The sequence below is a fragment of the Melanerpes formicivorus genome, unplaced genomic scaffold, assembly GCF_026170545.1.
Source record: "Melanerpes formicivorus ecotype bairdi unplaced genomic scaffold, bMelFor1.0.p_v2 SCAF_23, whole genome shotgun sequence".
Lineage (NCBI taxonomy): Eukaryota > Metazoa > Chordata > Aves > Piciformes > Picidae > Melanerpes > Melanerpes formicivorus.
In genome coordinates, this window is record NW_027142375.1 from 10537261 (window position 1) to 10659156 (window position 121896).

The 121896-nt window shown below is 39.3% G+C and overlaps 1 protein-coding gene and 1 long non-coding RNA gene across 2 annotated transcripts; one reads left to right on the forward strand and one right to left on the reverse strand.

Moving 5' to 3' along the window:
- Positions 1 to 22939: 22939 nt before the first annotated feature.
- On the reverse strand, positions 22940 to 54693 carry LOC137448215 (uncharacterized). The gene is made up of 3 exons (XR_010989003.1): positions 54605 to 54693; positions 26498 to 26611; positions 22940 to 23452 (listed from the first exon to the last, which is right to left on the reverse strand). It is a non-coding gene; the product is annotated as an uncharacterized lncRNA (long non-coding RNA).
- Positions 54694 to 57701: 3008 nt separating this feature from the next.
- On the forward strand, positions 57702 to 111574 carry MEOX2 (mesenchyme homeobox 2). Its single transcript, XM_068152497.1, has 3 exons — positions 57702 to 58651; positions 98190 to 98362; positions 110859 to 111574. The coding sequence occupies exons 1-3, from the start codon at positions 58141 to 58143 to the stop codon at positions 111081 to 111083; spliced, it is 909 nt and encodes a 302-aa protein (XP_068008598.1). The 5' UTR covers positions 57702 to 58140; the 3' UTR covers positions 111084 to 111574.
- Positions 111575 to 121896: the final 10322 nt, after the last annotated feature.

Here is a 121896-nt window from a genome sequence, read left to right on the forward strand (position 1 = left end):
CTGGCTATGATGATGGCTAAATGGTTGTGGTGCTTACCCTCAGTTTGGGGAAAAAGCCTCAGACTGTGTTGCATTGATTCAGAATGGTGATTTGAGTCTGGCTCTTTTGCATCATTTAGGGATACTGGTTATTCTGGTGACATTCTTTTGCTGTTTAGCCTCAAAATACTCTAAAAGTTGTCTGTTTCATCTAAATATTGCACAGGAAAACCTTCAGATTCCTCCCCCCCCTCCATGCAAATATCCCATCTCACCCAGATTCTAATGTGGCTCCTTCAATAGTCTGTTAGTAACATATTTAAGGTTCAAAGGCAGAAGCGATCTAAATCATCATTATACAGCCTATATAAAATATCTGAGCCACCAAGCCCAGGTGTTTACAGCACAAAAATTGTTACAGTAAATACAACACATTTCCATTAGTTTTTGACAGTTTTACTAAAACAGCTGAAGTCTGAATGGATTTTGAGCCAGATATCCTAATTTATTGTAGAAATTATCTTCTCTGTTCAGTCCAGAGGCAACAGAAGGCAGAGGCTAAGCCCCATTGTGATGTGGAGAGGGGAAGGAGGAGTGCAGCTCTGCAAACCATATGACTATATGTGACCCAGAGTTTCTGGTGTGCTAAGTGATGCTAACTGGAGGGGGAAAGGAAAGAGAGAGAGCACTATAGCCCTCCTGAATTTTCACTGCAGTCTGCCCCTAGCAAGAAGCCTTCTTTGTGTGTTTAATGAGGACTCCTAGCCTCCAGTATTATTAATTATGTTTATTTTTTAAAACAATTAAACTGTTTTTAAAAAGAAACTAATTGGAGACTGCATCCATGAATCCAACTTTGTAGTTAACATATTGGGATGCTTGGTCTGGAGCCAACTCTATTTTACTTTCTGATTTTTGGAGCATTATGTCATGATGAAACCAGAGAAAGTGTGTAATAGATCCATCCCCTTGTTATCTGTGATCTTACCAGTTCCACAGCTTGCAAATCCTCCAAATTAGGTTCACATATCAGCACTTCAGTAGTCTTCAGCAACATCAGCTTGACACAACATAACAAGCTTTCTGATACTGAAATGAATGGTTGCCCTCTTAGCAGCAGTGATATAAACTGGATTTCACTTTCTTTAATGGGTGAGGAACTTTTGTTCACTTTCTTTAATGGGTGAGGAACTTTTGTTCAAGTTTTACAGGAATTTATTTCAAACCCTCCACCTACTTTCTTTTGTGTGTATCTGTGAATTAAATTTTGTCAGTGAATGGTCTCTTTCTCTGCAAAAAGCTTGAGCCAGCTGAAGTCTGATATCAAGTGGAGATGTCCTACTGGTCTGTATATAGAAGAACACTGCAAATTTACCTCTTCAAAAGTTAGAAAACCATCATTATGTTTTTATAGATAACATCAACTTGGTCTCTTCATGCATGAGAACTGCAATTAGTATGGTTGATGGCATAATTGTAGATGGCACTTTCAGGAGGCACACTGAGCACAGGATGAACAATCCTCTTCCTGCAGCCCTTTGCCTCATTTACTGGACACCTTCTAAGCTGTGCAGTGAGCAAGGCAAGGGACTGAAGGACAATGGGCTCATTCACTGCAGAACAGTGATTCATTTCTGCATCACCTTTCACTCTGCACAGGGAATTAAATGGAGGGGGTGTCTGTGGAAAAAATAGTATGTGGTTTGTGTAATTAAAGATTCTATCATAATGTACAAGCACAAGAGAACTGTAGTAGAGTGGGAAAGACTTACTTGATTTGCAGATTTCTTAACTGTTGCACATGTAACACTGAAACTGCTGGAATGGGGTTTTGTGCTGTACACATTTAGAAGTTGTTCTTTATGTTCATGTAGAACTGACAGAAATTTTAATGTGTAAGGTGATTAAATTTGAACAGAATTTTCCTTGTCAGTAAATGTGGCTTTATCAAGACAGAAATTTTGTAGGAAAGCATTTCCACCCCCACTACCCCCCTTTTTTCCCCCCTTCTTTCTTTCTTTTCTGAAGGTTTCACAAAAGATGGAAATATTTCAGGACTGCCAGTGTTTCATTTCTGCCTTAGCATAAGCTTAGCAATGACATATAGAAATTGTTGGATCTTTCATGCTTTCTTCCCAATAGAAAAGATGCTGTGCATCTGGACTATGTTTTCCATACTGCAAGGCAGTCAGTCCCTGGGGATCCATGCTAGCAGAGAGAATAGATGCTTTTATTTCAATTTAGATTTGACAGATCAGATAAAATATATTGATACAGCAATAATAAAATAATTCAGCTAAAAAGCTAAAAAGAATGAAGAGAAATTTTAAACTTTTGTCTCAATTAGTTATAAGTATCAGAATATCAGACTGTCCCCTGGGGTGGAAGCTCGGTTTTGATCAGCTATGCCACTTACAGATTAGGCAAAGCAGATGGTTTTGCTGCAAATTCTGATTAAAACACACCATTATATTTTTATCTTTTTTTTTTTTTTTCCTCTTTTAAATATGATTTATATTCTACTTCAGGCTCTGTGTGTGGTCTGGACAAGGCCTCAGTAGAGCAGAGACTTCAAGACTTGTGCCAAGCTGTGCAATGTTGCGGTGTTCTGCTGATATGGGTTACTGCTATTTTCTATTTTAATAATTGTTTTCTTTTAACATTATGAAGCTGGTAGTTAGTGTTTTTAATTTAACTGCCCATGAAGTGTGAATGATAGGTGGAGCTGGTGCAAAGCATGGTCCAAAATTAATTAATAGTATTAATAGCAGGACTGGAGTTTATTTCCCTACAGAAAATGCCTTCCCTATGACTAAGCAATAGACTCAGCATTTGTGTGTATGTGTCTCCACCAGCATCACAAGCCTTAATACTTTGTATAGTCTGTTTCCCTTTAAATGCTCCTTCAAACTTGAGTTCACATGTCTTTCCTTAGCTCAAACTGGTTTTGTAGCAAAGCCAACAGCCTGAGAGGACATTTGAAAAAGAGTGAATGGGGCTCAAGTACCCAAGCAGTGACACACTGTTTTTATGGCTGCTTCCCTTAGGTTTGACTGCTGAGCAGTCAGCTATTGGTCATTCACAGAGAACAAGCAATTGAAATTCAGATTGTAGTTTTCTTGTGAACTACATCACAATTTTCTTACTCTAATGGTGAAATGCTTCCTTTGGAAGCATACCTCCTCATAATGTCACTGTCAGGAAGGTTACCCTAGTCTGTGTTATTCCAGTCCTACCTGCCCTAGCTGGATTTATTTACAGAGGTCACACTTGTTTTGAACCTATCTGTGTCTGGCCTGCACTGTGGTGTGCCTACTGGCACAGCAGCTGTAGCTCCCTGGGTCAACATGTGTGAGAAGAGACATGGGAACCTCATCCAGGACAGGCCAGTGGGCTCTCATTATCCAGCCATCTGGACCCCAGATTATTGCAGATATGACATGTGCAGTAAAGGCTGCCACACAAATACGTGTTATGAATTCAGCTCATTTTATTTTGAGTTATAGAGTTTTGAATTTACTCTGTTCCTTCATCTACAATAAACAAACACATGTGTATGTGTACACACACAACTGCCTTTGTATGCTGTATTTACCTGCTCACCCACTCACTCTGATTAGCTTCACTGAACTTGCTCCTATGGAAGTCCATCATTCAGCTTCCACATGCTTCATCTATGTGTGGTTATTATTTCCACTCTTATTTCACACTGGCCCCTCTGTCTCACTGACTGATTTCAGTGACATTTACAATGTTCCAGGAAGATGATTTCTCTCTTTATCTCTTTCTTAAATGAGTGCCAGGACTGTGTGGGGGGGATGAAACCTGACAGTTCAAAAATGGGAAGTAATTATACATCATATGCCCTGTAGCTTTTATATTTATATTTTATATTAACGATTGCTGTGAAACGTGAAGGCAAGCCTTTGAACAAAGAAATACATAACAAGCTGGGACAAGTGTGGTGAGGCAAATGTCCATGTGGAACAAATATTTCTATAAACCAGTTCAAGAGCACAGGAGAATTTTTGAGGGACTCATTTGCAGGACATAAATGCTGACCTTATGTAGTCTCTGTGTAGAGGAACCTTCCTCAAAGTTGTATTGTAAAGTACAGACTAGAGTTACACAGACTAGTAGAGAGAGAGTTGACTCAAAGGTTCACAGATTGATGTGGGTTGGAAGGGACCAGACCCTCAGACTCCTGAAGCCATGTTTTACCTTTGTCTCTGAAACACTGAGATGAGGGATCATTTGGATGGGGATAACCACACTGTCTGACCTTGTACACTCAACTGAAGCAGCAGCTAGAGGACTAGCCTTTCCAAACTCCTTACATGTACTCACTGGATGCAGGCTCATCTAAAGACCACCTGTGAAAAACTGCCTGACAACTGCCTGTCGGTCTCTAGCCACTGTGGAAATACCAGGAGGAAGACAGGATCCTAAGTCAGAAGGCTCAGATATATGGTGTGAAATGTTTGTATGATTCCACACTCTTGTCATTCACAACTTCCACCCCCCACCCCACCCCCCCGTCACGTTTAAGTCACGTGAAGATGTAGCAACATGGTTTTCTCTCAGCTTGGCACACAGGCATATATGGCATTGCATGTGTTTTGGATGAGACCCCTCTAGTAAAATATTTGTTGTACAGCTGTCTGAAATGGTGAAGGAATGGATTACTGAACCTGTGTATTACTCAAGGCAGGACACAGTACAGTCTAGATCATCATTTGAAAGCAATCTATTCTGAGGAGGCTGACTTTATGTAATTATATTAGTTATTTAGAAGTCCATATGCCATGGGACTCTGCACCCTAAACTGGTAACTGGCTTGGTGACTGGGTCTCTATACTCTGTGTCCTTGCTTTTTCCTTGAAATTACCACCTTTTGGTTTCTTGCAACAATGCATTTTTACTTCTTGTAGGTTTTTACTCTTTTGTAGCCCCTGTTCTTTCTTAACCTGGCTCTCCTACTTCCTTTTGACTTCAGCATGGTGCTTTCTCAGTTAACCACATTTCCTCAGCATCTCTTTGGACCCCTTTTCCAAGTTAAGCTGAATATAAATAGGTACAGATTGCCATTCCAGTTGTTTCTCTCTATAGTCATTGCTTCTGGTTTTGTTATATTAAGGTCAGTTGCTCTTTGAACTGGTATTGTCTGTTCACTTGTTAGGTACCTGGTGTGTTTTCTCATGCTAGAAAAATAACAAGGTCAGTTTGCAGAAATTCCTTTCAAACATTACTGAGTATCCTGTCTGGTAGGAGAGATGAACCTCTTTCTCTACATTTAAATAGCCATCCAAATCCCTTTGTCTCAGACCTCTTGTGCATTGTTCTGGGAGTTTTCTTCCTGTGGACAGTTCAGCAGATTCATGTGGACCGTCTCCAGGTCAGTCCCTAGATCTTGCTGCTTTACAGCTCCTAGTTAAGAAAGATTATGAAAAAGGGTCATTGTTGTCTCTGTTCCCTCTTGTTCAATTTGGAGGATGTTCTGGCACGCAGTAAGCTTTAGTGAGTCCCGGTGATCTGGCACTGGGTCTAGGCTTTGCTTACTTCGTAACTTAGGCTCATAGGCCAGGAAAATGTTGTAATGTAGTTTCTTCTCTCCAGTTAGTCCTTGGAGATTCCTCCTCTTCAGATTCAACTGCAGACCTTCATATATTATTTTCTTTGCTGTTTTTTTAGCTCAGCAGATTTCTTGTAACTTCCTGCCTAACGGGTCCATCTCCTCCTCTTCACTCCTTATATGAGCATGAGGTCACGGTGAGGTTGTTTACTTGTAAGTCTGCTTCCATAAACCCCTGTCCTTTCAGTTTGTAACCTTTTAAACTCTTGCAGGACTTTAAACATTTTCAGTTCATTTAATTATTTTCTTCTGAGTTTTCAGTTTATGTGATTGATCTTTATTTTTCCATGTGTGTACTTGAGTGCTACACAATTCCTATGCAAACACAAAACCAGGTAACTGGGTAGGATAAGAAAGGGTAACTTCAGTTTAGCCTAGCAAAGGGAAAGAAAGGATGTGATCAGGACAGGAAAGCTCCAAAGAGCAGAAACTGGGCACCTGCTCTTTGAGTGTGTCAGGCTTGGGATTGATTGATTGATCCCAAAGGCAGTGTTATAAGATTGTCACACCAAAGTTTGACACTCATGCTCTTTATTTACATCTGTATATTTATGATCACAGTTGACAGCAGGTACAAAACTATAATTACATATTAGAATCTGAGCTGAGAAAATATCTTTTTCTCTCTTCTGTGTTCAAGAAGGTTTAGACAGTTAGTGTGAAATATGGTGACAGTAATTTAGAAAATTCTGGATAGATCAATGGGAAAATGTTCCCTGATTTGAAGAATATTATCCAAAGCTTTACCAAAGGTTGAAGTATTGAACAATAATGCAAGGAGAGACTGTCAAAATTATGTAATTTAAAAAGTAGCCATAAGTGTATGAGTGACCCCTCTGGTACTGGAAAAGAGAGGAGCCAGAACACAGCAACCTATTCTACTGAATTATGTTCCCAGATCAAAGATAGCTAGCAGCTGTTGGAGAGAGAAATAGGATAAGGAAAAATGCAGACCTTTGGAATCATATGAATCAAAGCACACACACAAAAATTTCTTGAGAGGAATCCTGAAGCAGCTGATACTGGAAAACCTGGTACGTATTCAGTTTGTATGAATTAGAAACCTAATTCCCCTCCAAGATACTGCAGATAGACATTTGGGGGCTTACCTTCAGTCTGCATTCTAGGTGAGTTCAAAAAATACTTGAAAGTTAAGAGTTAATTAAGCATCCTGTCCAGGACAGAATAAAGGTGATTTTGGTATTCACACAGCAGGATCACAGCAAGTGGGTTATGCAGATTTAAATACTAGAATGGTCTGAGTTTGAAGGGACCTTAAAGATCCTTTAATTCTACCATCCCTGCCATGGACAGGGACACCTTCCAGTAAACCAGGTTGCTCCAAGCCCCATCCAACCTGATCTTTAACACTTTCAGGGAGGGAGCACTCACATCAACCTGTCAACCTGTTCCAGTGCCTCACCACCCTCATAGTAAAATATCTCCTCCTAGTATCTAAATCTACCCACTTTCAGCACAAAACCAGTTCATATGTCATCTTTTTTCATTGATTTATGACCATCAATGGATTGAGTTACTTTACACCCAAACTCTATGAACTGCCTTTTGTTTCTTGAATTTTCTAAGTGATATGATTTAACACAGCACCACTTTGAAACTGCTTTTCTGATTGCAGGGAGGATTAACTGAGACAATTCTACTATAATCCCTGCATTTATGTTTATTGGTCCTGTAGATGTGAATTAGAAAAATCTTACTTACAACAAAACTAATACAAAAGAGGTGACTTGAAGCATACTGAGCACATGCACAACTAGTTAAAGTAGATGGGGTTCATCTCTTCCAGTGCCTTAAACATGTCTCTTTGCACAGGATTCTTTCCCTAGGAATTCTTAGATTATACAAATTCCCTAATGCTTTAATTATTATCAAACTATGGCCTAGATTACATTTAAAAATATAGAACAGAACCTTCAGTTCCCATGTTTCCAGCTCCTACTTTAATCAGCATGAGTTTGAGGATATTCAGGGCTTTCCAGCATCAGATATGTTACATGGCATTTATTCTTCTTTCCCACAGGACTCTGAATCAATATTAATTAAAATTAAGCTAAAATGTTCAACTTTTAAAATATGTATATATATATTTTTTCCCAAATATACTTTTCTTCTGGATAACCAATGTGAATGCTGACTTAATTCCCACATAAATTACTTTCCCATGCCTGGATGTTTTCTTGTTTTTTCATCCTTTTCTGTACGAAGGAAAGAGTAGTTTTGTAGAAAGCTGAACCCACAAAATCCACTGGGTATTGTTCTGTGCTAGAGATTGTGAAGCATAGTGTGCTAACAATGGGCCAAATACTATACTGATTTCTCCGAGATTCCTATTGGAATCTGGAAATTGTGCTCATTGAAGTAGTATGGAAGAGCCTTACAGCAGAACTCCCAGAATGCTTTACTGAGCTCATTTGCTGTCATGCTGCACAAGGTTTCTTTGTACCACTGGTTTCACCTGGGAAGCTAATGTAGTTAAGACCTGATGTCTTAAAACTGTTGGTACCCAAAAGCTGGCCAAAGTGTAATATAGTTATGTGAAATATGAGAAAAGATTTTTCTGCTTATTCTCCATATTGGCTTACCCCTAAATTTTAAACTGATTGCTAATGTGTCTCAAATGCACACTTCAGACTTTCTGCTCTTTGTTGTCTAACATGTATTAATTGGAATTAATTATTCCAATAAACTGAGCTGAGTGTCAAGCATGGAAATGTAAGGGAAGGATAAAGTTCAGGTCTTGTAAGAGTATTTATACAACAGTAGTGTCTACAGAGCTGATTAGCTTGGGGAATTAGGTCCTTAATGAAGGGAAAAGTTTGAACTGGATGACAGAGAGGAGAAGAATGATGTGATATTTTAGTGTTCAGTAGGGATTAGGTCTGATTTTGAGGTTGGGTTCAAACTTCTGATTAACTGATGCTGTAAACTCACTTTGGTGTAAGGCTACAGAGAGTGCTTTACATAGCTGTGGAGATGGAGGTAATGGGGACCATGAAAAGCACTTAAGTTTCTCACAGAACACTTTTGTATATCTCAGCATAACTTTTTCCTTGAAGCCCAGGCCAGAGTTCTCACTTTGCAATTTCTTGGAAAGTACTGCATGGAGTCAGATAGGGGTTATGGCATTTGTAACCTTAAATATCATTACTATTAACAATTTCCAGTTGCTGACAAAGGCAAAGCACCACACAGTTGCTCCATAAACAAATATTTATGTATAATACATGGAAAGTGTAAACAGCTTTTACTGTTTCTTAAGTAATTTCTCAATGCGATCAGGAAGTTAACCTACAAGTGTTTCTTCCTGAGCAGCCTAATGCAATCTGTTGGTGTTGCCATGTACACTCACAGAATTAAAGATGGTCTTGTAACATTGACTTATAATGTAAAGAATCAGTGCTGCATTTGGATTTCAGTGCTTTAACAAATGTATATACGGACTTTCAGACTATTTTTTTTTTTTCTTGTGTAATTTTCACTTCAGAAAAGATTTCAATCTGTGTGGCCTGGAATACAGAGGTGCAATTTGAATATTTCTTTTTTTTTTTTAAAGCTGGCAGAAAGATTTTCAGTGCTTCTCACGCCTTTTGAAAATGCTTCTCTTGTCAGCAAACAAAGGTTTGGCAGAACCATAAACCAGATGGATTCAGCCCCTTTTTCATGACTTGCTTGCATCGGCAAAGGGAAAAACAAGCATTGCCAAACCTGAGCGCTCAAACTTCATGAACTGGCTCCAAACATTCAGCAATCTGCTTTAAAATTCATGAACTTTAAAATAAAAAATAAAAAAGGTAAGCATTGAAGAGAAGGGTCTTTCCATCTGCTCTGTGATCATTGAGCGTTTGGACTCATAATTTAAAACTTTTCTCTGCAGCCAATACAAACCTAAAGCTATTTAAAAAGGAAAAAAATTACACTTGAATTCATGTGTCTTTGCAAGATTCCAGAAGTTAGCCTTTAAAGAATACCACCAAGTAATAGCAGCCCTGCAGTAAAATGACAGTAACTGCTGACACTGAAAGTATGAAATTTGCAGCAACAGCATTACAGGTTTTGGGATGGGGGTTGACAGTAACATCATTCTTTCTCTATCATGCATTTTATCCCCTAGCCAAGACCCTCGAGCCTCTAGTAACACCTGGGTGTACAACTAGAACTTGGCAGAAAGCAGCAATCCCGTTTCACAGAGTATCTTGATGTTTCTACATTTAGTTGTATTTGTGCAAAACTAATTTTAGCCTCTCTTTGAAATAGTGTGCTTGTCTTCAGACAGCTTCACTTGAAGTCCATGAGGCATGGTGTAATAATAATAATAATAAGAGTAATAATCAGGTTGGAAGAGGTCTTCAAGATCATCGTGTCCAACCCATCAACCAATCCAGCCCACCTAAACAACTAACCCATGGCACCAAGCACCCCAGCAAGTCTCCTCCTGAACACCTCCAATGATGATGACTCCACCACCTCCCCAGGCAGCCCGTTCCAATGGGCAATCACTCTCTCTGTATAGAACTTCTTCCTAACATCCAGCTTAAACCTCCCCTGGCGCAGCCTGAGACTGTGTCCTCTTGTTCTGGTACTGGCTGCCTGGGAGAAGAGACCAACCTCTGCCTGTCTACAACCTCCCTTCAGGTAGTTGTAGAGAGCAATAAGGTCCTTCACTCCAACAAGCTTTGAGTAGAATAGAGTAGTCAAGAAAGTTTCATTGCAGTGTAGTTTGCAAAGAATATGGTCTTTTGTCAAAATGGTTTCTTTTGGGGAGAAACAGGGAAAAAAATAATTGTGGATCAGGTTGGAAACAATAGATGGATCCCACTCCACTTTTGTTGTTGTTGTTGTTGTAAGGAGGAAGAACTGTTCATTATATCAGAGCAAGAATTGAACCTCTCATGTCCCAGGGTTTTGTAAAGACAGTTGAATTCCTCCAGCATAAATCTGCCACACACATACAAATTTGAGGACCTTTGTTTTCATTCCAGTATGGAAAAGACTTTAATGTTTGTCTGGGGAAAAAAAAAAAAAAGAGAAAGAGAGAGAAGAAAAAAACAACAAAAAACTAATTTGCTCTGGAGTCAGGGAAGTCTTTCCATTGGATCCTATGGGACAAGGAGTGTGGGAGTAAGGATCCTGCAGATACTCCTGGCTCCCAATTTGTCTGTGGGGTGCTTATATCTGGTTGTAAATGCAGCTGAAAATGACAACCATGGTCTCCCCCAAATTCCACCTGGTATATGGCACAATATTGACATACAGGAATTACATCTATATAAATATATTGATAAAGACCTCTCTCTCTCCCCCCACCCCCCATCATATACACTTAAAATGTACTTACACATATAAACTTTAAGAATTTAATTTGGCAAATCTCAACTGAAGAAATAGATTGTTTATGAATTTTTGTGACTTAATCTGTTGCTGACCAGTCTTCTGTCTAACTTAGCTCTGAGCTTCTGAGAGTCTAGCAAATGCTAAACAGCCTTGTCTGCTCTGGTAACTTATTTAGGAAAGACTCCAAAATATGTGTGTCTAATTAATCTGCACTTTTCTAGCTGAAGCCTTCACTTCTGCTGTCTGCATCTAGGCAGTCACATGTTCAAACAGAGCATGTTTCTTCTCTCCTTTTTTAGAAATAACAGAATGTTGACATTTGACACGTAAGTTGTACAAATAACAAAGAAGCTGGATGTGTGTGTTTTTGAAAAGCACCAGTTTTGCTTTTCCCTCTCTTTGGGAACCTCCCTGAAAATTTGACTGACTTCCAATTTCTTCAACAATTGGCAAGGATATAATTCCCAAATTTCCCTTTCCATCTCTCCTCATTGAATAATATCCTACTTCCCCTGACATATCTGCTAAGTTTTCTGGGAATCTTTACACGGTGCACAATAAACCCAATATTTTCAAGACAAAAATCCACAGCAGCTTCTCATCTGCCAGCCTCTGACCATCAGGTCTTCCTTTTCTTTTTTTTTCTTTCTGTTTAACACCATTGTTAATGTCAACCTTTCCCTTCCTTTGTCTGCATGAGTTGTTATTTACATGCATCCCACATATCCAGACCCTCATGTATTGTTTCCCTCTGCTCAGTCTTCAGTCTACATCCCTTTCCCTTTGTCCTCTATTGCCAAGATTCTGGTTCATACTGTGCTTATTTTGTGTCCTAACTGCATTTCTTTTCCAGTATACCCCTCCACATAATTACATTAAATCATTACATGAAGCTCCTGAGAAACCCTTCCCATACTTGTTCCTGACCACTCAGGAGTAGAAGTCAGATGAAGATGTGAATTCAAGCTCTGCTTCTGCGTATTCCACATTAGTCTCACCCAGGTGTCTTCTCCTTTGCCATATCTCAAAGCTTGTTCTGCACAGTTTTATGGAAGTTACCCTTCTAGTCATGTTCCCATTTTAAAATATTCTGATTCACAAAATATCTCCTGCTTATCTGACAGATTTGGCCCTATGCAAACATTGCTGATAATTTATTATAGAGATAACATTCTTTATTGTATTTGGGCACAGCCCATGACATCTATTTACTCAAGTATTTAGATCTTAATTACAAGACAGTATCCATCACCCATCCATCTCTGCATCCAGAGACGCTCTGGAGCAAAGTCTTCTGCCAATAAGAAACAGTCATTCTGCCTTCTTTCTTTACAAATGCTCCAAAAGGAGTAAGTGATTTATCTATACCAAATACACTTTTAAAAGTTGGAATTACATTGCTCTTCAGCTATTACACCATCCGGTAAAATGACAGATGAGACTATGTCACTTCATCTCCCCAAAGCAATAATGGTTTATGCCTGCTCATCTGTTATGCTTCATGGCCTTAATTCCTAGGCAGAATCCCTGGAATCTCTTTTCTGAGATTAGCAATGCCCTCTTGCCTGATTTTAAACAAAAATAATTGGAAAGGCACATGTACCAGCTTCCAGTTTATAAGAGTTCATTATTTGAAATCCCCTGAGCTCCTCCAATTAGAAAACAACTTTTTGACTTAATATCCTTCAATTGTTAAAAACTTGCGTCACTGAGAGATCACAGTGAAACGTAAAGGTCCCAGCACATTGGCACTTGATTGTGAGGGGATGTGATTGTTCCACATTTAGACTGGAAAGGGTTAGGAACTCCACTTCCCAATGTGCTTAATGAATGAAAGGAAAATTGGACCCTAGAGCCAGAGGCAATGACCTAACTGAGTGAAAAATGTTTGCAGGTTAACAAGGGCAACTGTTCCTTGCTGTAATTCCCACTGGAGGTGAATGACAAAAAAGGCCAATAAAGCTCAGACTTGGGATTATTTATTAACCTGTTTTCTTCCTAGAAGAAAAGACCTTACTGTAGATCTTGGAAGACAGAAGTGAAAAGAAAAAAAAAAAAAGTAAGAAAAACAAGTGTCCTTTTACAAAGGGTAAATTAATGACCGTGTGCACTGCTTAAAGACAGTAAGGTGCAATGATTAGTATCCTTGTATGCTCCAAGACCAGTCAGGGTTTTGAAATGGTAACTTCACTCTGACTGCAACATAAGGAGAGTAAAAACTATGATTAAATGACACTAATTTAAGCCATATTAGAACAAAATGTATCTGGAAATGACATATAAGCATTTCTTACATTGAATCAGACAAACATATTTTATGTCTTGTCTTTACAAGCAGTGCTTCCCAGCATGCTGACACAGCAAATGTGTTGCTTTCCTACAAATACACACAAACTAGGGTGTGGTGGGATAGCCAAATAATGTCCTGATGCAGACTGGAGTCTCTCTAGTTGGAAGTCATGCAATTCAGTCCTCTCCCCAGAGGGCTGACTTGGTTTCCAATCTAAACTGTTTGCCATGAAATAATGGAAAGATTCCTGTTCTCTTCACTGAGATCAGGTCTGGAGCCTAACACAGAGGTGATGGAAAGAAATTGCAGGGTAAGTGGAGAACAGTTGAGAACAAGCTTAAGACTGGTAACCAGTACAGCAGATACCAAACTACCTTTACTGAAAAATTAAAGTGATACCTTTTCAGGAAACATTGTGGACTAGTCAGAAGAGAATTGAATGGCATGATCCAAAGCTGAACTGTTTCAGTGAGCTTTCTATTGTATTAGTCCCTAACAGAGTATACAAATAACGTATTGCTTCCTGTGTCTGAAGTGCCAAAAATGAGACAGTTGCAAGCATTCTGCAAACCATATGTCTGCATTGGTCTGGGACTGAAGTAAAAGGAAGGAATACACATTGACATACTGCAACTCTCCCTGCAACATGGATCTGATACCCTTAATGTATAAATATATTTTCAGTAATGGGAGCTTTCACATTAAAACAACCCAGCATTTTTTCAGTGCTCTTTCCTCACCCTGTTGTGTACCTGCAAAGGAAAAGGTGAGCATCCTATTTCTCTCTTGCTTTTCTCTTAGAATGACAGAACAGCCTTCCTGATGAGATCTCTTCTGGAAAATGTATGATGGAATCAGTATGGTCTTTAGCTGTAGAGAGTGATAAGGTCTCCTCTCAGCCACATTTTCTCCAGACTAAGCAACCACAGTTTCCTCAGCCACTTCTCATACAACTTGTCCTCTAGACCCTTCATCAGCTTTGTTGTTCTTTACACGTTAGTAATGTAGGATCTGCCTTTCATAAACCTGAGCTGACTGGGCAGGTGCTTTAAAGAAAGCATGATTGAGAGTGTTTTCCCAGGAGCAGCTGGCAATGATGCTTAGGGAGATTCTTAGTAATTAGGTACAGTCTTCAAAGTCATCCCTAGCACCAGTAAACTAGTTGTCACAGGAGTTTCTGATATCCTGAGGCCTGGTTCAACTGTAGGGAAGTCCTCTCACTATGAAGTTGTAGATACTACAAAACTTTTCTCCTGTCCTCTCTTTGTGCAGGTCTAGTGCTCCCAAGTTGGGTACCTAACATCTTTATTTTGTGTCTGTCTAGACAAACCAGATGTATTTCTGATTTTAAAAGGAAATTGAGTGAAAACTTGCCCATTGTTGCTGAACATTGGCAGCAAAGATTCATCTCTTGGTTTTTTACTGCATATTCTAGGGAACAGTAAAAGTCTGCATAGTGGATCTTTTTATTTTAAAATAGGGGACAATAAATCAAAAGAATAAAAATAATATTACAAAGAGGGGAAAAAAAAAAAGGGAATCTGGTGAGTAATATTTAGATTGGTAGAAAAATGTTTCAATGGGAAAGTAGCCAAATTACCATCTATAAAAAAGGTAGGGAAAAAACATTTTGGTACAATGAAAAATTCATGAGTGACTAGGAGGTCAGAACTACAGTGACTTGTAATTCAGCTCAGTTTGTATTGAACCTGGATGTGAACTTCTGAACTTGATTTTCTACTACCTTCTAGTCTGGGATATTGGTAAGAATTTCCTAATCATGAAACATAGCAGTTTCCTTCTGAGTTCTATGAGATATTGCTGACTTGGATGTACTGTACAGAGGTTTGAGATGCTTGCTGCTCTCAGTTATCATTTATAGTTCTTTATGACTATATACTTCTCTTTGTAATGTAAGTTCTTCTCTATGTATCATTTAATGGTTAAAAAAAATACAGTTTTCTTCTTTAGAGTCCTTCAAAAATGAATAGACATTTTTCTCTGTTAAATTCTAAACAGGACAAAATTAAATTCCAGTAAAAAGTTAAGTTCCGTAATAAATTTTAAATCCTGGGCACAGAATTTTTGTTTAAGTTCTGTTTTATTCTTTAACTCAGTTTTCATAGGCAGGTATACTACCACTTGACTACCACTTTTAGATGTTCTGCAGGAGAAAAAAGATTGGGCACATAGGTTCAGAACATAACCCATGTGTAGTAAGTAAAGCTTTTGTAATTTTTCCAATAAAAATGAAATCTTGTTTTCTTTACTGGGTGCTTTTCCCAGGCAAATAGTGTCTAAACCAAATAGGCCATGAAAGTTCACTTATACAGAATTCCATAAAGGTGTTACCATGACCCTAAAAGCCCACTTACACAGCAGTTGTTTCACACACTATCTGTAAACCTCACAAATGTTACTATACACACTTGCATTCACATAATGATTGGCTATGATCTTCTCTCATAAATTAAGTAAAGTTGAGTCTTGCCAGTTCTTGGATGGGAGGCCTCCAAGGAAAACCCAGATGGTGCAGGCATTGATAGTGATTCAGTGGGAAGACCACCTACTGTGTTAGTACTCGTATTTCTTCTGGATTGAGAGCACTATGTTTGGAAGGATCTTGCTGCTTTTTTCTGAGGTTAAAAATTAAGAACCTGACCAAAACTAAGCAACCAAAGTATCACAATAATAATCCTATCACATCTTGCATAAAAGTAGAGAGTGGTTCAAATAGTGCCAGCTGAAATCAGAAAACAACTACAGTTCATTGCAAATGTCTTCCCCCCTTTTTTTTCCTAATGTGTCTCTTGATTCTGCACCTATCCACCTCTGTGCAATATGCACAGATAACTAACAGAGTAGGGTGTCTTTAGGAACAATACTAAATTTCTGCTCACGATCAAGAACAGTGGTCACAGGTGTGCTCAGGTGTAAGACTACTTCCACTACAACTTTGCAGAATGTCAGGTACCTCAAGAGCAGCATGACAAAGCAGCAAGGTGAACAAATGAAGCCTTAAGGGGAAAGAATGCTATCTTCCAGGGTCTTGTATGAGTCTTGAATTCCTGGGCATCACTCATTTCTTCTCTGACAGCAGATGAATCATACAAACATGGAATTGTTTTGCCGGAAGAGATCTGTAAGGTCATTAAGTCAAATCACTAAACCAGCACTGCTAGGACCCCACTAAACTGTGTTCCTAAGCACCACATCTACACAGCTTTTACATACCTCCAGAAATGATGACTCCACCACTTCCCTGGTGGAGTCCCTGTTCCAGTGCTTGACAACCCTTTCCATGAAGAAATTTGTCCTGAGCCTACCTAAATCTCCCCTGGCCCACCTCAAGGCTGTTTCCTCTTGTTCTATCGCTGGTTACTGGGGAGAAGTCTGACCCTCCACCTCACTCCAATCTGCTTTCAGGCAGTTGTAGAGAGCAAGAAAGTCTCCCCTCAGACTCCTTTTCTACAGACGAAACAATCTGAGTTCCCTCAGCTGCCCCTTTTAAGACCTGTTCTCCAAACCCTTCACCAAACCATAACACAAATCCTCTTACGGCTGTTAGCTCGTCCATTAACTCCAAGTGGCTGAAGTCTGCAAAGGATCTCAGTGTTCCAACCCTGTTGTTCATCACGCAGTTGATGATAGGATACTGTCAGATTTTTTTTCTGATTTACTGCTTTGCCTTCTTAAGAGAAAATAACATGCACACAAGCAATGCAAAATAATATTTTTGTGATTCTGAACTTCTCAAAATGTTTGGCGTACCAGAACTGAGGCTACAGATAATTCATAGTGATATCTGCTGATTTCAAAGATTTCCTTTGGTGGCAGGGAAGGAAAAGGTGCTTTGATGCTGCTGCATGGGTTTGTTTCAGAATGAAATGCTTTGATATTTCTTGGAATCTCATTTCTTATTTTGAAAAAAATAGTGGTATGAAAAACTACAAAGTTTTAAAAATTGAAACCAAAACAAGCAGATCAGCTTTAGAGAGCTCTTTTTTTTAATAGACTTGTGGGGCATGTTCAAAGTTTCTTAGCTGCAGAATTTCCTATGTAACACAAAAAGATAACCTGAATTCTTTCGACATCTCTATGCGTGAAAGGCTTTGCTTATGTCTTCATCTACTATTTTAGCAGCACAAAATGTCAGTAATGTCAGTATACAGAGTGAGACCTTCAAGGGGTGAATCAGGATTTTGTAGCAATGGGAGTCCTTCTTGCTTGTTGCAGAGGCTGGGAGATGTGCTAAGTGAATCAGAAACTGCAGAAGATAGAAAGGCTGTCTCACATGTACAGGAGCTCCATGGTGCCCTCATGGGCTGGGTTCTTTTCTGATCTTTGCTTCCTGGAAGGTGGTGCTAGGCAAACCATATTAAATCTGGCTTCTCAAAGGCAGTCAGGCACTGTGTGCTGTTTGCTTTCTGTTTGATGGCAGAGGCTGTGGAGGAGCAAGCTGCAAGCAACTGCTCAGCACTCACAACTGTAGCTAAACTGAATGGGAAAGCTGTAGAATACTTGGTTTGGGTTTTTTGCCTTTTTTCATTTATTATTATTATTATTATTATTATTATTATTATTATTATTATTATTATTATTATTATTATTATTATTATTATTCCTATGTGTGTGAAACTGTTCTGCTAGCTCTAGCCATGTCTCTATTGCTGTTATTTCTGAATAAGAATGTTGATGGTGATTTCCCTGAGCTTATTGGGGTATTACCATAATTTATATCTGACTGAAACACTATATCCATTAATGCCATTGTGAAATCTGACAGAATCAACATAGATTATTTCTTCAGAGCAAGACTGAACTGTGTACCAAAATGTGACATGAAGTCACACTTTGAATTACATAAAGAAAATGGAATATTCCCTCAATGCCTACTAGGAATATCCACAGTAGAACAAAGACTCTAAGGAAATACAGTATGAGAACACCTAGTGCAAGACAGTACTAGTTGTGTATATATGTAAGGGGACTGAATTAACATTGCTCAGGCAGCAATATCAAAAACTGTGCTTTGCTGTGGCACTTCTGTGCTTTCATTTTCAATATGTATTTAAGTGCCTGTAAGTAATACACTGTCTAAGATGTTTAATTAAAAATACTTGAGACTGGTACAAAGCTTTAGTTATATTTCTTAGAAGCTGAATCTAACTGGAGTAAACTTTGTTTCTTCTATGTTGCATGCCTTCCTCTTTTCTCTGCTAGTGAGTTTCTTTTTATATTCAGACTTATCATCAGACTATGAGGGCATTTAAGGACTGTTGACAGTGTCCAAATGAAGAGTTCTTACTCCACAATCTTAGTAAATTGGGAGTAATCCACTTGTAACTTCAGTCTGTTCAGGCAGAATGTCCAGTTCAACATGAAGCTCTTCTAGAACTTTGTTTTGATTCCAGATTTGTTAAGTCTTTCTACCTCTGGAAGATTTTTGAAAATTAGACTGTGACTGCAGAGTCAGCAGAGGGGCTGACATTCAACAAGTACATTGATGTAACAGGAATTAGAATGGATTAAAAGCTCTAATGGGAGAGTTAAAGTAGACATATATATGGTGATCCTCAGATTATCTCTTTCTCCTTACGAGTTTCTTGATGAGATGCCTCTCTACTCTTACCAGAAACAGGTCCACATGATAGCTAGAGTTTTCAAAGTTGATTAAAGGCTCAGAATTTTGATAGATTCTGCATGTTCAGCATTAAACATTGTTAAAGTTGCCTAATTCAGAAAGTGTTCAACATCTCTTTTATGAAAACACATTTTCATAGAATAGAATAGAATAGAATAGAATAGAATAGAATAGAATAGAATAGAATAGAATAGAATAGACCAGGTTGGAAAAGACCTTTGAGATCATTGAGTCCAACCTGTCATCCAACACTATCTAATCAACTAAACCATGGTACTAAGCACCTCATCCAATCTCTTCCTAAACACCTCCAGTGATGGTGACTCCACCACCTCCCTGGGCAGCACATTCCAATGGCCAATCACTCTTTCAATGAAGAACTTCTTCCTAAGATCCAGTCTAAACCTCCCCTGGTGCAGCTTGAGACTGTGTCCTCTTGTTCTGGTGCTGGTTGCCTGGGAGAAGAGACTAACCCCCACCTGGCTACAACCTCCCTTCAGGTAGTTGTAGATGGCAATAAGGTCTCCCCCAAACCTCCCCTTCTCCAGGCTAAGCAACCCCAGCTCCCTCAGCCTCTCCTCATAGGGCTTGTGTTCCAAACCCCTCCCCACCTTTGTTGCCCTTCTCTGGACACATTCCAGCAACTCAACATCTTTCCTAAACTGAGGGGCCCAGAACTGGACACAGGACTCAAGGTGTGGCCTAACCAGTGCAGTGTACAGGGGCAGAATGACCTGCCTGCTCCTGCTGGCCACACTGTTCCTGATGCAGGCCAGGATGCCATTGACCTTCTTGGCCTCCTGGGCACACAGCTGTCTCATATTCAGCCTACTCTCAACCAGTACCTCCAGGTCTCTTTCTGCTTGGCCGCTCTCCAGCCACTCTGACCCTGTAGCACTGCATGGGGTTATTGTGGCCAAAGTGTAGAACCTGGCACTTAGATGTGTTAAATCTCATGGCCTTGGACTGTGCCCATCTGTCCAGCCTGTCAAGGTCCCTCTGCAGAGCTCTCCTACCCTCTAACAGATCAACACCTGCCTCCAGCTTGGTGTCGTCTGCAAACTTACTGATTATAGTCTCAATACCCTCATCCAGATCATTGATAAAGATATTAAAGAGTAAGGCCCATACAACTGTTGGTCACCTCAGAACATATAGATCAGTCTTCTTTCCCACCAGCAGAGAAACTGCAGCTGGACAAAACTGCTATTACTTCTATAACTTACCAAGAACATCAGAGCTTGGCAGGATTTCACTGTGTTCACTTTCTTCCCCCAGTGATGCATTACAGTTCTGTCCTTCTTTGAAATATGGCCGCAGTTTAAACTGCTCAGAGGCAACTGAGTTAGATCAGACTGAGTGCTACCTCCAAGCTTAGCCCCGTTTCTCAACCCACTGTTCCCTCCTGGCATCTGTAGTTTCCTTTTCACAAAAGCACCTCTCCATCTTGCAGCAGTTAGCTGCTTCTGAATTTGTACGCAATATGATGTGAGGTAGCAGATTCCCTGGCCCACAGGTTATGTAATTTTATAGCCTTAAAAGGTAAATTATTGCTATATTTTTGGTGCTTCAAAAATAAGTAAGTGGGATATTTACAGAGTAAGATCTGGATATGATCTTTGCATGAGTTTTTTATTCTGCCTGTTGCTCCCCTGTGCTTCCATGCCTCTAGACTGACTCAGTTTAATATCCAGCCCAGATATACTGCCTTCTTCAAGCTTCTGGCAACCACTGTTATCTGTCACACTGATGTGCTACGCAGGAAAATTGTTCTGCATTTTTTGGTGGAGAAATAAAAAGTTATTGGCATAGGTAGTCTGGAAGACAGAACAGCTTTCCTACCCAGTGAGGTATTACTCTGTTTCAGAAGCATCTGAAGAGAGTCAAGCCTAGTCCACACATATGTTCAATTTCACATTGTGTGTAGAGGCCAAAATTCAGGGCCAGCTGCTCCTACGTCTTTGGCATGTGCTTTTCTTTAACCACATTGAGCACTGCCTGTGTGTATGTGCTTGCACGGTTGTGGCCTCAGCTTCAGAGCCATATAATATGTTTCTTAGCCTCTCAGTGCCTTTTTTTCTTTTTTACATAAAAGAAAATACATCATTTGGAGTTAAGTCTAGAAAAGTGGTTTGCTGTCTTTAGGCTTATTAAAAAGCAGTAGTACCAGAAAATATAATGTGACAACTACTGCCTGACTTTTGCATCTATATGGGATAGACTTTAATATTGTTTTAAAACTTAGACAATATAGGAAATGAAGCCTCGAAACTCATGTATTCTTGTTGCATGTAAACTGGTACTTTTTTGTCACACATGAGGACAGACATTAAAAACAACTTTATAAAGTATTTATGAGGTTTTGATTTACCACAATTATTTTCTCTGGCTTTTAGAGTCTCTGAATAGTATCTTAATGCTAGATCATATTTTCTGACAACAGAACACCAGATACACTGTAATGATTTGGCATTCAGCCTTTTGGAATCGAGGCCAAAACTGGCTAAATAAATCTTTTCCAATAGCAAGGAGCAATGATTGCATTGTAAACTCTGGATAAATCTGTGATACTACAGAAAGCAACTGTTTTGCAATAAATTGACTTGGGGAAAAAAAAGAATCTATGGAAAAAATTTCTCCTCCTGGAAAGAGGCCAACATGGCATCATGCTACCAGAGTCTTCCATGCTTTTGCAACTGAACATTTTAATCATGTGGCAGAAAGTTTATTTCTTGGTTATTACACTTGAGGTTCAGTGAGAATCCCAGTAGGGAGTAGTATTTAATAGAAATGTTAACTTTATTAATAACATATAAAATACAGTGGGATTCCGAGTAGTCAGTTCTATACGTGGTTAGGCAGGTGGTCTGTGACACAGTTTGGGCTCATGTTATGTGAGGTTTCTATCGTGAGAGACAGTGCTTTGAGTTGCTCTGTATTCAGCTGGAGACAGTGGAGTAAAATATTCACAGACTGCTAGTGGTGTATGACTGCAGGTCTTCAAGGCAGTACAGGAGATGAGGGTGCTAAGCACTGTGCACATGTGTAGACAGACATCATCCTCACCCAGAAGCCCGCATACTTGAAAACACAGATGCCTCAAAGCTGGTGGAAAGGGAAGCAGACATTAAAGAGAAGCAACTTATGGAAGCCACAAAACTGATAGTGGCAGCAGTGGACAGAGGAGCAGTCCCAGGAGCTGAGCTCCTGGTGTGAGCTGTGACTTTCAGTCTGTGGGAGGGTGGGTTTGTTTGTTTTCCCTTCAAACTTTTGCGCGTGCAAAGACTCTGTGGAAACATTGACACCACCGTGCAGCCGCACAGGTCCTTCCAGCCGCTCTGTGTGTGTGTTGGACAGAAGAAACAAGAGGGCCCCATGGTGCTCCCCAGGTCAGGGCCCGGGAGGGGAGGGGCGGGTGCCCTCTGTGACCCCCTGCTGTATCTCTTCTTGAGAAACTATCTCAGTTGGCCAGAACCAGCTGAACAAATGTATGGCTGTTTGGTGTAGCATTTCCATGCAGTTCAGGTTAATAGTTCAGTTACAGTGCAAAGACTAAATTCATGTTCTCCAGCTAGTATAGCTTCTACCTCAAAACAGTAATAACAACACCACCACTAACAACAGCTATACTAGTATTATTATTTTCCAACCTTAATAATTCTATTACTATTGTTATTACTATTGTTAAACTACTACATTAGTTAAAAAAGCAGACAGACAAAGATTGCCAGCCACAGTTGTGAGGGAAGGACAGCCTAGGATGCAGAAGGCCATCATGAATTGTAATGAAAGCTTTCAATGGTTCATGAATCCCTGTCAGGGCTGATTTTAACTCCTCAGGCTTTCTAATGACCGTCTGCCATAGCTACAAGCAAAATCACACTGAAAGAACACCTTGCCCAGGCTCCCTCCATTGCCATTGCCATGGGGCTGTGGCAGCACCAGGTGCGCAGCTCTGGGTCAGCAGTTGGTCAGCGGAGGGCAATGCCCGTCCCCAGCCCACTGCAAGGTGCAGGTTACCATCTCTGAGAGCAGCCAGCAGCAGGGAATGTGGCAGCGGGTGGCTCTGGAGGGCTGCAGTGTGCACAGGCATGCAGGGAGAGGAGCCTTGGAGCTCATCCAGAGTGAAAATCTTAGAGTCTTAACAGCTGAAAGATGTCAAACGCTTGCCCTTAGGCTGCAATGCATCTGGCACACCACCCGGGAGTGTGTCAGGGCAAGACTGGCACTGTGGTGTTCCAGGGAGCATGAGAAAACTGTACAACTACAGCTGTAATCTTCCCATGTTACCACCTTCGGTTTCAACCCTCACAACCCATCTGAAATGTAGCGATGTCCCAGCATGATGCACTTAGCACATCTGATTCTGTAATTATTATCCTCCCCTTCACACATGTAGAATCACAGTTTCACCTGCTCATGTGGCACCCACATGTGCCGTCCTGAACATCAGTGCTTGAGCGGCTTGGGATCACTGCCAGTCTGGTATCTTCTTCTCCTGCTTTTGTTCGTGCTCTTCATTCAAACTGTTGCTTCTGCGTGCTCCTCTAGATACCTAAATTGAAATACAGTAACAAAATAATACTTGCTTAATGCTCAGCAGAATCATTGTTAGCTGCTTAAAACGCAAAAAGTGCCTTCTAAATAAAAAAAACAGTTAGAAAGAATCCTTTGCAATAGCCAAATATTTGTCAGGGAGAGTGGATACAGTTTTGGAATTCTGTTGGATTTTTTTTTTAAGACTTAACCATAGTTTAAAGTTAGATGGATTTTAATTACAATGCTATCATGCTGGCTGTTCGACGAGTGTATGTGAAGCATTACTCAATAAACACAACAGCACAGTTGTTCTCAGAGAAAAGAAAGTACATCTTTATTCTGACAAATACCCACTTCAAATCTCTTTGCTGTCACTATGTAAAGAGTGTAGCTCACCTCCTCCTATTATAGAATTTTTTAAAAGTCATTACCAAATGCATTCAATTACATTTCCAGCATAAAAAAGTTAATATGAAAGAGACTTCATCAAAGAGGTGGAGGGAGGAAGATGGAGGATGCTGCTAAACCTCAGCACCACCTCTCTGCCTCTTCTGAACGCCTCCAGGGACGGGGATTCAACAGGTTCCCTGGGGAACCTAATCCAGTCTTTGAGAACCGTTTCAGGGAAGAAATTTCTTCTAATGTCAGCCTGAACCTCCCCTGGTGCAACTTGAGGATATTTCCTCTCCTTCTATCACCTGATACTAGGGAGAAGAAACCAACCCCCACCTCACTGCAGCCTCCTCTCAGGGAGCTGTAATGAACAAGGAGGTCTCCCCTCAGCCTTCTCTTCTCCAGGCTGAACACCCCCAGCTCCCTCAGCTGCTCCTTCCCAGCCCTGATCTCCCTCAGTGTGTCCTCAGAACAAGAGGACACAGTCTCAGGCTGCACCGAGGGAGGTTTAGGCTGGAGGTGAGGAGAAAGTTCTTCCCAGAGAGAGTTGGTAGCTGTTGGAATGTGCTGCCCAGGGAGGTGGTGGGGTCACTGTCCCTGGAGGTGTTCAAGAGGGGATTGGATGTGGCACTTGGTGCCATGGTCTAGAAGTCTTGAGGTGTTGGGTGACAGGATGGACTTGATGATCTTTGAGGTCTCTTCCAACCTTACTCATTCTGTGATTCTGTGAAAAGCTACCAATAAATTTATGTTCAGCAAGTCAAATGCAGGTAGGAAGAAAAGGAAATTTGCTAGTGGGAAACATAGAGACTTCCAGGAATCAGGTACTTGCTCTGTATATTAATTAGATTAATTTACTCCTGGTCCAGCCCAAAGTACACTGAACAGTCTAGAGAGGAGAATCAGTGGTATGTTTTTTATTCCTGTTAGGGTCCATTTGAATTGTCTGGGGACCTGATGAAGTGGTTTTGTTGCAGAGGCTGGTTTCTTCCAGTGCTGTTTGTCCTCTGGCAGGCTGGCAGCATGGTGATGCATGGAAAACAGCATTGCTAGCATTCTAACAAATGTAGGATTTGTTCTCTGTGTTTGATGCTGTGGCTCTGGGTTCATGCAATGATTCAGACATTCAAGGTAAGGGTGCCAGAGGGTTGTTAAGCTTTTTGCATAGCAGCTGCTAACAGAGTTTGCAATGTGTGCTTAAGATACCACCTGACCAGAGGCTGAGTGATTTAATAAACTGAGAGCTGGCTTGGGATTTTGCATGCCTTCCTGTCTCTGCTGTTGCTCTCCTGCTGAATGACCTTATCAGCCCAATGCCTCAGTTTCTTCAGATGTGAAATGGATGCAGTAAGCATTGCAGAAACAATCAAAAATTGGTTTTCTTTCTAGAGAGAAAATGTGAGGTATAATAACTGGGAATGATTTCTTCTTATTTGGGATGTTTTGGAAAAGAGCACAGGTTTTGTGTGGTCCCATTGTCTTCTCCCTTGTCCTTGCAATAGAGTGAGCATGATGATGTTAGCATGTTTTTTATGGTTTCTGCTTGGTTGTTTAAGTCAGTTCAGAATAAACGAGGATCCATGTGCTTTTATACCTTAACATTCTTTCAAAGAAGTTGAACATATATGTGATGTGAAGTCCCTGTCAGGGCGCAGGAAGCTGACGGTCAGAGGGCAATCGGTCACATAGCACCAAAATTAGAGGTAGGGAGTAGGTGAGAAAACTTAAGAGTCATTTTTAGATATGCAGAAGGGAGTGTTTTAAAAGTATTCCAAACCTTATGTGTGCAACCTTTCACAGTTACCTATTTTAGAAAAACAGATCCTTAAACTTAATAGATTGCTATTTTCATATCAAGAGTGTATGCAGCATTTTCAGTTGGTAGCATGTCAAGAACATTAGAAACATCTAGCCACTGTCTAATTGTGCTGACTAGTTATTTCTGATCTGATAATAAGCAGTGAATTGGTTAACAGTGTTGATACTTACATTAGCATGTTTATGCTTCAAGGCTGACACTCCAGTAAGATGAATGGGGGAAGTTAACTTCGCTTGATGCTATTGTTTTAGCTAGTAAGGATGAAGACTCAACAAGATGAAAGTATGTTGGTTTACATTGTCAAGGCTATCTTCACAACCAGAAGTTAGAAACTTCCTTTATTATGAGAAAACAAGCACATAAATTCTGGGAAATAGAATAAAACCCTCCATTAATCTGCATGAAAGCCTTAAATCTTTCAGATCCATATATTCTCTACCTATGGTAATTTTTTTCATCTGCATTTGGAATAAGAGTTTGTTGTGATCAGAAAGCATCACTGCTTGCATCCATTGATAGGCTAAGAAATGATAGTAATAAAAATACATACAGCAGGCCTCTCTTTTCTTTGAAATGTATTTTGGAAATGGCAAAGAAAGAGAAAGAAATGCTAGCAAAATGTTACCCTGTTCTATTGGCTCCCTTTGTTTCATTGAACAATATAAGGTAACTTATTAGACCTAACTTGACAGCAGGTTCCCAACTGTGAAACAAGAATGAATGAGTTCTGTATGCTTTCTAAAAATGTTGAGAAATGCAGATGAGAAATTAGTATGTAATCCCCAAGCACCAAATTGGGTGACCGTTATTCACAGTGAAATAATGGGGACTATTTGCAAAGTAACTTACTGTTCACTGTAAGGATGACAGAATCCAGGCTGGTTTTGTCTTGGCCCAAAGAATTCCTGTGAACTGCAGCTCTCATTAGGTTTTACAGTTCCATTTTCATAAGGTTAAGCGGACCTGAAAAAGAACAAAACTGCAGGTTAGTGAACGATGCTGTGTTTGAGGTAGCCACACTCTAACTTAGTCACTGAGTGTATCTCCAAATACCAGTATCTCATCCTTAATATTACTGCTGGGATTTTCAGAAAAATAGCATGTAATGTCAACTCTGTACTTAAACTGTAACCAACACACCCTGGGGAGCTATCAAGTTATCAGTCTTTAGTACTGAAAACATAACACCGGTTTAAGTATAGCTACTCAAAACAAGTCAAGTTACAGCTGGGTTATGTTTTAGTGAACTGAAATTAATCACGTATTTTCAGTAAAACAGGCAAATTCGTATGTGTACATATTTGTAACCAAGTTCCTGATTCTATAAGCTCATTTTTATTCAGCCCTTTGACAATTAAATAGGTGTACATACACATATACACACAAAACCACCTGTGAATGCTGAAGTTGTCAGTTCTTCGTTGCAGAACCTCAAGCTGGAATGGAAACACTAGCTCTCCACACAAAATCAGGATCAGGTACTAAGGTCTAAAAAGTTTGGGTTTGGAATTTGAACTCTGGTACCCTTAAAGGTAGGTTTTATGTATTTTGATGTGACTTGAAATATGTGGTAATTGGTAGGAAAGATGACAAATTCTTTTCTGCCAAAAATGAAATGCTTGTGTGTCTGATATCTCCATAAATCTTCTCTCTTTCTGAAGGAAAACAAACAAACAAACAAGAATGAGAGGTCATCATGTAAAAGCTCAGTCTGAGCAAATCACTTCTGAAGCGGTAGTAGAGGACATGTCTTTGGTGGCCTGGATAAAACAGTTAGCCTTGGTACTATGTACCCTTTAATTAAATGTGTAAAGGCAAATTTGCCTGTCAGATCAGCTATGAAATCGAGAGTGGGAAGATTTGTAGCAGCCAGTATTTCACATTTACATCCACCATTTTTCTGCAATTCCATAAAGATCATGACTCTCTTATTTTCTCTCCAGTTCCACTGGAGAGAATCTCCAAGAGACAGAATAGATTTGGACCCAGGTGATTAAGACCTGGGGTGGTTTTTTGTTTTTTGTTTTTTATCCCCAGGGCACATACATGGTTTCTGGGCCATTAATTCTTGGAGAATCTAATCCCAGTTCACTGTTGATTTTGGAAGGAATAAATTGTGCTCTTCAGCCTATTTAGCAAGGTTGTCAAATATCTATCTGTATGGACTTTAAACACATGCTTTAGTTAAATGAAAGATTCAGATGATGAACTCTAAGTGAGCTTTCTGTGACACTTACTGAGACATCAAAGGATCCACAGATGCCTAAATGAACTATAGTGCTAGTAATGCAACCTTTAAAAAGCCTGAAGAATATATTAATCCAGTTTTTCATAATGTTTTGAGATCTTCATGCAGGAGGAAAGAAGATTAGAAAAACCAAACTCTTAGTACTGTTGGCTTTATAAATACCGTGTGCACTATTTTACTTTGAAATTAAGAAGTTCAGAACTTCTGAATTGGAACAGAGACAAAATGTCCTTTCCAAATTGCACTTTCCAAAACACAGATAACAAAAGAACACTAGTGCAGCAGTTTTCAACTGTTTCTGCGCTTAGTCTTATGATGGATACAGATACATTTGGATAGAGATACATTTGGATTTAGTTTGGATTTTAATCAGAGATACTTAAAACCTTTTGCCATCACTTTCTGGGTCACCAAATAATTTTATTTCATAGTTTCATAGTTTCGTTCAGGGTTGGAAGGGACCACAAGGATCATCTAGTTCCAACCCCCTGCCATGGGCAGGGACACCCCACACTAGATCAGGCTGGCCAGAGCCTCATCCAGCCTGCTCTTACACACCCCCAGGGACGGGGCCTCGACCACCTCCCTGGACAACCCATTCCAGGGTTTCACCACTCTCATGGTGAAGAACTTCCTCCTCACGTCCAGCCTGAATCTCCCCACCTCTAGCTTCATTCTATTCCCCCTAGTCCTGTCACTACCTGAGATCCTGAGAATAAGTACATGATATCTGTTGATACTAGAATATTGTTAGCTTAGTTTTCCTGTTGGGAAATTGAGGCACAGAGAAACTAAGGGACTTTTTCCAGATCACAGAGGAAAGATCTAAAATTTAAATTCTGATCAGTAAGTCAGAGCAGGTGAAATGGTCTTGCATTTAGGTTCAACTCCTAGGTTGCTATATATCTTTCTTTCAGGGCAAATCAGTGCAAGAAATTAATTTAACTGATAAACTTTTGTTTGAAAACAAAGCAAAATGCTATTAATTTAAGTTGATTTGATGAGTAAAAGCAGAATAATTCTACAGTAAGCTTTAGTTTGGTGGGTTTTGGGTAAGGGCAGAGTGAGATTGTTCCTTTTATCCCCTCAGAAATATCTCTGTAGTTTGCCAATATCTGCCTTGGCAATACTTTACTAGCAATGCATTTATTTTGCCTTTTGGAAAACTGGTTTCCTAAGGCTGAGAAAAACTGTGAGCAAAATGATGTGGCAGGAAACATTTAATAATGAAAATATGACAATATAATTCATATTTGATAAATTCAGTGTGGAAAGGCAGCCTACTTTGCAATACTTAAAAGACATCTTCAGGATTTTATCTTCAGGATAAAAATATACTTTTGATTGAGAAGAAAAGGCAGCAATAAAAAAAATCACAAAACTAAACCCATGGGTAATAGCAGTGAGTTTGAAACTGACTCTAGGGAAATAAGGATGATTGATACAGGAAGCTGAAAGTATCTTTGAAAAACTCTGTGAAGGGTGTAGGAAAATAAGAAACAATACTTTAAGCATATAAAGTGAGATCTTAGCAATGGTTTAAACCCAGTACTCACCAAGGAGAGTAAAAGCATGGAAACGACACCAAGATCTCTTTCTGTGCTGAAGCCAATGAAAAGTATTTTCTGTCCCATCACTAGCTAGATACAATGCTGAACAAACACTATGGCTTCCCCCCCACCCCCCCCCCCCCCCAATTCACAGTATCAAATAATAGCTTTGATGCAAGCTAAGGTAGTTTATTTCAGTGTACTAATCATTTTTAAAATACTGAATGCTGGAAAAATTGCAGAAGACTTAATTAATGCTGAAATTTTCAATTCAAAATATATTAAAAATCATACTGAAGGCTGACTAAAACTGAGGTAGTAAAGAAATAAGTGTAGAAGGGGAAAATATAATGTGCTTCTGTAAGGATCTGTTCTTTCTCCAGTGCCATTCAACATCTTTAGCAGTTTGGAAAATGTGAGACTATCAACAGCAGAACTTAGAGGTGACAAAGTCATTTGGTGAACAATTAATGATGCTGAAAGGGGAATGAGCTAATCTGAGGCACTCACTACAATAGATGCATTAAACCAAGATATTTTTGTATGGCTAATGGAGAGGCCAAAGGACAAAGAATTTACATAACACTTGTTGTGGAACTGAATCCAGCATATAGTCTAGAAGACACAATTAATAATTTGAGAGTAGGCTACCACAATGATGCGATGACTGAAAGGCCAAATGCAATCATTTCATGTCTAAGCAAAGGGATATGGATGATAACTTCCTCTGTGTGTGTCATTAGTGAAAGCATTCCTGGAATACTCAGTCCAGTTCTAGCATTTACATTTTGAGAAGGACATTCCCATACTGGAATGGGCTCAGAAGAAAACTTCAAGAAAGATTTGAGGTCTGGCACGTGTGCCTTATACTGAGACATTAAAGAAGCTCAGCTTACTCCAGATATGAGAGACTTTATGACAGTCTGCAAGATCTTTCATGAGAAAGATGTTCTTCACCAGTTTTGTTAACTAATAAGGTCTATAAAATTAATTGTTATTTTTAATTATTGTTGTTACTTGATCCTTATCCAATTAATTATAAAAGATGGAACTACTGGAAATGTAATTTTGACAATTCTGAGCTGGAAAGAGACCACAAATATCAAGTTATAGTAATTAACGTTTGGAACAAATTCGGACATACCAATGTGCTGAATTTTCCATCTGTTTCAGTTCTTAAATTGAGCTGTAACATATCTCTCAGAAAGACATTCAGTCTACAACAGATACTATAGCTGATGCAAGAATTGCTGGGTCCTGTTCTCTAATTTATATAGCAGGTCATGTTAGAAGACCAAAATGTATATCCAGACTATAAAATCAGTCAAAAAAAGTAACTAAGGGTAACACTGTGGTAAAAAAAGACAGCATATAGGTACTCCAAATACCACTATCACAGTAAAGTACAGTGGAAAGGGAAGATTATGTCACATGACAGAATGAAGAATAATGAATAATTCTTTTTAATGTAAGGTTGACAATTAACTATGTTTTGGATACACAGTCTGCCCCTAACTCTGTTATTTTGTCCAATTAATTTTTGCTAGGTACAGTGTTGTCTGATTTACTTTGTAAATTCTACTGATGAGTCTGAATTAAATTTAAAGCATGCAAATCAAACACAGTGAATTTGAAATACAATTGTCGTGTGTACCAAGGAGCCACAGAGGATTTTTCTTTAGCCGGTCTTAAAAGAACTGGAGTGCAGATGGGGCTGCCTGAAAAAAGCATACAAATGTATCATATGTCTGCTTATGATCTGTCCTTCTTAAATCGGGTTCTCCTCTAGTACTTCATTCTACTCCACTGTTAAATGGGTGCCTTCATGGCTAGAATATTTTGTAAGGAAATATTAAAGGAATTAAGACTTTGGGGTTCTTTTTTGTCTTTGTTTTTATTTTCCCTAAGAGGAAGCATTAAAGTCTGTGGTGAGAAAGTGCTTTATAGTGGCAATGGCATGTATACTGATTTAAGAAACATTAAATCCTTTGGTGTCTTCAAGTAATCTTTGGGAAAGCCCATAGATTCAAACATTTGAGTGTATATTTGGTATTCTAAACATATGGGCCAAAATGCAACTCTGTTGGCTGAAGTCCATATGTAATGTATTCTAATGCAATGTCTTCATGTCGACTATAACAGGCAAATTTCTCTTTAGTGACCAGAAACATGTACATTTTTATGCTTTGCTTAATTTTGAGAATATGCCCCTGTTTACATTCCACCTTCTTTTATTAAAGCACAGATCTCCTTCTTGGGCTGAATACCAAAATGGCTTCTTGACAGTCTTAGTTGCAGATATTTTATAACTTCATCAAAAAGACAGTGTAAAATTGAAAGGTTTTCCAAAAAGGTTTTACACTCCTGATGTTATGGAAGTCAAAGCCAGGGACGGGGAGGAAGAACTGCCCATTGTAAGTGCAGATCAGGTTCGTGATCATCTGAAGAACCTGAAAGTGTTCAAGTCCATGGGACCCGACGGGTTACACCCACGGGTACTGAGAGAACTGGCAGATGAGGTTGCTAAACCCCTCTCTATTATATTTCAAAAGTCCTGGCAGTCTGGTGAAGTCCCCACAGACTGGAAAAGGGGAAACTTTGCCCCCATCTTCAAAAAGGGCAAGAAGGAGGAACCAGGGAACTACAGGCCAGTCAGTCTCACCTCTGTGCCTGGAAAGATCATGGAGCAGATCCTCCTGGAGTCACTACTCGCTCAAAAGAATAGTGAAGAGGTGATTGGGAACAGTCAGCATGGCTTTGCCAAGGGCAAATCCTGCCTGACCAACCTGGTGGCCTTCTATGAGCAGGTGACAAAATTAATAGATGAGGGGCGAGCAACTGATGTCGTTTACCTGGACCTGAGCAAAGCCTTCGACACTGTCCCACACCACATCCTGGTCTCCAAACTGGTGACACATGGGTTTGATGGGTGGACCACTAGATGGATAAGGAACTGGCTTGATGGTCGCACCCAAAGAGTGGCTGTCAATGGCTCCATGTCCCAGTGGAGGCCAGTGACAAGTGGAGTCCCTCAGGGATCAGTCCTGGGACCTGTCTTATTCAACATCTTTGTGGGGGACATGGACAGTGGCATTGAGTGCACCCTCAGCAAGTTTGCTGATGACACCAAGCTGTGTGGTGCAGCAGACACGCTGGAGGGAAGGCAGGCCATCCAGAGGGACCTTGACAGGCTGGAGAGGTGGGCACAGGCCAACCTCATGAAGTTCAATAAGAGCAAGTGCAGGGTCCTGCATCTGGGTCGACGCAATCCCAGGCACAAATACAGGCTGGGCAGTGACTGGCTGGAGGGTAGCCCTGAGGAGAGAGACTTGGGGGTGCTGGTGGACAAAAAGCTCAACATGAGCTCTCAGTGTGCACTTGCAGCCCGCAAAGCCAATCAGATCCTGGGCTGCATCAGGAGAAGTGTGGCTAGCAGGTCGAGGGAGGTGATCCTCCCCCTCTACTCAGCCCTGGTGAGACCCCACCTGGAGTACTGTGTCCAGTTCTGGAGCCCCTATTACAAGAGGGATGTGGAGGTGCTGGAACGTGTCCAGAGAAGGGCCACGAGGATGATCAGAGGGCTGGAGCACCTCTCCTATGAGGACAGACTGAAGGAGTTGGGGCTGTTCAGTCTGCAGAAGAGAAGGCTCCGAGGAGACCTAATTGTCGCCTTCCAGTATCTGAAGGGGGCCTACAGGAAGGCTGGGGAAGGACTTCTCAGGATATCAGGTAGTGATAGGACTAGGGGGAATGGAATGAAGCTGGAGGTGGGGAGATTCAGGCTGGATGTGAGGAGGAGGTTCTTCACCATGAGAGTGGTGAAACCCTGGAATGGGTTGTCCAGGGAGGTGGTCGAGGCCCCATCCCTGAAGGTGTTTAAGAGCAGGCTGGATGAGGCTCTGTCCAGCCTGATCTAGTGTGGGGTGTCCCTGCCCATGGCAGGGGGGTTGGAACTAGATGATCCTTGTGGTCCCTTCCAACCCTGAATGAAACTATGAAACTATGAAACAAATAGGGAACCGCTTCAGAATTCTTTAACTGATAGCTTTTATCATTTACATTGCTTGGGCTTTTCTCTGCTTTCTTTCATGCTTCTGCCAGTGTTTGGTATTAGTTAAACTTTCTTCTCTATTTAGAATACTTCTTGAGTTTGGAAACTTTCTGGGGGTGGGGCAGGGGGAAGGCTTTCCCTGAATGTTGGTAAGTATTTTATTAACAGTGAAAATGTAGTACTTTCAGTTTTAAATACAGGGACTATGTGACTTTGTTTGCTTGCTTATTCTGATTTTACATCCCTGCAAATTATTCTGCACAGGTTTTGCTCATTTCTGAACAGATTTGGCCTGGTATAAAAAGTCTTTAGGGATACAATCTATATCATTAGAAAATACTCCAAGGGTGGGAACATCTGGAAGTAAACCGTATGACCCACTTTAGCATACTTTGCACTGTGAGAGCTTGTATATTATTTCAGTAGCCCCTGGAGCTGCTGTTCTGGACAATTTTGCTCAGCCTGGACCTTAAAATGATTCATCTCTTTTATCCCTTGCTCCCCCAAAATGAATTTGTAACACTGAAGATGTGAGGGAGGATTGTTAAAATATTAATACTACTACTTTACCCAGTATAGCCTGCATTCTTCCATTTCAAGGCTTCTGTCTCACAGCACAGCCATGAAGAAATTGCTTCCTTGTCTCACCAGGAGAGTCATGATGGCAAGTACGTCGCTTGTTACTGCTGTGCGGTATGTTAAGGCATCTGTATTGAATCATTCATTTGTGCAGGAGTTTGTGCACAGCTTAGTGAATGAAGCAGTGAGCTAATGAATGAACATTCCAACTTAAAACAGACATATACATCTTTCAAGTTGTAGTCCTTCATCTCCATGGCATACCTCAGCCCATTGGCTCAGTCCAAAGTAAATCCATAACATGTCATAGCTGGACAGACCTCTGATGAGAATCTTTTCAACAAGTTAGCATACTGTTAAGTCATTATTTTCAAGGTCTCTAACACAGGAGTCCCTTGTTGAACAACTTTGCTTTATTTGGCCCACTGTGTGAAGGCACGTTTGAGCGAAAATTTTAATTCCCAATTCATGAATATTATTCCAACACAAATGTAAATCTTTGTGAGCACTACTACTGTGCATTCTAATAGCACAGGGAAGATAATATTGCGCCCGTTCTTCATCACTTAATTAAAATAATTGCTGGAACGACTTTAGGTAGTAACATAGGGGTGGTTTTTTTCTAATAAATTTGTGTGGTTAGAATAAGTCATAGGGAAGGATTTTTACTGACTTGTCAATGGTGGTGAGTCTTAAAGCAATAACTTCAGTAACAAAACACTGTATTCATTCCCAGTTGGACAGAGTCTTGAAGAGGACAGAGTGGAGTAGTGGTGCACGCTGCTGGCAGGGCTTGTCTAAGGATCTTCTGGCTCCACGCTGGAGAGGAAACCAAGGAGCAAGTGTTGGTTGGCTCCCTGAGTCTCCTGATTGAATTTAACCTGTCATATTTTTAAAACACCCAGGCAACTGTGGCTGTCTTTTGGAGGAAGTAATTGCTTTTAGCATTCTTTTCCTATTACTTTCTGACCATCTCAGTACTTTCTTATGGTGTTGCCCTTCGTAAAGGGAATGTGAACTGTACATAGACCTAAACAAAATTAACAGTGACTCAGAAAATGAAAATTATCTGGAAAAACCACATTCCTCAGGAATACAGTATCATGGATACTTGATTATTTCTTCTTGTGGAAGGGGCCAAGGTGTTTTATGATACCATGCAGTTGTAGCTGAGATTGGCCTGTAGCCCAATCAACTAGTCATTCCTTTCTGCTGTGTTCTGTACTGGACTTACACTGAAATGCCCACAAGAGATTTGGGTAACTTTCTGCAAATGCTTTTGCAGGTAGTGAGTGTTAATATAATTTAAAAAATCTGTTGTTTTCCCACCCCTCTCCTACTCTTCACGTCTCTTTGTGAAAAAGGTAAATCATTCAGAGCCTGCTTTCAGCAAATACCAGTTTGTTGAATTTACAGGAAGGGCTGCAGTTCCTCTATGCACATGATGCTTACTAACACATCACAGACATCTTAAATAAAAACCATAAAAACACACATCAAAACAAACAAATTCCTTTCCTCCCAAAATATCCACACAGGAAAATGCTATGTAGCCAAGTATGCTAAATACAACTTTACCAGCGTCTTGTGTACAAAATTATGCTCTCTGAATTGTGGATATCCTTTTTGAAAAATGAGGGCATAAGACTCCTTTTTTCTTCTACCACTACAAGTTGAAAAAAACAGACGTATTTGTTCATCAGCTGCCGAAGGAAATGTCACTTACCAATGTTTAGGATGATAAATTGCATCCTTTAGATGTACCATTCTCTCTCCTTCCTCTCCAAGGAGATTCATTCTCAATTTTTTACCCTTAAAACCTAAAAGAATCATAACAAAAGCTTCTCACTTAATTCATCACTTCTACTTCCTCCATATATGCATAAAATGTGGGGCTGATGGCACTCTGTTTCTTGCCCACATGTGAGATTCGGAGCAGCTACGTTGGTCAAACAAGCAGAACTGCTTTTCTAAAAGTTACAAACCCCCCACAAACCTGTCTCAACTGCTCTTAGAACTACCTGTGTGAAAAGGAGTTTGTCCCTCCCTCACACATATAAAATTACTTTTCAATTTTTATAACACGTTTTGGATTATCAACATTCAGAGATAAATGAGACCAAGAAAAATGAGAAGGCTAAATAAACAACTTCCTATAATCTCTGACGGAAATGACTGGAATATTCAAAATTATTCACAAACCTACATAATGAGTGTAGGGAATAATGTTACAGCCAAGATCAAGTGGACAGTCCAAGCCTAGCTTCACCAGCTCCAAGCCGCTGTAGTAAGACCCATGACTAAAGTGCCTCCCATAGGGCGCTGTACCACTGCTAGGGCACATTATGCTAGGCAGCAGCACCAACCCCAGAGTACCACTTGCTGTGTGCAGTGGTTTTGGAGTATTTTGAAAGTGAACTGTTCAAGATCTTCAGACTTACAGCACTGTTATCTCCACTGCAATGCCAGCTATGCACAGCGTGGACTAGGCTCAGTACACATACACTCTTTTTCTTTCTGGTTTACGAGTACTTGTCATAACAGAAATATGTCTCCTAGCCAGGTTACTTGGGTCTGAGTAGCTCTGGGGGTGCAGCACTATGGAAATGAGCTTATAGTGCTTCTAGATTTGAAGCAGCCATACAAGTAATACATCAGTGTTCACCTGTGATATGTCTGAGCTAATTACTCCTCAGGATCCAAACATGCCAGCCCTCGAATGTCTGTGTCTGTGACAGATACATCACCTGCAGATAGTGATGGATAGTGACATACTGTTATGGACAGTTTGGACAGATATAACAAATCTACTCAGTCAGGAATTTTCCATTCATCATCTTGTACAAATAAGAGGAATAACAAACCCATCTTAATTCATCATTGCTCTTTCTATTTTTTCTTTAAACCTTGATGCTACATCTTCAGTGAAGTTTCCAGCAGAGTTCGTGATCTGCACAGAATGCAGCAGTGTCAACCTGACAGTAGGATAGTTACTGAGATTAGGCACTGCCCTGAGAGAAATAGCACTGGATTCTGTAGGAGACTCTGCAGGTGTAACACACTGCTGGAAATGGAGGCAAATAGAAATTAAAGAAGAGGAGGAGAAAAGCAAATGAATAAGCACATATTTGGTATTTCCAAGGACTACTCAGTCTCAAACAGTTTCTGGCTCGTGAACCTTTTCATCCACAGTTTTCTCATGTTTAATAATCACTTGTTATTGCCATAAGTTTAGCTGGCAACCTTGGCAAGCATCTAGCACTTACAATTTCTGTTGTTCCATTTGTATGAAGAGCTACTGCTCTTTAATAATTTTGGAGCTGGTATATATTACCTTCATTTGTTTCCCATGGCTTCTTAATCTGGAGGAGAAAAAGTCGTTCTTTTTTTTACCCTTTTCACACTGCTCATGATTTCATAGGCTTCTTTGTTCTGGGACCTCCTTCTGTCTTCTCCTAATTCTGACCTAATTCTGTCTTCTCCTTTAACCAATTAAGAGCTGGAAACCTTCTCTTATCACAAGGCCTTTTTAGGGTTTTTTAGAGGTTTTAGTGAAAGATCTTTTAAAAAAAAAAGCAACAAGTAAGCTTTATCTTTTTCCTCATATTTGTTTAAGCAATTACCTATGTAAATTCAGTTTATTTATCCACAAATTTTACTGTTTATTGTAGCTTTTACTGTTTTTCTACAGAATCAGTTTACTGTCTTGCACTTGCACAGATGTCTTATGTCTAGGCATGTGGTATCACATTAGCTGCCTTTTTGTCCTTCGATACAAAGACATTTTTAAGAGGAGGCACTGAGGAGAGCCAATACAGGTTTAACTGTTAACATGATGAGAAGGAAATCAAACACTCTTCTCACTTGGTTTGAATGGCAGCCCTGATTCTGTGCTAACACTGTGGGTCCTCCTTCATATTTGTTCATCGTACCCCTTTTTTTTCCCCCTGCTTTTTCGTCCTCTTTTTCTACATACCCACAAGAACAAACTATTTTGCATTAGCAGAATGCTACGTGCACTGCATCACATCAGGCAGGAGAAAACACAGAAAAAAATTCTTTTGGTTTGACCAGAACCAGTTGTGGGGTTTAGTTTTGGTTTTGGTTTGGTTTGGTTTTCCTAGTTTTTCTTGAAAAAATAAAATCTCTATTTGCATAATGCGACTACTTTCCAGGAAATAGATTAAGCATTTGATTCTACTCTGAATATGTTCAAAGTTTTGACCTTTTTGTTGTTTGTTGGGGTTTTTTTTTTTGCCTTTAAACTCAATACAATGTCTCAGTTCATACATCTGTGAGATCAAAAATACCCAGTTCCAAAGCACTGGGTAGGAAATCTATTAAGAAAGCCCAGGTGTCTGAGGAACCGTTTGACAAGTGGAAAGACGAAAGGAACACAGGGAAAAGGAACAATGTCAGAGAAGTGTGAAGACAAAGGGTCTGGAGGCAAGGTTCGTGCTCAGTGTCATAGGGGGAATAGAAACTCCAGCGGTGTCAGCTTTCTCTCTGTAATGCATCTCTGTCTCAATTCATGCTAAATAGATTGGCATGTACTGCTGACAGCCTATTATTTTACAGCCTGTGTGCTTTTTTATATATTTAGGTAATAGTACAGTTCAGTCCCTTAGCTAGATTATCAATAGGATGTAATGAGAATCCACAACTTTTATAGATCTGGTTTATGGTAGCGTAACAGTGAGACAAGTGTTGTCTTTTCTGGGGACTTTGGTGACAGCAGAGTGGAAACAACTGGCCTTTTAACTGGCCTCTCTGATGCTACCAAAGGCTGTTTGAAGATTTAGTCAGTGGAGCCTAGGGAGTGGCTTGATTTTATATAAAGTGGATATCTGCAATAAGTCAGAGGAACTGTGCTTCAGGATACCTATTCTTCCAACTGTAATCCTGCATTTTGTCATTTCAGCTACAAATGGCTTCAGTTGTGTAGGTGAATCTCAGTTCAGGTTGCCTAATCTTTTCACTGCTGATACTGCTGCATTATTTAGCCAGCATGGAAGTACCTAGTTCTACTCCTGAGAACAGAAATAGTTTAGGACAAACTTAATAAATTCCCAAATAAGTTTTACTTAACAGTTTCTCTAGCTTCTGTCAAATTGCTTTCAGTAGTTTAAAGACAGAGGAAGTGGCTAATTTTTGTATCTATCCTCCATAACAGCAGTTATCACAAGATGATGAAAGCCAAAGCCAGTCCATTCAACAGCATTTGCGACATCTCACTTTCAAACGCTGTTTCACATCCCCCTCCCACCATATTATGAACAGCACATCAGGAATATCCGTACATGAGTGCATGTATAGATGGCATCTGTGGCTTGTCTGAGCTGAAGGTCATATATTTCATTGTATGAAGGAGATAATACCAATAGCTTGCACGTGTGTAAATTTTCCACCAGAAAGGGCAGTTTGCCAGTCTCTAGGCTTTGCTTAAGACATTATTTTTCTGTCCTACACTGCTTTTCCTTCATTGTAAATTCCTTGTACTTCTGCAGAACTACCTCCAAGTCTACAGCCAGTGGGCTGTAGAGTGGGCAGTGACACAAGTGGCAGCTGCAGCCTTTGTCTGTTGAACTCACAGGTTTCAGCCCTTCTCACAGCATGATGCAAGAGCAGAGTTCCCACGGGGCTGAGAATCAGGCTAACTGGGGTGAAAGGACATAGCCATATCAGCATAAAATTCCTAGATTTTTAAATAGATCTCTTTCAAAGAAATATAAATCCTGGAATATGAGGCCAGGTTACAGTTTTAGTGGCTTGTTTAACTAGTCAGTAAGGACTGTACTAAAATGAATTTGGGTTTAGGCAAATTTGAAAGTCTATTCAAAAGCCTGTTTCCTCTTAGTTTTTAAGTCGGCTTAAGTAAATAAAATTATAGCTATATGTTCTGTGTTTTGTGAAAAGAAAGTAAGTTTCAGGTCTTAAGGTTATGTCAATAACATTAAAAATATTATTTATGATTAAAGTTTTACTAATGTGTCTATGTCCAGCTGTTTAAAAATTCTGAAAACTTTTCCAGCCAAGGCCTTATGGATCCCTTCATTCCGTGACTGCTTTTTTTGTCCATAATTTTTTCCAAGATGCAGTATAATTCCACATTTTAGCCAAAACCTCCAGTCTCATGCTATATAGACTGTCAGTTGATTCTTTGTCTTCCTGCTTTTCTGCAGCATGCCAACACTACTTTTTACTCTCTGGCTTTCTTTTGGAGAGCAATTTAATTGCATTTGAATGCCTGGTCCCTGGACTGTTCTGTGGAGCCAGGTAGCTGATGATCAGGAAGCCAGTCTTTGGAGTCCAAGACTGCAGCTGGAAGCTGCTGGAACAGGCTAAACAAATAGGAGCTGTTGAAAAACAGAGCAACAGCAGAGGCTGATAAAGATGAGCTGTAAAAGACTGTCTTCAAACTCTCCCTCCTGTGGAGAGAAGTAAGTGCCAATCCTGTCTGTCTGTATAATCTGAGACATCCCAGATCTACAGGGATTATTATTATTTTTTAATTAAAAATAAAATGCAGTCTCTTGTGGGGTCTGAGTGCTTCAACTTACAAAAGTGTATATTGGGCTTCTTTACCGCTTTCCTTCAGCTCCCTCTGAAATCAGCTGGAAATCACAGTTGATCTGAGTGGAAACAGAATCTACACAAAGTTCAATTGGCTTTTCAACTGAAAGCTCAAAAGGATTTTATCACTGGGCAAAGATTCCTTCCTGCCTTATTCAGAACTTTCTATTTACCTTACAGGCTGTATTTTTCCATACTAGCATAGCTCACAGAAATATTAGAATTGCCATACCTAATCAGGCTAGTGGTCCATCTAGGGTATTGTCCTTGGCTCCAGGTGCCTGAGAAGAAGATGCAAGATAATTCATAATATCATATCCCGGGGGAAGTATCTTCCTAATCTGTGGCAATTTTTGGCTAGCTGTTGCCCTGAGCATGAGTCTTCATATTCCTTATACACTTTTATCCTATCTAAGTGTCATCTATCATGTATGTTCTATTGTTTGAACTATTCTCTACAGGTTTAGGCATAAAGGTCACAATAGGACAGAGGTCATAAGTCACAGTAGATCAAAAGCCATAGCGTGTCAAATGTTGTAATATAATTCATGCTCGTGTATACAGCACATATATAAAGTGATAGCTCACACTAAGGCATTGCCTCACATTGCTCTTACAGCTACAGCTCCCCTAAGAGCATTATAATATGCTATTGACTTTCTTGTGGATTCATCATGCTGTGAATTATTTCTGGCCAGTGGAATGCATGGAGTTACCTTTTGGGTATTACTTAAGCAGGCGTCTTGTGATTTTGCCAGAGATCTTTTTTGCAGGAGTCAAGGTGTGTATTGTTTTCTGAGATTTTTTTTTGTCCTTTCTTTCCTTTTTTATTTAGTTTTTTTTTTTTTCCCTAAAGAAAGGGGGGGAAAATGGGAAAGAAACTGAAAATTTACACTTTGGCTTAAAGATATATTTGGTATATGAAAACGGCTCCTTTTTTTTTTGTCTTTTTCCCCTCCCATAAAAGAACTGATCCCATGGTCTCAGCAGGGATATGTACATGAAGCCATATTCAATAAACTTTTGGTGCCACAGTTTTTCTCTATTTCCTCTTAAACCAAAGAATAGACAACAGCCTGGTATTCAATCTTTTTAATTTCCTATGTACAGTTACTTACTTTTTTCCTTCTCTCTTTGTTTTGTTCCTCTTGGAACAAAAAAGAGATAAGGAATAAAACAAAAAGCGCTGTAAATGATCCTCTTCCTAAGGACGCTTTACTCCTTCTAACTGTTTGACTTTTCACCCTTTGGGTGCTTAGTGGAAAATCCATTACTTGCTTGCTGAGGAAAAAGCATTTAATGAATCACAAAATCATTCAATTATTCTTAAAAACACTTCACATAACACATCTTTTTCCAAGTAAAGTGTGCATTTTTCACATTTAAATGGTGCATAACTGCCTCATACAATCTGTCCCTAGAGTTAGAGACATTTTAACAGAAGGGTTCCAGGAGTGCACAGAGCATTTTGATATATATAAGCATTTAAAATCTTGCATTAAAGATGCAGAATTTCCTCTTCTCTCTTCACTGTCTTTCAACAATATTTATGCAAAGTTGCCTTTTTGCTCTTGTCAAATGTCTAGCTCTCCACTGAGCTAAGATCTGTGTGCTTTGCTTACTTGGGTGTGCTGCAGCACCACACGGTAAAAATGAAGTATATAGTAAAGCTGTTTGCTAGTATGAGGCAGCACAGCATTTAGAACGTTTTTGGAAATAAAATAAAAAATTATTTAGGAAGGGAAGTAAGAGATTTCCTCAGAAAAAAACCCATTCTTTTCAATCGTTATTGAGCCTGATGCTGATCTCTCACCACTTTTTTCTCTGCTTTTATAAGAGAAGTGCTTTCTGCAGACTGCAGTAGCTGCCATTTCCTACACAACTTTTTCGTTTTAGTTTTCTTTTCCCTCTGAGGTTGTTTCTTAATGGATTTACATTGTAAAATGTTCTTTTCTGTATTTTATGAAAACGTGTGTGCTTTACCCAGCAGAATCAGGTGGCCGACTTGGTTTGTAAAACCAACTTGAAGGCTGCACTTTTGCTGGGGCAAATGGGAATCGGTCTGTTTATTTGAATGCCAGTATATGAACTGCACAAGCTAAGGAGCTGGCCTTGAATTTGTAAACTTTCCTGCACTTTTATACCCCTGTAATTTAAACAAGTAATTTTTTCCATAGTAGTTATTTATTTATTTATTATAAATTTAATAGGAAAGGTATTTATACAACGGCTTTAGGCTAAATCAGCTATCTAACTTAGGCACAGTTTTAAGAACTAAACCTAGGTGTTTGTGCTTCTCTGCATAGCTGGCAGAGAGACAGAGATGCTGGAGGGCTGTAGGAAAAGGGGGATAGAGGGGGGGCTGTGGGGAGGTTTGGGGGGCAGCTGCAATTCCAAACACCTAAATCAGATGCCTGAAGTAGACACTGTGAATAACCTTCTAGATGACGGGAATTATTGGACCACATTAGAGAGAGAGGAAAAAAGTGAGGTTGGCATATGGCGAGTGTCCTACATATGGTATGTTGTTTATGTGTGTTTTTTCCGTTAGCATTTCTCTTCCCTTTGTTGTTTCACCTCCTCCTGCAGTCTCTCCTAACGACAATGTTAATTCAGAAATTTCTGTGGTTGAAGGAAAGTTTTTGGACCAACGCTGTTCTCAAGAGCACAAAAGCGGGCGAACCAAGTTAGCTCTGCCTCCTCTGGTCTGCCTCACTTAAACAGTGCTCTGTGTGCGCCTAATTTTCTATTTCCTTTTACTTCTCTGCAGCAGATAAGGTGTGCGTGTAGGGATTAAAATCACTTTGCCATAAAAATTTACCATGTTTCAACCCTCAAGACAGTGTTTTATATTTATTCAAATACCAGCACATTTTGCAATAATTAGAAATTATAGGCATGATATGACAGACAGGCGCTCTTCATACTGTATTAATTCCTTTGCTCCAGACAAATCCTGGTCTTATCCAATGTAGCTTCAGGGGGAAGCTCCCTTGTGCTGCAAAAAAGCAGGCTCCACCTGGTTCTGATTAACTTTGCACTGGTTGGATCTGCCCAGTGATGGCGTAAGAAAATACTGAGCAGAGAAGTCTGCAATTGAAGCCGTAGATTCATGGCCTATAAAACTAAAAGGCTATTATGGTCATCCACTCAGTCTGCCCCCCCCCGGGTAAGGGGCACCAGAACTTTTCTGAATTACTTTGTGTGCGTGTGTGTGTGTGATTTTAATAGAGAAAAGCATTCAATTTTGATTTAAACCTTCCATTATGTTTCTCCAACTACATCTTCTTACCACTGGCTTCTGTTATCCCTTTGTCATTGGACTTAAAACTCTAGTCTTATCAAATTTCTGTTTCTCACATAGTTATTGTTAAGATGTGATCAAATAGCCTATTAAACATCTCTCTGATAACCTACATAGATAGAGCTTCTTGAGCCTTTCATTACAAGGAATGTTTTCCAATTCTTTCATCATTCTTGTTGCTTTCCTCTGAACCTTTTCCAATTTTTCAACAATGTCTCTTGAATTGTGGACACAATACTTCCATAACTGGTTGCTCCTGTGCCAAAGACAGAGGTAACACAACCATGCTGTAAATTTCTCTGCTGATGTCCCCATGGGTTGAATCAGATTCATGTCTACCCTCTTGTACTCATGGCTCTTTACAGCTGATTCTGTCCTCTAAAGGCTTTTTTAGACTGTCTGTGGACAGGGTCCCTACCCAGTCTTTGTTATTGAGCAGCGTCTTAGATTGTCTGGACTGAAATTTACCATTTGTTTAACTGTGACCAGTTCGCTGAACAATCTACTTTCCACAGCAACTTGGCTCACTTTTTATTTACTAATCTTCCAATCATTTCAAATGCAAACTTTCTAAATATGTTTTCTTACCATTGATAAAAGAGTCACAGATGGAAAAAGAAATGCCACAGGGCCATGCATTCATGGGTTTCCATTAAAATAAACACCACTGATTATTTTCCCCCACTTACTACATGCTCAAGACTGTGATTTGACTCCATTTAATAGATACAATATTGATTTTAATAATTTTTTTCTTCATCAAAATATTATGATTAGCAACAAAAAGACTTTCCAATATTCCTCTGCACATTTAATACTACTAAAATTACCTTTATTCTACCGAATGCATACTCTTATTAAATGATATCTAGTTAGCTTTGGCAAGGTAATTTTCCATAAACTTCTGGTCTCATTGCTTTGATTCAAATGAACTAACATTCCTAGAAGCCGTTCCTTATTTTGCTTGAGATCAATGTGAGGTTGAAATGCCTACAGCCATTTAGGTCATCACATTTATTCTTTTGAAATATTCACCAATTTTTTTTTTTTGCCTGGTTCTCTTGGATCTCTCTAGTTCTCCAAGACATACTAAAACTCCTCACTAACTGCGCAGACAGGTTCTCTGCCAAATGTATTAAAATACCTCCATGCAAATTACTCAGGTCTACTGATTTTAAAAATGTCTAGTTTTATTAGCTGCTATTTAACGTTCTCCTGCACTACTACCGAATGAGCTTCATCATAATGATCTGATACGAATGCATCATTTGATTCCCCCCCCCCAAAATATAGAAGGAAAGTAATCAAGAATGCTGTTTTTTAAAACAAAAAGTTATTACAGAAAGTCCAAGCAATTTCCATTTAATAATGGAGCCAAGCAATTGTTAGGATTCTTTCTTCATAATAGAATTTCAGAATGTCTTCATATTATCCTTATCTCTGTTTTCTCTTTCTGACCTCTGGCTTTCTTTACATGCTCTATAATTCCCAGCTTCTAATTTACGTTAATTGCCACACTTTCCCCTGCTCCTCCCTTTTGCTTTGGTTCTTTTTTGCCTCTTTTTTTCCCAGTAGCTACCTTCACTTACAATGTCATTTTACTATTTCCACCAAAAGTGTAGGTGGTTTTCCCTTGATCATGTCTTTTTTTGGGGTGTCCTTTACAGCTTGCTTAGCAGACTGAAGTTGTCAGTCACATTTTTTTCCTTTAATACTTTTCCCAAACAACTGATTTATTCTCACTGTCCACTTTTAAAAGCTGTCTGTCTCATATCAGCAAATGTAAACACTGGATTTTATTTCATTTGCTCATAACAAATGTAATCAAGTTGTAGCTATGTGCACATAAGCAATTAATTTTTAATCCCTCTGATTCTTCTGTCAGACTGAATTCTAGCATAGAATTCCTCTGTGTTGGATCTAGTTAGGGAAATTGTCATTTTTGATCTGTTTAATGTAGCCGATGTTTTATTATGGACACTCTGAAGTTTCCAGCTCATGTTAATATTATTCCATACCCTATAAGAATTTTTTCCATGTTAAGATATTTCATGACCTGTGTGGAAGCAATACAGACTTTCAAAATTATTATTTAAATGTGACAGCAATAAGAATCTTTCAAGCGAGGCATAAAAAGTGAGATATAAAGTGTCAGTCTGATACAACTGCACTTTGAATTATTGCTTCGTAATAGAGTGTGGTTTTAAAAATATTGACACAGTTACTGAGAGGTGTGAAAGATTTAAAGTACAGAAGCTGTTTGGGTGTTTGGGTTTTTTTGTAGGAGTAAAGTGTGAACCTGGATTCACAGTGTTCTCTCGTAATGTCTGTTTATTTACAGTACCCTATGCAGATTGCTCACTTCAGTGCTTTGACCATAAATATGTAACATACCAAAAATGCAGCTGCAATTATAGCAAATCATAAAATGCTGGAAATTGGGTCTGAAATTCCAACCTCTTTGAAGTCAATACCACTCAAAATGTTAGACTTCCAGAAGTTTTCTTCACAAAATGCTGTTCCATATTATAATGATTTCACTTGCAACTAGCTTCATGGTAAAGTTCACCAACTGGACCATAACTCTCAATTACCTCACTCTGATTTAATCCCATTCTTTAAGAGTGTGAAATCTATTAAATATTGATATTAAATAAAGACTGCTTTCAGGGAATGAATCTTCTAATTCTGGCTACATGATTCCCTAGAAACATTTTAGAAGAGGAATACTGCATTTCTATATGTGTTACAAGCAAATTACTCTTCATGACGGCCCTGAACTGAATGTTTATGGTATACCTTTTAATTTTAGATATAGTTGCCTGACAATGATCCGACTTTGATTTTTACATTTTTTCTTGCCTGTTTAGATGAAAAGCTTCCCTGCTCAATGCACAGTACCTGATGCAAAAGGGCAAAGATCTCCATAGGGGTCCTATTAAAATATCATTGATCATTAGCTGGTTACTGTCTAAAATTAATTGGTGAGGTCCTAAATATTTTATCATCAAGAACACAATACATTACCTGTTTTCTGCAATTTTTGCCAGTGCCTTATGAATGTATAATACTGATGTATATATATGACAATTGAGAAAGGAAACACCAAACATATTTGGAGAACACAATCAGTATTAAATGCATTAACAATAGATTTGGCTTCAGTACAATAAATCCAGGGAGACTCCGCAAGCACGGGAACAAGAGACATTTTCTACACAGATGTATTTCCTACTATTTAATGTACATAAAACGCATGAATTGAATTTGCTATTGGTATTCTGTACCATGAGGAGGCTGAGGAAAAAAATCCATATAATCATGCACGGGTGTAATACCAAATATGAGAAAATAGCATGTTGTGCCAATCAGACAACTATTCACAGCAAAATGGTGATTTGGGAGCTATTCACGTGAGCAGGAACACTTGTTTCATCTGGGAGAGGCCAAGGTTGACCAATCCCAGTGACTGATCTACCCTACCACCAGTACAAAATGGTTATTGAGGCTACGTATCTGGGAAACTGGACTTTCTCTGCTCATGCTCTTAATGATCAGATTTGTCTTTTCCTGGCAGCTTGTGCCACTGATCAGATTCACTGGAAACATAAAAGAGAAAATGACTGCTGAACAAGCGGAGTGTTATCTTCCTTCTTGTTCTGTTTGCCCATGTGCACAATGAAAGGAAGCTGGTGGAGGTCCTGGTCCAGGAAATGAATTAGGGGCTTTATCATCAGACAATAAGTTGAGCAAATGGCAGATTACAAACTACTTCTCTTCAGGGCACTACTGAAGGACTCTTGGCTGAATTCAGTGACTTAGAGATACTAGTTCAGGAAGTATATGGGGATTGTAAAGATGAGCAGCCAGAAAATGAGAGATGCTTGTGCAAGGTCTGCTGTCAAGTAGTGGGCAAAGAACACAGGAAATAAATCTAAAATTCTAGAGCCCTGAAGTCCTGGTCGTTTTAATTCATTTCAGAAGATGGAGTAACCCACCACAATTTTTACTCTGGAGCTTTTGGTTGATCATGTTTATCTTGCAAAGGAGAGCCCATTTGATGAAAGATTACAATAATATGAATTAGCAAATAAATATCACGAAAAGGACTGTTTGTTTCATACTGGTTCCATTCAATATAAATAAATCAAAGAGGACTTTAAAAGCAAGGAGTTAAAAACAAAAAATTCTTCTGCAACCAGTGAAATAAAATCTTTCTGCCCTCAGCTGTCCTTGCTGTCACGCAACCCTTCCTCAGATTCTGATTGAAGAGGTACAGAGAAGAGGTTTCAATATTCTACCCTGTAAAATTAAAGATCGTAAAGCAGAACATTGACATGGTGACTGAACCCCTTTGAGCTTTCAAGCTGGTCTTTGGAAACTTGGAAGGACTCCAGATTTTTCCTGACTCTTTGTTTTCAATACAAAATAATCTGGAAATAATACCTGTAGCAGGAATGATAATAATATATACCTGTAATAAAGACACAAACTGGTGGAAATATTTCAGCTTCGTCTCTTCTACTAGCAATATGAACTTTACCTTGACACGATCATCTCAAGTAAATTCTTTCTAATGCCAAATTATTTGAGTTCCATTTTTTCATTTTTATTTTTTTTTTCAAATTTAAAATGGATACACAGGAGAACTGAAAACAACTTAGAAGAAATCTAATCTACCAAAAATCTTTATGAGTAAACAGTTACCCTAATAATCTCTCAGTCTATAAACACCTCAATAAGATATCTAGAGAAAATTGTTCAAAATTCTTACAGGCTCAGTACCTCTGAAGATGCTGCAAAGCTGCTCTGCTCACACTGGTTAACTGGTTACATAAGGAACCAGGGAATTCTGTGCACTGTTAAGCTTTCTGGAGAGAAAGTCTTTCTTCTTCTCCCTACCCCTAGGTTAAGGAACAAATTTTCCATACAAATTGGCATGATGTGGTAGATTTTTCCCTCTGCTATTCCTTATCCCTGACATTCTCGGCATGGAGAATGGCCACTAATGCCAAAGGGATGCTTGGCTCGTTGTGCTCTCTTGGTAGCTACTTCAGAAATGCTGTTAGATGAAATAGCAAGGGACAGCAGCGTTTTAGCCGTGATCCATCAGGCAGATCTGAGAGGAGCCGTTTGCCCTGAGAGAGGATAGACTTTCGAGACATATGGTGCTATAATGGGGGGGGTGGGGATTTTTCAATTCCAATCCACCCATTCCGGATGAGAGAGACTGAGCTAATACCCTCGTGTATGGTGTAGTGCATCTAGCTACGGAAGCAGCGTTAGGATGGAATTTATGGACTCTCTAAATTGTTTGCCAGGAAATGTTTACTAGCTATGCACAATAAATGACTGTGAAAGCATATTCCTGTGTTTAATATGATATGGTTATTTCCTTATATTTGGGTCATACTATTATGATACCAATAAAGGAAACTTGAAAAAAAAAAAAAAAGAAAAAGGGAATAAAAAAAGAAAGCAAACAAGCAATGTATGTTTGTATTTATGGAGCTTAATTTGAGAAAGTCTGGTTGACTACAGATCGTACAGGCTAAACTTACTGCATGCACCCCTGGATACAAGCCATGCCTGCTTATAACAAATTAAATCTATGATTTCTTTTTAGAGTGAAATAGTCTCATCATCAAATCAAGGTATGTTTCTAAAAAATCCTCATTACTGCAGCTGCAGGGCATCAGACATAATGCAATTACTGTACATTTATGAGGAAAGGCTACCTACCTGCTTTCCAAAGTAGGTACACAGCTTTGCAAGTTAGAAATTACACAGGCAGTTTTAAGCTGCAGGCTGAAATCTCAGAATTTCGCTCTGTGATATAACCCTTTCTTGCACGCAGCTCACTGTTGTACCAGGGACTACTGTACAGTTTTATAGGGTGTGTTAGATTAGATACATTCCCAAACATTTTACTCTGCTAGGAAGCTAAGTCAGGACTTTGTCCGGTAATCTGCGCAAAGAGCTTTTTCTGCTCCTTCATTTGCTTTAAAGCGAGGCATTCATTCTATATATGTGTAACGCATCTGAGCACTCTCCCTATTATTAAAAGAAAGCAAGCACTAACCTAATTTGTTTTAATCGTACATTAAGGCTTTGAGCCTGGAGGTATGTTGGCATTTTTGCATGGTTGAACACCCTCTTTTAGTGTATACATATGTGTATTTATACATCCAGCATGCTGTTCGTGATAGGGTTTTTGAAGTTTAGTAAACAAATCTTTGGAGCAATGCAGTTTCTGTGATTCAGCTTGTATTTACTGCAAATAAGAATAACTACAATAGACAGGCATGCCTTGTCTCTTGCTTACTATGAACATAACAGCGGAGATCAACTGATAAAAATGAACAGAAGAAAGTTTAGGTTTATTTTTTTGAAAGTCCCAACTTCTCTAGCAGATAATGTAATTATTTTAGTGAAACAAACGTTTGAAAATGCATGGCTAGAATAATTTATCCCTCACGTCTTTTTCATACACATTCCTTTCAAAGTGACATGTTCAGTGGGTTTTATTTCTGCAACCACAACAAGCAGTATTTATGTTTATCTAAACTTTTTTTTTAAATGGCTATTGTGGTCTCACAGTGAAGTTAATCCAGTGAGAGCAGTGGGGGAAAACATCAGCGCTCCTCAAGGTCAAGACTGAAGCCAGTTCGTGATGTAAAACATTTAAAGGATGAACTGTTTCTCTAAACCGTTTTCACATCCTCTACCAAGCTGATCACAGTAGTAAAAGAATAATTTGTTCGTATTACTACTAGAGGTAGAAGGCAGTGATAAGAGAGAGGCGCTACAGATACCTTGGTGACAGCAAAACTTCTACAAATGAGAATTTGTATGTTTGGATGCACCATGGATGTATGACTCATAGCACAGGGTTTTTGTATTAGTTTTCATTCAAACTTGATTGTTTGCAATGAAAGAGCTTTAGGTAAGATTTTTTAATTAATATTTTTTTTAATTGTATTACAAATACCTATCTCAGCTTAATCATACTGCCTACAGCTAATGAGAACTCCACAATGCTTCCAAGGCAGTTTACCTGGACAGTATCTGTTTTATGAATTTTAATCAGAGTTGCATTGAGCGTCACGAAGGGAAAGGCACGGCTTCCAAGAAGCTGACATGTCTCGTGCCTTTCTCTTCCATTAGAGACATGCTATGCCTCCAGATGCTGCAGTCTGGATTTAGGGGCATACACCGCTCTTGCACAAATAAGAGTTGCATATGTTATGAGTTAATTCCATTTTGTTGTGTTCTCTTGCACATGGCGTTTTGAAACAGTTAAATGGAAAATATTCTTAGTTTACCATCTTGTATTGAAATGCACTTGGATTGTTAAATAAAATCTAAATCCCTAAGTGATATGTTCTACAGCTCAAATGCACAAACGTGTAAAGTTCATGGACAAAACGCCTGCGAGGGAATTGCACAAATCCAGACAGTGTTCCCATGTGCTATATTTTGAATTTGTGTCTCAGTCAGCTGAAAAGTATCCTACATAACACACCTTTTCTTCGCTGTACAGCTGAGCTCACAGTGCTAGGCACTTTTCATTTCAAAAAGATGTGAGAATAAAAGAGCTTCACTCTTTTATTGAAGGCATCTAATTGAAATGAAATATGTGAGATAGGAATCCATGAAGAGGAAGGTGGCTCCTGAGAGTGATTCAGTGTGCCAAAGTCCAACAGGTATACTTAGATGATGTGAAGGTACCGCAAAGAAAGTCCGTTACTGGAGTAGTTTATTGAACTCACTGTGAGACCTATCTGCATTGTATCAAAGGACATGCAAGTGTGGTGCCTAATAAAGCATAACAAATACAAATATCTTGGAAAGGTTCATTTCAAGAAGCAGTGTAATATGTTCACAGCTCATTAATAATGTTACTTTATGGTTGGGGGAAATAAAACAAATAAGCTTATGCAAATATGGTTTTGGAAGGTGACAGTCTCCTTAAGGCATGACACTTGGACCTTTCTTCAAGATAGTTTAAGAACCTGCCTATTTTATTTTAAACATCAGTAGTGTCATTGGGGCTAGCAAACTTAAACCAGTTTCCTAAATCAGAATCTTTAAGACAGAGACAATTTTATCTTTTGGTGATGTCTTTGCAAATTACACTCTTCTTGGCTTGTATGTTCTAGGGAAATCTAGCTAGCTTTCAGGTTTGTTTTTTTCTTTTCTTTTCTTTTCTCATTCTTTCACAAGCTATAATATCTGCATTTTTTAAAAAACAACTTAGTTTTATCTGAAATGATCATTTCAAACAATTGTTACTTTGTTACTCCTATGCAGTATAGGCTTTGAGGAGCATGATGATACATTAAAAAAGCACACACAATTTTTAGCTCTCTGCTTCCTACAGCTATTACTAATTAAGGTTCCAGTCCTGCAAATGCTTCTAGTGGAGCACATCGCCATGAACACAGACAGGACTCTCTGAAAACACAGTACTCCCACATGAAACTGGCAAAATTATTAGAGGCTGAGCAATTCAGGGCAGTGAATCTCTTTCTGTTCCGAATATGAGCTAGTTAGGGGCTTCTGCTCCGATCCCAGAGCTCATCACACTGTAAATCATACACAAACACACCTGCAAAGTAAGTGACATAATCCTAGCAGCTTTTTAAAACCTGGTTATTTTGTAGTTATTTATTCCTGGTGTCTTTTTCTCCATACAGAGAAGACAAAATTAGAAGTTACTAATTAGAAATGAGCAGGAATGCACACTGTGAGCATTATTTTACTAATTAATGTGTAAAAGAGCTGTTGAAGATTAGTGACTTATCACTCTCCTAACATCCCCTGATGGAGGCAGAATTATTAAATATGCCCCCTGCTGCTGGTCCTGTAAAAGCCTGTCAGGCAGGGAACAATAAATATTTCAGGTAATGGTAGGGGCGTTGTCTCTGTTTCAGTCGTTGCAATGTAAGCAAGTCATAGCCTAAACCATCTGATGTATTAAGATTCAAATCATCCACGTTTTTCATTCCGGGTGACTAAAACTTGAAGTATAATCAGCAAAATATTAATATATACAAATGAAAAACACAATGAAAATTGTATCCAATAATAAAATGAATAATGCCTTTTCCCTCTGTGACTAGTAATTTTAATAGGAGAATGGACTGACTATCATGTCTAACTGTCAAGATCTGGAAAAAATAGAATGGAAAACATATTTTTTCCATATTTTTTTAACTTGCCTGCACTATTAAAGTAACCTACAAGGCTTGTGATAACTGTTCTTTTAGTTTGGTCTTCTTAAGCGGAGATAATACTAGAAAGAATGAAGCAGTTGTTAAATTGCAGTATAATGTGCAGATTGGGAAACAAATACTATTGTGCAGGATGGTTCTGTTTGCAAATAAATTATCCATTTAAAACAAGCACACCCCAAAGTTTTGAAGAGAACTTGGTCTGAGGCTTTTGAGTAACTAATGTGGAGTGGAAGTTTCTTATAGCCTAAACTCTAAAAGCCTTCCTGAAACATCAGAGTTCAGGTGTGAAATCTCAAGTACATTGGTTTGTTTAAATTAACTGGGAAGCATAAGAAATGTTATTGGTTCGAGTAGGCTGACAATTCAAATAACTTTTAATGATGGAATGCAAAATTGCAAATAATTTCCAATGAGGGCTTCGTAGTTCATCGCAACTTTCATGTAATGTACTGAATTGCTGGCATAGCTTTAAAAGTTTTAACACTTGGAGATCATGAAAATTAGAACAGAATCTGTATGCATATGGGAGAAGTAGCTGCGAATACAGATTTATAGATACATTGTAGTCTTTAAAGCAAAAATGGTGTCTGATAAGTGTTAAACCATGGCACGTGTAAACATTAAAAAGAGCAAAATGGAAGTAAAACACAGAAATGCAATGTTAGAGGTATGCGGTATGTCTCATGGTAGTGTAAGCTCTCACAAAGATAAAATGCTTTTATGGTGAAGACACTCTATACCATAGGTTTGTGAATCATAAATATGCTTATCACCATTCTTAACTGGACAGGGATTTGGTACTTTTGACAAAGCCAGTCAACAAATTATTCATTTTCTGTGCAAGGATTTTCAGTTCAGGAATCCAGGCATCCTTGAAATGATGCATAATCCCCAGGCTTTATTACTGCTGATATCTGTAGGTTTCCATTGCAGCACAGGTATCAAGAGGAACGAATTATATTGCTTCTATGGGAGTTAAATAGGCAAAATTCAGGGGGAAAAAAAAAAAAAAAGGACTGAAAATAAACATACATCTGTTGTGAATCTGGATTGACTCTAAGGTTAAATAATGATGCCTGCCTTCACCAAATTGCCATGGAAAAATACGAACTGATCATAATTACAGTACAATAAAACCTCGTCCTCTTCCTTTGGTAGGCTCTTGAGTACAATAAAATCTTTGGCTAAAACAAGCTGAATTCATATTCATAAGCTTTCTCTTTGACAGTAAGGAAAATATTCTTAAATGGCATAAATTGCCATCTTTTTGCTGACTTCAAAAAAGTTAGGACACTTTATAGCACTCAAATGGTGCTCCCCAAGTATAACTATCTGCCTGACATTGCTGGAATATGCCTATTGCAAATATGCAAACCACACACTAGATACAACTGCTTAAGAATCCTACTTACGTTCTGATAAATATTCAGGAAGGTGGTTCCTTCGGACTCCAACGTAAAAAAAATGGACATGACTACAAAAGTCCTGAAGAGGAGGAACTGTGCACTGGCTCGTTCAGGTCAATTTTATATCATCTCTTTCCCTGTAAATCTTAAGCTAAAAAGAAGAACAGCAAATGCCACCAAACCCAAAAAACACAAAGTGAATGTAAATATTAGCCCATACATGAAAATATAAATGATGTTCCAAAATGTGTTGGCTCCAGATGTTTTTAAGAGCTAAACAGTTTACTGTTTTCATATATTTCAAACATTCTGTTTTTTCACTTGATGTTATAAGCTTTGGGCAAACTTGCTGGCATTGATTTAAGTTATGCTTTTGTACCATATGTAGATCAAGCGCATGTTCTGGAAAGATACAATCTGAACAAGAATTCAATCATTAATATTGAAAAGTAATAACTGCTTACACTTTCTGCAGTAATTAGTTCACTGAGCAGCTTTGCATTGAAGCTTTAACTGAAAAGTTATACATTTTTAGAAAGAATGGTATCAGATAGCCGTCATTATTTGATAACTGCACAGAAACCTTTTGAATCATTTCACTAAGTGTACAAAGTTATTTATGTGTCTTAACATTAGTTGCCTATGTTTGCATCCTCCTTAAATAGTTTAAAATGAAAGCATAAACTTATGTAGAGATTTTTATCCAGTTCTTGCATGTTTCAAAACTCATAGTAAAGAAGTAATAAGAACATTTGGTGTAGGACCTGTGTACTTGTTACGGGACTCAGCAGCCCAAGGAAGTGCAGTCCCAAATATTAAGATTTGATGATGAAGCTAATGGCAAACACTTTGCCGTGCCATTGTCACTTTGCTATTGCATTCTTCTTTTTTCTTTCTCTGTTTTTTTTTTTTTTTTTTTTTTCCCCTCTTTTTTTTCTTCCCTTCTTCACCTTTTGGAGCCTCTCCCACATTTCTCTAAAAAGTGCTATTTGGCTCCGTCTCTTATTTCTCTTGGAAACACAATCTTTCTCCCTCCCCCTTGCACCCTCTCACTTTCTTCATTGTGCTTCCCTTTCTTTTTGTACCGTGCGAGAAATCCTGTGAGGGCATCCCCTAGAACTGAAAAAGGGCATTTTTACACCGGGTTGGGCTTGGGACTTCCCCGGCGCCTTGCGCATCTCCGGCGACGTCCTGTCCCTTGCAGGAGGAGTCCTGGCATTGCTGCCCCCTCGGTCCCGGCCCGGGGTCCTAGCATTCTGCCCTCTCGGTCCCGATTTGGGGTACTGGCATTGTTACCCCTCGGTACCGGTCCCCGTGGCAGGGGTGACAGCAGCAAGTTGGAGTGCCGCGAAGGGCAGCGCTGCGGTGCGGGGGGCAGCGGCCGCCGTGGGGGGCACCGCCCTACCGCTCCCCGCTCTCCCACCTGGGGCCGCCCCCGCAGCCCCCAGGGATGGGCCAGGCCCGGCGGGGTCGCTGCGAGCGCGCCGAGCCGGTAACCGTATCACTGTTTCCCTGCACTGCCTGTTCCGAGGGACACTGCCACCCCGGGGCTCACAGCCCGGCGAGTTGGCAAAGCCAAGAGGGGTTCGGCCCTCCGGTTTTCTTTGTACTCCTCTCTTTTAATATTAGAGCACATATTGAAATGATAAACACAATGAAAAGCACAAAATATTTCATCAGTGTTGTAACTGTATATTTCCTTTATTCTGAAGAAATATCAAGTTTAGCACAGTGCACAGAGGCAGCCACTTCTGCTTTGAACGCCACACTCTTTTTGAAGACCGAGTTGTTGCACTTAAATCTAAAGACAATTTTTACAAAGCATTAGATGTCAGAAAAGGGGGGAAAAGTCTTACCGTCGAAAGACTGCTGCAGGTTCCAGCTCAGTCTGAAACTGCAGGGAAAAGTCGAGCAGCTGCTGAACAAAAGTTTTAGATTTTTTTTTTTTTTTTTTAAAGAAAGTCTGCAAAACTAATTTCCCACAAAATAGAAGTCAATTTCCGTTTAAGAAACTAGCTCTTGCAAATCTCATACAATTTCTGATTTTTTCCAATAGCAATTGAAATTAATTTTATCTTTCACACATGGACCCAAGAATTTAGACTTAAACTGCTGGACCGAAATGTTTTCCCACTCCCACTCCCTCTTTTTTTTTCTTTTTTTCTTTTTTTTTTCCCCTTTTTTTCCCTTTAAATATTGGTTGGGGTGAGAAGAAGGAAGGTACAGTGAGGAGGAAAGGCTAAGAAGGAAAACGTTTGCTCAATGGGCACCTCTTTGGTCAGTGATCAATATATGTGTTGTCCCAATTTAAACCACTCAACAGCCGCCTTCGGTGACTGCTATTAATTCCACTACATGTATCTTAAAGAAAAAAGTTCGGAGACTCTGAGTTGTCCCCCCTGAGCCATTAAAGACCATAACGAAGAAAATGAAGATACAGGGAATAAAACTTAGGCGAGTTCTAGTTTTGAAGGGACACGGGCCAAGAACGGAAACTTGTCTTTCCCCGGCCAGATCCGAGCGCCCGGTGAGCGCCGGTGGCTTGGCTGCAGAGCCACCGAAGTTCCTGATGCTGGGAGTACAGCGTGAGGTGCGGGCGGAGCGGCATCGTGTCCCGCATAGCACTTAGGCGGGCCCCGATAACCCCGCAGGCTGTCGCAGCCGCCTCCCACCTGGGCGCGCAGGTGAGGCCCTGCCCAGCGCCTTCCAACCTCCGGTAGGCAGCGGAGGGGGGACCCCCGCGCCCCGCCTGCCGCCCCCGAGGAAATCCCGCGTTTTTTTCTTTACGTCTCTATTGCCCTCCCCTGCCCGCTCGCCCGGACGGCAGCGGCACCCCAAGCGGGCCCGGCGGGGCGGTGTTGGCCCTGCAGGGGCACCCCCCGCGCCGATCCGCCCCGGGGGGTGGGGGCCGTGCGGACGGCCCAACCGGCCCCGGGGCAGCCCCGGCGGGGGCCGCGGCAGGGAGGGAGGCGTGCTCCCCGCGGCCCGCCCGGGGGCAGGGACGGGCGGGCTGCGCCCCCGCCGAGACACCCCCACCCCTCACCCCCCACCCCCCCTGCTGCTGCGGCGAGCGCCCGGGGCGCGGGCGCGTAGAGCTGCCGCCCGCTGAAGGAGCGGCTGGGCGCGGGGACGGCGCTGGCGTTTCGGAGGGAGTTTGCATGTGGTCAGTGCTGTGCCGCTAAGCCAGCCCCCAGCTCACATTACACACTACTGTATTTATAACCTCTCGGAGCTGTTTCCCCCTTCAAGCAGTTCTCTGGGACCACCTTCTATTGGCTTCAACCTCTCCCGCTTCTTGACATCTGAGCAGCCCTGAGAAAAGGCTCATCTAGGTCCGAGTGTTTATGCAGCGGAGACTGGCCACTAGGGCTAAAGACCGGGATTATCTGAGCTCAGCTGCCTGCTGCAAAGTCTGTCGTTGCCGTTTTGGAAAAAAAAAACCCAAATCCCAGCCCCGATCTGTTTACAGTGAAAGTTGACAAAGGGTGGTGAAGTTGGATCTTTCCTAAACTCTCCTGCCTGGAACCTGAGACTTGTATGCCATGGATCACACACTCTTTGGCTGCCTGCGCAGCCCCCATGCCACGGCGCAGAGCTTGCACCCTTTCTCCCAGTCTTCTCTTGCCCTGCATGGAAGATCTGACCACATGTCCTACCCTGATCTGTCTTCTTCTTCTTCCTCTTGCATAATAGCGGGATACCCCAATGAGGAGGGCATGTTTGCCAGCCAGCATCATAGGGGGCACCACCACCATCACCATCACCACCACCACCATCACCAGCAACAGCAGCACCAGGCTTTGCAGACGAACTGGCACATTCCTCAGATGTCGTCTCCTCCCGCCGCGGCCAGGCACAGCCTCTGCCTTCAGCCCGACTCAGGAGGACCCCCGGAGCTGGGCAGCAGCCCCTCAGTCCTGTGTTCAAACTCTTCCAGCCTGGGCACTAACACCCCCACGGGAGCAGCATGTGCGCCAGGGGACTATGGCAGGCAGGCTCTGTCCCCGGTGGAAACCGAGAAGAGGTCCGGCAAGAGGAAAAGCGACAGCTCAGGTAACGGCTCATGCTGTCCCCTGCGTGGCGGGACTCCCGGGCTGAGGGTGCTGGGGGGAACTGCGCTGCCGGGCCCCGGGTCTCGCTCCCCGGCCCGACTCGGGTCTGCTCGGCCCGGTCTGTCTCGACTGGGCTCAGCTGGCCCCGGCCTCTGCGCCGCTGTGCTCTCGCCGCCCGCTGACAGCGGGCTGCCAGTTCGCGCCTTCCCTCAAACGGTCCCTCGGAATCTCCATCATTACAGCAAGCTTTGCTAGGGCTACGGGGTGGGGGAAGCAAACGGAAAAAATCCAGCATGTGATAGGGCATGAAATCAAGGTGGTTGTGTGTGTGTGCGGGGGAGAGTTTTCTACAAGCCCAGGAGCGAAACGTGCCTAGTTTTGGTGAGGATTTCAGCATGTGGTTCCCCCGTCCCCCTCCCCCCCGGCCGGTACGCCACCGCTCCTTGCAATTCCGAATATAGCGCGCTTCGGCCCCTCCGCCCCTCCGCCGCTGAGCTGACTGCGGTGCCCAGGCGATTGCACAACGCCTGGAAACTCTGCCTTGGAAGTGGGGATTCGGGAGAGGAGCTGGTGCCTTGAAGCCCTGTAGGATCTGGCTGCGCCTGCACCAAATCCTGAGCGTGGAAGGGTCAAAATCTGGAGTCTGTACAGCGAACGGGAGTTTTAGAAAGCGGCTTCACTACAGTTTGCTGCTGGCGGGGGCAGAGGGAAGCAAGGAGCTGTCTGACTTTTCAAATCACTGCAATTCTTACTTAAAGACGAATGTAAGGACCTGCAGTCATTCCAGGGCGATGATTCGGCATCACTGAATGTGCAAAAAAATTTGACACAGTATCTGCTTTTTACAATGGCAAAGCCTGTCAAAACCCCACTCTGACAAAAGCCACTCGGCGAAGGCAACGCGACTGATGGCACTTCCGTTAGGGCACATATAAACCAAGAGGTCATCACAAACAAGACTGAGGCAGGCAGGAGGCACTTGAAAAAGAGAGGGCTCAACAGTTTGAAAATCCAAGAGCATTTGTAAGTGAATTGTTTGTTATTGAAGAAGAGAAAGCAAAAGGCTTTTCCAGACATTTATGAAGTTCAGAACTGAAACCGTGACCTCTTTCACGCGAAATGTTGTGAGCCTGGTAAAGTGGTAAGCAACAGAAACTGTTAAAAAAAATAACCCTCAAGGATACCATAATTTTCCACACTGTCATTTACATACATTTGCAGTAATTCAGAGTGAGTTTAACTGAATCTCAATTTACGTAGCCTGGAAACTCTTCCAAGATTAAAAGCCGTATCTAGATAGAACACTGCTGGGGAATTCTATTGTTGCATCTTCATTACATTTTATGAGATAAAAGAAATTCTTTGATTTAATGAGGTTTATGAGTGATACTAAAATCTGAGTCCTCATTACTACTGGGAAAAGAACTGGCTGCCTGTTGGTGTAAGGATTTATTGTATTTGTCAGTCTATTTAAAGCTGAAGGAGAAAAGGAAATCAGTCCCTTTCACTGTCAGGGAAGTGCCTGTATCACTTTCTGTTTATTTCTTTTTGCAATGCAAACCCGAAAAACCTGACAACAACAGAGTAGGGAATGTCCCAAACCTTACTCTGAAATGACTGGAGTCTTCCACTGGATTTAGTGGAGAAGGGTTCAAGCCTTTAGCCATGGTTACACTTCTCTTGTGCTGTATTCTGAACCTCACTTTCTGAGACTTTCTGAAGATCAAGGCAGGTAACTATTTCCTCCTCCCTTCCGCTAAGAAAAAAAAAAAAAAGCCATCCACATCCACACAACTGAGACTCTCTCAGACTGAAAATCGTCTGACAACAAGTGGGTAGCTGCTGTGTCCTTGGGTTTTCTTCAGGAAAACCTTGAGTTTTGGACTGAACATTTAACTCCACCCCTTCATTAATTCTGAACAGTGGTGCTAGACATTTAATGCCTTTCCAATGTATGGTGGCCAGAATTAACTTTTAAGTCACAGCATTTCTGTATTTGTCATATATAGTTGCCCCTCATTTGGTTGAAAATCATCGCCTTGATTTCTCATTAATCTGTTTGGTCGTGGGGTTTTTTGGTTTGTTGTTTTTTAAAAGAGATTACTGTACTTGAAAGAATTTAATCCACGCCTTTCCTACTTTTTGGAGACATATTCATCACACTTGGAACTACTTCAATAGGCGTTTGTATAAAATCCTAATAGTAAATAACTAAGACGTGAAGAGAGACTGTTTAAGTTGCAGTGCCAGCACTCTGAGACAATTATTAATGCTCTCGCTTATTTACAGATATATTTCCTCTTCCTAAGCATATCACTTAAAGCTACAGAACGTTCAATGTATTCTTGAGCACTGAATCTGTTCGGCATTTCAGAGCTGAATTAACCTTAGGCTACCCCTTTCTTGCATTACTCTGCTTTTATTTCGGAATGTTTAAGATCAGGAACATTCATTCATAAAAGCTGAGTTTATAAATAGTTTCAAGAAAGTAAAAGGTGAACATTCCTTGTATCGTTTATGTCCTAAACTAGTAACTGTTGCTCAGCCATGTGCATACACTTGAAAATAATCCAGCAGAGGTGCCCCGTTTCACTTATCTGTTACGTTGGCGGGAGTATAATCTTTTTACAGTTATTTACGAAAGTCCAGAGGATGAGCAAAAGTTTGGATGATGGACTGGGTGTTTGTTCCTGCGCTTGCTTTTTTTACCTTCAATCCACATATTGCAGGGAAAGGGAAGGATGGAAATATTTTGCGCTACTCTCCGTTGTACTTCTGTTTGGGATTGAGAAAGCAAGGTGAAAAGTGCTTCCCTGTTAGCATCCCTGTCTGACTTCTTTTGCCCTAACCCAGGTTTTAAGCAGTTTGGAAAGTTCCCTTTGAAGATACTGAATAGGGTGCTACAGAACAGGGTGAAACTGTCAACTGTTCATGTTGTAAAGCACTGGGAAATAACTGCTTTACTTAGTCATCGACCTCGCACGCTGCAGCTGTCAGTGTCTCCAGGTTTTGTAGTTGCTCTCTCATTATCTTCAGAACATTCCTTTCAACCTGCGTAGGCCCAGAAGTGGGTCAGTAAACTAGCCCGTAAGCTGAGGAGTGATGCACACAAATCTTTAGATGTTAACATTTTGCAGTGAATAATGCCATCTGCATCCTTGCCTTTGTAACTGAGCCCTGCCTGTGTTGAGGATGTAGGAGTAAAACAGACAATACTAAATTTGAAGATAGGTTACAAACAGAATTGCTTATTTTGAAGTGCACTAATGGTCCGAATTATCTTTGTGCTAATGAGGTGCGGATGAAAACCATACTGAATGTATAAAAACCATATTCTTGGAGTGCTTTGTTGCTTTGTGGTACAAGTTGTTCTATATGGAATATTTTGGATTTTTCTCATGCCTCCCTTTCTCATTATTTGCCTGTGACTTTCGAGGCCTTTTTATTTCTGTTTTCTATAGAGTAGCTTTTGATTCTCAGATGATGCAAGGCACATCAAATGCAAAAAAACTGCAGTTGTGTAAGTCAGCTTGCTGAGGTTAAGTTCTCTTAAAAGTTTGGTCAGCAGGAAAGCATATTAATACCCATATAGAAAGTGTAATCTAGATTTACAGAAAAATATGAAGAGGAAGTGAATCTGGTAGTCTTAAAGAACCCTAAAATGCTATAGTGAAAAAAATGATCTGTTCTCTGCTGAAAAGGCCAGGGGGAAGCTGAGTAGTGTTGAAGGAGTTTTAAGCACTGTAACTATTTAAACATTTAATTGTGGTAGATAAATATATAAGTAAATTTGATTCCAGTTAAAGTCTTATGTGATTAAACCCATGCCCCTAGGCATGAGAAGCTTTTTTTTTTCCCCCCAAGTTTGACATGAAAAAAATGTTCTTACACGGTGCAGATTTCTAAGGAAAGGCTAGCAGGTAATAAGAATTATTCATATTTTTGACTATATTTACAATAGTATCATATAGAAACACTGCTGTTTAACCTACAAAAGCATTTCAGGAATCCAGTGTTTCAATAGCTGCTCTGCTGTTTTTTGTTCATTGACAAATCACATGAAAAGAAAACAATACTTTTTCCCCCCCTTTTCCCCCTATCTTTTATAATCTACCTATTCTCAACATGCCAGCAGTAAAAAGTTATGTCTCCAGGGAATTTATTTTAAACACACTTAAATATCATAAATCATATGTACTTGTTTGAAATGGTCTCTACAAAGCAGATCATTTTGATAAATGATTATAAATACTGCAAAATCATGGGTTTTGAGGACTTCTGATTGGTTTCTGAAACACATCAGTAAGAAAAATGAGCTGCACACTTGTAATCAAAAAGAACTGTGTAACTGATTCATCAATATGTCTGTGCTTTTCAGTATGGTTGTAAACGGAAGCAAAAAGAAATTCATAATAAAGCAGAGTTTTTCTGGAAATAGTTCATTTGTTTGGTATCCAGTGTCAAAGCATCACTTACCATTAGGAAAAAAACAACCCAACAGCGAAAGAAAAACATCTCTGTAGCTTTCATAAATGAAACAGCTTCAAAATCTGACGGATAATGATCATAGTTTTACGAGAATACTTTTAAAGTTGATGGCTTAGCAAATGTTGGGCTACCTAGTGGGCTGTTTGCTGGATTGTTTAATAGATGAACATTTCTCGTATTTTCACTTTTGCTGTTAGAAAATAGAATCAGGAGCTTTTCTAGGACTGTAAAAATGTGAAACCCTGCTTTACTGATGCATTCTCAGAATTACTTGCCCAAAGCAAAGAGTAATTTTGTGTGGACAGAAAGAAGTATGGCCTCTAATTACATATTTCTGTCTGTTTATATGCATCATTCGCTAGGATTTACACTTCCTCCCCCAAACCTGCCCTTTTAGAAACATCAGGGTCCTAAGCCAGACGTTCACTGGAGAACAAATGTTTTGTTTGCAAGAAGGTCTGTTGACTGTAGTGGAACTGCTGAGGTGCTCAAGGCTTTTTTAATCATTTGGATCTCAGTTGTGTTACTCTGTTTTAAATCTTTGTCGCAGAAATGCATGTTGCTCTTTTAGCATTGATCCCAGTTTTCCAAGCTAAGTCACCAAGGGGTCTGGATGAGTAAGAAGTGTGGTAGCAGAACAAAATGCAGAAGGAGGTATGGAAACATGGGGAGGAAAGAACTGAACATTCTGACAATATCTGGAGAAAATGTCACTAAAACATTAAAAAAATCTTGCTTGTGGTAACCGTTCAGGATTTTTGCCGTTGCATGGTAGGGGGGAAAAAAAGAAAAGCCTTTATAATTCTTGCAGATATTTATTTATAAAATACTAGGATTGCCTGATTGTTTGAGCACTGCCAATTCAGCATTTATTTATATATATATATATATATATATATATATACAAATAAATAAATTTGATGTTAATTTCATTGTTTTCACCGTCCTAGGATAAAATTTGTCCTAACGTACTTAGCATAACTTCTCTGTTATTTTGCACAGTAAGTAATCAGATTGCAGACTTCTTATTGGACTTGTTGCCCCTTTTAGACATGCTGTTTAATAACTCTTTTCCAGTTGAGTCTGTTGATCTGCACATAGTTTGCCGTTTGGTAATACTCATTCTTCAGTGATGTGATGATTCGATATGTTCTATCCTTGAGGTCCTCAAAAGCAGGATTGAGCTCTGCATCTTCAAAATCACGGGAAGGTGACAACAGTATCTTTGCTGCTGTCTGCTACTAATCTGATATTGTTCACCAGATAACTGCTTTCAGCAAATACAGTGTTACACAGCAGAATGAGTAGTTGCTGTAGCACCTTTCTTTCAGTAGCAAAATGTTTTCTAGCTAACAGAAAGGAAGCAAAATAACTTCGGTTTCATCTGCTACAGTGAGCAACGTTTAAATGCATCAGTAAAATGTAGTTATGTTGGGCTTGGGTTCAATCCCTATTTTTACTATGTTATCCTGTGTGCTTTTTTCTAATACACTTAAGAATGCAACTTGAAAGGATGTGAAAGGAAAGTCATATTTTTTAAATATAAATACTTGCATATGTTGCTAACAAGGTTTCTGACGAAAATCGCGTGGTGTTAGAGAAGTTTGATAAGCAGTGCTTGAGGCTACTTCATTACATCAGTGCACAGCTGGGCACTGAACCCAGCCTTATGATCTGTCTCAAGCTTGTGCCCTATCCTTATACATCTGTGCAATGGCAATACCCAGTGCTTTCCTTCCATTCGTAAAGTGCTGTAAGCTTATGTTTAATGAAAAGCTTTGGACGTGTGTGTGTGTGCGAGCGCATGCTTTTTCAAGTAGGCTTTAAAGACTTGCAGATCTGCATTGCTATTTCTCAAAGATGGTGGCAGAGTAGGAGTTAGGAGGTAGACAGCCACCCGACAGAAAAAGTCCTCCTCAGCTCTACTCAGCAGGGCAGTCACATCACGTTTATCAGTGTAAGCTTGTGTAGCTGCATAGGTGTCCCCAGAAAGAAGTAATTTGATTTCTGGGGTCTTTGTTGACCATGTAGCTGCTTTTCTATTGTATTTAATTAAAGCCTGAGTTTAAAAAGAAAAAAAGAAAAAAAGACTGATGGAATTGTGTGGGATGCATACAGTCTAGTCCTGTAATGTATTTGAAGCAGCTGAATCACTACAAAATGTTACTAAAATAAACGGTCTATACACACACATGCTAAGGAAAGCTTCACCTCGAACTTACTGACGACAAAACTGCCACTGATTTTTGGTAATGCCAGATTTTAAGACATGCATTCTTACTACAAATGTAGCTTGGTTTGGAAGGAGGTAGACCAGTTAGCTGTGCTAGTTAGTGCTTACGCTTTTTGTGATACGCTGTCTCTCGTGCTTCCATTGGCAAACACAGCGAAGGAGTACTTGTTTAAAAACCCACTGCTGCCATCGCTCTTCATTTTCTAGCCTTTGTTGTCCTTGTTATTTATTAATTTATATTATGAAATCTGTGTCCTTTGATAAGTTTATCTAAACTATGTCCAGTTAAACCAATACTTTAATAGACAAAAATGTAAATCACACCAAGGTTATTTCAATCTCTTCTAATTTTAATACACATATCTCTAATATCACTAGCGCAGAGTTGCATCAGCATATCCTAGCATTTTCTGAAGGATGCAAAGTGGAAATAAATTAATTCATATAATGGGATATAGTCACTCTCATACACAAAAAGTTGCTTCTGAAGTCCTCTGCTAAACGTTATAAATAGGCAATTTGTACTGTTGACATTCTACTTGCTGATGTTAATTGTAGATTAGGGAGGAGCTTCTTCATTTTGGTCTCTTGGGCCTGCAGGAGACAGCACCATACCACCTATTGAGAATATACATTTCTTTTTGGTATAGAATTGGGAATTTTAGAAACAGTTTTTGGGGTAGAGTCCTTGACTGGAAGTTATGTATATTACTAAATAGACACACAATTATACATCAAAAGAAAAATCAAAATCATATTTGAAAATTGGCTACCGAATATTTTGGTTTTTAGTGCTGAATTGAATCATTCGGTAATACGCAGTCACTGGAGCTGCTTGTTCAATACAAAGGAAAAAAAAAAGCAGTCTCAGCTTTGTCTTTAAAAAATTACCTGTGTTGAATAACCCTCACAGCAGTGGGAAAAGAGGCCCTTAAAATACATAAGAAGAAGGAAACATACACGAAAACTTAATGGCCATTTGAAAGAGAAGTGTTTTTATACTCAAATCCATGTTTCCTTTTATCTTGCTTTTCAAGAATGAAACAAAATAATTGACCACACAGAAAAAGAAACAAGTCTCAAAGGAATGAGTAAAATCTTTCATTTATGATGGAAGAGCATAGTTTTACTAAACCAATAAAATCCAGTGGATTATGAAACCCTAACTGGCTCTTTCTTATTTTCCCCCATTTCTTTCTTTTATTTCCTTTCTTCTTTTCTTTCCTTTTGTTTTCTTTTTTGTTCTCTTCTTTTTCTTTCTTTCTTTCTTTCTTTCTTTCTTTCTTTCTTTCTTTCTCTTTCTTTCTTTCTTTCTTTCTTTCTTTCTTTCTTTCTTTCTTTCTTTCTTTCTTTCTTTCTTTCTCTTTCTTTCTTTCTTTCTTTCTTTCTTTCTTTCTTTCTTTCTTTCTTTCTTTCTTTCTTTCTTTCTTTCTTTCTTTCTTTCTTTCTTTCTTTCTTTTTATTTCTTTCTTCCTTTCTTCCTTTCTTCCTTTCTTCCTTCCTTTCTTTTTCTCTTTCATTCTTTCTCTTTCTTTCTCTCCTCTCTTTTCTCTCCTCTATTTTTCTCTATTTTTTTCTCTCTGTTTCTCACTTTCTCTCATTTTTCTCTCTTTCTCTCACTTTCTCTCTATTTTTCTTTCTATTTTTCTCTTTCCCTTGTTCTCTCTCATTTTTTCTCTTTTCTATGAAGCAGCTTTTCTATGAAGCTTTCACTTGGACTAGAGAAAAATTGGTTGATTGAACATTATTTTATAGCAAATAGGATATGAAAAACTAAAACTAAAACAGATTACTGCAGGCTTTTAAACCTCCTTCCTCTTGCATTCTCTCAGATCTTTTTATTTTTAGCAAGTGAGCCTGAACAAATGCTGCCTTACATAAACTGTGTTAGATGCACTTTGCTGGCCTTTGCCACCATTGTGAGTTTTAATTCTACAATACATTTAGTTTTCTACATTGGGAGATGAATGAAATCTAGGGTGTGAAGTCAAAACTGACTGTTGAGTGGAGGCAGGACTTCACAGCAGAAGTAGTCATGTTATTTTGGTATGAACCCACCTGAAGTTAAATGTATGTTTACGCACTTTGGTGAAATGGGGGCATTAGTCACATAAATGTATCAAGCAGGAAAAGAATTTCCCACTTTAGTCCCTCTAAAAATAGATACTAAAAAATCTGTTGGACATATGTGGATTCACAGTATAGCTATGAGGAGAGTTGGATGAACTGTGGGTTTCTCTACCTGCTAAGACAAAATTGGTATATTCTAGAAGTAGCAGTGTGAGTGTGCATGGGGGCATCTTTGAAAGAAGTGTTTTAACAGGGTGAGTGTGTCTTCTCAGCTACATGGGGCTCTTTTCAAGCCTTACATTTTCTTCCAGTTGGTGCAGAATACCAGAACTCTTTAGGCTCCATCCTCATAGTATATGTGGACAAGCAAAACCCTGTTGTTATAATGTGCTTATTACTGTAAAAAGAATGGTAGGAGCATTGACTAGATGTCTTCTGAATTCATGAAAGTACCAGTTGGGTTAGTGAAGGAAAAAGCAATGAAGTCAGATGTGCTGGTAAACTATACGATGGCACGGTTTGCAAGGCTTTGATAAACTGAGCTGCTAAGAATGGTGTGAATGGAAGCGCAAGTGGATTATGGCAATATCGAATCCTTGAAGATGCCTTCTAAAGCTTTGGGCTTAGAATGCCAGACACTATCTTCTGCCAGAAGAAAACATCAGTCTAATGGGGACTAAGACATATTCACTCCTTTGGAAGTGATATTTTCTGTAAAGGTCTGTGAGTTACGCTCACCTGCACAGGGCTTGGGGAGAAGAGAGTGTTGCAAATCCTTTGCACTTCTAAATTACTGATTTGGCTGACTCCAAAGTGACATAGCAGTATTAATTTTTTTTTCTTTTTTCTCCTTTTTTTTTTTCTTTATTTTTGCTTTTAAAGTACCACAGTAAATTCAAGCTACATTTGTGTGTTAAGTCTTTCTGTTCCTGAGGACATAAGAACAATGCACACTAATGGTCTCACTCCCGGCTCAGACCCTCCCTCCCTCCCTCCCTCCTTTTTATTACACAAGTCAGTTTCTGAAGGACTGTATGCCTTTATCTCCTTTGAATTTCCATTTATCCTTGCAGAATAAGCATTTTCTTTGTTGCAAAACAGAATACCACCCTTTACCTTAATCGGACTTTCTTTAGGTGTTCACTACAATAATTTCAGAATTGCAGTGATCAGTATTGTTAGGTAAAGTTAGTTTGTTAGGCAATGCAAGATGAAACAATTACAGTGGAGCAAAGTCAAATGAAAATTGAAGACTTCATTAAGAGTTCTCCATTGTCTGGAATCTGCAGCATTATATTTTCTTGTGATATTATGACTTTAATTTACATGATTTTTTAACAGATTATTGGACCAATACAAAGAGTGACTGTTCTGTCTGTGTGATGCTTTGATGAAACAATACATTAGTATTAAAAATAGTAAATAGAACTTAAATTACCATTTTATTTATTTATTTTTTTTAAATTATATGAATATGCACAGGAGGAAAAGCTGGTGACAAGCACACAAATATTTTGGTTAATAAGACATACACTGCTGATCTTTGGTTTAACTTTGCATTTTAATATTTAATAAACCTAGAACCATATTTTTTCTCCGAGCATTGTAACCCCTTTGTTTTTTACACTTTGATACATTGCTGCAACTTTACAAGGCAGATATTTTTATTGCTCTAAGATGAGAGTACGTACAGAAATCCAGCAGCATTCAAACTATATAAAACTATCATTATTTCACTGATTCCAAACTGAAATTTAGACCTGCAGAGAAGGTGGCGATTGAGTCTGCAGTCTGCTGGCATGAGATGTATCAGAGACTTCATGGTTTTGTATTTGCAAACATTTCAGGAGTGCTTTGCCAGACATGACACTCAAACAGAAAAGTTTTGGATAGAGGTTGTGTATTTCAAGTACAGTGGCTAAATGTGTCCAGCAGTTGTGAAGTGCGTTTCATGAAATATAACTTAGAGAATGACCCAATCCTTCAAAGTTCTTGGGAATGTTGTTCTGTCCCCTTCAGCAAAAGTCACTCAGTGCTTGCTAGTCTGTATACTGATGCTCTAATCCTGTTGAAGCCTAGGTTAGGGTATGTAATTCTCTTGGAATTAACATAATATGTTGAAAAAGTTAAGTACAGGCATGCGGGTTGCTGCTCTGTCATTGATTCTTTCAGCTTGGTGGTGTGCAGCTAAGAAATGTTTGTAGTTCCGCAAAACACATGGGTAGATACCATAAAGAATATTACTTATGGAGTCTATCTCTGCTTTGTGTCTTTCAAGCATGTTTCCACAACTAATTGACAGTCTTAATTCACGCACGCACACACTGAAAGCTGCATCCATATTAACCTTGAAACATATGGTGGACTTGATAATCTGGATAAGTGGAAAGCTTAATGCTACCTATAGAGTAGAGTCTGGCTACATGTTATTTTGGGCCTATTAATTTAAAGGACTTTTTGCCATATCAGTAGACTCTGATTACAAAAGGTGGTGGTGAAATTCACACTGAACTAGAAATGTGAGAAGTACTGCTTTTGTCTGAGATGCTCATATGAGCCTGCATGAAGCCTTACTAGTTGAGAAGTTATTTGGCAGGGAGCATGTTCCCTAAATATCTCTGTAAGAGTGATTGTGCAAGTTTGGGAACTGAAGCAAGTTCAGGGAATGTGTGTAGCATGTTGCACAATGAGCACATAAAGAAGGTCCCTCATTAATCAACCTTTGCACCTTCCCTGCACTATTATGTAGTATCTCTTGTATCTCTGCTCTCCATAAACTCCAAGAGCTGGTGTTATGCAGACAACATTTCCTTTCTTTCCAGGGCAAGAATGCACAGATGTAAGACAAAAAATGCTCACAAAAGAGACCTTGGGTAAGCACAAAGCATCTTTTTACAGGGGAAAAACAACTTTGTCCTTGGTTTCCCCTCTACAAGGTCATGGGTTTCTACTTGTTCTGAACAGCGTGAAAACTATGGTTTAGAAGATCTTTGCCACAAGAGTTTGCAAGCTCATTTATCAATCTCTCCAATGTGTTTTCAGACTGTTTTGCAAATGTCTTTTACACCACTTAGCAGAAATCAAATCCTGTTTTCTTGTCCTGGACCTCTCTTGGCTCCTATTTTAACCCTGCCAAACCCAAAGTTGATGAAATCACACTCTTTTGAAATTCCTTTCCTAGAATTCTTCTTCTGGTTATAGCTTATCCTCTCAGAGTTAAACTTATTTCCTTTCAAGGCATTGCTTAACTGCTGCTCATCTGATGGTTCGATCCTGTTTCTTATCTACCTCAGTGTTTTCTCTGTGCTGTCTTAAGTGGGCTGTTCATTTGTCCATTCAGGTTCTTCTGTGTCTTCAATATGGCTCATGTACATGCAAGAAACATTCAGAAGCAATATTCTGTCACTATCCCAGTGGCCCCCAAAGCATCAATTGTTTTACTGTGAACTTACTTGTGGTAACTGTATGTCAGCCATGGCCCTTCTGTGCGTTTATGGTGTGCAAGAAAAGTGTGCAAGGGTGAAAGTAAACAGGAAAAGAAAAACACAGACAAAACCAAAACAACCATAAAGAGAAAAAGAATGTTTCATGTGTGCTCTTTTCTCTTCTTGAGACTTCAACTTCATAAGGATGTGCGCCACAGAACAGATTCTGTAAACAGCTATAGTGGAAATCAAGCATGACCCAGATATGACGAAGATGATGGTTGATATCTAATACCAGTGGTGTTCCTAGTGCTGAGCAGAGCCTTGTGTGAAAAGGGAGTGTTTGAAACTAAGCTAAATAGGTGAAAACCCCTTGAATCTTACTTTCTTAAAATGCACTCTTAATTCCAAGATTTTAGGTAATTGCTCATGCTGGAAGGAATGTGCTTCAAAGAAAGTAGTCTCATTTTGAAGGGGCCTGTAAACTCTTTAAATAGCACTGGCAATTTGGTGTTTCACTCTAGTTTTCTGTAAGAAGAATCTTGAAACCCATAAAATATGGGTTTGTGATTCCATTTCTTTGATATAATAGACATGAGCAGACCTTTTTTTGTGTGTGTATGTGCCTGTGTGCATCAAACCTAAAACAAGAGCAGACAGAGACCTGGATAGTCCACTTGGTTTGACTGGACCTGTACTTGGTTGTACTGGCATTTTATTCCTAAAAGTCTTTTTAAAACAGTTTGTGGAGGATGAAGGAGCTGCAGGCAAAGAGAGAAAAGAAAAGGTACAGGAGTCTTGCAGGTGTGAACCCTTGGGCTTGGCAATTTTGCTGTTATTTTCAATATCTAGGGTTTTCAGTGTAATATCAACAAATAGAGGGCACAGTATAATTACAGAAGATATTAAATTAGAACTCTGAATACATAAATTCACATGAGGATCAGATCACAAGATTGGCTACATTCCAGGTAGTCTCCATGGGCTTTTTTCCATATCAAAGAAATCGCCATACCGTTTGGCACAACCTTCAGGCTCAGTGAAGAGGGTTCTGTTCCAGGACTGAAACAGCCGAAAGCACTAGATGCCAGAGCTGAGGTGCATTTGCAGTGTAGGACGGAGACAGTTTTACAGCTTTTGTCTCAACTTCTCTTTCCCCTTCCTAGGAATAAATCTCCTTGGGTTTTGGTAAGAGATCTATCAACTTTATGGAGGGAGGAAGGATGAATGAGAGTATTTGTGAGTTTATACCTAACAAAAGCCTAGAAGTGCCTTGTTACAGTAACTCACATTTCTGCAGCACACATTAGAATCTAGTAGACAGTATTTGAGATTTTAAAAATTGATAAACAAAACAGAGACTGTTCTGGTCAAAACGAGAAAAGAAATGAAACAAGAAAGTTGCAGACTTCTGAAAGTGATGGAGCCCTGCTCCCTTCCCCCACCTCTCATCAGCAAGCTGATGTTTCCAGCAACTTCAAAAACAGAAGACTTCTCTGTAATCCTAAATGTACATAAGGAACAGATTAAAGACCTGATTGGCGAAAAAATTTGAGCATATGCTGAAAAACCATTGACTTCAATGAGAGTTAAACATGTCCTCACACACGCTTCTTGAACTGGAGACTAATAAGGATATTAAAATGGATCAAGAGCCTGCCCTCCTTCAGGAAATGCTGCAAAACTGTCATAGATGAGAGGATTTTTGGTCATTATCACACCGGTTTTCATCAATAGCCTCCTCACCTCGCTTCCAGCCTTCACAATGGGTTCATACCCATCTCTCCCAATCTTCCCCTCCCTTCTTCGTTCTTCTCCATGCTACTCTGTGCCAGGGTAAGCTTTCTCTTGCTCCAAAAAGGAGAGGAACTACACACTTTAAAGTATGCATTAAAGATGCCATCATTTCCAGTGTAATGAATGTGGAAGATGGTCAGATGGTAGAGTGGATGATGGCTGAACATACTCCCTGAGAGAATTAATTACAACATAATGAATTACATTGCTGTCTAGCTATGCAGACCTAGGAATGATTGGAAGGACATAAACCACAGCACAGGTTAAAAAAAAAAAAATAAAAAAGGAAAGAAAAACTTGCTGAAGAGTCTCACATAATTTTTCCTAGAGGAATCCTATTTGCAGGGAAAAAGGAACACCTCCTCCAACAGCAATCCATATTTATATTCTTTTATTAGACAAGTGACAGATGAAGTAGTGATGACTAAAAGGCTTGAGTGTGGGTTGATTTCTTTCAATTCAGAATGACAAAGCAGGTTATGTATATGGTTCATGAGTGTGGCCCTAATTTATTAAATGCTCATTTGGACTTTTCAAAAATAGCGTGCCTTCATTAGCAGCCTCAGGAAACAGACTTCGTGGTGTCATAAATCTCACTTGCAGGAATTTTGGTCTGATACTCATCTTAAAATACTCTGAACTTTCTTTTTCTGAACCTTGTCTCATGTTCTACTAGGGTCCTGAGTAATTTGTTCCTTCTCTTCATCATCCAGCTTTTGAAGGCAATTCTCCTGCATGCTTATACACTGGATTAGATAGTTAGAGGCTGAGTCTTTGTGCTTATCTCCAAGTCATTCATTGCAATTTTTTTGTTTCATTTTCTTATTGAAAACTTTTTCTGCAGATGAAGGTCAGAGGTAACTTTGGCATACGGGATGTTTAGTGTACTCCCACTTACAGACGATAATTTATGCCAAAGTCGTAGAGTAGTAGAAACGTTAAACCTGAATGTAGTTTGGAATAGAAAAACTGATGAGAGGAATGCTCGTTAGGTATAGCAAAAGCTGAAAATGAACTGTATGTTTCTTTCTGCCCCTCAGATTTTATTAAATTAGCTCATGTAAATTAGCAAAGATGGTTCCTGCCAACTTTGTTTACGTGCTTGTTGAAGCAGCTTTCTTTCATTCAAGTCAGAAAAACCACAGATTTCCATCATGGTTTTGTGTTTTTGCTGGTTGCTGGGCTGTTTGGTGGGGTTTCTGTTTGTTTGTTTGTTGGGTTTTTTCTGCACTGTGTTACAAAACTAAAATGAAATAATCCAGTTCTTTGCTCTTATCCATTCAAGGCTTGAACCTGCTTGAATGTTTTGGTATTCACTGTGATAACCTGCAAAACATCTGTGTTCTTAAACAGACTTTCTTAAAATGTTTGAGTCGTCACATTTCTGCAGAATGGGATTTCCCATAGAGGGAAGAGAGCTGGGAATGGACCTTTACTCTCCCAGGGTTGGTACCTGGTAATGCTGCTGCACATTTCCTATGTCATCTGTTTTAGTTGCAGAGGTGTTGCACTGCCATGTAGTTAACATTTGCCTGTGTCCCAATAGCTGCCCTCTAAGTTTTAAATACAAAGTCTTACGACAACTCAGTGCAGCTTTCAACCATCTTAGGATGTATCACGGCCCAGGCACAATGATGTATCTTGAGCTTCAGAAGAGCATTGCAGCTCCTGTATCAGCCTTCACACCACTGCTGGAGGCATGTAATTGTACTGAGCATGAAGAACTACGTAGCCTTCAGACTTCCCTTACTGTGGTGTGGCACAGCACATACTGATATATTCTACTTCCACATCATGATGTGATCTCCTTTTTGTTTTCCTATATAATTTACTTTGTAGTTTTCTGACTGTTTCAGCTACCATGCTTTGGTTTATGCTGACTTTCAGTCCGTTCTGGTTTAAAATTTGTGAGTTAATCTGTGATCCCTTTTTGATGGCTAAGGAAGATGGGGTCATGTTTTTTTAAAAGTATTAAACAAACAAACAAACAAACAAATCTTGTTCCACAAAGATATTGTTTTGAATGTAATGTTTTACAATTACTTTATACAAACTTTATGTCTGCTACTAATAAAAAAGAAAATCTTGCAAATAGCCCCTAACTAGGCATTTTGCTAAGTTACTGTTTTATTCATCTTATTATACTATGGAATTTAAAAGCTAGAAAAGCTGGCATTAAACTGAAAGGGCAATGGAAAGTTGGTAGCCTAAACATTTGTTTTGATTCATATGGAAGGAAAGAATTTGGACCAGATGCTTGAAAGAGCTCAGAACCCAGCAGCCCCCATTGTTCTTCATTTAGGTGCCTAAATGGTAACAGTTGGGTGTGCAGCTTGCTTGAAAGCTGATCCTTTTGTGTTGAAGCAGCTTTTAGGCTTTAGCCTATCTCTTCCTGGCTGTAGAACTTCAACTGTAAACATTTTGTTCCAGAATTGTTCCTCATCTATATCCTTCAAGCATTTGCTTACAGTTAAGAGATCTATTGTTAATATTGCAGGGCTGCAACCCATTCCGCATGTCCTGACTTTTACTAATATGTGTCCCTCATGCTGGGGACATCTAGATCCTTTGCATCTAGTGCTTTGGTAATACATTTTCAAGGAATACAACCACCATGGGGACTCTTTTAATAACTCAATACAGTTATATGCTTTTGTTTGTTTTAAGCTGGCAATTCTGTAAAATATCAACATGCTTTAAAGGCTGTTCACTTTCTCCTGTAAAGTAAGGTTCCAGTCCTAGAAAATGCCTTGAGTGAGGCTAGTGTATAGGATGCTTGCAAATCATTGTGCTTATACTTAAGGTTCATAGTGTACAGGGTATCATAGTATATGTAATTGCAGGATTTGGTTAAATTACGATCAAACAAGGCACCTAGTATGCCTTTTTATAGTTAAATAATATACTAAAATTAACATTTGACTTTATTTAAGTTCTTTATACACACACACACACACTAATACAGTAAAAATACCATTTCAACTTTTATTGTGCTGTGGGCTGTATAAGGTGTATATTTGATTCAAAAGTGCCTTTGCACTTCATTTTGGATTACAGGTTTTTAGTGGTCTTAGAAGAGTAATTTTTAATAAATATGCCCGTATGCCACTCTGCACCTCAAGAGTAGAGAGTATGGGTGGCTTTGAAATAAGACACTGGATAAAAATCAAGGGGAAACAGTCAAGTTTCCAACTCTGCCATAGACTTTTTGTATGAATTTGTCTACTAGAACAAGGCCCAGAAGCAATCAAGCAGTTTCCAGGGCTGGAAGTTAGCACATACAGGTCAGCATCATGATTTGCCAGGCAAACTGCTCCTGCTGAGAAGCAAGTACCTTATTTGGGGCAAATATCCTTGACTGTATTCCCTACAGGAGTCTCTGTGTAGACCCATTAGTTTCATTTCCTTCAGAGCAATTTCAATACTCTTTACACAGTGCTGTAGTTATTCCATACTTCAGATCTTCAGTCTGTAAAATGGGCACAACTGACTTACAGTTCCTTATATATAAACAGAGTTAAACCATTCAGGATGTCAGGCTAGACTGGGGAGTAGGTGGAATCAAAATGCAATGACATTTCCAGTTCCTAAATGCTGGGTGAATTACCCATCAAGGTATTTTTGAGCAAGTATGTGGCTCCAAAGAATAAATAACACTTCTATCATCTTAAATAGAGACATTTTAATCATTCTGATTTTTTTTTTGAGCCAATTATTGGCAGATGTGCTTTAGCCAACCATATGTATGGAGGTGATGTATAGATATATTCCTCTGCCTCAACAGATATTCCAGCTTCTTTCCAAATGGTGTGTTTGTTTGGCTGATGCACAACTTCAGCCAGATATTTTTCTGAAATTGAATCCAGATCAAATGGAATGCCCTGCTGACTGGCTGGATCTCAGTACTTGCATTGATCAGTGATCCTCACCCTTATAGAAAACAGGCAGTTGTCAGGTTATCTGGGATTTTCAACACAGAGTCTTATATGTAATCCATAAATCTATTTTACCTTCTTTGACAGATGCAAATGTTGCATTCAGTTATCATTTGAGGACTAGAGCAACATAAATTTGGTACTATCTTGCTCTTTTTATTTATTTTCATATTGAGACCATCCAGTTTCTCTGCACAAACCTTCTCATGTTGCAAACCTACCATGTACTGAAAACCCTGTGCCTTTTCCCACTGCTGGACTGAGTTTGATCAGCTGTATTGTACAATTTGTACTGGGTCCCAGTAAAGATTCATCTCAATTTCTATGTTCTATTATTCCAGTGTAAAACTGCCTCTGTCTCATTTCATAGAACTAGCAGCTATTGCCATGTTGTGAGCTGTCTCTCTACAGCTAAGGACTTGGGGAGAAAAGGACTTGGGGGTACTGGTGGACAAGAAGCCCAATATGAGTCACAAGTGTACACTTGCAGCCCAGAAAGCCAATCATATCCTGGGTTGCATCAAGAGAAGTTGTGGCCAGCAGGTCAAGAGAGGTGATTCTCCCCCTCTACTCCACTCTGGGGAGACCCCACCTGGAGTACTGCCTCCAGTTCTGCAGCCCCTATTATAACAAAGATATGGACATGCTGGAATGTGTCCAGAGGATGATCAGAGGGTTGGAGTACCTCTCCTAAGGAGACAGAGTGATAGAGTTGGGGCTGTTCCGTCTGGAGAAGAGAAGGCCCCCAGGAGACTTTATTGTGGCCTTCCAGTATCTTAAAAGGGCCTATAAGAAAGCTGGTGAGGGACTTGTTAGGGGGAGTGGAATAAAACTAGAAATGGGTAGATTCAGATTGGATGTTAGGAAGAAGTTCCTTAACATGAGGGTGGAACAGAGACACTGGAACAGGTTGCCAGTGGAAGCCTCATCCCTGGAGGTTTTTAAGGCCTTGCCAGATGCGCCTCTGAGCAACCTGATCTAGTGTGGGGTGTCCCTGCTCATGGCAGGGGGTTTGGAACTAGATGATTCTTGGGGTCTCTTCCAATCCTGACAATTCTATGACTCTATGGACTAAGAATTTTTCTTCTGTCCTGAGACTTAATTGGAAAGATTAGGCACCCATTTCTTTTCCTGTCTGTCACTCACTGACTTATTGCCAGGAGATATTCAAGAGTCTGGCTCGTCTTGCTGTGTTTTCAAGTCTAAATGTAGGCCATCAACATACCTGGATACTTTGCAGTGCTGTGGTTACATTTCTGTACAGAGCTCTCGGAAATTGTGTGAAGGGTGCTATATAAATGTACAGATTAGACTGGAGTGGATTAAATAGGACTGGATTTCTGGAATGCACATCATCCCTTACTATGAGTTCTCATAGTGTGGTTAGAGCCAGCCTGTACTGCATGAAAATTTTTTTGTGATGTCCATTTAACCAATAAATCTGTCATCACTGACTGGTCTCCATTTCCTCTGAAATAAACAAATCACTATTAGGTTCTTTGAAGCAGCAGACTGCCAGGAAACACAAAAGTCACTTTTGCTTCATCCACGGAGATAAAGTAGTTAGTAAGTGGAAATGAGCTGCAACTGAAGGAGCCTCAGTGTTCTCACACCTGCTAGAAAGTACAGTAGGTTTCCACACAGCAGGAATTCAAACAGACCTCAGGTCACTGAGTTCAGTGAAAGTGAGCTTTCCTAGCCAAGAAATGAATTGCAGGCCCTTAGAAACTACTTAAAGAAAGCCAGTTTCACAGGGACAGAGGAAATTTGAACAAGTCCAGGAAGTTCTTCTAGGCCCATGACGTCCATTGAGTCAGCTGTTGTTTGCCTGGCACCATACTTCTGACTGCCATGCTTCCCTGGGTCCCTTTATAAACTAGGTGGTCCTCTGCTTTCTGCATTTGGTGTTTTATTCCACAGGATACCCTCTCTGTGCCCTAACTGCCTTTAGCACCAAGTGCTTTCATGTGCAAGTTTGCGTCTGCTGTGTCTTTACTCTTGAGTTGGAGTTTACGTCATTGCAATCTCTGTTGCCCAGTGATCTGTGACTTAAGTCTTATCTATTATCTCTTTTCAGTGTAAAAAAAAAAAAAGTCTTGAAAAGGCAGTGAAGTCCTTAATTCATGCTGGTTGTTCTCTGATGACTACTTCCACTGCTGAAAAAGATTGCGGAAATTAAGCTTCTGACAGGCAAGCATAGTGGTTGTGAAGGGAAAGAGATCTTGGGTTTAGGTTCTGTAGCTGATTTTTATGCGTACTACTATAGTTTACCTCATAAAAATGACAGAAAATGTTTCTGGTAAGAGCTTGCAGTTATTTTCAGCAAAGAAACTTTAAACTTTGTTTCTAATAGAAACTGACTTTTGACTTCTACAAATGTCTATGAATACGAAAACTACAAATAACTGCTTAAATGGAAGCTGATCTCGTGACAGAAACAATCAATAATAGAAGAAATACGAGTTTTTAAAGGAAAATCTAATGAATCTTCCTCCTGGGTGGACCCTTGGCCCAGCAAAAGCTAATGAGATTTTTTTAAATGGGACAGCTTTACAACATAGTCTATAAATAGTGTTGCAAACCCTTTCATATTCCTTTATCCATTCCATTCTTGTTTCTAAATAATTTCATGCTTGCTAAGAGTTTTAGCATCAGTATTTCCATTGATGCTTTTTCTTTGTTGGAAAGCAGTTTCATTAGGAGTCCAATCTTGGATTTGGATCCACAGCCTTCTTTTTATTTTTTCAAATTTTGCCTTTAAACCTAAAAATAAAATATTTAATTTGGTCTCATCCAAATCCTTTAAAGTTATTATTTTTTATTGCTAGCAAATTTAATACTTTACATTTTGAACTCACGATAAAGTAGAAACTGTTCTTGTAATTGCTGCAAGCATAAACACAGGCTTCAGTTGTTGTTTGAAGCCCTGTATTCAGATTGTGCTCTGATGCTTTGTGTACACACTGTGTTCTGTATGGTAAGAAAGAGATAATTTTAACAATTTTTACATGTTTTTACCAGTAATCACTTCAGGAGACATTCCTGTATTTGTCTCTTTCCTGCCATGGGTGTTTGCATGTTCCCCGCATGGTGCTGAAGGGTCACTGTTTTCCTTGGTGGGAAGATACCGGGAGGTTGAAGGCAACTGGAGAGAAAGACAATGCTGTGCTGATGTACTTCACCACTCCCTGTTCTGGGCCAGGAGCTTACCCATCACAGGACCTCATGGGCTTCTTTCCTTCCTTTCTTTCTTGTTCTCTGGACTTAAAATTGACTGCAGTAGTGATGGAGAGACTTAAAAACAGACCTATGGTAAAATGGTTTAAAACTAAACCAAAAGGAGTATGGCATTTGCTGGGGTGCCAGATGCTAGATCTAATTTGGAAAACTTCTGGAAATAACTGGGGCTGCAGTTGACAATATATATTTCTTGGCTCACATTTAATCCCATGTAAGTGGTGTTTTTGTCAATAACAGAACAAAGGCAAGGAAAAGAAAGGCATGCATCTGTCTGCCATGCATACAACATGACAGTTCAGTTCCTACAAAATTCACTACTTGTTTATAAAACTGGGATTAGTTCCCGAATTACATTTGCCAAAATATCCTGAAATGAATCCATGCACACTCTGAAAAAGTGTTTAGAGATGATTTTGGTAGCTTCGAGTCCTGAAAAGGCACTTTTGTTGAAACTATGCAACCTCTTAGTTCCTGATGTATTACAGACATAACCTGTGATCACTAGGAACAAATAATGGAATAGGAAGAATTGGAGATTGTAAAAGTTGAATTTGCTGAAAGTACTGTGTTCCAAATCTAGCTGCTGGGACTGTAGGAAATGTGGAGTAGAAAGTACAAAGTCTGCTCATAACTTAATTTTTACTCATTTTTCTTCACTTCCAATTTTTGTCTGTTTTGTTTTGTTTGTTATGCTTACCTGAGATTTCTGGCCAGTCATTAACAACAAATGCTTCACACCTGTATCTTTGTATCAGTCAGGTAGTATGTTGACTCCTGCAATGGATGGAAATCCTGGTTTTAGCACTTCTAAAGTTATCTATAAAGAAAATAGAGGGGTAAACCCCATAAGATTAAATAAGCTCAGGTATACCTTAAAGAATATGTGAATAAAAATTGCAAAAGGGTTCTTGAATTACATCCTTAGGTAACTTATTTATGTAACTGCTAAAGCACCTTGTTATAGGAAGAAGGAAAATTTGAGGACTACTAAACACTTAGCTCTACATTACATGAACTTCAAAGAATTTTATTTATATGACAACTATAAAGAATGTATTTATATTTTACTGAGCAAATATGGGATCACTTTCCCTGTTGATTCATTTAATATCTCTGAAGTTGTAAAGAATGCAGTGAAGAAAAAAGATATATTTTTTTTTCCCAGATCAAAAATAGTAGGATAAGGTAGTACTGAAAAGGATCTTCAAGCCTTTTAAAATAATCCTGGAACTCAAAACTTTGATGGCTTGTTTTGTAAGAGCTAAATGCTTGGGAGTTTCCTGTTTATTTTGTCTCCCAACAATGAATTGACCCAAAGAAAAGTATCATACAGATTGTATAAATACAATTGGAAAGACAGTTCTTTTCTAAGAATTAACCCATTCACTTAAGCCCAAGTTTGTTATGATTTGGCAAGCTGCAGGTAAACATAAAAAAATTTCAGAGTGTTTTAGAGCAAAAGCTACAGCCAGTTTTTCAAGCCTTGGTCAATATTTTTACTTATACTAGTTGAGTCAGTGTTTAAGCTCCTTTATGAGAACTGAAAGATGCCATCTTTCTGAATCCTGCTTGTTACTGTGGCAGAAAAGAATTAGCTTTTTCCTATGTGTACTACACAGCTTTTGTTTGTGTTGTGTTTATGTGTGTAACTTGTTCAGTCAGTAAAGAGAGCTTTGAATCTGCTCCTGTGAGCCATGGATTCCCATTTCTAATGGGAATGGAGATGTGGTCTTGAGGGGGGAAAGACTGCATTTGTGAGCTTCTCATCCTCCTAAGTTTTATAAATTGTTTTGGTGGAACAGTTTTTTTAGAGAAGTTGTGTCTTAGAAAAAGCTACCAGGTTTCTCAAACTATTTCTGTGAGGGGCTTTAAAGAGCTAGAGAGACTTTGAAGTAGATTCTTTACTTGAAGGGGGAGCCAGTGCACAGAGCATGAAGGGAAAGTGGTATGTCATGTGAATCTTCATGCTAAGCAGGCTACTTGTGTGTTTATGTATCAACCTCAAACTTTTTTTTCAGGATGCATGACTTAATACCTGCATATGCATTATATCAGTTAGCAAATTCTGCTCATTGGGGTCTGCTTTGTTTCGGGTTAGGATGGGGATCTTCATCATCCGGAGTGAGAGTTATGCACAGCGAAAATCAATCCAGGCAAATACACAGAGGCTAGGCAGTGACAAGGGCATCTGCCTGCACGTCTTAACATCAGGAGGAGGGGGTTGGTGCAGAAGGCACTCAGATAGAAGGAAGCATTTCAGACAAGTACTTTGGTCCTGTCTAGAGTCAGTTATGCTAGTCCAAGTGATGATTTGTACCGGATATAACATTGCCATCTCCTACATTTTTCTTAATATTGATTTAGAGTAAATGAGGAGCCGAACATCAGTTTTGGCATCTCAACATTATTGCCTTACTGGTTCTTAACTGCTATTGTAGAAATATTGAATGCTTTGAGAAAGGAACCATATAGATATTCCTGGACATTGTAGTCATAATGATTCACAAGGGTTTGGATCTAAGAGGAAAGTCAGTGTGTAATAACCTGGTAAAAACTGGGTAGATAAATTTGGTGATTGATAGTGGCAGAAGATATAGAGAAATGACTAATCCAGAACAGCCTTGTGAGGAGCTTGCCTTGGAAAAATGGGTACAAAAGGCAGTCTCCTTTCTGAGCACTTTCTACTACTTTTATTTGACACACACATTGCTGAAAGTTGTGAAACAACTTATTGTTCATATCCTGTATGAATGCTTCCTGGGATTGTGATTTCTAAACAGATTTTCAGAACTGGATTTGAGCTAATGACTTTCATACACTATGTGTGTTCTTTTATCAAGTTTTGAAAAGGGTTTTGGCTCCCCTAAACATGTGTGTGCAAAGACAGTTTCGAAATGGCTATTTTCCAAATACACTAAGGAAGATGAAAGTACAAATACTGATAAGTGATTTTACCCCTGGGCAACTTGATGTATGAGTTGCCTACAAACAAATATCTAACTTTCATAGCTCTCTTAATGATAAATGGTTATCTTGCATTTGCAATGATGCTTCTGTAATTTCAGTAATTGCTTTCACCCTGAAACCATTTTTTTTTAGGTGATTTTGGCTTGTATTCCTACTTCCTAAATATATTTCTGGAGTTTGAGGTCAGCTTCTACACATAAGGAACTCTTACTCTGTTTGAATTATTCATTTGTAAAAAGGAATAGATGATATCCACACTGCATATTAACAATTTGTCATATGGAAGATTTATACCCACAAAGACTGAGTTACTATGTAGCTCAGTAGATCTGGATATCTGATGACATAGGTCTCACAAAAGGTTTGTTCCCCTTCTCAAAAAAGTCTACAAAGATTTGTTTTCATGTTGCCTTTGTTCTCTCTATCATGGATTAGACCTTATGTTTCTTTTCCTTAGACTTTTGGTGAGCACAAGTCTGAAGACACTGCATATTTTGACTTTTTCCTATGATTCTTTAATTACTTGAGATAAATGTTGTGTATTTTTGTTTGTGGTTTTTTGTTTGGTTGGTTGGGTTTTTTTATCATAAGGGCTGTTTAATCTTGAAAATTCTGAGCGGGGATCTTATCAATGTCTGTTAATAGCTGAGGGGTGGGTGTCAAGATGAAGGTGGTGCCAAGTGATAGGACAGGGAAAAATGGGTACAGGCTAGAACACAGGAGGTTCCACCTCAACACAGGAGGCACTTCTTTATGGTGAGGGTGGTGGAGCACTGGAACAGGCTGTCCAGAGAGGCTGTGGAGTCTCCTTCTCTGGAGACTTTCAAAACTCACCTGGATGTGTTCCTGTGTGGCCTGCCCTGGGTGATTGTGCTTTGGCAGGAGGGTTGGGCTTGATGATCTCTGGTGGTCCCTTCCAGTACTCTGTGATTCTGTGGTAAGCATACTGTAAGGAATTTCAGAATTGTACCAGTTAGGAAGACCATCCTGACTCAGAGAAACAGAGAGTGTTGCCATTGCTTCAGTTGTACCACAGACATCATCCTATGCGCAGGATGCACACCTTTGACTAGATCATAAACAATCTGACTCCTCTTTCCCCTTCTTTTCCTCCAGGTTTGTTATTTAAAATTTTAATTTAATGCAAAATGGTTTGTAATTATACACAGTTGGCCAGTTACTGCCACATCTTACTCAAATAAGGATCAAAGGGATCGGTGCTTTCATATAGATGTGTTGGAAGACAAAGTTAAAGGGTGTCACAGTTGTGTTGTTTTCCCTAGGTCTTTCCTTAAAACTTACTCTGGTATAATACACAGAATGATGATACCTAGGATGAAGTGATCAGTGTTTTCAGTTATCTCTTCTCTGAGAATAAATGATGATGAAGTAGCAAATTGTCTGAAATAGGCTCCTATTATATCTCAGTGCAAGTTACAGCAAAGCAAATAAAACCCAGAATTAGTTCTGAACTGATTAAAAAGGACATTTTTAAATGTACTAAGATAGACAACAGCAAGTGTGGGTTTATTGAATAGTTTTTGGGGGCAAGACCTACTTACAAACAGGGCACTACCCACAGAAATAATCCTGTTTCACCTGCAGGTTGACATATGGGTGAGTTAATGCTCATTATATGTTGAAGGAGGATGGTTAACCTGAACTTCTTATCAGGTCACCACTGATGCAATACAAGAAGGAAGGATGGGTATTTTGTTGATGTTCTCAGCCTTTTCTTATCAATGGCTTCTAATTTTCATAGAATCATAGAATGGTTTGGGTTGGAAGAAACCTCTAAAAGCCATCTAGTCCAGCCCCCCCTGCAGTAAGCAGGGACATCCTCAACTAGATCAGGTTATGCAGAACCCTACTGAGCCTCACCTTGAATATCTCCAGGGATGGGGCCCTAACCACTTCCCTGGGCAAAGTTTTCTGCCACCCTCATGGTAAAGAACTTACTCCTAACATCCACTCTAACTTTTCTAGTTCAAAACCACTGCCCCTTGCCCTGTTACTGAAGGCCTTTGTAAACAGTCTCTCTCCATCCTTCTTGTAGGCCCCCTTCAGGTACTGGGGGGTTGTATGAGGTCTCCCTGGAGCTCTCTCTTCTCCTGAACAACTCCAACTCCCTGAGCCTGTCTTTGTAGCAGAGGTGTTCCAACCCCCTGACTGTTTTTGTGGCTCTCCTCTGGACCTGTTCCATCAGGTCCATGTACTTCCTGTATTGAGAGCTCCAGAGCTGGATGCAGTACTCCAGGTGAGGTCTCATCAGAGCAAAGTGGCAGAATCACCTCCCTCGATCTGCTGGCCTCACTAGTTTTGATACAGCCCAGGATACCACTAGCCACCTGGGCTGCAAGCACACACTGTCTGTTCACGTCCAGCTTCTCATCCATCATCACCCCCAAGTCCTTTTCTGCTGGGCTGCTTTCAACAAAAGTGACATCATGAAAGTGAATGAAGAGAGGAGGAGGTTGCTATTTAGATTTTTAAGAGGGACTACAGCAGCTTGAAAGAGGTAAAATTTGTGGAACTTCGAGTGGAAGCCATCACTGAAAAAAAAAAAATTGGTTTATGTGTACATTTTTATTGCTGTGACTTAAAAGCTAAGGGAAGTAAAATGTAGGAGCTGTGTCCTGAGATTCTGTGGTGGGCTAGGTAAAACACAGCATACAAAAATAATTAATATGTTTTTTGATATGTTTTACATTTTGAGGCATGAGGAGACACAGATTTCCTGCTTTCAAAAAGAAAGTGAAAATATATGGGAGTAGGAAGGCACAAAATTGTGTTTAGAAAAAGCTTAGTGCTCAGCTAAATGCACAGATGCATAAACTAAACACTTTTATGCCTAAATCACTGTTTATATAGTAATGAGGATTTTCCATCAGTTTCTTCAGTTAAACAGTAGCTGTCTTGCTATTTAATGGAAACAAGGCAGTCTTGCCTAAAAATGTCAGATACATCAGCATGTTATGCTCTTTTATCTTTTATATGAGTTCAGCACAATCATAACCCTAACAGACCAACATTTTGACATCCTTTCCTTTGGAATTTTGTCTCAGATTTGCAAAATGAACACAGTCCCATTTTGGATGGTAGAGAAAGTCAATGTCCAGTTTGGGGGGTTGTTTTGAAAGATGGGGAAAGGTTGTTTATGACTAGAAACATCTGCCAAATGCTCTAACACCAGCATAAATTAACTATTTACTCAAACCCGTGTTTACATCTGCAAAAGAAGCTATTGCTCCATGTTTTCAGTGCCCCAGAGGCTTATAAATCCCCTGGAAAACATTGCAACAATGTAAAACAACCCAATGCAGTTATTCAACAAGTACCATTTATATAGGGCTGTGTTGTACTGGAGCATACTCAGTCCAGCATCTACAATAAATCCATGTCTTAGTGACATTTGCTCTACTGACTGGAGTCATTAGGGACCACAGAAAGGAAAGGAAATGTAAATTGTGCTAGTTAGACATTTTAAATAACCAGGCAACAAAACAGGCTGAGCAGAAGAGTGGGTAAGAGAGGGAATGAAATTGTTCCATACTGGATGTCTGCCTCTTAATACTTTGTCATACAACAAACAATTAAGACTGGCTCAGATTTTGGTGTCTATCAGTAGAAACTACCAGCCAGTGCATTGCAGGGATGGTTATGCCAAGCAAGCAGTCCCTTGCTCATGGGCATCCCCTTTGCCTCAAGATCCTGAGCACGGATGTGAGAGACCACATATTCTGGGTGGCTATCCATGGGTAAAAAGCCCTGGAAATGCTCTTTTCTGGGCATTAAGGCTTTTCAAAGCTGTGCAATTTAAGAACGAGATACCCTTGATGAAAATTGTATAATGTCCAATCATCTTACTCAATCGGGTGGAAACTCTGTGACTGACTAGTTTAAAATTCAATGGAATAAAGTTCTCTATTGAAAAGAGCTCATGTGTAAGTGCTATAACTCATTTTGTTGGAAAGCTGCAGACTTTCATTCCACTTTTTAATATACCTCTCAAATTTGTGCCATTTCAGAGCTGCTACATATTCCTTTTCAGAGCAGCCAGATGAGAGTTCAAGAGGTGTTTTTTGAGATTCAGAAGCAGATTTTTCTACCTCTCTTTCCTCACCCCATTAGCATTGGCAAATAAAGTGTTCATTGTTGTTGCATGGAGTCCATCCCTGGAATTGCTGCTTACTGGCATATAGGCTGGGATTTCCTTATTGCTTCATCTCTGCTTTTCAGAGTACACTCCTACATCCTCCAGTAGGTGTGGTAATATTTTTACTACTCTTTCCCCGACTCTGTGTCTGTGATCTGATAATCTCAAGTATTGCCCTTCCTCTTACTGTGAAGCATGCAACCCTAGATTGTATAGATAGGAAGAAGAGCACAGAAATAACTAGCAATTTTCATTTCTTAGAAAGATGGAGTTCCACACTTTCAGAGGGATGATTTTTTACTTCCAGCCTCCCAACCATTACTGGAGGTGACAACTGATCATAATAGAGAATGTGGGGACAGATGCTAGTTGTCTTACAGAAGAATTAGATAACCTTTATACTTGTTTTCAGTGTTGCAGCTTATAGGATGGAGAAAAAAGATATACCTACCCAACTTGTATCTTCAATTATAATGACCCTTTCTTTAATTTCCTTACCCCAGTAGAGGTAGGTATTTTAAATGAGCTTTGTTTAAAGAGTAAAATCAATACTGTCTGGGATTATAAAACATATATAGGATTTACTGTGCTTTGACACACACTGTCAGATGGTTTCACTGGCACCTTACCAGGAAGGCCCCTCTTCTCCAGCTTTTACACAGCAAGTTGTGTGAGGTGAATGATGGAAGAGCCAGTCCACATTATTCAACATTTGTGTGCAAATGGCCTCTCTTACTTGGGAAAATAAAAGTTTCTACTTTTGTATTAATGTAGTGATCACAGAAAGACTTTCCATTACTGAATAGGAGTTGGAAATGAAGCTGGGGACTAAGTGACCTTTTGATTTGACTAACATACTGTGGACTTGTGGCTTAATTATTGGACACTCTTGGGTTTTGGTGGATTATTTTCCTTTTTTTTTTCTTTCTAAATATATCTGTTCTCAGAGTGCTCACTTGAGACCTGAACTTTATGTACACTGACAAGTCTTCAAAACCAGGCCCTTATTATTGTATTTTCTCTTTCCAAATTAAAAATTAAGGCTAAGCATATCAACTACCTTGGCAGTAGCAGTCCATTTTAGACATTTAAGGGAGGTTTAAACCTCTTAGTTACTTTAACTGTAGTCTTATGATACATTATAGGACTAGGGGGAATGGAATGAAGCTGGAGGTGGGGAGATTCAGGCTGGAAGTTCTTCACCGTGAGAATGGTGAAGCCCTGGAATGGGTTGTCCAGGGAGGTGGTCGAGGCCCTGTCCCTGGAGGTGTTTAAGCCCAGGCTGGATGAGGCTTTGACCTGATCTAGTGTGGTGTGTCCCTGCCCATGGCAGGGGGGTTGGAACTAGATGATCCATGTGGTCCCTTCCAACCTTGACTGATATTATGATACTATGTAAAAGGGGACAGTACAAGTGTGGCATAAAAATTTGCCATCTCAAAAGCTATACTTGAAGTGACTTCTCCTCTTAGATTTATAGTAAATATTTTCTTGCACTCTAATCTTAAAGTAATAGGAAGTACTCCAAACAATTATGTTGTGGCTTTTTGCTCACATCAAAGTTGTTGGTGGTGTTGGCTTTTTTTTTTATTGCACTCTGCCAAAGCTTTCCATTATGAGTCACTAACTTTAACTCTACAAGTTTGATTGTTAGCAATTAAGTTAAATTATTTATCAAAATCTCTCCTAGACTGTAAAATGAATAGTGAAATAGATTTAGCAGAACACTTAAACCTATGCTCTTTGTTAGATTTTATTTCTATTACAGATTTATTTCCTTTACCCAATATACAATTTAGAGAATGAGTTTGGGTTTCCTCTTTCGTTATATTTGTTTCCATCCCTTAACAATTGTACTATAGTTTGAGAAATGAAATTGTGTAGCCTCAAACCCAACAAATCCTTTGGGTGTTTTTAATGGATTCTACCATCTGAGAAAACACAAAGAAAGGAAAACGAAGCACACTGCTAAGGAAGAGAACTTGTAAGTCAAAGCCAGCTGATAGTCAGGACTTCTAAAGTAGTGATGAGGAGATTTTCTATCTAGTATTAACAGATAGTAATAGTTTTAAGTGAAATATGAGACTGTCATGGTTGTTTTGAAAGCAAATGGTATAAATAGTCTAAACACCCCAAAAATGTATTTTATAACCCTTTTAATTATGGTTTCCCCTGAAAGACAGGTAATTCCATTTAATTGCATGTGGAAAGCACTTTCCGCTGTTTTTCCATTTTTATAATTAGTGTTATGCTTCAATACAATGTTGTAAAGTAAACTGTGAATGAAACAGGTGAATACACCCAGAACAGCAACCCTGCTTGGTAGGAGAGTGTGTGTGTGTGTTGTTCTGTTCTTAAAAAAAGTCTGGATATCTACTAAGATATGTTATGAGGACAGCTGTGCCTATTGGCTTCACTTTAATGCTTTCTGGGGGATAATATGATTTACAAAACAAGTCAATAAAACATAGGCAGGCATATGCATTTGCACTGAAGACTCTGATAGTTCTCAAAGACCCAGACAGGGATCACATTGTGCCTCACGCTGAAAGCTGTAATGGCACACTGAGCTGTGTCCAGCAGGGGCAGCCACCACGGCAGGGAATGGCCACGTGAAATTGCTTGTGAGGACCACAAGACTCATCAAGACAGTGGAGTGGAAAGCAATTTGTGAGGCTGCAGTTCTGCAAGGTGCTTTACACACCACAGAGGGCAGTTAGGAGTGTTTTGAAAGGACAGATTTTAAAGAGTAAAAGCATTTGAGACAGACTGATTCTCTGGTTATTTCTTAGCAGCAAGCCACTGCAATGTCTTTTTCCATTCCCTAGCCTCCTCTCTGCTTTTGCTGGCTCTATTTTTGTCTTAAGCTAAATATTTCATCTTTTATGTCATATAAAGCTGACCAACCTGAAATATATTTTAACTATGACACAGAGTTATGGATACTTGTGATAAAGAACCTCCACAGAAAGCTCACTGGCCAGAAGAATTAAAGCATTCAGTGTGCTCTTTAACATTAAAGTATTTTAGGTGTTTTGGGGTTTTGTTTGTTTGCTTGCATTTGGGGATTTTTTTGTTGTTGTTGTTTGGTTGGTGTGGTTTGATTTTGGTCGTGTGGTGGTTTTTTGTGTGGTTGTTTGTTTTGTTTGGTTGTTTTCTTTTTCCCTTTTCTTTTTTCCACACAGGAATTAAATATGGTCTTTTGTTAAGTTTGATTCCCAGAACACTGACTGTTGGCTACTCAGGTATTTTTGGCAGGACAAGAGTCTCCCTGCTTCCCAAAGCTTAAAACAAAAACTTCAAGCCAGAATTTTAGAGATAAGACTTGTTGAGAGGTGATTATCTAAATAAGTTCTGTGTGTCATATACTCTTTTCTTAATCAGCCACTTCCCTATGGTTTGTACTACTTTAAATCCTTCATGTACCATCTTTGCAAGAAAAATCTTTCCCTAAGTATTTTTATGCAACAAAGTAGGGCCAAAAGCAGTATTTTAATTCTTCTTTGGGGTTCTGATACAGCTGCTGTGCAGGGAAGGGCTTTCATCAGATCATTGATGATGACCAGGGCAAGCAAAGTGTGGTGTATTTGGTTGCTGTTCATTCCTATTCTGCTTCTTTTGGTTTGGAAAGTCTCTGTTGGAGTTGGATAGGAGGTGAGACTCAAGAAAAGGAAGATTATGTAAGCTCCTATCTCAACTATTGTTTTCTCCACTTGCATGTCTTTGTTCTGAGAGGCCTCTGCATGGAAAATGTCTTGGTTTAGTTTTGTAGGTTACTCTTACTCAAGAGGTGGGAGGTGATGATGGCAACTCTCACCTTCATTTGATGAAACTCTTCTACCTGAAAGCAAACTATTAAAATAGTTTAGCAATAGGTAGGCAATCATCACATGTATGTTATCCAATGCTATATGTAAGGCATGTACCTCTAGAACTCCAGGTGGGAATTGGGAGTCCTACTGGATAAAGTCCTATTAAAATGCAGCCTTTAGGTTTCTCTAAAGGAAATTTTATGTTGACATTTTAGGCAAACTTTTAGGTGTTTCTAAAAGTGTCTTTCAAGTCTTTCCTAGTGTAATCTGTAATTATGCAACATTTGGAACCTCAAGTAGTCCTGCATGAAGATCTACTAACTAGTGTAATTGTTCATAGGAGTGAATTCATATCAGTTGAACATTTGATTGTCTAACCAGCCACAAGCAGCAACAATGTAATGGCTAAGAATAACCTGACAGATCATTAAAAATCCCACAACCAATGGATCATAACCCATAAACCCAGCTAAACTATCCACAGTATACTCAAGGCTGGTCCCTTTAAATGAGGAAATGGAATAGAATAGAATAGAATAGAATAGAATAGAATAGAATAGAATAGAATAGAATAGAATAGAATAGAATAGAATAGAATAGACCAGGTTGGAAGAGACCTTCAAGATCATCGTGTCCAACCTATCATCCAACACCACCTAGTCAACTAAGCCATGCAACCAAGCATCCTATCAAGTCTCCTCCTGAACACCTCCAGTGATGGTGAGGTGTTCAGGAGGAGATCTACTAACTAGTGTAATTGTTCATAGGAGTGAATTCATATGTTGTCTTCCATATTGGCATGGTTTGAAAAAGAAGTGACATGTACTTGCTATATAGTTAGATTGATCAGGTCACCTGCCAGAAACATATCTTTTCCAGCACAGGTATCTTCAACAATCTGGAGCATTAGCAGTGTTATGAACCAGTGTTTCCAATACAGCAGTATAATCCCTGAACTTCTACTTTCAGGAGGCATTAACAACAAAAAAAGTTGGCAGCAAGAACTAGTAGGTAATGCTTTAGGATGGTATAGAATGTGTTTCTGAATACCCACAGGTTTTGCTGTGCCAGTTCATGTTTTTTGGGGGAGTGGATGTAGGGCTGGTTTAAATAGTAAATTGTCACAGACTTGGTTAGAAAGTGTTAACTCAATAAGCAAACAAAACTTCACTTTCATTAGAATGAAAAGAAGGATTCATGGAATTTTGATGTTGTACTTGTGCTACTGTACAGCTTTGCCTATTTGCACGTGCAGAGTTGTGAATTATGGAAGGGACGATGCTGTTTGTTCCTATGTGCAGAAAGGATTCCCTAAAATACATTTAGTGAATGTCAGCTCCAGAAATACTTTTAATGACTTTCTCAAAACAGGCACTCTGAATATGTTCAGTGATTTGGAACAGTACATTTAACTGAGCAAAATTTTCTAAGAATATTATTTAAATCATTTTAAAGGGAAAGAAAATGATGAAACAAAAATAGATTTGTTAAATCTGCAGTATTTGGTTGCCTAGTTTCAACTGGTGCCAACAAGAATAGGTGCAGCAAAGTAATCTGCAGGGCTATGCAGTTTCATCTAACCCTGGATTTAACTAATTGTTTTACTCAAAAGTAGGGAGTAAGAATTTACATTAGGATCATAGAGAGCAATGGACAATGTTTTGGACACAGGGCAAGTTTACATATGAATTCTGAGCAACTTTGAAATGGAAATAGAAAAAAATAGCATGGAAAAACAGCATAGTATTCTCTATTAAATGTAAGAAATGTTTGAAAGTTACTATTTCTGGGTAAATCTTGTTCTCACATGTAGTTACTGGCAAATCAATAGGAACCATATGGAAACCTTCATGCCAGCTCCTTGCTTGTGTCTCAGTAACTACTTCATTTTGTCAGAAAATATAATTACCTATAAAATATCAGAAACAATTAGATTAGGCAGTACAGCTGGGTACCAGTATGTACTTCTGAGCATTAAAAAATAGAGTTGTTTTCTGTTTCATAATACCCCTTTGCAACTTTAATAGCACAACAGTTTCTTCATATGTATATTTCAGATTTTTTGCTCTACTATTGCCCTGATAGTAGTTTTCATAGAATCATGAAATCCCCTGGGTTGAAAGGGACCTCTAAGGGTCATCTAGTCCAACCCCCTTGCAGTAAGCAACTACGTCAGGTTGCCCAGAGCCCTGTCAAGCCTCATCTTGAATGTCTTCAGGGGTGGGGCCTCAGCTACCTCCCTGGGTAACCTGCTACAGTGTTCCGCTACCCTCACTGATAGGCTGCTTGGTTGCATGGTTTAGTTGATTAGGTGGTGTTGGATGATAGGTTGGATGCTATGATCTCGAGGGTCTCTTCCAACCTGGTTTATTCTATTCTATTCTAGTCATGGTTTTTGTAAGTTCATATTGGGGGAAAAAATGTTCATATAAAGGGGGAAATAAGGGGGGGAAAAAAGGCATTTTGCTCTGAGTCACACATAATTTTTATGTCTTGCTGATGTTTAGAGGCTCTAAAGCTTTTGTTTAGATGGGAGTGTTTTAAACAAACATAGAGGAATTAAGGTTGAGAGAAATGTTCTTTCACACAACATTAAATTAGTAAAGGGGCAAGCTTCTTGCATTGATTATTTTGTATAGATTGCTTTTTAAAAATAAATAACCATGTAGTAATTCTCTGCAAACACTTGAACATAATTTATGGGCAGGTTTGCAATTAAAGGCATTTAATTTATCATGCTTCATTATAAATGTGTAGTGAAATAAGTTTAGAAATAGAATAGACTCATAGAACAGTTTCAGTTGTAAGAGACCTTTAAAGGTTATCTAGTCCAACACTTCTTGCAATGAGCAGGGACATAGTAGGGGTTTTGTAAGAGTAAGTGTAAAATGCTGTGAGTCAATGTGGAAAACCTGGACATTGGATAACAGGTTATGGGAGAAATCCCAATGGCCTTTTGGTCACAAATTATTAGTGACTGTTGTCACTATTTGCTGTCAGGATTCAAAACCCGTCTGAAACTGCTAACAGAGAACTACCAATCTGACTTATTGCTGAATTTTATTCTCTGGGATCTTACATTGCAGTTAACTGAAAACTCATTTCTGTTTGAGAAATGAAGGCACATCAGTGATTGAACTAATCCAAGAAAAAATAGTTGGTGCTTCTTGCACATTTCACCTGTGATTCTGATCCTACCCAGTTAGCAGCAGATCTTTGTGTCACACAGATCTTCTGATCAGTCTCTTTTCCCTGTTCTGTGAGCAGTCCTTTGGCAAAATTGCCAAAATGTATTTTACACATAGGAGCTAGATTCTTTGTTTGCCTGGTACGCTTCATGTCTCAATACAGAGAGAAGAAAACATGACCTCTGGCAGGACAGTGCAAATGTTGGGATCAACAGAGAGTTTTCCTTAAGGAAAGTAAAGTAAAAGTAACTTTTGAGGGTGGGCACTAGTACAAGTAATAATGATCTTTCTATTTTTCTTTTTAATTTTATTTTTAAATCAAGCTATTAATAAACTTAGCAAAAATATATGCCACCAAATAATCTGTAGAACAGTGATTTATAACACTGAATGGTACTTTCCAAATGGTACTTTCTACATCAGTTAGCACTTTTGTCTAACAGGAGAGAGTAAAGATGCTGCCTGGAATTTTTGAAAACTGATACAAAAAGTTATGAGCGAGGTGTGAGCTGCAAAGCAGAGCAGTGTTTAACTGCCTGCGTTACTTGACATCCAAAGAACAAAGGTTTGCAAAAGAGAGACTGATAAAGTAGTAATACCTGCATGTAGGCTACATCTTCTGAGCGTGTGCCAGAATTTGTCTGGGAGAAGGCAGAAGACAGACAATATAGATTGCTGTATTTTTCATCAAGTGGTTTGTACCATCTGTATGTATTTTACATGTGCCTTTTGAGAGGCAAGGAGTGTAACTTAGATCCCCCTAGGCTTTGTTCTCTGCCTCTACACCTACCATTTGGCATAGGATGTAGCCAGTAGAAGAAAACTTAGGTTGTTGGGACTTTTTTTTTTGTTTTAGTTGCAACAGCTGCAAACCAGATGTAGGCTGACATGAGTTCTGCCAAAAATCCCTTCCAAGTCTCCCACCCATTTTCCACCAAAGGGAAGCCAGTCAGGTGACACAAACAGACCTGAAGGTCAGAAAGCAATGGGAGCTCCTGATTCTGCCTCTAAAGAGCTTGTGAAAAAGAACCAATCAGAAAATCTAGTTTTACTGTTTTGGAAATTCAAACAATCAAAAAGTATGGAGGTAACATTTCTTAAAGGTTACTCTTCTGAGCAGCATGATGTCAGTGGGAAGTAAAAGCCAATCTGTACAGAAACTGCAGTAACACTGCAGCAAAGTCAGATGACAGCAAGAACTCCTAACTAGTGTTCACCTAACTAGTATCCACCTAAGTATTTTTTAATATGTATTTTCAGCAGATCTCTGCTGAAACAAGTTGCCTAGGATTACCCCTGTTCTGTTGTGTGAACCTCAGTACTGAGAAAGAGTCAGGTTTTGGTGTACCTGCCTTACGTTCTTGTGCTCCTCTCCAACTTTGGCTTTCAGCAATGTTTGAATATACCACATGTGGTTTGGTTTTGGTTTTGGTTTTTTTCAGAGTATCTTGGCTGTTACAGATGCATTCAATGACATTCACAACAAATAAATTAAAACTGGAATCTTTTCCACTGTGTCAGTCTGTTGATGAGATCATACTGCTGACAAAATTGTAGCTGCCAGGCACTGAAAATCCAACACTGATTGAAAGGAAGTATCCAGCAATGACAGAAATGTCTAAACCAGTTGTCCAAGCAGCTTATATCTGCACAGGATCTGTGTGGGCTAACATTGCTAGCAGCACTGAATCCTTTGCTGGCATAGATGAAGGACAAATGCTACCCATGCAGCTATATTTCCCCTTCTGTACATCAGTGTCTTAGGAACCTAGAGTTTAGATGCTAACTGTGCTTGTATATTGGGAACTCAGAACCATGAGTATTAACTCAAACAATGACTTGGGTCCTTTATGGTTTTACTTGCTATACAATAATTCAGTTTTCTCGTGGAACTGTCTGCCTGCAGAAAAATTGCTTGTGTTATAAATTTGAGTGACTTACAGAGATAAGCATACTCTGAGAAACATTTGGATGGGTACTTATGAAGTTTTTCCCTTTGATCATTCATGATAGCAGCAGCTACCAAGTTTTTACGCCCTCTTTCTGTTTTATTTCCAGGCGTATGTCTTCATTTCTAGTACTTAATTTTTAATATGATATCAGTGTCATCTGTAGCTACGTTACTTTTATTTAAAGTCACAACTTTAGTTTCGAAACCAGAGAGCCATGGATCTTTCTTGCAGCAAGTACTGACATGGGAAAACTTCTTGGCTTATGGCTTCACACTGACACGTTTGCAAAAACAGTTAGAAGGACTTTAGCAATGTCTTGCATGAAATGCATTTGTGTCATACTGCAGATAAATAGTTATGCACACCCACCTGCTTTCAAACATGTATGAAATAGATGTCTGATGGTATAAGAAAGGTAAGTCTGAAGGCTAAGGAGAAATATTTAGGTCTCTCTCTTCAGCGTTTCATTAAAATGCTGATACAAGTGTTTAAGTTCAGATCATCATCATAGTATGTATACATCAGAATGAGGTGGCCAACAAAGTTGCAAGGAACAGAAGCAGTGCACATGTGGAGAGATGTCATAGTGACTTGAGTTCTCCAGCTAGGATGAAGGAAGAAATGTGAACTTCTAGGTTTAAGGTAGTTTTGATCTGGTTTCTATGTTGACTTTGGCCCCACACTGTAGTAGATGGGAGTGTCTTCTGATGGAGTTCTACCTCAGAAATCTCAACTCAAGCTATGGCTGAAGATCTCCCAAATCCACCCAACAACTTTAGTGGGTACCCTCAGTCACACAGCCATCAGTACACTGCACATTTGAAGCAAAGCTCTGAGTGTCATATCAGCACAAGTTAAGGTTTAATGATTTGAGGCCCTTTGGTTTTAAAACATTTAAAATGAATGACTATAGGACTAAGTCAAGCATCAACAGTTCTCATTAAAAAAAGAAAGTTCCCTTCCAAGCAACAGAGTGACTTACAAAAAGTGAAAATACATTTATACCTTTATAAAATGTAGACAGTTGACTGTAGTTTTGAAACCAGACTCACTGGCCAGTTGGACACTTTCAGGCACGTTGATGATTCATCTGACACAGAGTCCAGGGACGGATTTCTTGCAGGCCTGTTCATTTGGATATTGATGCAGGTTTCTATTTAAATCAGCAGCTGAAGTGTGAATTTATCTGTGACACTTTTAAGACAGTCCATGGAGCCAGAATTTGACTAATGATTCTCCTACCGATATGCTAGTTTGGGGTTTATAGGTGTTTTATTATACCCAAACTTACAAATGTCTGGCCCTTGGTTTTTTTTTTTCCTCCACTCTCTCATTCTCCATTTTCTTTTTTTCTTCTCTCTTTTGTTGTTGTTGTTTTGTTGGTAATAATTTGACCTTAATTTATTTTAATTAATGAAATAATTGTCAACAATTTATTAATGTATTTAATTTATTTAAACAATGTCACAGACACGAACACAGTGATTGTCACTGAGTTCAGTAGTTTGGCTCAGGATGAAATGTACCTGTTTCTGATAGTCAATGTACCTGTTTCTGATAGTCAAAGGAATCAGGAGGGTGATAATGAAACTTCAGGAAAGCTTCTCTGATTGTAGCCCAAGTATTCCATAGGTAATGAGCTGTAGTGGTGGCAGATTTCCTGTACTGATACCAGCTGTTGTATAACCTCCCTACCTGCACTGTGGCATGAGTAGGATGAGATCTCATTATCACATGGGATGCACTCACCAGTTTCGTTCTGGTGTGTGTTGAATTTCCTATGGTTTACCTTTCCCTGACAGTGTAACTGGACTAATCCTTAAAGCGTATTCTTCAAAATAGAGCTTTGGCTTAAGGTATTAGTGAAGTGATACAAGAGAGATTCTTGAGGTATTACTCATTAAGACACTAATCAAATGATACACATCCTGTAATGGCTGGATGCACTGAGAGTTTCCAGAAGTGGGAAGGAGTTGAAGCTTTGCAGAAATTCTATAGATAATTAGGAAATGAAACACTGCAAGGTTTTAAACTAAGGTTTGATGTTTATGAATGGAAGCAGCAGCTCACATCTGTTAGAATGACTGCTACTTTCCTGATTTACAGCAAAGAATCCATAGGTGTGATGGCAAGGGTGAGTTTCTGAGAGAAGAATGTTTGAAGAATGTAACTTAAGCGTGTTGTTATTTTGGGGGCTGTTTCCTATTTAGCTGCACACTTCTTGTTGCATCTTTTCCTTAATCTTGTTTGTTTGTTTGCTTGCTTGTTTGTTTCAGATTCCCAGGAAGGAAACTACAAGTCAGAGGTCAACAGTAAACCCAGGAAGGAAAGGACAGCTTTCACCAAGGAGCAAATCAGAGAGTTAGAAGCAGAGTTTGCTCATCATAACTATTTGACCAGGCTGAGGCGATATGAGATAGCAGTAAACCTTGACCTCACTGAAAGACAGGTACTGATAAAAAACAATGCACTTTAAATTCTTGCTCAATATTTACCAGCAGTTAGAAGCCACTCATAGTATCGCTCTTCTTTGTTACTAATAGATATGTTGATGTATCAGGTTGAATGCTTATAGCAAAATTGCATACATTTATAATCTCTCCACTGTGCAAGTAATTTATATTTGAGATGCACTAGCTACAGATTAGCCTCATCTAGTAAGCAGAGATGGAAGATAAAAACACAAGCAGCATACCTGTTAAACTGGTGCACATCTTTTCTAATCTGCCCACACTGATGTGGCTGAAGAAATGATAGGTCCCAAATACTGCATGCACAAAGAGTTGATTTGCTTGCATGCAACAAATACGAGCATCTTGTTTTAGTCTACTAAATATATGCACTTGCCATTTGTCCGGAGTTTCTGAACATCCTGTTTCCAGATGGCAGCGAGAATGGGAACACAAGCAAAATTGGAATATACAGGCATTTTTAACCACTTTATCTTACTCTGCACTGTGAAAGCAGAGGAGACAATGGAATTTCTTATCTCTGCTGTTGGTTTCTTGCTCACCAAAGCCTGGTCCAGGAAACATTTCTGCATGTGCTCAAATTTCATCATGCATGTTGTCACATTAATTTCTAATGGAAATATTAATGTAATGCATGTATTGAAGTGTTTCAGGATCTGGGTCCCAACACACTAAATAGGTAGTTTAGTCATATTTCAACTAATAATTATATCAACAATACATTTATTTAAATGTGTTTTAGTAAAGGCATTTAGGATACTGGACTCAAGTGCACCAAATTTGATTAAATATTACCCCTGGGTTTATCATTAAAATGGAAGGCTTTTTGCCAACTCATAAATGACTAGTAATGCCTTCTTCAGGAATCAGCATTAGGTTGAGGGGTTCCTTCAGAAGCCATCAGTAAGATAATGATATATTCAAGGGAAGGTATAAAATAATACTATGATTTGTGAACTTTCAATATGAGAAGTTTTGCAGCGTTCTTCAATTTCATTAATACTTGCTGTAAGGAAACATCTCAGTCAAATTTCTGTGTTTTCTATTCATATAAATATCTTTTACTCATACAAGCAAGAGAAACTTCTTTTCTTTTAAGGCTTCTAGAGAATGGCTGTTTCCTCCAGCATGTTAACAAGTCAGTTTCTCTTGTTTCACTTTAACATGTTGCCAGGTTCCACTGGAGTAATTTTCAGTTACTTTGCTATTTGTAAAGCACACTGTTTTGTTTCAAACAACTGACAAAATTTTGTCTTTTTCATTTTGACTAATGTCATCTAAGTAGGTTAAATTCCATGTGAGATTTTGACAGGTAAGGGGGGGAGGAATGGATTCTTGTCTTAGCTGAGCAGTGATAAATAAATCTAAAAAAATATACTGGCCAATTTGATGGGAATAGGTCAGTGATAACCTCAATCTCATCAGACTGTAGACCTATCTGTGTGTTGGAAGCTCTCTTAACCTCTCATGAAACATTGAACTTGCAGACTGAGTACCGAAACTCACTTCATGTAATACAATAACAAAACCTAGCAGTGACTATTGGGTGATCTTATGTATCTGCTCAGAAAATGGGTTTGAAAGCAGACTCAAGCCCTGATGTTCATGTTTAGCGTAACTGGTTTGCTATGTTTCTAAAAAATTACAAGCACCATATTATTCAGAAGGCAGAAAACCGAAAAGTAATCTGGAGAAGGTACTGTTGGGTCATCCTAAATTTACAACTTCCAGTTATTTCCCAAGATGTGAGATAAGTAATGGAACCTATTATCGTAAGAAAGCTCTATCTTCCTCTTGACTGTAGTGATAATTTCAACCATACGCCACTGCTTAAAGAGGCACTGACCAACTTACACTTCATAATTACCTTTCTGACATTTAAACAAGCTGTAGAAAAAACCATATGTCTGCCCACATTTAAAAAGCTATATAAAGGTATTAAAGTTTTCTACAGTCATCAAAGTAAGTCTCTATTTGACTTTTGAAACAACTTACAAGATCAGTTCAAACATGCGTGACTTATGGAAGGCCATTTCACTAAAATAATGGAAAAAAACCCCTCACAACATATCGATTGGGAGAAGGAAGTAATCCTATCACTCCCTAAAAGGGAAACCTGAGTTACAAGACAGGAGGATGAAATGAAATAAGGGCCTCAATTGCCTAGATATTAAGAGTGCACTTTGAGAGCACTATAAACACATCTGGTGGTAGGATGGCTCTATTATGGTAAGAATTCCAGCAGTATGGGTACATATAATTCCTGCTTCATCTCCTATAGAGTGCACTTACAATCCCTGCTCAGCCAACAGTTAATAATTTTCAGCTGGCAGGCCTCTATTTTATTTTGAAGAGCCAGTTAAACTAAAAACTATCTTAGCTCCCTAGATATTTGTAACCTTGACAAGCACATTCTTGGCTTTTTTGTACATCCAGATAAAGTTGGAGAAGGTTCCATGCAAGCTTTTTTAATATCTTGCTGTGGGATGAGGAGAGGAAGCAGCTGCAGTGGGGTATCAGAGGTGTGGCAAAATTTTTATGGAGTTGGTCCTGCCAAATATAGAAGGAGTAGGAGATCTTTCCACCTCACAAGATCCTTTTGCATGGAGCTAATCAAAAGAGTAATGTTGCAGTTCTGCAGGCTAGCTAAGGTTACCGGAATAAACAGTCCAAAGATGTAATGCTTGTGTTTGCCAACATAAACAAAAAATCCCACCTAGTCAGACTGAACTCTGCTTTAATATTCAATACCCACCCAGAAGCCACCAATCATTTATAGAAGCCATCAGTTGTGCATAGACAAAGGAAAAAAATGTGTCAAAATGAAGAGTGCTTATGTGTCTCTGTTTGCTGCTCACCCCATCATGGCACAGTATGCATAGCAGCCAAAGGAGGAAGATTCACAATGCCTTTTTCTACCAGATAGGGAAGCAGACAGCATTATCCTTTAAATGGATTTGGACAATGTTGGTATAGTACCATAGCCTACACTGTAGCACTGCATTTTTAGGACTATACAAATAATAAGTACATTTTTCCATTAGATAAGTTTCCTCCAGATCCAGTTACCTCAATCTTTCATTACAAGTGAATTCACTAAAAACTTTTTATCACCGCGTAGCTCAGGGGAGGCTAACCACTGCATTTTTTAGACTTGACTGAGAAAGTGAGAGAGTTACTCACTATAGTCACCACAGTGAGACAGCAGGGAGTTCAATGATCCTCAGCTAGGTTTGTTCTGAACCAACTCTGGAAGAGTAAATCTCTCTCCCTGCATCACACAGTATGACTTGTTTCCTACTTTACAAACTAGATTTGGGAAACTTCTTTGGGAAATCTAGTTTCCTACTTTAGGAAACTAGATTTCTTAGGTTAGGTGGTGACATTGTTCCCCTGTATACCTTCAAACAAAATTAAAATAATGTATTGATAGGACAAACCTGTCCATGCCTGTCTGATTCACTGTGCTGTCACATCTTCTCTGAAAGGCAGCTGCTCATTCCAAGCTTCCATGTGTTAAGCACTCTCTATACACACTATAATAATAAGCCTGTGTGGCTTGAAATCCTTTGGATTGTTTTATTTAAAGTAACAGTCTTAATAAAATAAAACTCACTAATACTTTTATATTTGTCTTGAGGAATATAAATACCAGCAGTAAGAGTTACTGTGCTAACTCAGTTCTTTGGGGTTTTTGAGGGGGAAAGAATGCTCCTGGCAAACTTAATCAAAACTCATGCGTAAGTTTGATGTGTATGATAATTCTTCCTCAAGAAGTACATGGCAAAACTTCAAACAGCATATTTACTTTTGCAGTACTGATTGAATTTGAACAAGCAATTCCATGTGCAAAGTTCCAAGTGCTTCAAGCTGTTAGTTGTGGATGGACCCTACACCTGCAGAGAAACCCCATGAGGTTCTGGGTGGGGAGAAACCTCTGGCTATGCCAAGCAGCATATGCAATATAGACAGAAATATTAGCAGGTCATACAGCTGCTTTTATCAAGTGAGTAAGGCTCCCTGTCCCCTTCCCCTGCACATTCTCTAGACACAAGTTGAGAAAGATGAGGCTTGTTCTGTCACCAGCTTAAAAAGATAGGACTTTTTTAGATTTGTCTTTTATAGCCACTTTAAGAGACAGAGAGAAGAAATCAGTGAGGGACAAGTGGTATAGGAGAGATACAAATGAACGTGTAGAATAAAGGAGATTTATTTATTTATTTTTTAGGCAAGGTATTGAAAAATGTAGAATCTCTTCCTCGTTTCACTGGTTCCATCTCCTCAAGTCAGGCACTGCTAGAAACAGCTGCAGCTTCTTGCAGCTTACTGATTTTTAAACTGGCTGTTGATTTTGAGACTAGTTTACCATTAAGAGATTCAGGGCTAGCTTGTTTTGGAAGGCAGCAAGGTCCCTCTGGGACTGACATCATGAAGTGTGGAACTAGTTAAGTGGATACCAATGAGGAAAGTTCTTACCTGGGCAGGGAGATAGCTTCCAGAGTCATAGAGCCCTGAAAGATTGTGATGGGGCTGTAGTCAGAGGCTATCTTCTGCTTCTTGACGTTTGCCTTTCCACATTGTAAAGCAGTAGCAGAAAAAGCATCAACATACTCAAAAGCCAGTCTTGATTGTCCAGAGTCTTTAACTTTCACACTCAGGTGATCTGTGCAAAATGGATGCAGTGATGCATATTAGATTTTTTTTTTCCTAATGAAATAAAATTGTAGAATCATGTTGGTTGGAAAAGACCTCAAAGACTGTTGAGTCCAACCATTGATATAACACCACAACAGCCATTAAACCATGTCCCAAAGTGCCATGTCTACACATTTTTTGAACATCTCCAGAGATGGTGACTCCACCACCTCTCTGGACAGCTTATTCCAATGCCTGACCACTCTTTGAATGACAAAATCTTTCCTAATATCCAGCCTAAACTTCCCTGGCACAATTTAAGGCCATTTCCTCTTGTTCTGTCACCTGATAATAAGGAGAAGAGACTGGTCCGCACCTCACTCCAAATCTCCTTTCAGGGAGTTACAGAGAGGAGGTCTTCCCAAAGCCTCATCTTCTCCAGACTAAACAATCCCAGTTCCCTCAGCTGCTCCTCATAAGACCTGCTCTCCAGACCCTTCATCAGCTTTGTTGCCCTTCTCTGGACATGCTTCAGTACCTCAATGTCCTTCTTGTAGTGAACAAAGTGTAATGAACAAAGTATTCCTGATGTGACCTCACCAGTGCTGAACACAGGAGCATGATCACTTCCCTGGTCCTGCTGGGCACACTGTTCCTGATCCAGGCCAGGATGCTGTTCACCTTCTTGGCAATGCTCTATACATTAGTCTTTCATGCAAGTAAATGTCTGTATAAAGAAGAGGCAAAGTTCATCACAGGACAATTGTTCTTACATATTAGTTTTCCACCATGTCTTTCTTCTGTTGACTTCTATATATATGCAAAGAAATTGGATGAAGGTAGACTCTAAAAAGATACATTACAGGAGAATAAGGTGGAGACAGTTCACACAGCAGCCTCACAAATTGCCTTTCTTTGCTTATGGACAAAAAGTACTCCCCTAGATTTTGTACAAACCAGTAGGAGGAAGAATATGAAATAACATGTCCGATTCTGCTCCAGTACAGTGAAACATAATTAAGAGAGTGTTTTGCTGATTAGGGTTAGCTGTTTCATCATAAAATTGATTTTGAACATTACTGGTGGAGAAGGTGGATGGGCTTTGGATGTTCTCAGAAGGTCTCAAAGACTTTTGAAACTGAAATTAAATACTCCTATCAGTGGTCTCTAATGTCCATTCCATCTGTCTCTAAACGTGGGAGGTAGAAAAGAGAATGTATCACCTAAGCAGTACCCAAACCTCAACTGACTTCTATGTAATGAAAACCCAGAACTCACTCCTACACCTTCCTGGGTGCCAAAAGCTCCAGCTGTCCTTTGTGCACCTGCCAAAACCTCCCCTTGTTCTCAACAGCTGCTGCAAAGTGCTTCTGCACATTCAGTGCGAAGTCCTGTAATACAACACAGAGCAGATTGCTTTCCATTAGTGAGCAGGTGACTTAAGCAATTTTAATCAGAAGGCTCTGATACCACTCATTAATTTCCAAAGAAAAGTTAATTTTCTCCAATTGATATATTTTGATACTACTTTATGATAACTAAGAACACATTTCATACTCAGGTTTTTTATTTTTCATTTAACTGGATTTAAGTTCAGAATAGATTTAAGATTTTTAAGAGGTTGGGGGGTTTTAATAGAAATTGGAATTCCATCAAATCATATAAGAAAGGAAACTAAGTTTAATCAAGTAAAACTACCCCAACTTACTCTCTCATGTATCCAGCATGACTGAAATCCATCTGAATTATTTAAAATCTCATGTTATCTTTAGTTACTGGACTGATAGCTCTGACCACCATCACTGTGAATATTCTTAACTAATACATTTGATTATTCCAACCCTTATATTTATTCATAGTCTTGAAGGGGAAAAGAAACTTTCTGGGTTTATATTCCTATTTGCTTTAATAGGTTTGTTGAATAAGCCATCATGAAAAATACTATATATTTTATATATATATATAAAAGGTAAGTTTCATCTGTATAACACCAGTGATTTTTGTAAAGTTCAAAAGTTTGACTTTCTTTAAAGCTTGGCAGCATGAATGTTCTATCTAAAAATAACAGCAATGTTTTCAAAGCCAAAGAAAGTTGAGAAGTAAATTTTTTTCCCCCTTATTTTTAAATTTCAGGGTTGTTTTTTTGTTACCTGTATGCTTGTCTACATTGGAGGAAAGTAAACTGACAGATTGAAAAAAAGAAAGAAAGAAAAGAAAATGGACAATGGCTGACCACGGGCAGCGTGCTTAAAAGGCTTGGTGGTTTGGTCTTCCTGACACATCATTTAGCTGTAATAAAATGTGGAATTTAGGATACTGACTTCAAAGAGTCATACTTAGAAATATGCCTCCCTTATAGCAAAATACAATTTCAACTAGCACAGAGGTCTGGTTTCTAATTTTTAAAGTTTGCCGGATATCAGACCTCAAAATTTAATCTTGTTTGGGACTCATGCCACTAAAACCTGGAACAGAAAATCTTATTTTAGGAAAGATCTTTAATTTCAGAGAAGAGCTTTCTGGATAAGAAATATATTTTTTTTTTTTTCTTAAAATAAGGACAGCAGATAGTGCAGCTAAGGAAGTTTGAATTCAGCAATGCTTTAATTTTTCAGCCAAGAATGTCTTATTAAGAAATACTCATTAATTATAGAAAGTATCAGTATCTGCTTTTCTCTGTGAGTACAGAATGCTAAAATCCCATGTCAAAAGGAGCATAGTAGAAGTCAGTTATTCTTAACATTGCCGTGTCCAAAGTGCTTTGCTGAATGAGTAATAAATCAGAATTTTAGGTGATATGCTTATTTGGAAACAGAATGGTTTGTTGATGTCCAAATCCTGAAGTTCTGCTGAAGATATATGTGCAAGAGAGCACATAATGTGGCCCTTACATCTACTAAGGACCTATACCTTTTAAGTATATAATAGTTGCTTTAGTAATGTAGACGCTGACATTATCAACTTCCTTGTTTTGAATCTCCTCCCTTGGTTCCTATCGAGCAGACCTTAAAATAAATTGCTCGCAGGAAAAACACTGATCTTGTAGATCAGGAGATGTGCAATGTGAAATCATCATCAAGTAACAGTGTAATCATCGGATGTGGAGAGGCAGATGCTAAACAACTTGTTGACTAAGGGAAAAGAAACTGTGCTTTCGTGCCAGTAAGCACATGTGCTCAATCGAGTGGCTTATAAGTGCTGATTTAGAAACAGCTGTTAATGCTACCATCATCTTTAATATAGTTTATTTCCCTCCACTTCCTTTGTTTTCCATACATACATATGCTTGCTCTATACAGTTAAGTTGTGCTAGTCAGAAGGTGGAGAAAAAGGAGTGCATTTTAATAAAAAAAATAGGCAATCAAGATGTGATTTTGGGGGTGGTGAGCACTTTCAGTTCCTCCTGGAGCTAATTTATACTTGAAGAGCAGAATAAAAATGTTCATAAACCTGTGGTATATAGTTTGTCATAGTAGATCTTTAAACCACTTTAAAAGGATTCAGTTTTTCCAAAAGTTGTAAATGGCACAAGGTGGTTCTTTCACTGGAAAAAGGTTCAAGTTTTCAAGTTCACTTCAGTAAGGGATTTTGCTTACCACTTTATTTATTTTTTTCTTTATTTTTCTTTCAGCCATTCTCTCTCTTGCTATTTCTCTCATTATTTCTCTTTTGCTGTTTCATTCTTTCTTCTCTTTCTTTCTCCTCTCTTTTTTTTTGGTTTCTTAGGGTGTTCTGTTCTGATCCATGTTGTGTGCAGCACCTGTAACTTTCACATGACTTGTGCATTTGAAAAGCGTAGTTTTTCATGAATCCAGATAAATTGACACTCTGAAGTAGTTCACACAGTTTGCTTCACTTCCTTCCCTTTACTAAAATATAGATGGATCGCATATCAGTAACAACCATACCCTCCATAATTGACTCATCAGCTCCAAAGGAAGTTCAAAATTCCAGTATCTGAATTTGATCTCGAGAGGAAATAACAAGTGAAGGACCTGTCTTGTATTATTAGCACATGAACAGTAAAGTCTTCATCTAGAGTCCATTGAACTCTATGGAAAAATCCCACTGACATTAGTGTACTTTGGATCAGGTCAAGACTGGATTTCAGTACTTTGTAACAGAGGACGTAACATACATACATACATACATATATATACACATATAAATATATGAAAATACCTATTTCCTCATATAAGAGTCCTGCTGTACATTAATGCAGCAAATGGCATCAAAATAAACTCTCAGTATTTTCAGTAATAAACTTCACTATAAGGGATTTCTACCTTTTGAAAATAATCTTTCACATACCAAATAAAGAATTCTCTCATTTTATATTCTCTAAGTAATTCGGATGCAGATTATTTGAATCCATTAATTAAAAGACCTGGAGAGTTTTTCCTCCCCTCCTCCCCCCACCTTTCCTTTCATTTAAAAATTGTTTCCATTGCCTCTTCATGGGAAGCCTGACAGGCTATATGCCTGTCAGTACTGTATATTGTCCTGTGGGAGCAGCTGGGTTACTCTTTTCCTCCTACACTCAACAGAGTGCATGCGAAAGTAGGTGGAATGCTTTCAGCCCTGCTTTCCTCAGATGCCATGCTTCCCAGACAGTGGCTCATGTGCAGACATAGTGTTGCATGCTGGATCCTCTGAGGAATTTGTAAATGTATCTTGCACTTTTTCTTGAAATCATCATCCTTCAATTGATTTATATCAACCAAGATACAGACATTGACCTAAATTCATCCCTGGTGGAGGCATTTCGGGGCATGGTCAAAAGACCTATTCTGAGGGTAGGTGATCTAAATGAAGAGGAACTCCCCAGCCTGGCCTTGGCTACTCATTACTTGGAAGCTGGTGCTAATTGGTTCTCCTGGGTTTAATGATCTAGGAGAGAAACTGCTCTTGACTGTGGTTTTGTGAAGTGACTTGAATTATAAAAAGAAGCAGCAACAAAATATTGTTAAGAAAAAGCAGAAAACAGAAAAAGAATAATTTATTAAATTGAAGTAGGAAACAGTCAAAACCTGACAGGCTAGCAGATGTGAGAGTTTAGTTCTGTGAGAGGAGAACAGAAATGAACACCTGCATCAGGAGCCAGGCAGCAATCATCATACTCACATCTGGCCCAGCCACAACAGCTTTGAACAATGACTGCAGAAGTATTAGCTTCAGTTTCTCAGGAATCCAAAAATGAAATGGACACATCCAGAAGGTGATTTGCCTGGACCTCTCCTGTTCCAGTGAGTTAAAGTAGGTTGAATTCAGATCACGCATCACAGTTTTTGCTTCAAGTGCATCACTGTAATGTTTTTTAAACCACGTTCTGTATACATTATTAGTTTGTTTTAGGCTTTCAGTGCTGTAACATATTCTGTGAGTGTTCAAGGCCATAAAAATAGCTGGAGAATTGCTTAAATCTTTTAAAAATCACTCCACTCCTGTCATTTCCTCTTACTGAGTAAAATTATCTCAGTCTTTAAGTGAGGAGAGTCATAATATTTGGTGGTACTGGGGTGAATCCAGAGTGTATTCTTTTTCATGTTTTGATTAAGACTTTAGTTGCATCTACTGCACTTTCTAGCACCAGCAGAGTAGTGACTTTTGCAAGAGAAACTTCCTTGTCTTACAAAGCAAAAATAAACTAAATCACGTCTTAACTTACCCAGAAAGCTTCCAGTGCTGTACTAATGCTGTACCCGTTTGAAGACACTGTTTCCACAGACACCTCTGATACGTGACCTTAGTATAATTCCCAACATCAGAGCATCCCGTAATAAAAACCTTCCCCTTTACACTCATTGCACTTTACAAGCCAGATTCTTTGGCTCTGAGGAGTTGACTAAAGGAAAGGATGTGCGGTGCTTTGAGGCTCTTGACTAACCCAGAATCATTTTGATGTGTTTCCAAGTGATTGGCTTTAACAGCTCACATTGGCTTTAACAGAAGCATAGAGTGTAAAAGAATAAATATGCCTCTTCCTTCCCACGTACATACATGCAGATAGTGACGTTAACTATCAGTTCAACTGTAGTAAAACTTTAATGTAAAATTCAAAGTGATAGTAAAGGTTAAACACTGCAGTGTTTCCTGGATGTGTAAGACAGATTCAGCAAAACAGCATTTTTGTGGCTCTGTTACTCATGTTGTACAATACGTCCTGCTGTGCCTGTTCCTTGCTGTTTCTTTTAAAGCCCTTGAAACACATTCTGCTGAACACAGCAGAGGATACACCAACATTGAAAGCTTTCTTGCTTTCTTTCCAAGTGAAATGTTGCAGACATTGTTTATTTTTTCTGTGGAACCTTCATGGGAGGAGCTGCACAGACACATACATGAGATATTTTAGCAACATTAACTCTAAATGGATCAAACCCAACAATCTATTCATACCCTGTTCAGTGACAGTGTTTTAAGTTGATTTGAAATCAGCCTTTAATCTGGTCTAATATTTGACAGAAGCTATGCACATTTTTTTTCCTTTTCCTTTTTTGTTTTCATCTTTTTTTTTCTAAATTTTATTTTCTTTTCCTTTTTTTCTTTTTATTTTCCTTTTTCTTTTCCTTTTCCTTTTCCTTCTCAATTTCCTTTTTTCCTTTTCCTTTTCCTTTTCATTTTCCTTTTCCTTTTTCCTTTTTCCTTTTCCTTTTCCTTTTCCTTTTCCTTTTCCTTTTCCTTTTCCTTTTCCTTTTCCTTTTCCTTTTCCTTTTCCTTTTCCTTTTCCTTTTCCTTTTCCTTTTCCCTTTCCTTTCAGCTATTGAAAAAACATAATAAACTGAAAGCAAAAGGTTTCAAAACCACTGAAATCTTGTGGCATGCAGCGCTGGTGTTTTAGACTTGTACAAATAATTTAGGTTTATTTACACACACACATGCACAACCCCCATCTCTATACAGAGAAGGGGAGACACAGAAATGAGTTTCAGCTGGAGTAAAATCTTAGGGTTCAATGTGTCCTAAATGCAGGTACATTTTTAATCTTTCATGCTATGAATTTATTTTCCATTCTTGTCTGAATATATTTGCTGATTTTGACTCAGATTTAGACATGCCTTGCCCCCTGGCTTTGGGGATATTTACTTGTCTGAAAAACTTGACTAGGATCTACGGCTACCTGTAGTAGAATTGATGGTCAGTCAGCTAGAATCATTTAAAAACATTTGTGAAATAGGCAGGGAAGCTGTAAGTTTTGAAGGCTTCAGCAAGTAATTAAAAAAAAAAAAAAAAGGTGGCTTTTAAGAGGTCCACCTGAAACTCTCCACTAGTTACACAAACAAGCAAACAGAAATCAGTGCAAACTTTTCAGTGCAAGTTCCTTTCTAAAGTGACTACCCTCCTTTGAAGGGTACTTACAAGCACTGTTAAAGGGGCAGCAGTACAGGTCCCTGCCATCAGCCTAGGCTTCCAATTACATGAAAGGTGGATTCTTCTGTGCAGTCCCTTGATGGGAACCATTTTACCTGTTTCTCTGCCTGTGAAATCCCATTAATACATTTTTCAAGAATATGGCAACTTCTTAACGTTTCTGAAAGGCCCTGTGGAACTGTTTGCTGCAGGTAGCCCAGCTGCCTTCTTGTGGTAACCTCATTCGCTCCTTTGCAGTCATTATCTTCGCATCCTCAGGGTTCATGTCCTATCCAAAACTGGATCACCTACTCCTCAGGGGAGGCTTGCTGTGCTTTTTATTATACAGGGAGAAAGGCAGTCTCTTGCACATTTGAAAAAAAAAAAAAGAGGGAAAAAAAGCCAAGCACTGTACTACAGGTAGGAAGATCATGATTAACTACCTTTGATGACACCACCTTCATTTTCTTGCTTTTTCTTTCTTCTGTGAAGGTAAAAGTTTGGTTCCAGAACAGACGAATGAAGTGGAAGCGGGTAAAAGGGGGCCAGCAAGGGGCAGCAGCCCGGGAGAAGGAACTGGTGAATGTGAAAAAGGGCACACTGCTCCCCTCCGAGCTCTCTGGCATCGGGGCAGCTGGTCTCCAGCACACGGGGGACTCACTAGCGAATGACGACAGCCACGACAGCGACCACAGCTCTGAGCACGCACACTTATGATACACACAGAGTGTCCCAGCTCCGTTCTCAGGAAAGATGCTTTGCTGGCAAGCCTTACACAGGCATCGTTTACGTATGCAAGTGACTCTGGCAGTGATTTTTAAAGTTGTCACAGAAAATTCAGGCCTATTGTGTCTGCCTTTCTTGATTTTTAGATGGTTTACAGTAAGTGCCATGTCTTAAAGGTGCCTCAAGAGTGGAGAAGTGGAAGATGAACTTACTTTGAACATTCCAGATTTGTTTGTCATGTTTATGACAGCGGGCAGGTATTTTTGCTTTAGCTTGCACTGAAAATTACATTGCTCTCAACAGACGTTATATTCTAAAAACCACAGTGCCACAAAATCACTATCTAGTGGATAAGAAATGTATTTTAACTCTGTATATATTTACCTTACAGCATTTTCCTGTCTTCACTAATTTTAGCAATGCATTCATATTAGCTGATGGCAATAGTCACTCATGACAATAAATGGCTTTTTGTCTCTTTACTTTTGTTTTGTTTTTCCAAAGACATACAATACATGCAGATACTTCTGTTCGAGTAGAGAACAACGCAATAGTGTCTGCTAGGACACATCCTTGTATGACAGACAAAACAAACCTTATGTTGCATTTACTTTCAACTGCTGCTAATAGGGTATTATTAAACTTACCTAGCTCCTCAACTCTTCTTATCTTTTAACTGCAAAAATTGATTTTAGGATCATAAGGATAATCCATTAACCTGCCAAAAATTGTACTGTTCCACTTCTGCTCAGTGGAAACTTCCCACAGGATTATTCATCTCTACTTTGTCATAATTGAGTACATTGATAAATACTGACACTCTGCAGAAATGTTGTTGCTTCATCTTCAGTTTAAACAAAAGCCCAGCAGATGAGCTCAAGCTTATTATCAACTGCTTATGTTGGTTGAAATCAAATTATGAAAGTAATTCAGTATTGTGTCCTATGTGTAAAATCAAGACACATTTTCTGTTATAAGCTTTTATGTACATACAGGCAAATATCAAACTCCCAAATTTAACACAAACCATTGATTGTACTTTGTAAAGAAATATGTTTAATAAATAATCCTTTTTAAATAATTCTGGTCTGTCTAACAGTGATTTCATAGGATGCTTCATAGGAGTCTCCTTCTCTGGAGAGAGTCTCCTTCTCTGGAGAGAGTCTTCTTCTCTGGAGACTTTCAAAACCCACCTGGATGCATTCCTGTGTGGACTACCCTAGGTAATCCTGCTTTTGGCAGGGAGATTGGACTCGATGATCTCTGGAGGTCCCTTCCAACCTTTAACATTCTGTGACTCTGTGATACCTAAAATGTTTTTTATAAAAGTCCTAAGCAGCTCTGCCTTTTTCAGGTCTCTCAGAACTTTTTCTGTGGACAACATAAAGCTGTATTTTCAGATTTAGGCTTTTAATCTTGAATAAACCTTCTACCTTGATCCGTTTGGGAAACTCTTTCCTTTAGCAGGAAAAAGGCACCTAGCAGCTGATGATGTCTTCAGCCAAAACCAACAAGACCCTGGTCAACCATTTCTCCAGATTCAGAGTAAGTATAAAGAGTTATTTTGTTGGACCTTGTTGAAATGGATGAAAGGGAACAAATACCAGGAAAGGATGAATACTTATATTATAATGCCTTTGTTCGACAAAGCTGTTCAGGAGGGAAAAAAACCCAACCAATAACAAAATATCTCCCAAAAATTTGGATCTAAATTGGACTGGGTTGTGTCATGGAAGGAGCTGAGAGAAAGAAAGAGTGAGCAAGAAATGTGTATATCCTAGTAAATGCTTATCAGTGTTCATTGAAGCTTTGCTATGCGGAGCAGTAGAGCATCATAAAAGTTAAATGCAGTCAAGAACTCTGTGTCTGTTTTCCAAATCTTTTCACTGGAGGTTTGATCTTTCTTGCACATTAATTGTTGTCAGGATCATTTTACTTTAAAATATCCAAGCAATAGGTAATTAACTTCTTTAAAGACTTCAGAGCATTTTATGGATTCCAGCAGTTAAAGGGTTTTGCGTTTGTTTCAAAGTTCTTTTTCAGATACCTTTGTCATAAAAAAACTCTCTGAGAATGGGAGTAGGAGAGAGAAGTAAGCCAACTGCTTGTTGGCTTCAATATTTTTGATTTCATGGCTGGATGGTAAAGTCTTTTGTGGGGGTGGTGGGGATTATCTAAACAGGAAAAAAAATCCCCCGAGATTCAGACTAAACTTTTTTCTTCTTGGCTGGATTTTTCTGTGTCTTAAATGAAATATAGCTGAATTGCACGATGAAAAATTAGAATGAAAAACTGAAAAAAAGGCATCATTTTCAAATAACGCCTTTTAACAACATGTAGTCAAACATAACATCACTTGTTTTGCCAGTAAAGGAGGGGGGAGGTTATTGTCTTTCAAGTACTCTGCCAAAAATATCTTTTCAGGTTTGCAGAATTGTTTGTTGCTGTTTTTAATAAAAAGTTTAAGGCTGAATCTGAGAAGGGATCAGCCAACTTTGAGCTACCATTGTACAAAACAAATGGAAGGGCTTTATTTGCATTATCTGTGTTCCTAGCCCAAGGCATTTTGACTGGTATATTATTCTGTCAGAGACACTTCTGGCCTGCATTAGGAATAGTGTGGCCAGCAGGAGCAGGGAGGTCATTGTGCCTCTGTACTCTGCATTGGTTAGGCCGCACCTTGAGTACTGTGTCCAGTTCTGGGCCCCTCAGTTTAAGAAGGACATCGAGACACTTGAGCGTGTCCAGAGAAGGGCAACAAGTCTGGTGAGAGGCCTTGAGCACAAGCCCTGTGAGGAGAGGCTGAGGGAGCTGGGATTGTTTAGCCTGGAGAAGAGGAGGCTCAGGGGTGACCTCATTGCTCCCTACAACTACTTGAAAGGTGGTTGTAGCCAGGAAGAGGTTGGTCTCTTCTCTCTAGCAACCAGCACCAGAACAAGGGGACACAGTCTCAGGCTGCACCAGGGGAGGTTTAGGCTCGAGGTGAGGAGAAAGTTCTTCACTGAGAGAGTCATTAGTTATTGGAATGTGCTGCCCAGGGAGGTGGTGGAGTCACTGTCCCTGGAGGTGTTCAAGAGGGGATTGGACGTGGCACTTGGTGCCATGGTCTAGTCGTGAGGTCTGTGGTGACAGGTTGGACTCGATGATCCTCGAGGTCTCTTCCAACCTTGGCGATACTGTGATACTGTGATACTTGCAGGAGGGAGCAGGCAGTAAGTGTGATAATGGCAATCTGTGAGCCACAATAATCTCATTACCACAAAGAAGTTTTTCATCTTGAGAAAGCTAGTATTCTGCCATTTTCCCATTTTTAACCGAAACTGGAAATTTTTGTTTAGATAATTGAATGAATCTTCCAACAAAGAACCAAATAATTTAACTTTTTATTACAGGGGAAAAAAACATTAGCAAAGCTGCTTTTCTTTATGCTTTAAAAGCACTTCCCGGTAAGGTGCTAAGTGTATATAGTAACCTCTCAGATTATTTAAAGACCCCTGGTGGCTTTAAGAAACAACCTGGTTTGTGGATATACCAGTAGTAAGAGCACTATGGTGAGGAGATCCCATATTGACAGCAGCTAGACACTCCTTCCAGTTTTGGCCTAGCTCATATAAAAGCTATGCACAGCAGCAACAAATTCTACACGCTTTAACTGCCCTTTGGTCATTAGCTGATTGCTCAAGACTCATCAATGCAGGTGATGGCTCATCTTGTTCTGAATACCCTAATTACCAAAAAACTGGTTTATGGAAGCTTCTGGGATCAATCACCTGCTGCAACATGTTATGGCTTTTTATTAAAGTTTTTTAGCTATGCATAAAGTCTTTTGAAATAGTTTTGGGTTATCTTCATTGTTCTCTACCTGTCTGCAGAGGATTCTTTTACCAATCTAGCCATGTGCTATAGCTAATACTGTACCATTTCACAGATGGACAAAATCAAGCCCTGAGACTGTGATTTGCCCAAAGTTGTGCAGGCACTTGGTGGCAGAATGAAATGTGATGAAGTCTAGTTTGGTTTATTTATCTTTATTAGTTCCTGTTATGGGATAGTAGCTAATCAACTTGGATGACTTATTGTTAGCAAATGCTCCTTCCCAGGACTAATGATGTATTTTTTGAGTTACAGTAATTTTGATGCTGTATCTGTCTAAGGTCTACTTCTCTTTGATGTTCTGTTGTTAGCATGTGGCTGAGCCTGACACAGAAATTTATACTCTTAGGGAAAGGACACAGAAAATACAATTGACTGCAAACAGGCAGAGCTGTCTAACAGTTTTAATTTTCAACATGATGGATGATAAGAATTCTTCTTCCTGCTATCTCTAGAATACATGGCTATATATTATTTGGAGGATTTCTTTCTCTTCCCTTATCATTGCTGAGTTTTTATTTTGTGTTTTTGTTTTCTGTGGCTTCATTGTTTCCAGATTTATCTTGACAATAGCTGGTCAAGAGGTGTGGTTAAAATAACACCATTACAAGCTGGCTGAACTTTATTAAATCACAAATTGGAAGCAGCATGGAAATTTAATTAAATGCTTATATTTTCTTTACTTTCTTTTCATCAGAATCAGAAGCAGTCAAAAAAGGACCACGAGAAGAAAAGATTCTGTACCTATGTCTTTCCACCACAGGCCAAGTTTCAAGGTAGTTTATGTGACCTGCTTTCTTAAATGAAGGCTCTGACTGCTGCAATAATATTATTTTTACAAATAAAGAAAGAAACACCATTAGGATGTGCACTCTTAGTAGCTATGAGGAAACATAGTTATAGAAGTTAGGGACAAAATGTCAGCTTGAGCCTTCATTTAGAATTTCCTGGCTTCAGTCAGTTTGTGTCTCCTGGGTGAGCTTGTATTTAATAGAGTACATGCAGTATTTAAGATCAGCTACAAGATTCAAGGCATTTTAAAGAAAATGTTTAACCAATTATGAGCTGTAATTTAATATCATTATGTAACGTGTGAGGGTTGAAAGGGGGAATTCTGTACACAACCTGTTGTCAGTATCAATTTTAAAAAGGCAGTGCAGTTGATAGCCAGCAACAACTGGCACGGGGCTTCAGTGATGATGCACATTATTACCTCAGATTAATACAGACCTACTAGAGCTCATTTGCTTTTATATATTTCTACTAATTTTAATTTTAAGCCTGTAGTCTTTTGACATCATTCACAGCTGAAAGCTGCAGCGTAGGAATCAGTTTCAAGGTAATTTAAGGCCCTTGGCTCTTAGATATGGCCTCCATATGGCATAATAAGAGGTTATCACAGTCATCTGTAAAAACTGCAAATGTATTAGAAGTTTCTAAGCCATGTATTACTTCTGTCTAAGCCATGCAGGTCTCTTAGCCCCTGTTGTTTTTCTCCTGCCTGCAGAAATTTGGTGAAAATTTACTTTTTTTCAGTTGAAAAAAAATCACCTGGGCAGTAGACTTGATTGGTATCAACAAATAGAGAAGACCCCAGAAAACACTGTTAATGAAGAGCTTGTTAAGTAATAGCTGCAGGGTGAAAATTATTATAGTTCCCTTCTTTGCAGTCTTTTTCCATAGAGGGACTCCAAAGAGTTTGTAAAGAAAGGTAAGTTTTGAAATAGCCTTTTTGATAGAGAAAAGACAAGGGAATCAACTAATTCTTGCTGGCCACCTTGTATCATAGGTAATCTGTGAGACAGCTGTAAGCATGTGGATCTATTTGGCTTTTGAATGTTCTCTATGAAAACCTCTTCTAGCCCTTGTGACCCAGACTCCTTTCCCCAAAAGGGTTCACCAAAAAAAGAAAAAGAAGTAAATATGTGATTCTTCAAAGCAAGAACATAGACTTGAGAAAAGGGGAAAAGGTTGCCCAGGGAGGTGGTTGAGTCATCATCCCTGGAGGCGTTCAAGAGGAGATTGGACATGGCACTTGGTGCCATGGTCTAGTCATGAGGTCTGTGGTTACAGGTTGGACTCAATGATCCTCGAGGTCCTTTCCAACCTAAGTTATACTGTGATACTGTGATACAGTGATACAATCCAGAACATGAAATAATAATTAAAGGGCCATTAATTCTCTTCAGAGGATGAAGTGACTGGGATAAAGCATATTACCACATCCCTGTTCCTTCCATACAGAGTGTCCTATTCTTTTTATACCAATGCAATTATTTTGGAATGTTTTACATATTATGTTTATATCTGTTAAGGTTATATACTTGAATTTAAATATTTGGACATGTAGGAGAGAAATATGACTAGTCCCTAGATAGATATCAAGAGAGAGAGAGAGAGAATTTGTCTATAAGTACTTCTCTGGTAGCCTTTGGGTTCTTTTTGTAAATTTGGAAAAATTAGCATCTATTAAGAGAAATATTATAAAACATTATTTTAAATTAGTGACAAGTTTCAGATTCACTGATCCATCAATTAAACAGCACAATAACTGGTTGCTGTAGGAAATTTCATGTAACCACAAAACAGGGAAATCAGGACTGGGTTAGGGATCAGTTAAGTAATCTGGACATGCATAAACTCATGGGTCCTGATAGGACATACCCACAGATGCTGAGGGAGCTGGCAGAAGTCATTGCTAGGCCACTCTCTATCATCTTTGGTAAGTCATGGGGAACAGGAGAGATGCCTGTGGACTGGAGGAAAACAAATGCCACTCCAGTCTTCAGAATAGGCAATAAGGAGGACCCAGGTAACTATAGATTAGTCAGCCTCATCACAATCCCTGGAAAGGTGGTGGAAAAACTTAGCTTTGGTGCTGTATCTAGGCATATCAAGGATAAAAAGGTCATTGGGAGCAGTCAACATGGTTTTACCAAGGGGAAGTCATGTTTAACCCATGAGCCAGAAATGTGCCCTTATGGCCAAGAAGTCCAATGGTATCCTGGGTTGTATTAGAAGGGGTGTGGTGAGTGCACTGAGAGATGTTCTCTTCCCCCTCTACTCTACCCTGATGAGGCTGCATCCGGAATATTGTGTCCAGTTCTGGGCCCCTCAATTCAAGAAGGATCTCAGGGAACCTCTTGAAAGAGTCCTGCATAGAGCCACAAAGATGATTAAGGGAGTGGAACATCTTCCTTATGAGGAAAGGCTGAGGGGGGTAGGGCTCTTTAGCTTGGAGAGGAGGAGACTGAAGGGTGACCTAATTCACATTTATAGAGATGTGGAGGGTGAGCATCAGAAGGACTGAGCCAGGCTCTTCTCAGTGGTGAACAATGATAGGACAAGGGGCAATGGGTGCGAGCTGGAAAACAGGAAGTTCCAAGCGAACATAGGGAAAAACTTTTCACTGTGAGGATAACAGAACATTGGAACAAGCTGCTCAGAAAGGTTGCAGAGTCTCCTTCTCTGATGACATTCAAAAACTACCTGGATACATTCCTGTGTCCCCTACTCTAGGCGATCCCTCTCTGGCCTCTCAAGGTCCCTTCCAGTTCCTAACATTCTGTGATTCTATGACTCTGTGATAATATCATGGGTTTTGTCTCATAAAAGTGTGCTCTACAACCATCTGAAGCCAAATATCTATAAATGTCGCTTAGTGTTTAGGGACAGAATCTCATTCTGAGTGTCACCATGAATACGTAGGCACCGTATGTGTTACTTACGTCTGCTGATGGGCTGCAGGGTTTTCAGAAATATGCCTATTCTGAATGCTTACCACATTATCTGCCAAGAAAGTCACATGCACAGCTGAGAAAATACCAAAATGGGCACTTTCCCAAATTAAAAATTTATCTTGAAAAGTGCCCTGAGAAAAAAATTTATGCAATCACCACAGAAATGCATTTAAGAGAGTAAAAAAACCTATGAGGGGAGAAAGAAAGCCCTAGTTTGGAATTACAACACATTGCAAATAATTCTGCAATCCTCGCCTCTATACCTGTCCACTGGAACTGATAAAATGCAGAATTGTTTAGTTGATTAGAGATACTGAGGGCAACATGGAGCTCTTACATTTCTGATTTTAACCTATTTGTGAAAGATATTGGTTTCTGCTGACAACGTTATGAAGAGTTTTCAGGGCTCCTTTTATATAGAGTACTTTTGCAAGAAAGAAGTACAGATTCTTCTAAGGAAGCAAAGGACCTCATCTAAAGCCGACACATGGCAATGGAAAGATTACGATTGATTTCACAGGGATTTGGATTTAGCCCAAAGTACACACAAAAGTTCATACAAATCAGTGAACAGTCCGGGATTAAGACATTAGCCAATAATTTCCAAAGTGACTGTTGACTTTGTGCCTCCATTATGACACACAGTATCCTGATTTCAGTGGAGTTTTGAGTACACAGTGAAAATTGGGACCACTTTATGGAAATGTGAGTTTAGGGCCCCATATTACTGGCCAGTTACGAAAATTTTGTTCTTGGTTCTAATAAGTGTCTTATGATATGGGATTTCCATAGCTGGCAAATCATCACATTATGTTATTAAATCGCAGGTTTCACAACCAATGTAAAAGAAGCTTGCTGCGCGGCTTTCCTTCTCCTGTAATTTGTGGCATTAGTAGATAAGAAAAATAAAGCACATTATATAGAGAGCTGGGTTCGAACAGATGTTCCCGAATGGTTGCAGGGGGGTAGGGGTGTCGAGGAAGGTAAAACTTTCCTTCCACTCAGATGTCTGTCTTGAATTTCTCACAGTTTTTGCAGACAGTTTGGCTCACTTCCAACATACATCATTGCCTGTCTGGTATGAAAAATGCCATCTGTGGTGTATGGAAGTTCTTTCTTTAAAAGTGGCCTGCTAATTATTCTTCAGGCAGGTGTTGCTAAAGTGAAGTCAGGTGTCAAGCATGGTATAACCTTCGAATTGCCTCAAATTGCCCTGCTCTTGTATGCTGTTCCTTCCCAAAAGAATAGAACCGACTATTACAGGGAATTGAAATGTTGGTTGATACAGGAGTGAGGTGACTCAGTCAGAAGTATTTATTGTGGTGACACTCAGAAATTGAAAGTTAAAGGATGTGGGATGAAGGAAGTGTAGACATTTTCCAAAACAAATGTCCCCCTGATTCTTATAAACTGACATTCTGTTCCTTTGCATTTGCACTGCCATCTTGCAAAATGTTAACAATCCTGATGATCTCAGAAACTTCAAATGGGGTAAGAGGTAGCGGAAAGAATTTCCTTCTGTGCTTTAACAGGCTTGGGAAGCTGTTTGTTGAAAAGAGCGTGGAAGATGGCTGTATGGTGTGAATGACACCTGCAAATTCTCACCTATATTCACTCTCCAAAACACTCATGCTTTAAAGCTTTTTGAAGATTAATGGGATGGTTAATGGGCCAGAATCAACACATGGGGGCTGCAGGCAGCCATTCAACTCATGCAGGAGCCCCGGCTCCTAGGATAAGCACTGCTGCTGCCTCTCATTTACAATGGTTAGTCTGCTCCTCTTTTCTTTACATGACATCAGCCCTCCCAATAGAAGATGAAAACTCACCACACTGAGCCAGATGTTACAACACTTCTCTCTCACTAGCAGATGAGTGTTGTTAGGAGGTGAGGGATTACCAGTATAAATGCAAGGCTTCCTATTTCCTATGCCATTTTCAGAAGGTCTTTTGAATAAATAGTCCTTTTACTCTTTGCAGTCTTGGCATTCAGAATGAATGATATTGTTAGTGGTTTTAAAAAAATGAGGATGAAGAAAGCACAGGCACATTTACTTCTTTTTACAGTAAGACTTTGCATTGCTTACTTTATCAGTGATGAAAGTAATCCAGCTTTCTCCCCAGCCTTATGCAGAACCCTTGACAAAATATTTACAAAAGGCTGATGTGACACTGAGATAAAGAGCAGTCCTGTAAGTAATTGAGTATCTAGCTCTGTTACATTTTTGATCAACCCCGAGACATCTGGATGATTTTGAACTACCAGTCTTCAACTACGAAGAACAGTTTTACTTTCATAAGGACTTCCTCTTGTGTTCTCAAGCTCATGTGTAGCCTCTGACTGACTTAGCATATTGTGATAATGACATGTACACAAAGCACTGGCATGCAGCATTATTGAGATGATTTCCTTTTTGGCTCAGCCAGATTCCTGTTAAAAGTTACACGGACTCTTAAGAGACTAACAAAAGAAGAATGAAAGATCCAGCAATGGCACGAAGATAAGCCTGATGAAGCTGGAGTTGGGATCTCCTGAAATTAAAAGCAGACTTTGCATGAATACATTTATTGAAATATACCATTGACTTTTCATCACACAACAAACCACAAAACTCTGAACCTTGCTCTTGGCCTGGGTTTAATGCTTATCAAAATCCCAGTGTTTACTTGTCAGAGTGGGTTCTTCATTAGATTTGCAGAACAGAGGCTTAGATAAACACATTTTGATTAGAGCGAAAGGAAAAGCTGAAAATTACAGTGAAATTGTTCCTGTGGTGTAATGCATTAATCACTAAAATCCACCCTGTACCTGTTCACTGTATGGAATAAATGAGGATGAAGCTCTAGTTTTGTGACTGAGTCCATCCTACAAGGGTCTCTTGAATTACTTTTTGAATACAGCATTTGACAGTTCAATACGAAGGTTTGTTTTGATGCCAGCAGGAGACTATAGTCTCCTAACACCTTCATGAGATATGTGCAAACATCTACTACCTCAAAATAGCAGTAAACTACAATGGTCCTTTTGGAGTAATCTTTGATGAGTCTGATAAAGCTCTGAGGCATGTATAGGGTTCTCAGTAATTTTGACAGCAAAAGATTCTATTACTCAGGAATTTAAATTGGCCTCTAAAAAATCATGCTGAAAGGTATATTCAGCTTTATGCAACCCATAAGCACCTCTTATTCCT

What these genes read in the sequence shown, in the direction of transcription:
- MEOX2 (XM_068152497.1), top strand. Translation starts at nt 58,141, where the DNA reads ATGGATCACACACTCTTTGGCTGCCTGCGCAGCCCCCATGCCACGGCG. An exon ending in GAGGAAAAGCGACAGCTCAG is followed by an intron (nt 58,652 to 98,189) that starts GTAACGGCTCAT and finishes TGTTTGTTTCAG; the next exon opens with ATTCCCAGGAAGGAAACTAC. An exon ending in TTGACCTCACTGAAAGACAG is followed by an intron (nt 98,363 to 110,858) that starts GTACTGATAAAA and finishes TCTTCTGTGAAG; the next exon opens with GTAAAAGTTTGGTTCCAGAA.